The sequence below is a fragment of the Amblyomma americanum genome, chromosome 4 (genome assembly GCF_052857255.1).
Source record: "Amblyomma americanum isolate KBUSLIRL-KWMA chromosome 4, ASM5285725v1, whole genome shotgun sequence".
Lineage (NCBI taxonomy): Eukaryota > Metazoa > Arthropoda > Arachnida > Ixodida > Ixodidae > Amblyomma > Amblyomma americanum.
The window spans coordinates 119,657,250-119,801,428 of record NC_135500.1 but is presented as its reverse complement, the minus strand read 5'-3'; the positions used below and the strand labels follow the sequence as shown (position 1 = coordinate 119,801,428).

General features: G+C 46.8%; 2 protein-coding genes and 1 long non-coding RNA gene across 3 annotated transcripts in view; all 3 read left to right on the top strand.

The window, feature by feature from the left end:
- Positions 1 to 13,160: 13,160 nt before the first annotated feature.
- LOC144130331 (uncharacterized) lies at positions 13,161 to 16,745 on the top strand. Its single transcript, XR_013314072.1, has 3 exons — positions 13,161 to 13,279; positions 16,601 to 16,624; positions 16,713 to 16,745. It is a non-coding gene; the product is annotated as an uncharacterized LOC144130331 (long non-coding RNA).
- Positions 16,746 to 78,832: 62,087 nt separating this feature from the next.
- LOC144129785 (uncharacterized) lies at positions 78,833 to 125,965 on the top strand. The gene is made up of 14 exons (XM_077663857.1): positions 78,833 to 78,906; positions 82,785 to 82,961; positions 87,210 to 87,395; positions 89,634 to 89,797; positions 92,980 to 93,223; positions 96,494 to 96,664; positions 97,483 to 97,714; positions 102,010 to 102,151; positions 106,076 to 106,225; positions 109,141 to 109,398; positions 113,183 to 113,464; positions 115,629 to 115,916; positions 119,222 to 119,530; positions 125,753 to 125,965. The coding sequence occupies exons 1-14, from the start codon at positions 78,837 to 78,839 to the stop codon at positions 125,963 to 125,965; spliced, it is 2,886 nt and encodes a 961-aa protein (XP_077519983.1). The 5' UTR covers positions 78,833 to 78,836.
- Positions 125,966 to 138,736: 12,771 nt separating this feature from the next.
- LOC144130330 (uncharacterized) overlaps positions 138,737 to 144,179 on the top strand; it is a 7,304-nt gene continuing 1,861 nt past the window's right edge. The window contains exons 1-3 of the mRNA XM_077664264.1: positions 138,737 to 138,890; positions 140,253 to 140,314; positions 142,262 to 142,357. Coding sequence (XP_077520390.1) covers positions 138,821 to 138,890; positions 140,253 to 140,314; positions 142,262 to 142,357 — 228 coding nt within the window. The 5' untranslated portion in view covers positions 138,737 to 138,820. The remainder of the gene's footprint in view (positions 138,891 to 140,252; positions 140,315 to 142,261; positions 142,358 to 144,179) is intronic.

Below are 144,179 nucleotides of genomic sequence, written 5' to 3'. Positions count from 1 at the left end.
TTGTCTTGAGCACGTTTAGGTACTTGGTTTAGCCTCACTGTTTAGAATTTTTTGTCCATTGGGCTTCGTTGTTTTGAGCCATCACCACCACCAGCGATGCGGTCTTGCGGGTTCAGCTCTGATATCAATACGTTTTTGACTTTCCCATCGGAATGGCGAATATCCACCTCCACCGGCATGGCGAGTCTACGAGGATCCCACGGCGCACACTTTTCGCGAACATCCGTTGTGGTCTTCTCGTTATCGCACCTCGTCAACGCGGCATTGAAGTCCACAGCGTACTCCTTGCGACGTACGCCATCCTTATGCGGCTGCTAAGGCTGCTCTTACGTGATACGCTCCAGCGCCATGTCTAGCGATTATCCTCTTCACCTCGCTCGAGCGCCGCACTAGCCTCTCCATCTACCCTGTTTGCGAGCCTGGTTATCCGAAGGTGGCTCAGTGGTTAGGCGCTCGGATACTGAGCCGGAGCGCCCATGTTTAAACCCGCCGTAGCCGTCACGTTTCGTTGGAGGTGCAACGCAAAAAGGTGCCGTTGCGCTGTGCGATGTCAGCGCACGTTAAAGATCCCCAGGTAATAGAAATTATTGCGGAGTTCACTACGGTTCCTCTTCCTCTCTTCTTTTATACCCACCTTCCGTCACGGCGCAGGTGAAGTGTCCACCGAGAAGTGAGAGAGTTACAACGCCATTCCCTTTACTCAAAAAAAGACTAACAACTAATCTCGCCTGCCTCTGCGACGAGCGAGCCGCAGGAGCCTCGGCAAGCCCGGACAAGCCGCGGAACCTCTTTCTTTCTTCTTTCACTCCGAATTTTCTGTCTACGACCACGGCGTGGTTCTCCATCTTTTCTTTCCTCCCAGTCCTCCTCGCTGCGCCATCTGCGGCAAAACCTGCTTTTCCTCTCTCCTCCTCGATGGCACGCTCCGTTCGGCCGGTGCCATAGCTACCGGCAGCGCTCCTGCCCGGCTTTCACTCTCTCCGGTCGACAGAAGAGAGTTAACGCGTTACTCAACGCGTTATACGTAACGCGGTTTTGCCCCTTAAAAAGCTTGCACTCGAGAGCGTGTATAAAGCTATTGCAGCTTTCGCTGCAAAAATTTTGCTTTGGCGAAAAGAAAGGAACAGCAGATGTCACGCTTCTCGGCGGACAACTGAATCGCGCCGCGAGGAAAGTGATGACGGAGCGACTGAAAGGTCGAATAGAGAAATCGGCATCATAGCTAGGGGAAGGCTGCAAATTGAAACGCAACCTCCGCGGCCAGGATTTATTCCATGGCCCCTAGCTCAGCAGCCGAACAAGGACTGAAGCAGGTAGTGTAAAAGGAAGAAATATACGCCTTGACAGTGGGCTGCTAGTAATCTACACAATCTGGCGTTCTTAACACGCACCGACTTCGCAGAGCAGAACACCTCCACTGAAACGCAGCTGCCGCGCCCCTGCTTTCATGCGGCGTGCAACGTTATTCACCGGTAACAGTTTTGAAAACAGTCTGAAGGCGCAATTCATTGGTGTTTTTAAGGCCAGCACGCGAAATCTGCAGAAGACGGAAAGTCGAAATTCATTCTGAGCCAGTCTCCTAGAAACTGAATGCCATAGAAGACTCTGCCAATGCGGCACCAAGAGTGGATTGTGCATGTCGTCGTAACGTGACATCATAATGACTGGATGGATGTAGGTGCGTAGGCCTGTACAACCTATGACTTGTACCTCTTATCAGACTTAATTCGGATATCTGCCACTCTCTCGTTAGTGCAATAGCATCCCAATCAGACGCTTATCACGTGGTTACCTTTTATTTCCATCCCCGAAAGGACGACAGCTACGCCTCTGATCTTTACTGGTCGTTCATGGTGTTGTGATTGGCGTTGTACTTTCTGCACTTGCTCCTGTTTTGTTGGTTTGCGTTTTTTGGTGCTTAATGTCACTAAGCGACTGAGGCTGTGAGGGACGGCGTAGCGGAGGGCTGCGGATAACCTCGACCACTTGGAGTTCTTTAACGTTCACTGACATCGCACAGTACACGGGCCTCTAGATTTATCCTCCATGGAAATATGACCTCCGCACCGGACTGAACCCTGATTTTGCATAATCGGTTTTCATTTCTATACCCCCTTGTCTGCTTCTGCGTCGTTGTTGTTGTCGTAAGCCTATCAAGAGATGACACATACCCACACTGGGGGATCGGCCAAGAATCGGGTGACTATTCACCTGTATTCAGGTAATTAAAATGAAAAGCACGCGGGAAAGCAACACCGGAGGATTCTTCCTCATGAACAGAAAAGGGATGAAAGTTCTGACTTCAAAATTAGTAATTATGATGATGATAATAATAATAAGAGAGAGGAACTGCATGGAACAAAATTATTAAGCCAGAACGTAAAAATTGAACAAAATAAAATTTTGTAACCCTTAGCATGGCAGTCGGTGAGATTCTAGCAGGAAATTTAGAACAGCGGTACAAACAGATCCGTGGCTGAACCCGAATGTGGTGGCACCAAATGATAGCAAGAGCGGGCTGTTTGAACTAAGGCCAAGGGGCCGCAAGGTCTCCTCCAGCAACCTTCTTCTCAAAGAGGTGTATCGGCGACAATAGAGCAAAAAATGCTCAATAGATTCAGGCTCACGGCAAAATGCACAAAGGGGAGAGAGCGCCAAACCGGACCTGTCTAAATAGAAATTTAGAGGAGGTATACGGCACCGTAGCCTAGTCAGAGATGCTTCAAGCTGCCGAGATCGACAAACTTGCCTGTTCCAAGAATATCTGTGGTGCTGATAATCCGCCGATGTTACAATTGTTGTGTCTTGCGTGCTTAAAAGCGCAAATCGCCTAAACCTAGATGCTGTAATATAGGCTGTAGCCGGGATGATAGGCAACACGGGGCCGCTTAGGGAAGCCTTTGCGAGCGTATCAGAAATCTCATTAACTGTCACACTGCTGTGACCGGGAACCAATACTAAATGAAAAAGACTCTAATGCGGAGGAAGCAGGGACAAGAATGTAGTGAAAATGGGACCGTCAACATGCGCGGCGAGGGACGAACACAGAGATAAAGAATCGGTAATTACTGCCACTGCGGTAATAGAGACGGCACTAAAAAAGGAGGTCGGCAGGCAACAGAAAATGCTTTGTGAACGGTAGAAATGAGATTCGTAGATTTTAAGGTAAGTCTGAACAGTTAAAAATTGAAGTCGAGATAAGAGAGGGGGAATGCGTGCTTCAAGGTACAGCACATTGGTAGCCACAAACTTTGGGAGGCTGAGGCACGTGTGAAGTGCTTCCCTCTCTAAAAGGACGAGAGAACAAAGTTTGTATGTAGCCGAGCCTGAAAACAACACAGATCCAAATGCCGAAATTGGCCTGACATACATTTTGCAAATCATTAATAGCGTATCTCTTAGCATGCCGTACCGGTGACTACAGTCTACGCAACAAGCCCATGGCACGAACCCCCTTCACCGCTACATGGTCAATGTGGGGTCGCCAGGTGAGTTTCTCGTCATAAATGACCCCTAGGTATTTTAGAGATTGAACCTGCGGTTTTAGTTGTAAGTGGCAAGTGAGAGAGACCACTACAGGATTCTGTAGAGGGAAAACAAGGATGGCGCACTTGCTAACATTTAACTTCAGCTGCAAGCTGCTCAGCCAGTGCTCAAGTGTACTCAAATGTGACTGCAACAGACCATACAGGGAATGTATATCTGGCGCAGCCGCAAAAAACGCAATGTCGTCCGCATAGACTGAAGTGCGTACATGTCGATGGAGAGGGACTGAGCTCAACAGAATATTAAAGAGCACAGGAGAAAGAACAGCTCCTTGCGGTACACCTCTTGTTTGTTTGTACCTCTCTGAATGAACACCATTATGAACGCACAAGAATTCCCTATTATAAAGAAATGCACATATCCAAGCAAATATAAACTGGAAACTGAAGAGACCGTAGCTTATGTATTATGATGGAGTGTTCTACACTGTCGTAAGCTTTGGCAACGTCTAGGGTAACCAAAGCCGCGACCTGGAGTTGACGACGAGCAAGGAGAATTCTGCTCTCAAGATCAGCATGTGCATTCCATATCGAACACCGTGGCCGCAATCCGAGTTGACACGGGCTGAGTATATTTTTGCTGTCCACGAAGGCTGAAATCCGAATTAGTAACATCCGTTCTATTAATTTTACCACGTTTGATGTTAAATAAATTGGCCTAATATTATACCATTTATAGCCTCCACCCTGATTTTTCAGTAAAGAAATCACCTTGGCCAGCTTCCACTCAGGTTGATCCAAGCGTGTTTGATGGAGTAGTTTATGAGGTGCAATAAGGAGACGGGAGACTCCTCATAGAGAATCTTGAGCATCTTTGTAGTGACACCATCAGGGCCAGGAGCAGCCGCTGGCAATCTCTGTACAACTTGGGAAAGCTGAGATAGATTAACTTGCGAGGTATCATTATTTGGCACCACTGACGCAAACAATATTGGTCGCAAAGGCAGTAGAGACGAAAACCGCTTTTGCAGACCCGTGGCAATTAATTCAACCGCCTGGATAGCTTCTTTAGGTGACATAACTAACGACTGTAAGTTACTAGAGGACGTGAGCAGTTTTCTAGACCGCAGAAAGCCGAATAGTGCACGTCGGTTGCCCGAATTCGAAAGATAATCGAAATGTTCTGAGTCTTATTTTTCCTTCGCACGAGAAACTGTGCATTTATCGGTGGCTGGAATCAATTTATAATCTCTCCAGTTGGTGTCGTATTCAGCCCCCGTATCGTCTTTTTTTGTTGTTGCCGGCTCTCACCAGTGTTTATAGTTTTGCATTGTGCGTCCTTCCTAGATCACTGCTCATACTGATGTTTTTCTGAATGTTTTCCTCAGTTATACCTCTGCATCTATGCAGAACGCGCCACTGTCAGTTGCAGTTCTTTACCCCGACCTATGGTGCCAACAATGGCGCCAAACAAATATGAACCCTGTCTACAAGTACTCGACGCTTCAGCGCGCTCAAATACTATTTGTGCCTCTCGAAGAACATTTTTTAAAAATTTTATTGTACTATAATCCGCAGTAATGCTATTCGTCTATGTTACCTAGGTTGCAAATGACGGCCTGTCCGGATGCAGAGGCAGGTGATGGGAGAGCCAGGCGATGGCAGGTGCTGCCATCGGTTGGGCTTGTGAGAGCCAGGTTTTTCTTTCCAGGCAACCTCCAACGACCAGTCATTAATTCAACTGCCATGTGCCACAGTGGGCAATTTGCTCACAACGTAGTGGGCAGGTTGTGATGACGACGCAAGGTGAACTTTCATAAGTGATCCTCCTATAGGTTGCTTCAAGTGGTAAGAGAACTTAATATGCCTTTTATTTTGATTTTTACACCAGCCGAGGCGGCTCAGTGGTTAGAGCGCTGGACTACTGACTAGGATGCTCGCGGGTTGAATCCCGGCCGCGGCGGTCGCGTTTCGATGAACAGGCTTCCGTCAAAGGTCGGCGAAATCGCTGAGTGTGGGCTTAAGTGCTACCGCACTAAAAGACCTTACGTACAACATGGCTTTTTCATAGATGACAGCTTGTATTGTGCGCAGGCAATATACTCGAGTGAACACAACTGCTGCACAACGACATATAGGGTATTTGTTAAAGCAGTAGCATTAGAAGCCACTTTGGGAAGAAAGTGTGCCTTCGGAACCGAAATTCGCTGATTGGGTGGAAGTATTTCTGTTGGTTGGAGGAAAGTGACGCCACCAGACAGGGAGTTACGTAATTTCCGGTAAAGGCATCAACAGCTGCTAATGGCATCGCATTGCCAACACATAATAAAATTAAGGGTCAATGTGAATATTTATGCTACACACGCCTCACCTAGCAAGACCCTTCGTGCGTAGGTGCGTGAGGCCCATGTGGAGCGGGAGCCCTCCATCCCCGTTACCTGTGAGAATGGGAAACGGCGAGCAGTGAAAGACCGTTCGAGAATACGCCTCCTGTAAGCAGTTACAAGCGTTCCGTGGGGAACAGCGGCGGCAGATGAAGCTCGCTAAGAAGGCGACGCGCAGTCACAATGCGTGGGATTAATCGCAGGTAGGTTCTGCCCGTGGCGGAAACAGAGGGTGTGAAGGTTGTTGCTCGCGTGAATCTCAGGCACATCAAAGGTGAACTAAAGGCAGTTTGTAAACCTACAGGCAAATTGTACAGGTTAATGAAGATAGAACTTGAGGATGAAGCTTCGAAAAATAGGTTTTCAGCCATCCTTCCTCGAGAACTCTAGTACGTTGTTAGCGAAGACATTTTTAATTTTTCACATTGATAACTTGCAAAAAAATTTCCTGGCAGGGTTTTTCTCAAAACCATTTCTGGCACTGCAAATGCGTTCCCGTGGCGGTTCAATAAAAAGACGTATCTCTGGGACGTCACATCCAGTAGAACAGTGTTGGCCACCACCCTAGCAGCACAGCAGCGTTGGACCGCAAGTGGTCTAACATTGGCAAAATTGGCATCAGGTTGAGTCCTACGTTGGGTCCTACAACATCAGATTGGGTTCTTGTGGTAGAGCATCCGTCTTCGCATTAGGGAGGTGCAGGGTTCGATCCCCAGTACCGCCGGGTACCCACCAATTTTTTAATGGATACAAGATTTCCCCCGGCGTCGTGCTCGGCTCTCTAAGGTGAGATGCTTGGAAAAAGGGTTCTGAACCAAACCGTTGCCTTGACGGATCCGAGATCAGTTCCGCCTCGTGCGGTAGAAGGCCAACCTGTGACCGTTGTGGTCATATCGCGCAAAGCAAAACCACGAGCCAATCAAGCTGAACGCATGCTTCCGCATGTCTACTCGGTTTAACTACATTAAAACCCTAACATTTTTATTCCCCGCCGTATTCACGATTTCAGTGGCGCGAAATAGACCACCTGAATGTTGCCAGTGGTGTAAAGCTTTGTTTAGGCAAAAAACGAGCTTAGGCAGTGCAAATATTATCCGAGCTGCGATTTGCTAACGTACTGACCAACAGTCGTTGCTAGAGGAGCTGGCCTTCACTGCGGTGCCTCTTTGTCTATTCTGCATTTCAGTCCCTCCTTAGTGCCTTCCCACTCAGCGCTGTTGGGGTCCCTACTGGCACTTCAACGCCAGAATTGAAAAATGGTTGCGACTTCCCGTTCTTTAAACCCAATATTCATTTTTTTCTTATCACACCCATTCCGAAACACTATCAAACCACAGTATCAAAACGCTGCAAACTTCTTGGCCCGCGTATATTAACTCTGCATAGAATACGGCCTTTCGTGGCACGGAAGTCCATTGGCGAAAGAGAAAGATGAAGCACCACCGCTTCTGAACGACGAGTAGGAAGAGGTCAAGCGATGCAATGGACGAGGTCGAACAACGCGGTGCGAAGTCGGCCCAACAATGGCGCGCCAACTGGGGCCGGGGAACGAGACCGTCGCTACTGCGCCAGAGCTCCGCGGAAGTCCCCGCAGGGGCAGCGTCGCCGCCGCCCCCGCCGGTCGTCCTGGTGGGCGAGCAAGTGCGGAATTTGCCCAGGCGGAGCATAGCGGCACTCCCGCAGCTTCCAGAAGGTGAAGGTTGAGTACATCTTTTTTACGCCTTCCAGTTTACCGTCTCTGAATGCCCGGTGCCACTGCTCTCAGTGGCTGTCAGCCATGACGTAACACATGTCAGTTATAGCCGATGACGTAACGGTTGATAGCAAACCAACAATTCCGCTCTTCTGCTCCGGTATTCAAGGTCGGCATGACCAATGACACAGAACAAAATAACGGAACGACAGGATAGCCCTTGTGCATTTTTGTTAAGAGGCGCTGACACAGCCTCATCCACAGATTTGCGGTAAGTTGCTATGGTTTCTCCGTAAATTTTTTAATCTCATCCGCCCACCTAACTTTCTGCCACCCCCTGCTGCGCTTGCCTTCTCTTGAAATCCATGCCGTTACCCTTAAAGACCAGCGGTTACCTTGCTTTCGCATTAGATGCCTTGCCCAAGCCTATTTATTCCTCTTGATTTCGACAAGGATGTTATTAACCCGCGTTTGTTCCTTCACCAACTTTGCGCGCTTTCAGTCTCTGGCCACGGCTGCCAAACGACAGGGTTAATCGGAGAGACATTGGAGAGGCTTTTGCCCTGTAGTGGGCGTAGGCAGGCTGATGATGATGATGATGATGATGAAAACGGTTTCAAAAATTTGCAGCCCTGCAGTAAACGCACTGTGCTGCGAATTTCAGCAACAGCTACACACGAGGGATGCTGTTACTGGAATTCGCGGTACAGAGTATTTACAGGGCTGCCAGTTCACCGAATGCCTTCATTGCTCCTTCAGCTCTCGCTTGCCTCTGACGCTTCCTTGCATTCTCTTCATCGGCAGGCAGAGTTGGATGTTTCCGCTGATCTGTTTAGAAGGATCGACTGCTCAATCTTCGAGTCTGCGTCACTGCTCCTCAGTAGTGGCGGCGCTCAATCCAGAATTTTGCCGTTGAATTCGCCTTATATCTCAGGTTCGACAGCACGCACCACACCCAAAAATTCAGGACAAGTGCATTTTTGGACGGGAAGCTATCTATGAACGCAATATTTTGTACATCTTAAGATTCCACTATAGCAGTCAATATATCCGCAGATATTCTCTCGATAGGCTTGCATTCTCTTGCTATTAAGATTTTTGCTGCCGTCGAAAACGCCTATGGCAGTCTTAACTACTCGGTGCTAGCGATGGTCAAAAGGAGGATTTTTCTATGTATCGGATGAATGCATCACCGTAATTATTTCCATAAGTATCTTACAATGTTCCACAGTAGACTCACAATTAAAATTGATGTCCAAGAATCCTGGACTTTGTGTGTGTTCGCGGGCTCTGCTGCTTCCGTTCGCGTTCTAGCGCTCGCAGTAAAGCGCGCGTGTTTCGAGTGCCCGATATCTCCTTGGCGTCTTGAGCAGTGTCTTTAGGTGTGGATTAGTAGGGACTATTTTTTTTTCTACGGCGTCACGTCATTACATGGAACAATGCGATGGGGTCCAAACACTCGCTTCCACTTATCACGCGATGTGGCACACACCGTCGCGCCGTAGCTGCATGCTCTGGAGTAAAGCTGTGGAGTAAAGTTTGTTTTATATTAATTGATATTTAGCCGCTTTGCTTGCTTCGTGGCAGTGAATGCATTCTCCACTGGCCCAAATGGGATCAAATAGGTGACTTTTACTGGTTGTTTCGGAGCAACTCGATTTATGCTTGTATGTCTGACACTTATCAATTAATCAGCAGTGTATAGAATATATTTCCCGTGAACTCCGACGGTGTCGTACGGCCACTTCTGGCATGGCCAGGCCAAGTTTTCACAGCTTCAACTCAGTTTGCGACGTCGACCAACCGGTAATCCTCATGGTTTTGTTTACATTGCTGAATAGGTGCACTCAGATTGAGTAGCTATCCTGCTCTACTGAACCGATTCGGGCAGAAGCTCAAGCGGATCAAAAAGAGCAACAGCAACGATGACGAGACCTGCAGGCTATACGATGTTTACTGAAAGAATTCCTCGTCGGCCTTCGTAGAAGCGGTCAAAAATCACAGGTTATATCAACACGTACCACACAAATACTTGGACGCGGAGGCATGCAAGCTTACGCAGAGCCTTGTATTCATTCCCTGGGTTCCGTCACTAAGTACCTTTTGCGACCGGTAAATGAGTCTCCAAAGTTGTTAGACCAAATCTCCGCCGTGATTTTAAATTTACACCCAGTTGCGCTAACACATAAGACAGACACAAGAGACGAGATGTACCGGACTGGGACAACTTTACAAACCTCGTCTCCTGTGTCTGTCTTGTGTGCCAGTGCAATATGTTGCCAGTTTAAAGCCATGAACAAACTCGCCCAGCAATAAGTACTTCTAAGATACTCCGCTGTGGTGGCCGCATTGCGATGCAGGTTACATGAAAACATGCCTGGCTGCTATGCGATATCAGCGCACATTTAAAAAACCCAGATGGTCCCAACTGATTCGCAGCCCTTTACTACGGCGTTCACCGCACCACACCCGATGCGCAGCTTCTGAACGTCAAGCCCACATAACATACCATCGATACCTGAGTTTTGAGTTTTGTTGATTATAATCTATATGATGCATCGGCGTTAACAGCCGCATACAACTCCTGTGTTTCATACTGAAGCACTGCTCTTCCCGAAACTGTGAGTTTGCCCAGCTTCCGGCGCTGACTGCGTACGACCAAGTCTCCCGGATATTTGTTTTTCGCTGGTCGATCAGCATTTGGTTCATCGGTGCCGAATTCGGTTGTCTTGGCGCGGATACAATATCGCGCTTTAAAAATCGGCTCGTTCATTTCGGCACAAGCAACTGCCCTTTGCCGCGGCCGTCGGCCCATATCTTCTTGCACTTGAACGATGGTCAATCATGGAGAGTTTTGCACAAATCGCTAATTGAAGGCAGCTTTCCCGGTTTGGCAGTGTGTCGTCATCTGTTCCAGCAAGCTAACATCTTGCGACGTCAACTCACGTGATTGCATGAATGATGGTCACATGGAAGCAGGCTGTGCGTGGCGACGTCACAACGTCGTGCTACCGCCTGCGGACCCACGAGAAGAGGTTTGCGCTAGTCATCGCGATTGGCCGGCTAAAGGACACCTGAGCGTGGTAGCTGAGGATCATTGCTGAATGGCGTTCATCCGTTGCGTAGTGCCTGGAGCAGGGACGGTGGCAGCATTGAACGGCAGATGCGGTTTTTCGGAGTATTTTCGTTCGCAGCTATGCAGTATAAGCAATGCGAACATAAGGCGGCAGCTTACTGATCCCCGTGGTTGGTTCGTGAGCACATTAGGATAACACATTGATTGAAACCGGGATTTGAAGGTACAGTAACTTCTACTTCGTAGCCAAACAAAAATTTCACCAAGCGACACCTGGCCCCCGACACTATTATATTGAAATTTTCAGCCTTTTAATGAAAAGACATCGGAGCAAGCTCTTTTAATCTTGGTTGTGTTACGCTAACAACGACCTCACTGACGCCCCTTGGTGTTCCTCTCTTGCAGACGAACAGCGGCGCGTGTAAGTAAACCAAGTCTTTTTTGCCATCAAGCAATGGTATAAAATCACTACAGAGGAACACTCACGTTGCTTGCCGCGTTGGCTGCACGTGGCTTTAGATATTAAAACTGCCAGGTGTGCGTTCCAGCTAATATCTCTATATATTCGGAATGAATTTACGCATAATGAGAAGGAAAAGAAGCAGCAGAAAACTAATGAAAGCTACAAAACAAGAGGCAGAGCCTACGAAAATCACAGAAGTTCGCTCTGAACTGCGTATTCACGTGGCGCTTCAGGTGAACTGATGTCAGAAGGCCGAGAATAGCTAGTGATGCTCAGTGACCTCCTAGTGGTACACGTTTGAGAGTTCGTTAATCTTTTCAGAGGACTCGGCAAAGTCGAATTACTGCCTCTAATCGCTCTCAACGCGACTTGGCACCGGTAGGTAGCTGGTACCACTTGTAGACGTTAGCGGCTGAAAAATCGTGGGCGTTCACGTGCAAGCAGTCTCCGCATGGTCTCGACGACGCTGTGACCCTCCTTCCAGTCCTGCGTAAGGCTTGCCTGGCAGAATTCAGGAGATATAGCGTGTGTGCACAGTTCAATTTCGCCCGTACGGTTTGCGAAGACACAAAATTGCCACGTAATTTCTCTTAGAGCCAGTGGAAGTGCATATTGATGAAATTAACATGCTTCGATTACTTATCCGCACTTGTGCAGGCCGAATCATCATGAACGCTATCAGTTTCATGTCTGCTGCACATGAGCAATAAATGTATCGTAAGGATGACTATCACTTGCTTCCAATAAAAGTATTGATGAAGAATACCTAGGATACCAAGCAGTCAGCCATACTCATATATTTAGTTCGGCACTGTTTCAAAAGTTCAACAGCATGAGAGCACTTTATCTGAGTATGCGTGAATCCTACGGCATTCGCATTTATAGTTACGCGCTCTATACGTAAATATCTTGGATGTCTTGTTCGCATGCGCTGCAGCCACAAGGACTGCTTCTTTGTAATGCCATGACTATGACTACGAGACTATGATTCGCCCACGGGTTAGTCCCACAGGATTTGTTGCATCGTCGCGACTATTAACTAGTTGTATAATGCAACCCTTATACCCCTGTCACACTAGCAAATTTAATGTCATTCGTTTCGAATGACATTCGCACCTAATGCGATTAACCTGCTGCTACACGGGAACATTTAATGTCATTAGGTTCGAATGACATTCGCTATCGAATGAGTTCACGAAACTCATTCGCATTCGATGTCGAACCGAATGTGTACTCTGGACACCATACGCGCAGCAGAAACAAGCGACGCGAAAAAATAGTGTGCGCACTGTCAAAGTTAGAAATTGTATTTATTTAGTTCTGCTAAAAATGTTAATTTTGATGCGAACTTCTACACATTTGTAGCTGTCGTGGAAAGCTATTACTCTCGGTCCCAGCAGCAGCCAACGGCAGCAGCCAACCGTGAAGCAGGGCCTTTCCCGGTTGCGTGTTTCTTGCTGGTTGGCGTTACATGCTCGTTTAGCTATGAAGTACTTAAAGATGTCACTGAGCACTTCACCTTTCAGAAGTCATTTCCGCGCTCCACGCGTCGCCGCGCGCCACCGTGTCAGCCATTTTGTTTGTTTACATTTTTCGGATTTGTGGTTGACTTTGTACTTGGCTTGACTTTTTATGGCTGAAGTGCCGCAGAATGGCCAGAAATAATATTTTAAGCTTATAATATTGCACAGAAATGTTCTCACCCGCTTTTAAAACACTACACAACAATTTTTAACATATTTCATGCACGTTGATGTGTTGGAACTGTACGATTTTTTTTTTCACTGATCGTCACTGCCATCATTTTCGAATGACATTATTTTTTACCGTGTAGCACCGAAAGACACCGAATGACATTCGAGGCATCGAATGAGATTCGATTGGAATGACATTAAATTTTCTAGTGTGACAGGAATATTACTCTATGCTCAATCCCCAACTGCAAATTTCGAGCCAAGGAAGTCTCCACACGGACTAACCGTTTGTCGAGATGGTCTGCGGACTGACTTTCGAGTGTCAGCGCACTGTTCATCCACTCCTGTTTGATGTGCAGACGTTTCAACGAAACCGAACTGACGGCTCCGGACACGACGAATGAATTCCTCAGCGTTGTAGTTGTCCTCGCTGCTATCCTGGGCTTCATCCTCGGAGCCGTGGCTTACCAGTATGTGCACAGAGGTACGTGGTTCAATGCTGGCGTTTTTTGCGGCGATATAAAATTTCAATATTTGGAGTTGATGGTTATAGAGATAATGCAAATACCTCGAAGGGTTTACAAAAAGTGGTCCCCTAGTTTACAGACGGGACTGAGAAGAATAGCAATGTTTACATAGTTCTTCAAAGCATAGAAATATAATATAAAGAAGAGAGCATAAGAGGAGAAAGGTTCTCGTGGATGAAATATGTCAATAGGAAACACAGAGCTAACAGAGACCTTTGAAAATTTTGATTAAATATCATTAAGACTAAAATAAACATTCGGAGTATAGTCACAGTCACAGATAGCGACATATAGTACGGCATAGCACATAAAAAATGTGGTTTACTTTAGTAATGGAAGAAGTTAACCCCTTAATAAGGGGGCGAAATTATACTACCTAATGCCTAGAGGGCATAAAAGTTCGAAGGTCAGTTTTATATTAGTACAGTGATTTAGTGTCTACTTCGGGTGGTATTGAGTTCCTACAAGTAAATGAACAAAAATACATTGATTTTCGTAATTTGCGTGCGCTTTGGTAATAAAAAGTTGTTCAGTCAGTTTCAGTTTTTTCATGTACACATGGCAAAGTCGAGAGGAAAAAGCCAGAAATTGTGGCTTTACATGGTTCTCGGCCCTTACATTGCAGGGCAGCAGGCAACATGCAAGTAACATATCCAAGCAACATCGCGAAATGCTTACAAACAATGTTTACCAAAAACGACTGGCGCATCATAAGAAAAAAAACCAAGAAATCAAAAGCCAAAGACATCATGGAAAAAAGGAACAGAAAAACATCGCATAGAAAAAACCAGGTCTGCGTTTATTGAAATCACGTGAACATTTCATGAAAACGAAGGAAATGAATGAAGCAATGAAAGGATGGTGAAATCTTAAAAACTAGCACATACATCCTGCATATCTTTGCGACATGCACGTGATATGTCAACATGCGCAGCATATAACTTATTTAGAGAACGGGTCAACGTGTTTCCTAGGCCATGTGTGCCGTACAATTAGCGCCATGTGGAATGTGCCCCATTTCGCTTTATCTGTTGAGGTAAACTTGTACATTTAGCGAAAGATGTGCCGTGTCACGCATGCAATTCATATATTGTTTTATTTTTTCGTGTATCTTTGAGCCAGCCTAACATTATAAAGTTCTGACACTTGCACGGCATTGTATTGGCGGATTAAATCGCACGTGCTTAGATCAAAACTGAAGTTTAGCATTGCAGGCAGAGCCTTCTTCTGTAATAGGTATATCCTATTTTTACTGGTACCTGTATTTGTTCCCCAAACTAAGTGCGCATAGTTTTAGATGAGACATAAACAGCGAATAATACAGGAGAAGTTTAACTCTGCATGGGTGTAAGTGACGATGCCGATTAATGATACCCCGTGACACGAGAAAGCTTACTTATGACAGCGTTAACAAGATTGTAGCAGCTTAAATGACTGCTAAAATTTACACCTAATATCTTAATATTTTCTACAACCTCTATTGTTTCCAAACCTAGCTTAAGATCGCATGGTGTCATAATGTTTTCAATTTTGTTTGAAGATAATAGCCTAAGATTTAGTTACATTAATTTTCAACTGATTATTAAGGGACCATTGATGGAGTATACTTGGTATCCTATTTTTGTCATTTATCGTATCTTTACATGCGCTTGATGAGAACAACAGTGAGACATCATCTGCATACATACCACGCTTCACATGCGAGCATTTATTAACGATATCATTAATGTATAAATTAAAAAGAAAAGTTGCTGAAAATCTGTTACGATTGTAATTTGTGAGATGGGAGCGAGAAGTTAATGAATATGAGGCTTTTTTCTTGTGGTAAATTTCTAAACTTGCGCAGCAAGGTTATATTTCTGCAGTTGTGATGCGGAGAGAATCTTGTTAGCAAAGTAATTTAGCACCTGAATTAAATAGGCTATAGGTGGTAATACGGACGACTTGGTTTTGCACTGATTGCAATGCTATCATGTAGACATTGTATGTATTGCCAATAACCTATGCTGGAATATATGTGTGATTGTATATATCCATCATATATTTATAATATAGTGATAGGAAAGTAAGTGCGTGTTCTGGACAGTACCCTTGTGCCGTGGGCAGCCTCTTGTCGAGATGGAAAATTTGTTCTATTTCTGCATTCCACTGGAACACTTTGTCTACTGGTAGAGTTCTTTTAGTAAAAATTGTGTGTAAATACGTTCGGTGATAAAATGCACACTTCTTCGTCAAACTCTTCTTTTTCATCACAACGGCACCTATTAGCATTCACTATATACTTATTGTTCCGTACAAACTGTTTTTCTCGGGGTTTAGAAACAGAGGGATGACTTTCGGAGGGGCCTGGTAAGCAAAAGCTAGGAACTCCCGTTGGTGTGGTAACCTCCCGCTAGTTCAATAGCAAGCTATCCAAATAGCAGCTCACTGACGCATCTAATGCTAATCTGCCCAGAAGCACCGCGTAGGCCAATTTCAGTTTCTGCTTCCTGCTCCTCCTCCTTTCTCCTTTTGAACATGAAAGACTCAACGTTTATAGTTAAGATATACAGTTGCCTGCAACATATATTTCTATTCCTGTTGAGGCAAGGCCGAAGCTTGCACTAGCGTGAACAATGTTAAGGAAAAAAAGCCGGCTAGATAACTGATTCAACAGCCTGTTGTCTTTGGCAAACACACTAATGGTTGTTTTTGTTTGCAACACTGCTCACCATGATTAATTGTTGAAGTGAGCGTTACTATCTCCAAGCAATGCTTATGACTTATGGGGTTTAACTTTCCAAAGCGACTCAGACTATGAGTAACGCCTCCAAAGAATGCGGTGAAGAAGAAATAAATGAATTGAACGCAATACCACACTGTCATAATGGTGGTCCATTTGGCTAGGTTCGGCAGTGTGCGTACCTAGGACCCAGTTTCACTAATAGGAGTAGGTGAACACGCAGGTCTTCACCACAGTTCTAGTGTCGAACATGGAGGGCACTATGCCAACAGTGCAGCCTATAATACCCCTGTCAAGACCGAACTCAGCAACAAATACACACGCTCGTTTCACATGTCCTAAAGATGCGACAATAGTGCGTCCCATAATAAGTGACACAGCAATATCATCCTTCTTGCTGTACTTCTGGTCGTTTATCACCTTTCTGATGGTCTTGTTCATCCATGCAGCTGATAATTTGCTTGTGCAGAACTTTGGCAGTTCGAGGTATAAATTGAGGTTTAAGTGTCCCTACGCGCCATTTATACTGAGCAGCACTCTTTCATCTTATTTCCAGACATCAAACCAGCATTTATTCCGTGTAAGTCCTAAAGCAGTACAAAGAAAGTGAAAATCACTTAGAGGAGAATGCATGTTGCTCATACGGTTATACTCTCTGCTTTTTAAAGCGCACACAACCATCTTACCAGACACTACGAACGTAAGTATAGAGTTCTCTAACATCGAGATCGCTATTGTTAGATTACGAAACTGAAATTTCCTGAGCCTGCAACATACTGTCGATATAGAAGATGCGTCAGGCGAGAAGGCAAGACCCTCTCCCTCTTGTGTTCCTGCTGGTAGGTCAACGGCGAGAGGGAAGTGCCATCCCGCCTGGTGCAATCTGAGAAGCAGTGAGCGCCACTAAAAACACTGCCGCTGCATGGCAGCCCTACTACTCTGCCCACGGACGAGGTGGTCTACAAATTTTCACGAAGACTGCTTCGCACAGGTGAAGCTGCTGGCGCCAAAACATAGAAAAATGTCTTGACTTGGGAGAGCTGACATCGTTTACCGAGAGAATAGTCCCGATAATTCTGCAATCGTCGAAAGAAAAAAAAGTTTCGGCGGGCGCTCAAGGTCCTTACGGGCTCTGAACGCGAAATAATTTTACCTAAAGGCCGGTACTGTAAGGCTTGATCTAATGGCCTTTACCATAATTGCCTTTATAGAATTATGGTATCTACTACTATCAGTACTTTATGACAAACTGCCACTATCAGTAACTATCGCTATTAGTATCCCTAACCAACACTATCACTAACTACTGATGTCGCCGTTGCTATCTTATGATCACCCATCACTATATTATGGTGTACTGCTGACGTCACGCTCTACCATGGTGACGTCAGCGGGATTTTTGGCCCACTACTGGTAGAAAACAACGCCGGGTTTTGTTGCCGATGAGCCATGTAATGCTTTCGCATTAATATAAGTTTGGCGCTCCTGTGTGCCACTACTGGTAAACGATGTGAGTGCCTGCCGCCGTGGGCCCATCTGGTATTCGTCGCCTGATCACATAAGATGGTGCAGTGTGCCTCTGGCGAGACATAGTATTAGAATGAACTATCCATGGGCACAATCTGTGTTAAATAATATGGCCGAAGGAATTTCTTGAAGTTACTCAGCAGTCTTCTATTTGGAAAGGCGAAAAACACGTCGAACAGCACGCCAAGGTATGAGTTGTCACAGGACTGTTAAGTTGTAATACAAGTTCGGCCCTTAGCATGAGCTTGAACGCAAGAGCAAGAAATGCTCGGCGATGTCGACGTACTCTCCTCGGCGGGCATGCTTGAACCAAGGCAAATGGCGTAAGCATGCCCACTCGGGACCTCCAGATGGAGTGTTCGATTCTATTTGGGCTGTCTTTGGTGTTTACGAGGATAGTGCGTCCATATCACCAGCATTTCTTGCTCAATACCACCCGTCAAACCGGTCCATGCTATCCTTGGGCTCTGATAACAAGGCCGTCAACTTATGCGAGCGAACGGAAGTGCGAAGGCAACGTTAGTGCTTAATAAACAACCCGATTAGATTAGACCAAACCCAACAAAACTTCACAATTAGCATTACCCTCGATTTAATGAAGTGTTTTTCAGGTTCGTGGGGGATAGTGTTATTTGTAACTCTATTTTACCTCCATTATGCTCATTCTGTACATCTCCTCTGCGTCTACAATAATAATTACTTACAGGTAATCTGCTTTATTTAACGTTTTGTTGTTGTAAATACGAACGAAAGGCAAAATGTCTAGGCAAGTAACTAAAAGATGCCGAATTTAACTTCTCCAACAAGCCCAAAGAGGAGACTGTTTGGAGATTACCGCATGTCCACAGTTCTTCAATAATCGCGCTGATAAAAAACTTGAGTGGCGTTGTTGTAACACTGGCGAACTGTCATGGAATAACCTTCCACATTTCTCTTTCGCAGGCATCTGCCCTGTGATCCCAGTCACCGTAGACGACGCTGCGTACCTGTGTGGTGGCCCTTCAACGATATTTTATTTCGTGTATGAAATTAAAAACGCCAATTTTAACAACTATAAGCTCTTTTGCAGCGCAGTTCTTAAGACCACATATAAATTTAACGCAGTGATTTGTTTCTTTGAGAAAACATGAGTTTTACGAGAGTCTTTCATATTACAATGGTACTACAACCTTTGTACATCTTTCAACTTTGTTTTTCATGGTGTTCATAAAAGAATTGAAGGGATCAGAACTTGGCTAGATATCAGTGAACATTACGAGATGAGGTGGTTCTTCGCAGTAGTTTGCAAAAAGATTACAGCTTCGCAGACTTGGGAAGTGTTGAGCGCTCAGCGATGAGAATGTTGTTAAGCGCTTACAGCCTCTATTTCGTTACATGGCGTGATTATCCTAGGTATTTCAGGGAAGCCCGCCATTATTTTAAAAAATACGCTTTTTGAGGTAACAATATAGCTTTTGCGGCATAGTAATACCAGTTTTGGCTGAGGCCACAATAATAAGTAATAGTTAATAATTCTAATAGTAACCTTTTAACTATTTGAGTTGGGGGCCAGGTTGTAATTCGAAATTTCTGCCTGTCAGCAATAGCCGTATCAGTTTCTAGAGTTTCCGAAATGCGATTTTCTACGGCGCTATGTCTCAACAAACTTTTGCCATTTCTAAAGCAAGTCGGAAACCTCGCACCCGCGGTGAACGCTCAGCGACGCCGTCACAAATCGCTCACTGCATGGCATAGGTCCCGCGTGACCTACTTTGCCACACCCGAGCTGCAGCGCTCACAGCTGCTCGCTACTCTTTACGATTGTCCTAATACGGTCCATTCTCGTTCCGTCAGAATAGTAGGACTTCGGAGTCTAACTGGCGCACGCTACCACGCTACACGTGGAAACGTTTTCGTTAGGTGAGGGCAGCACCGCGGCCAATACCGCCAGCGTAAATGTGGATCGTACTAAGCGCCGTCAGGTAAAAGCGGCGTAAGATGGGAGGCGAAACGAAAGCATGGTTGCAGTTGATGTCAGGACGGCGCGAAGGAACAAGGACAAGAGAGGCACAAGAACACAACTGGACCGGCGCCAACTTGCAAATGAGGTTTATTCGCCCACACGCTTACATTCTATGATGCATCCGATCCGTAGCACAGTAGCCTATCACAAAAAGAGATAATACGAAGAATAAGAAATTGTCAACAACAGTCAGAATTCAGAAAGTAGACGCCACTTCTAACAGACAAGCCGCCGCGGTGTCTCAGTGGTTATGGCGCTCAGCTGCTGACCCAAAAGACACCGGTTCGATGCCGCCCGCGGCGGTCGAATTCCGATGGAGGCGAAATTCAAGAGGCCCGTGTACTATGCGATGTCAGTGCACGTCGAAGAACCCCAGGTAGTCGAAATTACCGAAGCCCTTCACTACGGCGTCCCTCATAGCCTGCGTCGCTTTAAGACGTTACACCCCCATAAATCATAAATCACTTCAAACACACAGTACGACATAATTCAGCACTGCACATATGATAAGTGCAAACTTCTTGGACTCAGTCCTAAGATTATCTGAGCGCAAAACCAATTAGGATCGCAATTCGTGCTCATAACAGAGACGCACACTTAGCCAAGGGAAACTGGGCGCAATCTCATAATTCCTGCTTTAACACATCAGGTGACAATGAATGAATGACAAACAGTAACTCGGAAAAAATTGGTGCACATGAAAACTTGAAACCTTCGAGGAATCATCACAGCGTCAAAGTACTGAAAGAATCGGTGATAGGCTACTGTGACACGGCTCGGGTGCATCATAGAATGTAAGGGTGAGGGCTAATAATCCTCAGTTGCCAGTTGGCCCCTGTCCTGCTGTGTTCTTGTGCCTCTCTTGTCCTCCTCCTTTTCGCGCCGTCCTGACATCAACTACAGCTATGAACCAACTAGCCCAAACCAAAGTACTTCTTAAAGCATGGTGCCATGTAGGAAGGCTTCATCGCAAGCGGGCGTCCAGGCAGAGAAGACAGAGCGTGTAGTTGGGTGAAAGGAGCCATCATACAGGCAAAATTCAAGATTTAGCAGCGAAAGTAGGGCCCGATTCCGACACGTCTGCTGCTCTGTTTTTGCGAAGTTGGCCTAGGAAACTGCACGAAGTTAGGTGAGGTCCGGAAGAATTCCACCCTTAGAAGAAACATGCCCCAAAATGGTCAGTGTTCTGGTGGCAAATCAGCATTTTTGTAGCGATAGCTACACTATGCCAGCCACTTCGCGAAGTCAGCGTGGATGCGCGCTGAGCCGTGCCACCACCGCTCCACCAGCTGTGCGCATGCGCAAAGTGAGGTCATAGCCCGCAGCTGGTGTGCGCGCCGTGCGCCTCGCCGCTGCGCCGACGGCGGAGCAGATGCCGCCCGCCTCGTCGGTTGTGCCCATGCGCGGAGTGACATCAGAGCACGCAGTTGGTGTGCGCGCCTACATTGCGCTAGCATTTCGAGCCTTCAGCGTGGCGGCGCCGTGGTCACCGTGGCAGCTGCCGGCGGCGCGGCGCGCCGGCGAAACCGAGTGGGGGAGGAGTGGAAGGGGGAGAGAGTGAATCCACGTTCCGGGACGAAAATGAAGAAGGAACGCCCAGCGAAATGCAGCGGCGAAAGACTGACTTTTCTATTCGACTGAGCGAGTACCACTCGGCCAGCTGTAGCTATCTCGTCACTCCAAGTTTAACCAGAGCTAAAGCGCAGCCATTTTTACAAACTGAGCTGAAGCCCGGCGCCAGTTAGAAGAGGACGTGATTCGATCGAAAGAGGGCGACGAGTTGTTCACGGAGCACCGGCGTGAGATCATTGTCAATGGCACGTTGCAAAAAAAAAATTGTGGCGTGCCGGATCGGTCGAAACATTACAAAAAATGCGGTGGTGGCAGGAAGTGGATGTGTAAGGAAGAAATAAAGTTCTTCAATACTCCTGAGGCATTTGCTTCGGTGAACGAATAATAAACAAGAAAGTGGGCCCGTGAGGTGAATCGCATTCTGGCCGTCGTGGATCTTGAGAACAGCAAAGGTAAGAGTAGGCAGGGATGGCAGAGAGCGGAGTAGGAGGGTGTGAATAAAAGATTTTAATTAGTAACACCATCGCAGGAGAGTGGTAAGAGGGCCGCAGTTAAAGGAGGAATGTCAGTATGAGTAAGGACAAGAAGTTTGACAAACTGGGTAGGTACGGCACGTAAGGGACTGTCACAGGGGTGTACAGACAATCTCATAGCGGACACAGTGAATAATGGCACGATGAATCGAGAAGATCGTGTTATGTGAGCAGTGAAACTCGATGGTGTACAAAACGTTTAGGATGAGGACATGGGCCATGCACGAGGCTGAAGGACGAATGAGCTATGAGGAGGCGGTGCGGAGCGTTAAGCCGGGTGGTCACCTTGCAGAGTTGACGGCGGGGTGTTTCACTGATGGCAGATACTGCAGCGCCCGCATTGGCGGGAGCGAGAACTGCACCGAATTTCAGGAACAGTTCGATGACGTTAGCAGGAAGACACGGGCGACTTGAGAAGTTGGAAACAAGCGCAGTTGTCCCCGTAACTGCGACTGTTAGTTTTCCTCTAAGGAGGGTAAGATGTCGCAGCATCGGGGAAGAGTAACGGCTTCGAAGGGAAAATATCGGCGACTGGCGAAGGTTTGACGATCTTGGGTCACAAAGTGGGGACCAGGCGGTGTACGTGGCGAGGGTGGGCGGGCATTGCAAGGGTAGAATCGTATAGATGAGGCCGGAAAGGCGGAAGGCGCTGGTGGAAAGCCGCGCGACATTGCCCGACAGACCGCAAGTGTAGTAAATTTTTCGGTTGTCCGCAGTACGCCAAAGGTTCGTTGGGTGTGTGCAGACCCTTGAGAAAGAGGCATGGGTGGAGACAAAGATGGCGGTGGCGGATGGAAAAAAGGGGCGGACTGGTATGAATCTGGGGCGGGTGGGTGACGCGGCTTGACCACCGCTTGGATGTAGTTGAGAGTTGCCGACACAAGCGGGAACACAGGGCTGGATGGCAGCCCATCAGAGACGTGACCCTGTTCGACACCGCGTATAGTAGAGGCCAAAGACGGAGCCAAGTCAGTAACAAGGCGAGCGGGGTATTGAAAATGAGGGATGAGGAAAAGCTGGCGGGGGATCTCGGGCGCCCTCCTTTGGCTTTGATTTGTTGAACCAGAGGGGAGTACCCAGTGGTAGGACCGCCCAGTACCAACGTCGAGAGGACCTCGTCACGTATACCGGGCCGCCGCGTAGAAGCGCCCCGTTTTCAGAGCTCGCCGTTGCTCTGACAAAGCTTGATGACCTCACTGACGGCAATAGAAATTTTCATTTGGAGCATCTGAAATGCGTTTTCAGGTGGGATTAATATCGTCGGCTTCCGGCATGGCCGGGTTGGCACATTTACAGAGATCAACGATATTCTTGATGTAACTGGTAAAGGTCTCTTCGGTATGCTGAGCGCGACCATGTAAGCGCTGTTCGGCACGGTGGTTGCGCAGTACTGCAGGGCGGCCGCACAGATTTTATCGCCACTAAGTGCGTATGCCCACTGAATGGATTGTCCACCTCAGCCCGTATAAGTTGGTTGAATGCCCAAACGCAGAAGTGACAGCTGACCCACAAATGCTTACCTGTCTTTTCTGTTATATCGTCTTACCTGAAGCTATACTCGCCATTTCATCAGTAATTGTAGTGCAGAAGTGATTATATGAAGACATGTAATGCAAATTCACGCGCTTTTTACTGAAGCGTTTAACTGAAAATTCTACACATTTAGCCTGGTTCAAGGGGGCGGCGACGACGTTTACCGTATTTCGGAGCAAGAGAAGGCGTCGAGTTTCAACAACGGCTGGTAAATAATCCGAAGACAAGACGAAGATGTCCGTGTGCCTCCCGACTCCCACTCCTGTATGTTGTTCTACTCATGGGATAAATGACGCATACTCCTGTGGAGGACTGGCCAATACACAAGCGGCAATTAACTGTCTGATACCACATTTTGTGCCATTTCAGCAGTCCAACAACAACGACTGCTCACGACCCGAACCTTCCTGCGGTCCTCTGAACCTGCCCCTGTTTTTCGCTAATCATTGATCAGGATTTCTCCATCCTCATCTTGTATTTACACAGAATCTCATATCGAAGAAAGTTCATATTGTCACGTAGTGGTGATGACAGTCGGACAGACAGGAAGGCAGCTAATAGCTTCCAAAAGAAATTATTTGTCCGGCTTGCTGGCGCCCACAAAAAACTGAATGACTCGACGGCGGCGAAATCAGCAAGCAGGCTCGGCGGTCGTCGAACAGGATGCCTGCCGCCCTCGACCGTGCTGAATCTAAAGCTTAAAAATTTGAAAATAAATTGAATATCAATCTGAGCTATTTAGTGGGTTGGTTAATAAAATGCACATGAGGAGATCTTTTCTGACCATAGTTTTTCATCCAATGCGAGACAATCACCAAGATGTTAGTCTACTCAGGGAACACCTAGGAAAATTTTCCTATAACACTGTTGTCTCCACAGATGCCCCTGAGAGCAGTGACCGTGTGAAGACGGTGATCGGTATTTATTCTCAGGCTCTTTCCTGGCCTCTTCATTTTCACATCCCCGATTACACATCGATATCTATTACTGAATACTGGGAGCTTTGATTGGGCCTTCTCAAAATTCTTTGCAATGCGTCGCAGTTCATCGTAGTCGCCCACTACTCCTGTTTACATCATCATCATCAGCCTTACTAAGCCCACTGTAGGACAAAAGTCTCTCCGTATCTCTCCAATTAACCTGGTGTTGTGCCGCCTCCAGCCTCCTTACCCAACCAAACTTCTTAATCTCCTCCGCCCACCGAACCCTTTGTCGCCCCTCGCTAAACTTTTATTCTGTTGCAATCCAGCCCGTTAACTTTAACGAACATCGGTTATCTTTCTTTTTACTCCATTTCTTTTTTATTTCGACTAAGATCTCATTCACTCGCGTTTGTTACCAGACTCGCTCTACTGCCTTTCTGTTTTTTAACGTTACACCCATAGTTTTCTTCCCGTACCTCGCTACGTTGACCTAAATTACGATCAACTCATTTCGTTACCCTCCACGTTTCTGAACCATCAGTGAGCACCGATAAGATACAACTGTCGTAAACTTTCCTCTCGACAGATACTGGTAAAATGTCATTCATCATCACGGAGTACCTTCCAAATGCGCTGCGCCCTGTTCATATTCCTCCGCCTATTTCACTCTCGAGGTGCGGGTCTGCCGTCACAACCAGTCCTAAGTATAAGTACTTTTTTAAAACTTGCAGCGTCTCGCTACCTATCATAAAATACTGTTGCGCTTCCGAGACGGCTGAACATTACTTTCTTTTCTACATATTGATTTTTGGACCCATCATTCTGATTTGCATTTCTAAGTTAATGATCATGCTTAGCAATTCATTCCCACAATATTGTCCGCTTCCAGCATGGCCGGGTTCACAGATTTACAGAGATCAACGATATTCTTGGGGAAACTGGAAAAGGTCTCTTCGGCAAAGTAAAGGAATGTATCATTTCCTTTGAACTTCTTAGTTAATTATGATGATTTGCAATTCATACCCAGAGTTACTTAACAAGGCAATGTCATCAGCCAATCGGACATTACGAAGGTATTCTCCATTAACTCTTATCCACAACTGTTTCCAATCCCGGTCTCTGAATATTTCCTGTAAACACGATGCGAATTACACTGGAGATGTCCTGTCTACCTGCCTGACGTCCTTCCTTATTGGGATTTCGTTACTTTCTCTGTGGAGCGCTATGGTGGTTGTGCAGCCGCTGTAGATATCTTCCAGTATTTCTACATATGTTTCTCCTGCACCCTGATTCCGTAATTTTTGCATCAATGCTGAGGTTCCGACTTAGTCAAATGCTATATCGCAATCTATGAAGGATATATACAGCTGTTAGATTTATTGTGCGCATTTTTCTGTTTTCGTATCTCTAAAAACCTTAAGGAATGCTATTCTGAGCTTTTCTCTTAGATTTTTGTAAGCCGCCGTTTGAATGAAGCGCGTCTCTGGGTCCCAATGCACTGCAGTGATTTCTCAAACGAAACAGCTGACTTCCTGGCTAGACTGGTTGCTGTGAAACTGTTAACCCTAGCATCCCAAACCTCATTGTATTGACTGGCTATGGCCCGTCTGCAGTGTTTCTAAATTATCTCGGGCACATGCTGTGACCCCTTGCTCATTTTCACGAACGGCCAGTATTTTATTTTCGCTTATAATGTATAAACAGTGCACAACGAAACACGAAGAAAACAACTGAAATGAGGGAACATGCAATAAAAACTATTAAATATTCCAGTCACACTTCCAATGATCGATCTCTGGGCCTTCAATGCGAGAATAAACCGTTCTAGTATTCAGCTTTTTTAGAGTAACCTCTTTAAGACTTCCAGTTCCAGTTTCAATTCGGTTATTCGTGTTACCTTCTACGAGCTAGTACATTCATGTAGACCTCGACAGTCTTAGGCGTCAATGACTTAGGCGTCAATGATACACTGTGCCCCACCTAAATTTGTGTTTATGCAGATGTGGGATCACTACGACAAATCTTTGTGAATCGCGCGGGGAAGCTGAATCGTTAGAGCATTACGTATTCCCTTGGTACTAGTTCGCACTTCTAAGGACCTATCCGGAAATCTCCCTCAAACAGCTAGGTCTTAATCTGTCAGTTCCTGTTCTTCGCTACTTTGGTGCTAAGCGTCTGGGGATATGCGTTTTGAACGCAGTTTTTCAGTGTGTACATGACTTCCTTAGTGCAACCGGCAGATTCACTAGTTAACTTTTCTCAAAATTTCAACAAATTTTGTCACGCGTTCTTTTTTTTTCTTTTCATTACTCCCACCATCTTTTTTTCAATTCGTAATCTCTTTTTATGTTAAACTTGAGCATATACGACTAAATCCTGCCTCTTGTTTTAAATCATTTGTCCCTTGCTTAGGCTTTCTTCACCATACCCTGAAAAATCTTCCTCGTGGGTATGTGCCATGTCTCAAGAGGAAAAGAACAACCTTCTCGCACGTGGGCGCAAGCCGCACCTCGAGTTCAGAAGAAGAAGAAGCTGTCCGGTTCGAGCAGGAGGTCAGGACCGCTCTCCAAACCTGGGCAGTCAAGTAAGCCTAACGGCCCAGCCCTGTGACCTGCCCAGTGTCGCTGAAGCCCGGAACCACCTCCTGCACCCCAGAAACCTGTCGCTATCGCACGGCTGCTCTCATTCGATTGCCGGTGAGTGGACGGCTGCCATCGAGACGGCTGCACAGTTTAGGCCTTCCCAGTTCCGAATACCTGGCGCTGAAGAACTCCAGCTTCGCAAATCTGTATCTCATATCGAAGCCTAGAAGTTACTACGATGCTTGTAACCAGAACGCCCGCTGCGTCACCTCAGTAAAATGGCAAGAATTTCGGGTGCCTTTCTGGTGCTCGCTTGCCACAGACTATAAGGCCCTATTGGTCGAATTTCGATTTAGGCGAAATTCTAGAGGCTCACGTAGTGTGCGATGTCAGTGCACGTTCAACAACGCCAGGTGGTCGAAATTTCCGGTGCTCTTCACTACGGCGTCCCTCATAGCCTTAGTTGCTTTGGGACATTAAACCGCAATAAACCTAAACCGTCCTGAGTGCTGGGCTGTGACATATGTTAACCTTGACATAATTCTCGCTGTCGCCCAGGACGGTAAAATCACAACCAAGGTTCTGCCACAATCCTCGTTCAAAAACTACTGCTTACTCCTTGGCCACCTGCGTGAGTAACAGGTCCCTTAGCTCTACTGGAAAAATACGGACATTTAAGAGGGCACTGCACAATTCTGATGAAATTGGCGACGGGATTAAGAGCTGCGTGTCCGCGTCGCGTCAGCTGGCCATGCAGGGACAGCTTTATGGTCAGTTCTTGTAGTGCTTGCTTCGCGTCACCTCTCAATCCGCTCCGGAAACTAGTGGAGTGGTACGGCCATCACCTTCAACCTTAGGGACGGCGCAACGTCACCGAGCTTTGCCTTTTGAACCCCTTTTCCTTATTTCTTCTTCAGGTCTGCATCTGGCTGCCCTTGAGTCCATAGTACATTTGATCGATCAACAGTGAAAAAGAAATAAGAGCATGAGATGGGATTTGGTCAAAAAATTTCGATTTTTCTATCATAGGCACCAAGATATCCAATAAGCGAGATCGACAAGTGGGTAGGGCGTAAACAGAGATCTGCTTATTGATTTATTCAATAATGGCTCAGAGAACAGTGGAGTGATCCACTAATTGATCGACTGACGCAGGCGCTTTCGCTGGGACACCAACTGGGCTACCATGCCGCCGGCAAAAGGGCGAGGTCGTGGTGGCTCCAAGGCAGCTGCCAACGCCGCAGCCGTCGCCAAGCTTCGCAAGCCGCCCACCGCCCCCAGCAGTCTCTCCAAGACGGCGACGGAAGACAAGAAACCGCAGGCTGGCGAACGAAACAGCACCACAGGATCCAAGCGCGGAGGAAAGGCTGCGACCACCACCGGTACGACATGAATGCTCATCAAGTTCCTGCTTCTATAGGGTACCATGCTTACCACTAGCGGGCAGTCGACAACTCTAAGCTACGGTCAACAGCTGGATAGAAATAATGTTATGGCAATGAGCGGGACCTGATGGGCCATGACATTCATATTAGCCTGCTCAAGTGTGGCGAGCGTGACCTTATTACACTCCGCCGCCTTTTCTCTCCCGAGCAGAGCAGCCGCAGTACGTGCTGCACCTGCGGCATTATCTGTCAACCGCCGAATAATTTGCCTCCCAGGGTGGTCACGCATGCGCCCATGATAGCGAGAGGTGTATTATTGCAGTTACTCTCTAGATGCATTTCAAAAACAAATAAAATCAGCACTTTCCCCACCCGGGCCAAGAGGCCACCCAATACTGCCTTCAATTGCCCATCGAAGCCTTATTGCAGGCTGCCACTTAGAAGGTTCATTCCAATACCACAGGTGTGGGCAGTTTAAGGCAAGTGGGGCGCCTTCCAACCGGACAGAGATGGCCACCACCCTCAAGTGCGGCGTCCAGTCTTATGCGGGACGTCGCGCCGTCTGGGGGCACACACGGAAGTTTCTTATCCCGATCAGGCAGCCACAGTTTCTTTTCTCATTTTCATACGATGATAAAGCGGGAATTGAGCTCATGAAGTGCGCAAGAAGCTGAGTGCAAATTCAACGTCCACTGGTGCAATGCCTACGGCGTCCGTTTCTTGTCTTGTGAACTGTTGTATACGGCGGCATTCACTTGCTTCTTCTTTGTCTCTTGGTACGAGGAAAAAAAGAATACATTTCCAACTGTGTGTCCGTGTTTAAGACGGACGAATAAAACAAAAGGGCGCGCAATAGCAAAATAGGCTTCGTACACTCAAGCTTTCTCAAAAGTCCTGCGCCACCTATCGCATCTATCACGACACTGTGGGGTGGTGGGAGCGGAAGCGCCATGCGCTGCTGCACATTTCAATACCGGATGAATGGCTTGCATTGCACTCCAGCTATGACAAGTGCTAGCGATAGTGGCGTAGTGGTCTCGATGCCGGGAAAGAAAATGGAGGAAGAAAAATCCACACCCTCTGGGTATGCTGCCAAGCATTGTCACAGCCGTGAGATCGAAAGCCTGCAGCATCAAAATGTGGAGGATCCCATGAAAAACGTGGGAAAAGGAGCGCCTAGTGAAGTGGACATTAGCAGTACGGCGAGCAAAGTTGCAATTCTTTGTTTTGGTAAAACGAGCTTCTGGGCGAGCTGGTTGCTTAGCTTAGACATAACTGCAGCGCGAAAAAAAAAACCACACAGGGAAGAAAACACTCAAGGCAGTGTTTCCTTTCTAGCGCTACTATTTAATCGCAGGCGTACCGCAACTCTTTCATGTCTGTGAGCCTTGCGTTCCTTAGCTCCAGTATGGAAGGTACTCACGGACAAATTCTGTTCTACCCTGAAGTTAAAAAGGTTTGATTTAGTTTATGGGTTTTTAACGTCACAAAGTTACTCGGGCAGTGAGGTATGCCTTAGTGAAGGGGACAGCTCAGTTGTATACAGTCTAATCAGTGGTGCTCACAGTTGTATGTCCAAGTAACTGTCGGACGCGCACACTTGGCCGCACTGAACGATACAAGAGAAGTTAAAACCCAAAATTACAAAATCTATGCAGCGCGCAACACTGCTGCAGTGTTCATAGTAGAGCGTTTTAACGCCTGACGCACTGCCCATTAAAACAAGTGCGTTCGCCTGCTAAACTACACAGTCCCGCTGGCTTGTTCTGTTTCAGCTATCAGTGATCACAAGCCGTCAAATGTATCTTGGAGGCGCTCCGCATCTGCTCGGTTTTGACTTGTTATCGCTCGCTGCTGGACATTTGAAGCCTCATATAAGCCGTTGGAGAAAGACATTTATTCTACTCGACGGCCAGCCGTCTGTTCCAATGTAGTCTTTGATTATCTGCCTTCGTCTCCCGAATACACATATCTACGCTAAGAGAAACTCCATTGCACAAGAGTATATTGGCTTCGTGTCTTCAAACACATACTGCGCAATAAACTTGCGCTGTTGCTCTTCCTCTCCATAGAAATGCGGCCAGTGCAGCCATGAATTCAACCTGCAAAATCACGCTGATTTAAAAAAAGAATGATTGGCAGGCGTTCAAGGACCCTTTAGTAACTAGACATCGCGGGTGGTACAAAAAGACTAATTATCCCAACTAGTTAACTCCGCTGCTTCAAACCTGGGACCACCCAGGTCCGCTACATCATCAATCTTCGGAGGCCCGCGCCGCCTTTTTTTTCATTCATCTTTAAATAAAACGGCAGTAGTGGTCTATCACTGAGCCTCTGGAAAGACTTCAGCGCCAGGATTTCTTCGTTTCCGATAAGTTCCGGGCAAGAGCAAAATACTGTATTCTTTGTAACTGTCCTTGCGTGAGGAAAATGAGAATATAACATGCACGAAAAATACGTGAAGTAAGCATTGAGCAATTTTTTGCAAACACCATGACAGTGTTTCAACAGTGTCGCTGCTAGAACGTCCCAAATGTACTTCTTCAAGTTGCAATAAAGATTAAAAAGACGTACACAGCCCCTCTATGGTATGGGCCCGAGACCGGTCCGGCCCCAGCTAAGACCCGCAACTTCAAGCCAGGGCTTGGCCTGGCCCGCGTGTGACGCCGGTCCCGGGCTTTCGGGCCCGCCCAAGCACGTGCATTGATCTAGTACAGATAGCTTAATTTAGTATTGAAACCACATTTATTTCTTACTCTGAATCACCTTCCTCATGAAGTATGATGCCTATAAAACACCTTTCGACTTCAGGGTAGAACAGATTTTGTCAATGCGTGCTTTCCATACTGGAGCTTCAAAACTCAACGCTCACAAACGTCAAAGGTGGGTGGTACGCCCCGATTAGAAACTAGCGCTTGCGATGTTAAACTGTCAATGTAGCTAGTTAGGCAACGCTTTATTGTGCGTGCATGCAACCTTTTACATTTAGCTCACGGAATTTTGGCGGTATATTCTCAGACAAGATCACTGTTCAAAAAATTCGCTGGACGCACTTAGATATATCTTGACTGAGGGAAGGCGAAAGCCGTTTGCGACCCATTGCACTGATTTGAATTTTAGCGGCGGCGTAACGCTTCGCATGCGCAGTAATTGCTTGGCGGCGGATCACACCACCCGCCACAGTGAGTAGTGTTGTGATCACGTGACAAGGTCATGTGACCTAGGATGTAACGAACGGCTACAGTTACGTGACCTAGAATGTAACGGACTGACACAGCGAGGTCACGTGACCGGACCTAGGATGTAACGAACGGACACTGTCACGTGTCCTAGGATATAACGGACGGACACCGCGAGGTCACGTGACCAGATGAATGGTCACCGCGAGTATGAGCCACTAAAGGCTTTCGCCTTAATACCGACGGAGTGGTCGCAGCACATCTTAAATAGCTCCTTTTTGTGCTTACCAAACCATTGATATGAAGTGCTAACTCTAGCGTCAAGGCACCGGTTGTACAGAAAATCCGGTGTTGTCGGTGTCATCATCAGCGTTGTGGGCGAAAAATAGGGTGGCCTATGGTGGCTCAGGTGGGAACCCCCGGAAAGGGAACTTAAGCGGACCAACTAGGTCGCGTGACTTGAGGCGTCATCCCAACGTGCCCACCGGATCGTGAGCAAACTGACCACTGTGACACGTGGCAGTAAAATCAATTATTGATCAAAAGACGTTGCTCGAAAGAGCAGCTTGGGTCGCACAAGCCCCATTGGTGGCAGCACCTGCCATCCCAGGGAAACGGCGCCTCTCTTAACCGCTGCACCATTGCGCAACGAGTGGTATGAAGGCTCCCAGGGACCTAGTAATATTAAGTTAAGAATGACCAGTTACACACGTATGGACATTAACTCATTAACGCAGCCGCGTCATACCCTTAGGCCGGAGCTTTAGTGTCCCCTTCAATTTTTTATAATTGTGATTTTATCGCCTTTGCCGGCCACTTCTTTGCTTGTGTAGCGGGACACTGCTTGCTAACAGTCAGCATTTTGCCTCTTGAGCTTCTGCGGGAACAGACCTCTGTAGAGGGATGATGTAGTGGGCCTGAGTTTGATGCCGCAGGCCTGGGCCGGGCTTGGGCTTTGAGTTTCTGGCCCGGGTCGAGCTCGCGCCTCAGAATGCAACCCGTGCAGTGCTCTACGTGCGCATAATAGGAGGCGTGCGAAGCATTCTAGCCGCAGGCTTTCCGCCGTGCTTTAGTTTCTTTGACGTTTATAACCAATTTGCATATCACATGTCAATTATAAAAACATCTGCAAAATCTTCTGGGCTCATCGCCTTCTTACTGTACCCACTGTAAGCTGTACCCACTGTAAGTTGTAAGACCCACTGTACACATTCGGTATTTGAGGAACAAAATATACATAAAGCTCGGTCTATATTGAACGTACTGTGAAGCTCGCGAGTATTATCGCAAGCAAGACTTCGCGGGATGCAGGAGTGCTGAAATAAATATTGTTACGTGACGGAAAGCGATCAAGACTGAACTACGTGACGGATGGCGATGGAATGACATAATGGCGGTTGGCCTAGCGCGAGCCCTCCGTGCCGCGGTACTGGCCACTTTGTCGCGATCTTCTAGTCCGTGACACTACCCAGGGCCACCGAGTTATCGTCCCGATCGCGCGAACTAGAAGAACGGCAGTGACGATGGAACGTAGGACGTGACGATGGGCGTGACAGGAGGGATGAACACGGAAGAGAAAGAGATCAGGAGATGATCGTGAGCACTGGTCCACAAAACTTCCGGCCCACGGGTCACCTTGAGCCGAAGGCCGAGGTCCATACCAAACGGCAGGGGCAGGGGGGCTGTGTGCACACATGTCTCGGATCGGTCGGGTCGCTTGGGGTCTGGCCTGTAGGATCAATTGGTCGTGTCTTGTGGTCAGGTCGGGAGACGGGCTGGGGCGAACGTCGAGGCTGGTTCTGGTCAGGCGGGCTGGTGCACAGCCGGTCGGTGCGGATCAGGAACACAAGGCCGACGACCACGGCAGACGCAGCACGCCGAAGCTCCAAGACCAGCAGGGCGATGATTGCCCGCACCTCACACCGAATGGTATACGTGACGGCAACCTAATGAAGACAGGACTACATTACAAATGGCGATGGAATTATTTAATGACGGTAGGCCTAGCGCGAGCGTTCCGTGCCGCGCCACTGCCCACTTTGTCGTCTTCTAGTACGTGGCAATATCAATATTATTGTGGCTTAGTTAGCCACTGACCTGAAAAGTATGAATATAGAAGGGAGCATGTAAGCTTCATACGCTGGCAACATAACCCAGCGACTTTGCTGCGAGGCAGTGTTAAATTTTTTTTCTGCGAGAACTCGGATCTTATAAACATTTGCTGCGATTGTACACAGGGGCCCACAAAAGGTGTCCAAGCATAGAAATCACCAAGTAATGAGGAGCGCATTGTTTAGGTTGCTCAAGGTAGTACCGACATCCCTTGGTTCACCCCGGCACTCTTATAGTACCAACCAAATGAGCTCTCTTTTGTGATCTCCGTGTTCCGAAATTTTTTGTGCACGTCTGTACGTGGCTTTGTGCACATCATCTCGCCGTAGTGAAAGCTAGCTGGGGTTTCGAATGAGTCAAAGATCTGCACTAGGCACTTGGCGAGAGCAGAAAGGAGCGAATTGAAAACGCATGCATATTAAAATAAGCCACGTCGATGCTACCAAGGGTCTTATAAGAGGTGAAAGGTAGTTGATGCATATTTGCTCAGCAATCGTTCCGTAAAAAAACCGTTGGCTTGCAGTACTGACTGGTGTCCTAAATGTGACAAGATGGATGAGCCTATTGTTCAAAGCCCTTAACGGGCGTAAAGTCAGGCAAGACGACCTGCGACATTATAAACACATGAACGTAGCCACTGACGTAGACAAAACGCACCGACGACTTGAAAGCAGGTATAGCAACCAGCACGGCCAGCTTCCAAGTACCGCCGTACCTGCCACGCTAGCGCTGAGTGCGACGCTGTTCTGCAGCGCCCCCTGACCACTGTAAGGTGCCAAAAAGTGTTCTCTATTATTCTGTCTCTCTCCGGGAATGTTTCAAGTAGGTTCGTCTTCCTGTTCTTCATCAAATTCGGACAACTTTCTTCTGAGTTTGTCGAGAATTTGGAATAAACGTATTGTATACTTAAAATAATTGCTTCCGCCTGACGTGGACGCACACAGCAAAGCATAAAAGACGTGAAGTACAGGAAGGGGAATTAATTTTTGTTTGAGGAATGCCTTTTGCCGATGATTTAGTTCTCGAATACTTGTTCATTGTACTGCGTTTGCAGTTCACTTCGGTTCCTTGAATTTCCCGTAGTAAGCACACTAACTGGTAACACATTTCTCTATGGCATCTGCTTTATCTGTTTGGACCACAAAATCCGGCCTTGAATTTTGACATCAACCAGAACTGATAATAATAGCAAGCAAATTTTGGTTTCGAGCAGTGCTTATCACGCATTATTTTTCTTTGTACCATTTTTAGCTACAAATCTGCAAATTCAGATTCATCGTTGAAGCCTCGACATTAAATAATATAAATACTGCCGCGACAGGGATTCAAATCCGCGGCTGGGCGAAGAGACCAGATTCAATGGTCACTGCTCAAGAGTACTAAGGTATCGCCGCAGCCGATGACGCCTTGTATTAAGCCGCAACACACTCTCGTCTGCGAATTGCACATCGTCATCGCCATCAACTTTCATCTGTGACGCGAACAGATCAGATCAGCTTAACCTGAGTCTAATATCATCGCCAGACATGTCGCCGACCCATCACAGCAAAAACATGAGCCAACCATACTAAACATATGCTTTCGCACCTCTGCTAGGTTGAACCACGTTAAAACCCTTTTTTTTCTATTTGCAGACAGCAAGGAATCCAAGGCTGCGCCAGAGAGCACCGGGAGCAAGCCACCCGCGAAGAAAAAGGTATCTCCAGACGCAAAATAACACAAGCTGCGCAGCATAAGCTGAACTGAGAACATAACGAATATGATTAAAACGTGTAACTATGCGTTTCCCAGGGGGTCTTGCCGCATGCCACGCGTAGAGATCGAACTTAATTGTTAATTTCTTTTTACTGCGTTAATTCGTGGTTTGGCATAACTTTAAGTAAAAGTTACAGGCTGGCTCTGTTGATGAAGGCCAACATGGTTCGATCTCTGAACGTATCATGCATATGGTACTTTGTGGTGCACAAGTTAACATTTTAAGTGTATGTAATCGCGAAAGCAGAACAGGACAAATGAGTCCATGCTATTTTATTTTTACTTATTTTTGAAGCCCTTGGTACGGTGATAAGTAAACGGAGGTAAGTCATTTGGCTTTTTGTGGCTTGCGTAGAAAACTGTACAGCTTCGTCAGGCAGAGCAAGCCATCTAGGCGAGGGCATCCTGATGTTTGTCGGTAGTTCCCATTCGTACAAGGGCATAAATCCGAAACGCTTGCCTGTCCCGACTATATCAAGTTGGAACAAGAGGCTGCTTACGTAAAGTCCCAAGCCCAGCTTTCTTGAACGCCACTTTTAATTATGAGGCAGCTGTGGCATATGTAAAATGCTGTTAAGAACTTATTGATGCAAATGGTCTGCAGGATTATGTCACAGAAGCGAAGAAAAGAGACAGTAACTCACGTTTAGGCCGGAACAAAACTGCCAACCGTGGCTTCAAGTGCCAGCAGCCAGGCGCAGTCTTTAGTTTCTTCTTCGTATAAGCGCGCGTTGGCCGTGCTCTAGGCGCAGCCAAAGGAGGGCGCTTCAGGTCTCACCCTTCGATGCGTAGCTAAACATTGCTTTTAAAGTCTGTCCTGCGCTCGCACCGAGTAGTTAATCCTGCCATCGAACGCCGATTGGGCGGGTTTTTGGCAATACCGGGAAACTACAAGCGTCCCGAGGAGGGGTCGGCAGATTATTGACTGTTATCGTGCCTTATTAAGATAAGCGAAAATTTTGCATATCTTAACGTGGAGGCTAACGAAAAGGGTTCCGCTTAAGTTAAGGACAGCGCAGCGAGCTATGCAAAGAAAAAAATGATAGGTGTAACGTTAAGAGACCGGAAGCGGGCAGAGTGAGTGAGTGAACAAACGCGGGTTAACGACATCCTAGTCGAAATCAAGAGGAAGAAATGGGCTTGGGCAGGGCATTCAATGCAAAGGCAAGATAACCGCTGGTCCTTGAGGGTAACGGAGTGGATTCCAAGAGAAGGCAAGCGTAGCAGGGCGCACTAGAAAGTTAGGAGGGCGGATGAGATTAAGAAGTTTGCAGGCATAGGGGGACGCCGCTGGAAAAGGACAGGGTTAATTGCAGAGACATGGTAGAGGATTTTGCCCTGCAGTGGGCTTAGTCAGGCTGATGATGATGGTGATGATGATGGTGATGATGCAACAATTTCCTTTTGAAGAAATGCGCCTGTCCAGAATGGGGGGGGGGGGGGGGGGGGGGGACCCGGGACGTTTTGCACACTTAAGAGGCTGGTAACCCAGCCCCGCAGCACGGGTCACTCCAGGAGAAAAGCAACAACCCGTCCACGAAACAAAATACAGCATGTCCTGCAACTTGGATAGTGCGTCTTTCGCATCCGATCCATGTTCTCTTGCAATGTCTTAATAGAAAGCGTTCGCTGTGGAAGGATAGCCTTGCTCCCAAAGAGCTGTGGCACGCCTTGCTGGCAGGTCTCGGTTTCATTCCAATATAAGTCGAGCCAGGAGGTCGTTCCAGTTTTCATATTTCAGAGGCAATGTTTCTGAATTTGTTTCAAATTTTGGCATCGACTTTTCTCTTTCGCGTTTTTGATCGACTTCCTTTCTGCGCACAGAAATCCGTCGCGGCGCCAGTGACTGACCGTACCGCGTCCAAGACGGCAAGCACTACCGCCGACAAGAAAAAGAGCCGCGCTAAGGAAGACACCACCAAAGGCACCACACGTACCTCCGCCGCTAAGCGGAAGACGACTGGTGCTGGCGCGGCGGGGAGGAACACTCCCGCCGGCAAGACCGCTCCCACCAAGACCAAGGTTCCCGGGGCGGAGCAGGAGAAGGGAGGACCCCTTTCAGGTGATCGCCGTGTACAAACACGGGGAGAGACGAACATTACGCGTGAAAATTTGACAAGGACATTGGCATTTTAAACTTTAGCCGGGCGAGCTAGGGAAAAAAAAATGTCAAGTGTAAAGTTAAAGGGAAATACGGAGAACAGAGTGGGTCAGTGAACAAACGCTTGTAATGGCTATCCCAGCTGAGAGACAGAAGCAGTTGACATAGACAGGGCCTGTAATGCGAAAAGCAGATAACCAGTAGTCGCTTAGGCTAACGGAGGGTGTGCCAAGACTCGGGAGAGGATACACACGTAATCTTGACGAACACGCATCAGCTGGTTGAAGGTTCTTCTTGCGGGAAACACTGCCATGCGGTGATGGTCCATGCATGTGGTACTTCTGAGACATTGCTCAGCGTATCTGAAGCACATTCTCCTTAGCACTGCACATTAAACGGGGAAAACCATGCGCTCGCATCGCGCTTAACACGTCAGTGGCATGCATGCATGTGCGTGGCTGCATGAGCGCGTACTAAAAAAAAACGAAACACTGCAATTTCATAAATCCCGCGGGCAACACAAAGTAGCAGGCTTGACGGCTGATGAGAACAGAACCACTTCGCCGGCCGCGTAGTAGGCACCCACGGCGTTTATGCTATGAAAGCTCGTGATTGTGAACTTTATGGAGCCGGAGTGCACAACATGCGAAGCAAAAGGTGCAGCGCTCGTGTTTGCGACCAACATTTATCTCTATCGTAAGTTTAGCGCTGTTTTAATTACGAGACTCTTCTTACTGCCGGCAACGTTGAATGCGCTGCTTCCGTCGTATTTCGACGGTAATTTCACATCGAGACGGCGAAATAGCTTTCCTCTAGTAGGCTCATGAATACGTCACCCGTCGCCGCTGCACGAATCTTGAAGTGGCGACGCCATATGTACCGTCATGACGAGAAGTTTCCGGGATGCAGATTCGCAGAAAAAAAAAATCTGCATTGCCTCGCTAGCCAGTCAGATGTTATGCACCTATCAGATGGAACACGCATGTCTCTTCACGCTTCTATGCTTTTCATTGACTTGTGCTTAACCACTCTGCAATAAGTTTTGTTCCACGAATCCACATCCTGTAAACTTTTGTCCATGACTGCACATGCTCACATGACTCACATCCACGCCTGGCTTATAAAAGCGTTGTTGCGGGTAAAAATGACATATTTGCTATCAGGTGATGTGGTCAAGAACTGCCAAGAACTGTGGTCAAGAACTGCCATCGAACGTCATGCTTTATTCTTCTTCATTGGCGGCTGATGCGCGCACAGATGCGGATGACATGTTGTCCGGCCAGAAGCATCGCCACCTCGTTACCGAGACAGAGCCGCAGGGGCCGCGTTCTGGCGCGCTCCTGTCCGTCGTAGTGGCCGGCGGCTTCTTCGCTGTAACAGGATGGGCCATGGCCTCCTTATTCGGCATACAGTGGCGCCATGTGGACGACGTCATGGCCTGCCGGACGCCAGAATGCAAGCTGGCCTCCGAGTACCTCAACAAGATTCTGGTCAAGGACAAAGCCCCGTGCGTCGACTTCTACAGCCGCGTGTGCGGCACGTGGAATGGACAAGGCAGGGGGTTCCATGCCGACGGCTTCACCGCAGCGCTGAAGGCTATGAACGCCAGCATGTTCATGGTCGGCAAGGCACTCAACCTCGAAGACGAGCTCCGCGGCATGCACATCCTCAAGCCCTTGTACAGAAAGTGCTACAGGTGAGTATACAGGTGTCTAATCACTGCTCTAGCGGGTGCAGTCCTCGATTACCATCGCCACTGATGTATTCACGATTTCGGAATGTTATCGAGTGGCCATGCCTCTCGTGGTTCGCACGTGAACATCTCGTATTATAAAAATAGCAAAGCTGCTAGTGGCAAATGATTTTACAGGCAATGAGCGGTGCTTCCGTCGTTAGAGCTTGAGGGACGGGGTGGAGAAGGTGGCCGCATATCCTTTAAGTTGGAGATATCATATTTTTCGTGGGGTGTTTTAACTTTGTAGATATGCTTAAGACATGAGTAAACCTGGATAACCACTTGAAATTCGCCTGCCGTCGTTCAAAGTTTCAGAAAAGATTTTTTTCTTCCGTGTAGTTTCGATTTCATTTTCAAGAGGCGAAGTGCGCTTGTGCCTTCACCAGTATGCGTCTGGGGACGTGAGGCATTCAAACATTGCAATATATTACCTGATTTGATGATCCTGCTTGTTCACTCACAATCCCTCCAGCTTTCCAAGCAGCTTGATCGAAGAGTTGGAGCGAACTAAAACTACAAAGTGGCGATTATATTAACATTTCCGTAAGCCGCACGTCATTCTGTACATGATTGACATTTCCTGTGGTGCTGTATAAAAGAAATTTAATCTGAAGTTCTTTAGTAAGCACAGGCCCATTCTGCGTGGTAATCTATGGATGATTCCACGTAACGGTGAAGCGAAAGGACCATACGAAAAATGTGGTGTATCTAGACCCTCCAAGAACACTTTCCTCGATAAATTTTCTTTCTTCCTTGACGTCCATCGTCATTTCCTTCCTTACCACGGCCAGTAAATATCACTGTCGTTTATCCACGAGTTGTGAGGTCACAAGTGGCAACCGCCAATGTTAAAATGCCGAAAGAATGAATCAGTTAACAATTGTTACAACATATTCCCCCACTACAAATTTGCTTCTCCAGAGAAAGGCCGCATGAGGTTGTTTTTTTTTCTGTAATGACGCACTGCTGCCCAGGGACGTCATATGTCGGAGGAAGTCAATGCAGGCCTCTTCCCCGTGAACTTCACTGTTGATGTAAAACAGCTTGGTAATATACCATTTCAAATCGCCGCTTAAAAACCCCGCTATCAACCGTGGCTGCTTAGCGGATGTTAACAAACCGTGGCGTCGGCTATGAGCTGCGTATTTAGCTATCGTTGGTGCCGTGAAATGTTTACTTTTCCAAAAACACTCATGTTTCAGCAGAGCACATCAGTTCGTCTTAGTCACACAGGTGGCGTGGCGTCCTGCTAACTTCGAAATTTTGGCCCAGTCTGAGCGTCCGATTCTGATACACGGTCGCTGGTTTTTCTTTTCTTTTTTTTGGGGGGGGGGACTATACGCATACTTCTATACCAAAAAATGTCTACACTTCAAGCAGTCGCCATGAAATCAAATGGAGGCCTGCACATTAGTTCCAGTAACCATGGTCGCTTAGGTTCGCAAGAGTGAAGGTAGGAACATGCCGTACGTACACCGCGCAGCAAATGTTGAAAGGAAGGGAGAGAACCAATTCGACGCAGCATTAGCGTCGCGGATATTGTGCGCCAAATTCACCAAAGCCAGTTGGTCTAGCAGTTACTCCGATGCTATAATCATGTCGACACGTTGGGAGATAGGTTACGGGTAATTGTGGGATTGACTGGCAACAGGCCAGGAGAAAAAGGAATGTCCCACATTAGCGCAGGTTTTGGAGCAGTTGGGACATGCGAGGCAGGGAAGGATAGAGACATACCCAAAAACTGTGGAGAAGCGTGTTTTTCGACGGTTAAACAGTTTATGAACGCAGTTTTTTCATATATCGTACGATTTGCTTCGCAAGTATTTTATTACACTGTAAACGTTTCTCTGCCATTTGTATTGCTTCCTTGTCGCGTTTCCCATTCTAGATTTACTTATTTCTTTGAATGTTATTCAAACAAGCAATGAATATAATTTATTCATCGCCTAACTCATCACCATTCCATTCCTGCTTACTGTTATTTAAACTGCCTGAGTGATCTCTTGCTTGCTCCTTTTTTTGATTGTTTTGTTCGCTTGTTTGTTCATACAATGAATCATGCATTCTTTTGTATAAACTTGCCTTTCTTTTATGTAGTTATTTATCTGCAGCTTCTTAGTTCCTGCAGTTTTTTCCTGTTTTGTGTATAATGTGCCATGCCTTGCTGTAAAGTGTATTCGGGGGCCGGCGCCCTTGTCACGCTGTCCTATGAGGCAGCTTTTACTGCCGGTCTCCCGTGTCATATCATATGACGCAAATAAAGATTATTATTATTATTATTATTAAACATAAATATTGTGATGAAATGGTTTACTGAGAACGGAATTTCAGTGAACACGAAGAAAACAAAGATCATGTGTTTCAGAAATCCTTTAAAAACATCATTTATAGATAAGCCGGTATTTTTGTATGAGCATGTTTCAGGTCACTGTCAACCGGTGGAATATGTAAACTCGTACAAATATCTGGGTGTGGTCTTCAACGGCTGGTTATCATGGCATGAACACTTAGCTTACGTACTTTCGAAGCTTCGTAAGGCTTCATGGTTACTCTTTAATGTGAAATATTTGGCGCCCTTGGCCATGAAAAAAATTATTACGCATGCGCTCGCGTATAGTTTCCTTAGGTAGGGCATCACTGTTTATGCGTCGTATCCTTCCCGTTGGCATGACCGTTTGAATACGCTCTTGAAAAACATGTTAAACTCCATTGTATATAATTACCCTCTGCCATCCGGCACTAACGTTTTTCAATGGATCAGTCTCCCATCATATCGCTCTTTATTTGTTCAGTCATTCGTCGCCATTTTTGGAACCCCAACTTTTTAGTGCTGAATGTTCCGAGTAGAAAGTTGCGGAAGTCGACTCATTATTTTGGATATGCGCTTGAAAGCATTATGTTGACAGCGGTTGCTCTTTGTTTATCGCGAAAATGAGCGTGATTCTGTTTTGTTCTGTTCCCTTTTTGCAAACTACTTATCTTGGAGCTCTATTCGTGAATTTTGTAATAATTTAACTTTAGTGTTCTTTGTAGCGATTAGTGTTTTCTATTGATCTCCTGCCATTTTGTCGCTTTGCTTTGACTGCCAGGCCCAGTCCGGCAAGCCTCTTGTTGGCTTTGACGGGCCTGAAACTCATTTGTACTGCATACAAAGTGGCAATAAAGATTATTATTATTATTATTATTATTATTATTATTATTATTATTATTATTATTATTATTATTATTATTATTATTATTATTATTATTATTATTATTATTATTATTATTATTATTATTATTATTATTATTATTATTTCACTATAGCAAGCAACATATCTACAAAACTCCCTTCGGCTAGCCGCTGCGGTGGCTGAGTGGTTATGGCTCTCGACTGCTGGCCCGAAAGACGCGGGTTCGATCCTGGCCGCGGCGGTCGAATTTCGTTGGAGGCGAAATTATAGAGGCCCGTGTACTATGCGATGTCAGTGCACGTTAAAGAACCCCAGGTGGTCGGAATTTCCAGACCCCTTCACTACGGCGTCCCTCATAGCCTGAGTCGCTTTGGGACGTTAAACCCCCTAAACCGTAAATCATAGAACTCCCTTCGGCAAGCTTGAATTTTTTTACGATCACAGTATTGCACTCGTCAGAAGCGTTCGCCTTTGGTTTTGTATGGCATTCTTACCTACTTGATGGGAGCGATGGACAAACATTAAAAGAAAGTTTTCACTTGGCATCAGCAAGTTATACCGTTTGCTTTGTAAGCTCTTAACCGGGTCTTACAATAATCCACAGTTAACTCACAGTTAAGAATCCTGGACTTCTGCGGAAGAGAGGGGAAAGGGTGAGAAGTATTGATGTGGACGTGGCAACGGATGCGTAGCAAAGAGGTGATGACGGATTTGTCAGAGACGAGAAGGGGCAAACAGATTTTGTAAAGTTTTGATATAGCTTTTTTTCGTGTCTGAGTTGGATAGCTTGCGCCTGAAGCCGCCGCGGTGGCTGAGTGGTTATGGCGCTCGGCTGCTGGCTCGATCCCGGCCGCGGTGGTCGAATTTCGATGGAGGCTAAATTCTAGAGGCCCGTGCGCTGTGCGATGTCAGTGCACGTTAAAGAACCCCAGGTGGTCGAATTTTCCGGAGCCCTTCACTACGGCGTCTCTCATAGCCTGAGTCGCTTTGGGACGTTAAACCCCCATAAACCAACCCAAACCAAACCAAGCTAACGTTGAGCCCTTCCTTGCAGGTACATGTCCGCCTTGAGCGACCTCCGAGAGGAGATGGCCTACGCCGAGAAGGCCCTCAGCGTCTCGGAGCTCCTGCGTGCCACCTCGTTCGTGGCCATCGTCCGCTACCTGGTGCGCACGGCACTTCGCATCGGTATCTTCGGGCTCTTCGACGTGCGCTTCGTGCGTGTGGGAAACCGGAGTCTGCTCCAGCTGCGGCGCGGGTACTCGCTGCACGGCAAGGTGGGCGCGTCGCTCGAGGTCGGCGACGCCAACTACCGCATCACCAAGCTGGTGACCAACTGGCTCGGCAAAGAGAATGTCACCGCTGAAACGGAGATGCTGTTCCGACTCGACGCCGAGGTATGGTTGACCCGAATTCTCTTGCGTAGTTGTACCCGCATCGTGGTTGGGCAAGAAGGCAGGCTGACAATTCAGGCAAAGGATCTTATTACGAGTGTTCGTCTACGCCTTGCTGCTCCTTATGTAAAGTTCCGTAGGTGGCGTAGGAAGTGGCGGCAGCTGCCTGACGGTCACTCGGGAATAGGCTAGGCGCAGTAGAACTTTCTTCGAGCACGCAGCCGAACGGACAGCGGGGTGTGAACAAGCGACTCCGCGAACACTGTCTTCGACAGAGACCGTCTTTGTTACTTTTAGCGCAAAAGCACTAATCCGGAAGTTCGGAGTCTAGCAAAATCGTCTAGTGTAGGTTTGTGCAGCAGGCTGGCCTTGCGCGAGCGCTCCATCCCGCGGCACTACCCGCTCATCGCCGTCTTCTACACAGCACAAATCCGTTCTCCAATTCTTTTACCACTGTGCTAAATGCAGTAGCGTACCAAATATTAACGGAGCACGAGCTTCGTTTCGCAGAGGTGATCAGTTTACACGGTATGTCCTATAGCACCGTACTAAAATGGAGGATATAAAAGCGTACGACTCAGTTAGTTGAATTATTGCGAAACCACTACTCCGTATATAGCCGACTTCGAGCATCCTGTCCTGCTCTCGCTTCAGACTAACCCGAGTTACTCGGGTAAGCTCGGGTGAGCTCGGAGGAGCGTCGCGCAATCTGCAGCCAATGGGAGGAAGCTCGGCTAAGTTCGGAGGAGGGTTGCGTCAGCTATAGCCAATGGGAGAAGGGCGCCACACCACCTAGGTCCCGTGACCTTGTGGCGTCATCACAACCTGCCCTGTCAGGTGCCAGTTAAATTAATGATTTATTTAATTAATAGTATGAGGACTCTCCTTGACCTATGAATGTTAATTAAGTAGAGAATGAGCCGTTCTGTAAATATGGGCATTAACACACTAAATACATCGCGTCACACCCTTAAGGCGGAGTTTAAGTGTCCCCTCGAATTGAAGAATGAAGACCTGCTTTCGCTCGTCTATTCGTTAAACTACGTTAAACCCCTACCACTTTTTTGTTTCAATTTTCTTCAGCTCATGATCATTGGTGCCGAGGTATATCACATGTGTGCCGTGGAGTAAGGGCCATATTTGTGTATGTTCTTTTTTGGATAAATTGGTTGCGAGTCAGTGACGGTGCTCTGTTAATTGTAGTTTTGTTTAGTTTAACATCATTCTTGCACTCTTTCCAGTGGAGTGTTGACTTAGCGCTAGTCCAACAACCTCGATATTCTAACTATTGTTATCCCTTTCTTAACTCAATCCCGGCAGCAAGGGCAAGATGGTGGTATGGGCTAAGTAGGAACTTCTCCCTCCATGCTGAAGGTCAACGGGCGCTTTTGCATTTCGCCTCCATCAAAATACTGCCTCGCGTCACTTCAGGCTAAAAAGCCGAACCTCCAACGCGGCATGTTCATGCGCGTTAGCGATACATTTCAGAGCTTCCTCCGGCAGATAAGCTCGCTGCAGCTTCTGCATTCATTTTCTCGACCCTTGCCGCACAGGTGAGGAGGGTGTTCAGCAAGAGCGTGCCGCAAACTCTGAAGCCCCTGGAGGAGGTCACCTCCAAAATGATGGACCTGACGGCCGAGCAGTGGGCAGCGACTATTAACGAAGCTCATGACGAAAAGGAGCTCAAGCTGAAGCCCTCAGACACGGTGATCGACACCGATATGGCATCCGTCCACGAGGCCTCCCGCTACCTGGTGGGCGAGGGCGTCAACGCCACGGCCTTCTACGTGGCCACTAACATCGAGGCTGACGTGATCTACCTAGTCTACACCAAGCTGGCACGTGTGCATCTTAGTACTTAGGGTGGTAACTGTATGTACGCGGATGGTTTTCTAAGATTCGGAGATTCTGCAACGTCGGTAAACGAATGTTTTCTGGCGTCATAGCATTGCTTTACAACCAATTGATCTTGGCAAAAAGTTTTGCTAAGGTGAATCTGAGCGTGGTCTGAGACTCCTTGACATAACGAGGTCATCCTCTCGCCTATGACAGGAGTCCCTCTCACGCTGGAAGATCGATACCTGGCCGACTTAGAACACACGGACGCTGCGGAGCAATCTATACTTACACAGTCTCAAAATGTCATCCAGTGTTATAACGCATAAATAAAGTTTGTTGAATTGGGCATACAGAAGAACTCATTCAACTTATGCAGCTAAGTGGGAACAAAAATTCAGTATGAATTCCCTGCATTCGCTTGACAGGTTTCGCTTGCGGTAGGCGCGTCCACATCTAAGCCAGGGCCTCCAAAGCGAGTGGTAAATCTGGATATGTTAACATTAGGAGTCATTAATCAAATAACACGGCAGGAACTCATTTTGCAGAAAAGGTTGATTGAAAGGCTTAGTTTAAATAAAAGGTAGGTAAGCATGAAAGAAAAGTAAAGTGGAGAAGAGTAGAAAATGGCAGGTGACAAATATATGGCCTTGATTTAACAATTTTTAGGTTAAGGAAATACGTCTACTTAGAACAAGTAGTGGCCGCAGTTACGGACCACGAGAATGATACCCCTGTCACACCGGTAGTTTCAATGCCCATTGAGTCGATCGACGTCGAACTCAATAGAGATCGGCCAGTGCCACACGGCGGTTTTCAATGACCATTGAACTCGATGGACATCGACCCAGTGGAGGTTAGCGAATGGCCATTAGAATCTCAATAGCCATCGAGAAAACGTCGCACTCACCATACGTTGAAAAACAACACATAAAAACTCGAAATAAACTATTATAAATTTTTCATTTAATGGCAAAATTTTAGAAGCATTAGCAAGTTCACAAACGTATTTTTCGGCAGTCAAAATGGCAGCCCCAACGAACGATTTGCGGTCAGCAGCAGTCAGAAGAAAACAAGCCGACGTCTTGTCAAGTGTCTAAGAACGTTGGTTCTTGTTGTGCGGCGTCTCGGCGACATTTGCGACTATTTGCGACAACCGAGACGCAAAACTGCCCCACAAGTTGTGCAACAACAGTAGCTATGAGCACGACAAAGACGGTAACTGATCTATGGCAGCTCCGCCGGAGAAAAATGAATGCTTCTTAAGTGAAGTGCCCATCGCTGCCCACCGTCGACCCGCCATCACTGTCCCTAGATTGTGCCAAACTGGGAAGCATTCGAACAGCTTTCTCCGAACAAACTTTAAATTCAAAGTAGCACGTACTCCAACATTCGACACGTTTTACTAAGCTTCGTCTTTTTTTTCTCCGATGTTGCCTCCCCAAGCGCCATCTGTCAGATCGAAACCTCACTACCCACTGAATAATAATAATATTAATTGTTTTTTGGGGGGGAAAGGAAATGGCACAGTATCTGTCTCATATATCGTTGGACACCAGAACCGCGCCGTAAGGGAAGGGATAAGGGAGGGAGTGAAAGAAGAAAGGAAGAAAGGGGTGCCGTAGTGGAGGGCTCCGGTATAATTTCGACCACCTGGGGATCTTTAACGTGCACTGACATCGCACAGCACACGGGCGCCTTAGCGTTTTTCCTCCATAAAAACGCTGCCGCCGCGGTCGGGTTCGAACCAGGGAACTCCGGATCAGTATCACTACCCACTGAATGATAACTGAATTTTGCCGTGTGGCAGCGGTGCATGTGGATAGCCCTCGGAAATTTCGATGGCCATTGACTCAGTGAGGATTGAGATTGCCCAATACAATATCACTAGAAGAATATTAACGCATCTGGCTGATGCTCTCAGATCGTGAATGACAATTTACTAATATTCCTCAAGAATAAAGTACATAGCAGCTGTATCTTACCGGTAGTCACCTATGTGGCTGAAATGAGGAGGCTAACGAAAAGGGTTCAATTTAAATTGTGGACAACGCAGCGAGCTAAGGAAATATACATATGTCTTAACATTAGGAGAGAAGAAGAGTGCAAAGTTGAGTCATAGAACAAACACGAGTTAATGACAAGTGGAGATCAACAAGAAAATGGGTTTGGGCAGGGCATGTAATGCAAAGGCGGGTGGTCGTTAAGGGTAATGGACTGAATTCTGAGCAAGCATAGCAGGAGGCGCGGCAAAACGTTTGGTGGGTGGATGAGATTAAGAAGTTTACTGTGATAAGGTGGCTGTGACTGGAACAGGGCGACTTTAATTGGACCGATATAGAACATGCATTTGTCCTGTAGTGGGTGTAATCAGGCTGATCATGATGATGATGATGAGGGCAGCGACATATGTGTCTCATTTGCTTGAAATGCCGGGGGAAAAAAAAACCTAGCGCCTAAGTACCACATTTTTGCTTCCTGAATACTAGCTAACTGTCAAACAAATCAATCATTATGTTTCAATCTTTCGCTAATAGGCCCCCTTGGTGTTCCGTGTCCTTTTACAAGCTTGCATATACAGTTCGACGAAAAGCATGTTGGCGGGAGAAAAAGTTTTGAAAAAAACTGATGACCTTCTGAGCTATCATGATCAGTAAACTGCCTCATAATACTTGTTGCACCGACTTTCAGTTGTAATGCAAGACTGAGGTACGGATACAGACCCAATTTGATGTCTTTTTACGGAACCTATGGCACAACTGTATACCTGCAAAAGTAGTGGTCTAAATGGCCTGAAAGTTGTGATTCAATTTTTGAAGACATTCTCAGCGCAAATTTACCTTTTTGCGAGTACACATCTGTCACATGCATTGAGCTTGCACCTTATAAAGGGACAATACAGGAGCAAGCTTCTATGCGCAAGTGTTCAGACACTGCTGCCTCTGTCTCAAATAAATCCCCAGTTCCATAAAATACACACAGAAGTCAAAATAACTCTCTTTTGTATTCCAAAAAGGTAGACAAAGCTGGCGCAACCATTTCCTCTGTGATAGAGCTAGGTATACAAAACCCGGCAAATAACCTGACAACAACCACAGGGTGCTTTGCTGTAAGTTCTATACGTTACACTGAACTGCGTTTGGGACCAAAGTGCCGAGCGACACGCTGTAGCTGAGGCTGCACTGCGCTCAAATTAGTTAACGAAATACAATGTCCGACGGCAGAGGAAGTGACTTAAGGCAGTGATATTCTGAACACTGCATTACACAGGGTGTTTCACCTAAGACTTTACACAATTTTTAAAAACAGGCTTTTGAATTAATAGAGCGCTTTTTGCGGCATTGCATTGTCAGCGGCGTAGTACGTCATAATACAGCTAAAACGTGCTATCTAGGATGCTAGTTAACTAATATTAAATAGTCAACTTTTTAGCTATTACGTTAAGCTCTTTAATTAATGAGAGGCGTGTTGCCAACCGTAAATAATACCGTTATCCGTTCTTAGAACTTCAAAAATGTGGTTAGCCTCGGCTCTGTGGCCCAACAAAGTGTGGCTATTTCGACGAGTTATGTCCACTGGAGAGGTTGCTTTGCCTGCAAGCTGCTCGAAAGCGCATGTATTTTGGTGCTATGTAACCAATATTAGTTGGGCCACAGTGCCGTGAGTTAGCGCGTTTTCGAAATACTAAAAACAGATATCGATATTACTTACGGTGCGCTACACGCCTCTCAGTAATCAAGGAGCCTAATTCAGCAATAGTTAGAAAGTTTACATTTTAATATTAGTTAACCAACCTGCTAGTTAGCATGTCTTAGCTGTTTCCGATGCGCTACACCGACCGCTGACATTGCTATGCCGAGGAAAAAAGCCTATTTTTAAAAATTGAGTACAGCCTTTGGTGAAATACTCTGTATATACGGGAAAACGCTGACAAAACGCAGTAGACAAGGCCTATAGCCTCTTGACGTCCGCAGAATGCACAATGCGTTAGACCGTCTCCTCAATCTCTTGAATCACTCGCATGTTCCCAACCTGCAGGACATCAGCTCGAACCGGTTGCGCCAGGCGGGATTCTGCATGTTCCTGGTTCGCAAGTGCGTTTCCCTCACCTGGCCCTCGCTGGCCGCCCAGTTGCTGCTGAGCAAGACAGACAGCGTGCCGGTCCTGGAGAGCCTCTACAGTAGCTTGCAGCAGATCGCCGAGGTAAAGGAGCACGGCTGCAATGCTACTCGGAAAGGGTTGTTGGCAGTGCGAAGAGGCCATGAGGCACGCGCGATGGCCAAACAGTATATATAGCCACAACACGCAATAGCAGAGAAGCGCTGTCTTCCTGCGCTCCGTCGTATCTTCCGGGTTGCTTCTTGTCCCCACAATGTACAGGGGTGATCGCACTTAGCGGGAGCACTTTTGCGCGTAGTCGCTCACGCTCCGCCAGCTGTCACATACCCAATTACGAAAAAAAAAACATTTTTTAGCGGGAAACAGTTTATGAACGCTTTTCATATATTGTACGATTTCAGTTTAACAATCACAGACCAGCACAGATCCAGAGACCACCCGAAGGCGCAGTCTTGCATTTCTTTTGAAAGCGTTCCCCATTCGTTTTCCATGGCGGTCTTAACTGCTCGATGCGGTCGCTGGAAACACTTTCAGAGAAAGATCTTGCTACACATCAGAAGAATATACCATGACCTTCAATATTTCCATAACAGTATCTTAAAATGTTTCAACAGTCAAAATTTTTTTCCGAGAATGTTGGACATGGCACATCGCATGGAAAATGCGACGATTTACAGATACAGGCATCAGAAATCGCGCCAGTGCTCCAGCTAAGCGTTGAGTCAGCAGCCGGTACGGCGGTAGTGACTACGCGCCAGTGTTTGATCCATCCTGTACCGCGTAGCGCGCTTACCCGCGCCACTTGGAGTGCTATAGAGAGAGGCGGGCTAGTTGGTGGCTAGTTGTAGAATGCGCCTTGAAACCGCGCAAAAAGACAAGGGTCGGCGGTCCTGTTGGTTTCTTCCTCGTCCCTTGTCTTTTTGCGCGGTTTCAAGATGCATTCTACCACTTGAGGGCTGTGCGGGAATATTCGAATGACAGGCTGCTGATAGAACGCTGGGTTACCCGACGATTTTCCCGCCACTCGATGAAGCTCGCTGAGATGTGAAATTACCTGCTTCCTGGTCGACACTGCCATGTACTCAACGAGAGCGGTCAGCGCTGCCCACCTTTTTTAAAAAACAGGGTACCGCAAATAGTATACCAGTGCTTTGCAGAACTTTACGCTGGGTTAAGCGTTTCTCTTCGCTTTCGCCTTACACAGCAGCGGTAGGGGACAACGGACAGCAGCATATGCTAATAGGGCAAATGGAGGCTAGCTCGTTTATGGCTCTGCAAAAAAAAAAAAAAATCACGCCAGTCTGTTTGAAAAAAAAAAGTCAGACGCAAAGGAACCACAGGACAGGCGCATGCTCTCTGCTCGGTCCTCTATGTTTACCTTCTCTTTTTGTGACCAGTATAGCGCAGGCAGCTCATGGTTCGACATAGCGTCGAGACGGAGCGTTGCCTTGAAAGCTTAGATGTGACCAATAGCTTGCATGTAATGAGGCTATTGCATGCCGTCTACAGGTATAACATGAGTAAGTGTAGTATGTAGGGACCATTTACTCTATGTCCTTTGTTTATCTCTGCTAGCACCAGGTGGTACCACTGTTAGCAACGCGATTCGCATCAAGTGTGCTATGGGAGATGCATAATCCAGCGCGGCAGTTAGTACGATATTCGATGTTATCGGTTTTTCAGGCCTCTATCACGAAAGTTCACTTTCGAGTGTGACCGGGAGCAATCGCGGTCCTTAACCCGACGTCCACCGGGTGCACTTACTACTATCGCCACCACGGAGTGGTTTACAGTTAGTTGGGCACAGGTTTGCGCAATAAGGGATAAGCGCGTAAAAACAGAAGCACCATAGTCAATTTCAGTGGCCAGGTACACTGCCTAGAATCAGCACTGGCAATCTTTCTTTTCAATCTAAGAAACGCTGCATGATAGAAATAAAGTTACGGAACTATAACGACGGTTGAAACATTCTTGTTCGACTTAAAACCAAGGGAAGCTGCAAATCCACCGAACCCATTCTCAGAAGAAGAGTCGGCTTCGCAATGGACCCTCGCATTTTTTTTTCCTCCGGGCAGGCGTCGAACGTGCTCGCCTGGATAGAGGAGCCAGCGCGTGCACAGGCGGCGAGCGTCATCAGCAACGTGACGCTGTCCGTGGTGACCACGGCGCTGACCGCAGGCTCCCGGGCAAATTACACCGGCCCCATCCCGCCGCTCCGAGAGTCGGACCGAGAATTCATCCACACCTATGTGCGCGCCAGACGCCATCAATGCGACGTACGCTCGCCACGCGCATTTTATGGCTCCGGTCACTCCGGTATACAAGTAACACTTGTCGCTGGGATAGTTGGTACATTCTTCTATGTACAAACGTTAGCGCAAAATAAGACACATTCACAAGAAAGGTGGACAAGGCAACGCGCTACTGACAACTGATTTTTATTGAAAGAAACACATTTTATATAGGTTCACCGTCACACCACCTATCAGCGCTCGGGAGGGGGGGGGGGGGGGGGGGGTTATAGGACGTTTCCGCTGGATTGGTGCTATACATACCGCGGGACTGTGGCGGTAGTGGTGTTAGAAGGTGTTTTTTGTCTATTGTAACGCAAAACGTTAAGAGACCGGAAGCGGGCAGAGTGGGTGAGGGAACAAACGCGGGGTAATGACATCCTAGCCGAAATCAAGAGGAAGAATTGGGCTTGGGCAGGGCATGTGATGCGAAAGCAAGATAACCGCTGGTCCTTAAGGGCTCATCCACACTTGAGAGTCGCAGAGGTCGCGCGACCAGCAGTCGCCTGCGACTACACCGCAGTTCGACAACACCGATGTTCACACTTCCATGGGCGACCTGCGGGTCGCCTTCTCGTTCGATTCTCCTTTGAAATGAGAACTCTTGGGAATGACGCCGTTCGCGCGCTTTTGAGAGTTTCGTCTGCTTTGGCCCCGTCTCGTGCGCTCGCGCTTGGCCCTCGAAAGCGCTCTGGTCCCTCGATATTAGCGATGTGCTGCGACGACCTGAGCGAAGAGGAAGATATAGCGGCAATGTGCACCGCGGCCGTACAAGCGGCCTGCCAGCCAGCCCGGATGCCAGGCGCTTGCGTCAGAAAAATGCGCTAGTATGTTTGTTCGCGTTCATACCATGCTCTGGGAAGTCACAATTCAAAAATGAATCAGTTTCGAGGGTCGTTGGTCAATACCGAGCTGCTGGATACAAGCAAATTTCTTCTCATAGCCGCTTTGCTGCTGTTGCCCAAAGCGGCTGGATCGCCTGGCGTCTGCTTTCTCCGCTGCTGAAGGCGTCGCGGAAATCGAACATATTTTTATATTATCATAAGACAGGATTCACAATAAAGCCGTAACGAAATTAGCATCTTGGTTGCAGCGCTGGTCAGTTCCGAAACGCCCTCAGCTGCGGCATCGATGTGAAACCGGCTAGGCTTAGCGACGACTACGGCAGCCAAGGGGCAGATAGCGCAGTTCATCGCTTGGCGCACCCGCGAACGGCGTCGTTGCCGAAAGCTCGGCTCGCTCGCTGATTGGTTCAACGCTTTGTGATTCGCAGTCGCGAGGCTGCAAAATCGAGCAGAGAGCTACTATCCCGCGACTGTCGCTTTTCGACCAACGCGACCGTTTGCGACTGTCGCTTTTCGACCAAAACAGTCGCGCGACCTCTGCGACTCTCAAGTGTGAATGAGCGCTCGGGGTAACGGAGTGGATTCCAAGAGAAGGCAAGCGTAGCAGGGAGCGGCAGATGGTTAGGTACGCGGATGAGATTAGGAAGTTTGCTGGCATAAGGTGGGCGCAGCTGGCAAAGAACAGGGTTGATTGAAGAGATGTGGGAGAGACCTTTGCCCTGCAGTGGTAGTAGAGGCTGATGATAATGATGATGGTGATGATGACGAACGCAAAACTGAATCACATCTTCATAATGACCTGGTCACTTAACGGAGAAAAAAAGATTGGAGGGGATACTTAGCTCCGCCTTAAGGGTGTAGCGCGATAGAGTAGTGGTGTTTAATTCCCATACTTTACATTCGTCCAACCCTGGGAGTTCTCATACTCTTCCTGGCGCAGTGGTGCAGCAGTTAAGCGATGTGTCACTGCCCTGCGATGGCAGGGGCTCCCAGGGCTGGGCCTTGTGTGGCCCCAGGTTACTCTTCTCGAGCGACCAATCATTAACTGCCACCTGCCACTATGGGCAGTTTGCTCACTATCCGGCGGGTAGGTTGTGATGACGCAGCCAGGTTACATGAGCTATGTGGCCTCAATAACACTTCTGTTGAGCCTAGTTGGTGCATGGTAAAGCAGTGTGGAAAAATGTATATCTATGCGTTGGTGTGAAAAGAACAAAATAGTTGTTATTGGTGCGCCAGTCCTTGTGTTTCTTGTGTGTATGCGCTTCGTCGAATGTTTTGCACACATCGTTCATCTGTTCCACTATGTGGCCTACCTGCCCCTTAGGTTTCTCTCTGGGCACCGCATGCCAGAGCCATGCTTGAGATTTTTTGCTCACAACATAAACGCCGGGTTTTCTCTGTAACGGGGCCTTTACGGCGACAGCGTTAAAACTACGATATAGTGCGATCTTCGTCTAACCTCACCTATAAGGTCTCTGATTAAAGCAACCTTGGGATTGAAATTGCTAACACTTGGAGGCAAGGAGCCTACGGTATATCTACAGCATACGTAGTTAGAGCTTTGCACGCGTAGTGCGCATCACGCGCAACTTGCAGAAGATGTAGCATGTGTACTTTCGCGATACAGAAGCTGCTGTGTTGCCAGCGAAACAGAGGACACTGCTTTAGGAACAGGTAAGCTTCGTGGTGGCTCTTATCCTATGCTAGCAAAAGATTGATCTTAGCTTGCAACAGCTTACCTCGGTTTTTAACGCGTTTGCCAAAAAAATTGATATAGATCTAGTGAGTATTATGGTCAGTGTCACAGCGGGCGGAGGGTCTACTTGCAATTATTAAGGTGTTCACGGTAAAAGGACAAAGGGCGTTATCACCGACGTCCCAGTGGCGGAAACTTCGTGGTGCATTTTGCACGGCGATAGCTGCAAGCATATCTAGTGGGCTTATCGTTACCTGCTCTGGTTAGCACTGCTAACGCTCGAGTGCAATAAATGTGGAAAAGGCATGTCCTATCGGGCTGCCACCGTTTTCATGAAAGCACATTTAGGACATTTAAGGATCGAGAATTCTTCTTCAGGGTATGTGTGGAAGGAATGAGAGTTTTTAACAAAAGGTATACCTAAAGATTTGTGTCCATTTTTCCTGTTACTTCGGTTTCATTTACGTACAGGGTGAATGCGCTCTGTAAGCCACGTTTGGGCGATAACATAACAGGCGCTGTTTTCTGTGTCTGCCCATGTAGCTAATTTATTTATTGTAAATTGCACTTCTGTCTCGCATGTTGATATATTAGATGACTTTCAGGGTACTTGAAGATCGTCATCATAGAGTGAATACGTAATTAGTTGTGGAATTATTTTGGCTACTGAATTCTTTTTCACGACAAAAAGTGTTGTGCTTAAATTACACCCCTGAGGTACCCCATTTTCCTGAACGAAGTTCCTGGAGAAGGCTGAGCCTAGGAGCACATGACAGGAAAGGTTAGATGGGAAGTCATTTTATTCGGTTCAACACCCTGCCACGGATGCCTAGGCCCCTAGGTCGCGCAGGATCACGAACCTCCAGGTTGTGTCATGTGCCTTTTTCATTTCTGGAGGCTGTGCGCTAAAAAAGACGTTCACAGGAAAAAGGAGACAACAGGAAAGAAGCGCTTATTCGTCTTTTTTAGTGCACAGCCTCCAGAAATGAATATGTACCAACTAGCCCGTCAGAAAGTCTTACTAAGTGCTTTTTTCAGACCGTAAAAGACCTAAAGATGAGTCTGTCTCTTTATAAAAGCCTCTCGCACAGAATTTTCAAGGCGAACTAGATGGTCGGTTGTCGAGTGCGCCTTAATAAATCACATTGATGATCGTCGAGAAGTTCGCCAGAAGTCAAGCACAGAAATCAGCCTGATATTCTGAACGCTTTCAAAATACTTGGCATGGCAGCTGGTAAGGGTTCTTGATCTATAACTACTAGATGATGTTGGCTGTTTTCCAGGTTTCAGAAATGGCACAACTGCATTTTTCAAAGCTGCCTGTATTATTTGTTAAATAATTTCAAAAGTGCTTCTGCAGACGGTTGAGGAAGATGCACCAGCATTTCTTAATGTATTTCATCGGGGGTCGGGTGAAGTCTCTTTCCCTCAAGATAGAATTCTTTCTTGGATTGTAATTAAAGTGTTCTGGAGTTCGTTTGTGCTACCGTTTGTGGGACTAATATGATTCTAATCTTTTTTTTTGTATTTTAAGAACGATTCTGTGCAATGTGAAAAACTGGAAATGGTTTAGAAATGTTCACTTAAAGGGACGCTGAGGAGAACTCTATCATTTTTTTTTGTTAGGAAAATCTGATAGTTCGGCATTTCATGGCTTTATTGCCGCTTGTCCGGGCGCGAAAGATGCATTTATTTCAAAGAAATTTGGATTCGAAGATGAAAAAGTTTTTCCCGCCGCTGTGATTCACTCAGGGAACTCTTATGACGCCACGGCAACTCTTATGACGTCTCAGAACGGAGTGACGTGAAACGTGACGTAAACGCAGACTCCGTGATTTCTGACGGCTAGCGGTGCGGTGCGCAACCTTCCTTTGCCAGCATCAGAGATCCGTGGTTTCTATGAACTTAGGAAAATTCCTCCAAGGTGGCGCCTCTTGTCCTAGGAAGTCATCACGCTTGTACTTGCGAGATTGGCCTGTGGCGGCGACACCTGTATTTTGGTTCTTGCTATTTTCTACATTACAAGAGATTTGTTTTCAGTAAGAGTGGCGTTTTTGTAATCAGGAGCTGCTATTCTATCGATACAAGCCAACTTCAATTTCTCCTCAGTGTCCCTTTAAGAAGGTTCCTTCTTCCTCTGTGGTTGTTTACCAAGGCTGTAAGAAACGCAATTGTGATAGGGAATAATCTGCGAACTTACTCTTTCATATTTTGTGGTATTGAACTGTTCATGTACGATAGGTACCTTTCCCATGGCGTTTTCTCTGCATTGCAACGAAGATGTCATGCTTATGCTCTCGCCCATTTTAAAATATATAAGGTTTTCGTGCGTTCGATACCTACGAGAAGTTCCCCAGGCTTTGTGTCTTTTTTGCTTCTCTGCATTCTTTGTTATGCCAAGCTTAGAGGTTTTGTCGCAGCACTTCCGAAGACTGAGAAATAGCTAGGCGTGCCGCAGTAATTATGCAGGTTGTGAACATTTCGTTGAATTTAGCGACACTAATCCTCTGGAAAAATTACCTCCAGAGTGCCTTTACCCGAAACAGCGCCCGGTAACCTATGTTGAGCTTCCAAATACATGTTTTTTTATGATTGACGCTAATGATAATAAGCTGATTAGCACAGGCAGACAGCCGCTTCCTTAGGCGTTGTCGAGAACAACCCATTTAATATGCATAAAAAGAGACGGTGAAAGAATAAATAAGTTTGTGCTGCTCATTTTTCTTGAGCTTAAGAAGCAGTATGTGTTTTTCACTGTATTGAGGAGGCAGATATTACTGCGTAGAACAAGATCTTCTAAAATACTATTCTCATATCAGTTCGAGCACGTTCCCAAGAACTAGAGTGGACATTAGAATCCCTAACTATCAGATATGCTCTTGTAGATGTTCTAAAAGTGGTTATAAGTCAGGAATGCAACTGTTTGTTGTGGCTCAAGATATGTAGAAAATATTGAGTGTTTTATAATGAAGGACGACAACGTCAACAGTTTAACATTTGATTTAAACGTGACTTTATGGATTACAACACCAGTCTGTATGACATTAGCAACGCCCCCAGAATCTCCGTCACACCGAGAGACTTTATGCTTCTTTAATTTTTTTTTCCTCTTTAGAACCTAAGTTTTTTTTCCGTAGGCATAAATCCACAGGGGAAAGTAAGCTCAAAAGATTGTCACATCGCAGCAGTCGACGACAGATCCACTTGATAAGGAGCACCATGTTAGATGGGTTTTGGGGGTATAGTAAAAACCTATGCTCTAGGTTTTGAGTGTCCCGTTATTGAGGTGTTCTATTTGTTTTTTAGCTCAAGAGAGCTGTCCCATGGCGGCAGAGGAGGCGAGCTCATTATCACGGAGTCTGAACAAGGTTACCACTGGCCATTTTTGTAACTTTGTAGCCTTAGCCCAAGGCACTTGTCACAAGTATTTCAACAATGAATGGGGAGATTATTCTACCGGATTTTTCTGTTTTCGATGTATTGCATAGAACTTTGGGAAATTTTGCTTGTTCTTAAGGGGGAACTAAAGAGTTACATTGGCCCGCCCTGTATTAAGAGAGCGATCATTCGATGAAACAGGTGGAACCACAGAATGCGTCTCTTTTTTTGCGCTGCCAGCCACCCACATGGAGATCAACGAAGGGACAGGGCAGGAACTTGAAAGCTCTGCCCACGCCTGCTGTTCACCTTAACTATAAACAAATGTGGCGTAACCCAGGGTAGTTAGCCACACAAGGTTAACCCTAGCCGTTAGTAAAAAAGGAAAAGCCAAGAAGGAAGAAGCGAGGAGGACACGGGAGAGCTGTGAGAAAGTAATGAGAAAGTGAAAGAGGGGAAAGCAAAAGGCGACTGCCATTTTCCCCAGGGCGGGTCAGCCCGGAGGTGCCGTCTGTGAGACCAGGGTGCCAAAGTGGTGTCTTGTTTCCGTCAAGCGGCCTTAAAGCTCCAAACACTCGGCATCGGCTCTGCCACCAGGATACCATTTTCCCCGGACACGGCTGAGCGTGGGCGCTCGAGTCCATGGTGGCGCACTCCTCACCAACATCTCCCTGCGGGGATGCCCCCGCGAATAAAACAGTTATGAGTGCTAAGTACAGTGCACTCTAATAAAAAGCTGGCAGTTCGCAACGTACGGACGCAGTAGCGCACAAAGCGCATTAAAGGATTAAGTTGAAACACTTCAATTAAATCGGACGATGAGACACCACATGAGTGGAGCCACATATGAAGAAAGAATCTGGGACATGCGAATATTGAAAAAGATTGAAACAAAACAGAAGGCGCCGCTGTGCTTGGAATGACCCATGACATGCAGGCCCCTGCAGTCGGGAGCAAGGGGAAACTAATATTCTGCCAAATAAATAAATAACACTATTGAATAAAGTTTTTTTTTCACTGTAAATTGCATAAATAACATACACGAATGGAGACTGTGGAGTCGTATGCGTATATCAGTAATAACGGACACTCCTTGGGCCACAAAACATTTGCTACGTCATCTGCTCCCGCCTCTTCCAGAGGTGATGGGGCTTTCGTCTGCATGACGTCATCGCATGGCTGCCTGACTTTATTCATTTAAATGCGCGATGTAACGTATTCGTGCCGGGGCCTATGACGATAAAATAACATTATCCACCCCACCTCTAAACCATGACCATGATCCCCTTACACGTACAAAACCTCCACGACACTCCCTTGCAACGTCCCCTCGATAGCTACTGCTAAAACCAGTGTAACTTGAAAGCCCTTTGAAATCTCTTTTCCTTGAACTCTTCAGGTTGCGCTGCGAAGCCCTCCGAGCATGGCCCAGCTGATCATGTACGACCTGGAAGAAGCGGGCCACGTGTCCTTTGCCTACGCCCTGAATTCGGTGGTGGTGCCCACGATGTGGCAACTCGTGCCCTTCCTGTACACCACCGGGGTGCCGGACCAGTACAACTACGGCGCCGTCGGATCGCTGTTGGCCGCGAGACTCGTCGACGCCCTGCTAGCCGAGGGCGATGGCGGCAAGGGTGCCTGGTACCCGGCCACCAAGGACAAGGGGGAAAAAATTGTCGAGTGCCTTGTCGCCCGCCATCACCGTCAGGGCTTCGGCAGGAAGGTAAGGATGCCCCTCAAGCGGGATGCACTTCAGTCGGATGAGAGTTTAACCTCTCGAGGTACCGCTAGGTTTTTCTCTCTTAGAATTTCTTGCACTCACCCGGGGACCTTATACAGGCTTCAATAAAGTCAATTAGGTCTGCAACGTAAAACAGCCAGCAACTGTTGATTGTTTGCAGGCTTGTGCAGAAACTTAATACGAAGTGCCGCAAAGGTAATACCGGGATTTGTTAGACGACTATATTCGAGAGAATGGACGAATCAAATTTTTTTTATAAGGTGAACATGACTTTGGAAACGCTGGAAATATATTAATGCGGGGATAAAATCTGTCTACACGAGTTTGTCGAAAGGCGTGTTCCGAATTAAACTCACTGTATTTTTAGAACTATCGTTCAGTTCGCTTGCGAATATCAAAAATTGCCTTAGTCGAGGTATTAATACTGCTTAATTCGTCTCGAACAAATTATGTATGCTTAGCTCGAGGACCCTGTCGGGAAACGCTGGGAGTTCGCAGTGCACAAAGGGGCGTACGGTCATTGTCTGTAGAAACGCGATAAAGACAATGCAAAAATGAGATTTCGGGTGAAGGATAATGAATAATAGCACACTTGATCATCACTTCTAAGCTTCGAAGACCATTGCTTGGAAGTTTAAAAGAACCCAGTCTGCTTGCCATCTACGGGTGCTAAGATTTTTTGTTCTCTTGTGGACGTCTGAGTTATCCTGCTCGCGCTTCATTTTACGCTGATGGTACATAGTGTTTGAAAGGGATAAGAATAGCATCGCCTGGCCAGTACGTGCCTGAACCGCCACTATTTCGGGCTAATCCAGAAAATGCAGAATCTGCATTTCAACGTGGGGATATATTATTTTCCTGGTTCAACGGAAACTAAAGGGAAACAAGTAAGCAAGCAAGACGGGTAGATTATTCCTCGGCAACAGTATACCAATATTTTCTCTGCGCAGAAAAGTGGCTGCTTTGCGGAGAAAATGAAACAACAGAAATTCCGGAAACACTTGCATATTCACGCCGCCTGTGGAAATGAGCACTGTTATATTATTTCTATTATGCATTTGCAAAAAGCCCTCTAACCAGTCAGAGGCGCCACTTACAGAGACCGGAAACACGGCCGGAAACGGAAAACCAAGTGTCAGCAGATTAGTGGTCATGGCGGCAAGGCTTGCTGGCCGTTTCAACCGCCGACCGCTAACATATCAGTCAATAGCCGGACTTAGTATACCCCTTTAGCGTCCTTTTAATTTGCCGAAAAGATATTCGTTAACAAACTATATGGCACTACGGAAGAACGCTAGACGATAGTGATTGGGTGGGTAGGGGTCAACTTAGTGCTGTTCATAACATCCCAAGGGTGTCGAAATTACTCCGAAGACCTCCACTATGGCGCCTTTCTTTTTCTTTCTTCTTTTACTCTCCCCTTTTCCCTTCACTTACGGTGCGGTCCGGGTGTCCACCGAGATAAGTGAGACAGTTACTGCGTCATTTCCTTTCCTCAAAAACCAATTTTCCAATTTTCATCAGTTGCAAACGAGCGTATGATGCCTCGATGACGGCGTCACAATTCTAGCGTGGAGGCGCCAGGGGTGCGACCAACGGAGACATAGTTTCGGGACCTATTCTATGGACATTTACAATTTATTTATATGTTTATACCTTGCTATTTTCCGTTATTTCATCAAGTTCTTCAACCCCATTAGGGATTGGCAGTACTGTACTTGCAATAAATAAAGAAACAAAAGCTTGAAAAATTTCTACTCGAGATTCGTGTTTGCTGCATGGTAGCAGTATCGACAGTCTCGTACCCCAAGAGGCAAAACTTATTCTTGAAGTGGCATTGCCATGACGAAACACTCGGCCTCTGCCACATTACTGCGCTCAATGCAACACCCATGGTAACGGCGGCGCTGCCACGATGGCATGCCGGTATGCGCTACGAGACCTGCTCCAGGCGAAGCATTATCGCCTTTGTTGCTTATCAATGCCGACGTTTCCAACTTGCTGGCATCCAAGTACGTTGTTCTGGAAAGAAGAGATGTCGGCGCCCAAAGAATACTTCCTATTGTCACTTCATTCACGTCACCATAAGTGGACACATCACAGTGGTGTGGTAAACTACATCCTACCACGTCGATGCAGCTTACGCCAGATGTCTTTTACCGTACTAGTGGCGAAACTGCGCTTCAAACCCCGGTTATTCCTCATGCTCCTTCGGCTGCCTCTTGCAACCCACCTTCATGTAAAAACGGCCTTCCAAAACACCTGAGTCAGTATTAGACGCGTGAGGCCATTAGTTACCTATGTAAGGCGGTAATTGTAGGCTGCAACAAAAAGAAATGGAACCCGATTCACGCCAGAGGATACAATTTTGTTATCGAAACTTGCCGCGAAAGAAACTATGCGCTTGGTGATATGTTGATTTGCGAGAGTTTTACCCTCGGTTACAATTTGTTTGTTAACACATGCTCTTCTAGAAAAAGTCCCAGATATCTGAATATTTAAAACATAGCTGCAAACTTCAGGTAACTTCCAAGAGTTCAAATCGAACTTTGCGGAACCAAGGAAAGTACTTGCGCATCCGACAGCGTTCCAGCTTATGAGGTACATAGGACAGAAAGCTCGTAGGTCATGACGTGCGCACTAATTGAGCGTTTTAATGAACCCCGTCAAACGAATGATAGTTCTCTTACGTAGCCGAGGTTTTCATTACCATGATTTGTTGAACGCTTTCTCGAGACACGTTAATATATTTGTGTGAGGTGAAACAGCTTAAAAAAAGTAGGGAAGTTGGCAATTCTTAAAAAAGCTGTAAATTGGTACCGGGTGTAGAACATGAAGCAGCCAGGGCACTGGATTTATACATAGATAAATACGTATATAACAGGAGCGGGATGGTGCAGACATTGTGCTAGAGAAACCTGCCACCGTGTATATGCGGTGCTTCCCGACTTCAAGCGTGCCTAAAGCATATGAATACTCTAATACGATACTATTCTATTCTAAAGGGGCTGGTAAATACAAAGAATTACGGAGGGCGCTTAAGGCTACTTACGTGCTTTAAATTCGAAAGTATTGCTTTTTTTCTTTCCTTGTCAATATTTAAATATTTCTATTTTTATCTTCCTAATGGCGCACCTACTCATTACGATACAGCTGTAAGGCAACACACATATTAGGTTCGCCTTTGTTCGCAATGAAGCAACGCGATTTTCTGGCCTATTGGTTGCGTGCTTGACCCAAAATTTCCAAGTCGTTGGTTTGATGTCCCGCCCTTCGGAAGAAATTTTATTATTATCTGATACCACGGTGACCCCGTATGGGGTTCTCGTGGCCACTTTTGCGGTCAACAAAGCGGGGTTTCGTTGCTGATGAACCATATAATGTTTTGGCATGCAAGTATTATTGACCAATTAGCTTATTGTCTCTTGTTTACGAGGTGTGTGCTAAGCTAACCGCTAACACGTGCAATGAGAGGAACTTCAGACGTCCATCTACGAGAGCAACAGGCTGGTTTTCGGAAGTGACACTGGATGAAAAATAGATATCTAGAATATAGCCAACCCTTTCAGCAGGTTTCATATATTACAGGAAGAAATATATATTAGTCTATTCGTCGTTTATAGCACTAAACATGGAATGCGTTGCACGAAAGGCGCACCGCATCCACGGCGGCTTATCGATAGTAGAAGCAGCACACCTGTATTGGCATTGTCGTTTGGCTGCTGAACGTGCCCCTCCTACTGTAATTTGAGTTAAGTACCGTTCAAGGCGCACTAGCTTCTTTCACGACATCAGGAGCGTCCGCGTTCAGCCACTTCGTTTACTGCGAAAGCAGTACCGGTGCAACATTGCGAAAATTCCTGCACTGTCTGTGTGAAGCCCCGCAAGAGTTTAGCCTCCACCATTCCACAAGCAGCATCCAGCATGCGTCTCCTCACCGCAGCCCTCCAAGCTAGGAGACTGCCCCCATACACATCTACCGCCACCCTCACTGCATCTGCCCATCCCAACTTTATCGTCCATAAGTGCCATCGATAACCAACGCATCTAACTCTACCCTCCAGAAGCAACCACCAACCTCCAACTCAATTACCTGCACCCTGCACAAGGCCTCCAACATATAAAAGCCCATGCAGCATGGGACGAAAACATTTACAGACGATTTCGATATGTGAAGTGTGCTGCGCATGTTTCCGAAATTTTTTACTTCAGTAGTCGGCGAGTTTAAATAGCGTTCTGTGTTATGGCTGCGCAATAGGTCCTGGCCCAACATAGTACGCTAGAGTGAGTTGATAAAAAACGAGGAGATGAGCAGCAAAGCGTTGAGCGTACTGAATGCTGCTTCGTCACCGCTCCCAGGTGAAGAAAGCAGACGGATGGCTCCTGGTCCTATTAGGTGCCTATTAGGAAAGATGGCGCCTATTAGGAAAGTCACGCGGCGCAGGTGTTACTCCCATACGACATGGTGTCGCCACCGAATATAGAATTACTTTTGTGCAGCCAGTCGTTCTTGTACACACTTGACCGAGCAGAGATTACCGGACAAGCGAAATGACTGTCACTGCCGCTTCTGCCGAAGTTCCACGGTAGTGATTCAGTGCGGACATGGCGTTTTAGTGCGGACATATGTGTTCTCTTCGAACATTGTATGGCCGCCTATCTTCATAAGTTCTACGGAAACTTCAATAAAGAAAATGGGTAATTTGCTGGAAATGTGTTTGCGCTCTGTAAATGCTAGGCTGGGGGGCGGGGCAGTTGGATTAAAATATTGGTAAACTGAAGGCTGCGACCCTGCATCGACTCTCATCTATAGTCGTCGAGTGGTGTGGGCATAGAGCAAGCTTCGGCTTTTTTTTTCCTACGTTTATTGCTACCTGAAGGACGCTTTCCGTGCTTAATTGTGATACATGACCCACTGAAAAGAAAGTATTCTCACTCGCTGCATTTTAGTTAGCCCAGTACAACAATTTATCTTTTTACAAATAGGTGACAATGGGGACGCTTATAAGCTCAAAGTTTTGCATCGCTCTCGCATAAATGTTTCAAGATTGCCGAATGAGCATTATGAAAGCGCCAATTAAGTTTGTTTGCGAGACGCCAGTGTCCTCACATTTTTGTTATGTCGTTGAGCTTTCAAATGCTTTACCTGGGCTGTAAGGCTTCTCATTCATTTTGTCTAGAAAGAATGTATGCATGTTGCAACAAAAACTAAAGATGCCCCGTGTCCTGAACCGGTTGGGAAGGGTTCCTCTGAATCGTTGTGATTACCATGCATTTCCAAGATAACGAAAGAAATGGATTCTGTTTGGTTATGGCTCCGGTCAAAACTCAAGATTGCATTCCGGTTTCGGGTTTGTTTTTTTTTGGTGCCTGTTCAACACCCAGAAAAAATCATATATATTCTACGAGCTATGCAGCCAGCGCATACGTAAAAAGTTGATATACATGCAGACTGTGTATTGCGTCATAAACTTCGCGCGGAAATCAATTGGAAACAATACAGAAAGGAAGCGAAAAACGACACAGAAAAGATATACAGTGTATATCATGTGGACTCTAATATTTCAGACGTGCGGCTCTTATAGATTAGTTCAATAAAGATCACGAGACAATTATTGCGAAAAAATATCACGCAGGTCGCCGGGAGCTCCCAAAGTCAGCGAAACGCGATGCTGGCGCTCTCTTCGGGCGTTCGGCTGGCCTACGCCGCCTTGGAGGCCATTTTCCTTAGCCAGGTAGCGAGTGGCCGGGCCATCAAGGAGAACTGGCCCCACATCCAGGAGGTCTTCTTCATACGCTACTGCCTCCTCTGGTGCAGCGGCACCAGCACGCCGAACCCCATCACGCCCAACGAGATGTGCCTGCTGCCCCTGTACAATATGAGGGAGTTCGGCGAGCTGTACAAGTGCCCGGGCAAAAGCAACTACTCCGCCGCCGGCGACTTATGTGATGTGTGATTTTTCTGGTGTGCGTGCAGAGCATGTTCCGTCCATCATACGCTTTGTTTCTGTTGATTTTCTTTTTCGCGTTAAGACGACTACATGTGTCTTAAATTTCACCGCGCTGTTTTCCTCTTTAATCGTTGACTGTGGGGCGCCTCCTATAGTTCTCTGCACAACAGCCCAGCGTTAACAAGCGTGACGTCATGTCCCCCTTTGAGAACAGACATCGGTTTAATGTTGCTGGGGATGCTGTGCTTAGCGTTGGCTGAAGTTCAGCTGTTACGGCATACGAAAACGAGGACATGAAACGGGCTGTCTCTCTCCTCGCGTTTATGTTCGACAAATATGCCGTGCGGGGTCACATAATTGGGCGTAACCCTAATCTTCTCGATACTGTTACGGACTGGTTTAATACGAGGAAATGCAAGGAGGAAGATAGGCTACCTGCAAAACTGCACATCTATTTTTTATGTAATGCTTTCTATGAAACGTTGTGGTCATTTTTTTTTCCTCTGTGATACATATTAGCGGGTGTAAATTAACTGATGAAACCATAAGCTTCGTCGTAATATTTCTTCGTGCGACTGATTTAAAAGCCACGATAAAGGTATTTCTAAGATGTTAATGGTTACAAAAATTTCCGCGTTCCCGTTTTCATGACGCTGCAGTATTTAAACGTTCCCACAATACCGCAAAGTTAAAGCTAATTGAGTGAATTAGTTTGAGTGCATAGAACCGATTACTAAAATGTGTCTCTGATTATCATTACGGCCACAACTTCTCACTTCACAAGACACTATCATTACACACAGGCTGACGGAAACTATAGCCTGCGGACGCTTCGTTGATACACGGAGTGATAAACGCTGTGCGCCTCGGCTTCAAAGAATTCGTTTTTTTTTTATTATTGTTCCATCGAAAGTGATGAAGGAATGTGCGCATGTGTCATCGAAGTCATTTAGAAGTGCTGCCTGTGGACATTCAGCGTGCCAACGTGTACGGCCTGAACATTGTTTGGATGTGTATAATGCTCCAACGTTCAACTTTCCACGAAAGGACTGTGTTTGTAGAACCACGGATCCGCTTGGTCTTGGATGTCCAGCAATTGCAGTTAAGGCGCTTGACACACTGCGACAAGACTGCGGTCCCTTTTTGCGTCTCTTCGACAACCTTCCTGAGCACACTGATATCAAACGTGGAAGGATTTCGTGTGATACTCAGCCACAGCTGTCAACATTGAGAGCTAAACCAAAGCATCATTGTTTCCAGTGTATCCAGTTGTTTTGGTAAATTGTGCGGTGGGTTCCGTTAGATCTGCGGGCCACTTTCTCAAAGTGCGGACAAGAATTTGCTCCTCGCTGTCTTGTTCGAAGTGAAATCTTGTATTACTGGAAAGGTACTGATTTACAGCCCATGAGCTCGGCTATAGAAGAGGCGGCGCGGTGTTCCCCAAGGCATGCACTATGATGCTGAGAGCTCCAACGTGTTTCCGTGGTATGCTGGCGCCTTATTCGTCCCCCTTACATAAAAGGACCACTAAAATTAAATGATTGTGGGTTTTTATGGCGCAAGGACAGCTGTGCCCTAACAGCACCATACACAGGCCGGTGGTCAACTAAGGTTGACTGGCAACATGCCTATGTTTCTTCGCAAGTTCGCTACGTAGCTGATAAAACTGGAAATGAAAGTTACGAAACCCTTTAAATTGAAATCGTCCGCGAAAATGAGCCCAATTAAGTATTTGAACGATGTATTTGCGATGGAGCCTACCAACCATAGGCGCCACTTCCAAAGACCAGAAATGCGGCCGGGTCCCGAGTGGTTTACTCCCGTTCCCAAAAACAATGAGGCCAAGCAAGTCGTTTGGCGATGGATTGAAATAGATACTTTTGCGAAGCTTTTCGTATGTTTGTTCATTTACCGGGGAGGAGGGGATGGGGGCTCTGTGATCTGCCAGTAAACTCCCTAAGGCGGAGTCTACCTCGCATAGTTAGAGCTTGCCCTGATAGTCCAACTCTCACTTTTTTGAGACCAAGAGAGATGGGAGGCAGTGCTACACAGCTCACAGCCGGAGACCCAGCTCCGGATGGTGACCGGGCCACAGTGATCACCAGGGCCCACGGACTACTCACCACCCAGCGCGACTGCGAGGGCCCATCTGTCTCCTGCAACCACTTTTATCCCTGTCCCCACTCTCACTGTCTTCCTGCTAAGGACTGCTCACTAAAAGTTGTTCTACCACCACCATCGGAAAGCGGAAGCAGCCGTACGGTTCTTTTTCACAGAGATTTATTGCCTCGGGGCCTCAATGATAAGCGAAGGTATAATGAAAGATGTAGTAGTGATTAAATTAATGAAAAAAGGCTAGCTGATTTTATGAAGTCTTGTAGAGAGCGATGGTATGGTCCCTGCGTCCAGGCAATATATGAAACAGGGTTGCTTGGTGAAAGACCCGCTACCTCCAGGTGTCGGATCTCGGAAGGCTTGAGAGCAGAGCAGTCCCACAGTAAATGGTGAATGTCGGCTTCAATGTCCTCGCGTTTGCACCTCGGACACCCAGGCCTAGGAAAGGAATCTCGGTACTGAGGCCACTTCCGAATGACGGCAGGTGTGAGGGGCAACCCCGACCCGGATACTCCTAAGCGCAACCTCCTCTGCACGGGTAAGACCGTGGGGGAGGGTTACCGCACACGGACGGATGAGAGTTGTGTGCGGCGCCTGAGGAGTTCCTTTCTTGATGAAAGGAGGGCAAAGTTATCCAAATGAGGGAGCCGAGGCAATGATGAACCTGGAGTCGCGAGGCGGGTCGCCAAATATGCCTGGCTTTGAGAGGTCAGCGGATCCCGTGGGACCGACTCAATACGCACTGGCTGCGGTATGCTTGCCGCGAGCAGGTGGATGTCCTGACATATCGTTTGACAGCGCTTACACGTCGTAGCAACCGGACTACTTGAAGGGCGTCAATGCAGATGACAACGCGGGCCGAAGGGAGCATAGTTGTGGCGGCCACGGAGCCGAGTGCTTCTTGAACTGCAACGAGCTCAGCACAAAAGGACGAAGGGGGTTCCGTAAGCTGAAACCAAGAGGTTTGACTCAGGGCAGGTCTGCACGGGCAGTAGATTGCTGTTGTTGCTTCGCAGGCTTAGATGCTTGCGTCGACGTAGACAACAATGGATCATTCAGGCAGGCAAGCATCTTGTTCTTCAGATTTCTGGCGAAGCAACGATGCCGAATTAGGAGATGTTGGCCGGCGATTATCTCTTGGCTTGTTTTCGCTGAGCTGTACAAACTTCCATGGGGGAAGAACAAGCGTTGGCGGCTGAAGAATAGAGTGTGACTTTGCATAAGTCCTCAGTGCATGCGTGGAGTGCGATAGACTGGCCTTAAGGCTGCGCGCTTCACGGAGCTGCTGCACCAGCTCATCAATGGTATTGAGCTGCGCATTCTCTTGTAAAGCTATGACCGGTGTGATGCGTGGAAGGCACGTAATGGTCCTAATAGCCTTTCGGTTCACGGCTTCAAGAATATCCCATTGGGCTCTTGTAAGATGTTTAAACTTGGCCTGATAAACAATACGTGGCTGCAGAACTGCCCTCACCAATTGCCGTGCAACGAACGAGCCTGCGCCATCAGTTTTAGAAGCAATTCTTCTGATCAAACACAAAGCCTGAATAGCTTGCCTTTTTGCCTGAGAAAGCCATGCAGTCGCTGATCCTGATTGGTGAATCGTTAAGCCAAGGATTTTCACACTAGGACTTTCCTGTAGTGGGGGTGCCTTATAGACAAAAACGGATTGGACTTGCAGCAAGTTTACGGCGTCCCCAGCGGTTGGCGACTAACGTGTATGTTTTTTATGCACGGAAAGTTGAAAAGTGATGGCTGATGCGTAATTAGAGGCAATATCCAAGGCAGATTGAATGGCAGCCTCCTGACTACGCAGATCTTGGTGAGTACTCCGCAGCGTTATGTGATCAGCGTACTGCAGAAATTTTGTCACGAATGCCATGTAAGCACCAAGCCAGCCGGATGAAAGCAATATTAAATAACGTGCGCGATAATACTGATCCCTGGGGCAAGCCTCAGAAAGGGACAAATGATCCGACCGCTTTGCCGCTGAGGCGTATTGCAAATTTTCTGCCTTCCAAAAATGATTCGACAAAACTACGCACTCTCAGAGGGAGATGAAGCATGTCAATGGAGCTCAGGATGGCTGCATGACTGATGTTGTCATAAGCCTCTTCAACGTCCATTGCTAAAACGGTACGCACATTGCGACTGCGGGTAAATGACAAAACTGCAGATGCCAAGACAGCCAATCCGTCCTCTGTACCAATATATGGACGAAAGGCGATTTGTGCTGGGTGATAAAAATCGTGCTGCTCTAGCCACCATGGCAATCGTGTGGCTAGCATTTTCTCCGCCAGATTGCACAGCTTAGGAGTTAAGGAGATAGGTCGTAGGTTTGCGAAGACCGTCGGAGGCTTTCCTGGTTTCGGGATAGGAATCACGACAGCGGATTTCCAGCTCTCGGGCACTACGCCATCCAACCATACTTTATTTATGGTGTCAAGTAGTTCAAGGAGTGCAGTGCTACTCAGGTTCTTGTACACCTCGTACTGAATATTGTCCGGGCCGGGCGCTGTTTTCCGTTTCGCATCATCTATCGCAGCCAGCAACTCAGTCATAGAGAAAGGACACGCAATTCCATCTGCGTCGACATCAGACGGTACTTGATATACATGCGCTGGGATACCTGCCATATTTAAACTAGTGGCTGAAGAATGTACGGCATCGTATTTTGGAGAAAACTTTCGCGCTGCTTCTTTGGCGAAATCATCTGACGACAAGTTAGCCGCGAAGCATGCGGTTGCTGCTGCGTAAGTAGAACGGCGACCGTGTTCTATTGTACGGAACGTTCGCCACAGAGCGAAATTCGAGAATTTTGGAGAAAGTTTTTCGCACCATGCATGCCACTGCCGTCGTGAGAGGCCGCGTTCATATTTGCGTGCCTTAGCAGTAAGATAGGGCAATCGCGTCTCTGCCGGCGCCGAAGTAGGGTCTCGCGTAGCAGCCAGCTCGGCTAGACGGCGTGCTGCCCCCAAGTTAAGAAATCCGAGATCTGGTGCCGGTCGACCAACATCAGTCCAGGTGTTAGTTGTAGCACTGTTGAGCGCTGTTTGTATGCGCTCAACAAGGTATGGCGAAGAATGTGATGAGAGACTGTCCAGACAGGAGCGAAAACTGTCCCAGTTGATCACATGACATTTGTAGCATAAAGGTCGGATATGTGAGGTACGAAGACCGATGATGATAGGGTGATGATCACTTCCCCAGCAGTCTGGCTTCATGTGCCAGGTGGAAACACCCGGACCCGACCACCACGTCAAGTCTGGAGCATAGGAAGCACTGCGAGTTTGACGCACTGGCCTTGTTTCTGTCGCAGAATCGTTGAGCAGCACAAACTGGGCATCCGTTAAGGCGTCCCGCACACGCCTGCCACGACGGCTCGAAGTGGAGTACCCCCGATCCTGGTGAGGGGCGTTAAAGTCGCCTCCGACTAAAATCGGATACCCGGGGTACTGCCGACGGACACTTAGTAACCATTCAAGATTAATACGGGAGGAAGCGGCACCGACTGTTCTAACGTAAAATGAAACGACCACAACGGTACCCTTCTTAAGTTTTGCAGCCACTTCCACTACCTCTTGCTTTGACGTGCATCAGTTTTCGAGGGCAAGGCGTACATGGGGAAAACGTGAGTCCACATACACCGCCGCCTTTCCCGGGGGAGCAGCAGATTGTACACGACAGTCAATCATTGAAGGAGACGTGTAGGCACTGAAGCCTGGAATCGATGGCAAGGCGTTTGTTTCCTGAAGCAACATGGCCCTTACCTAGAGCTTGTGAATTCGTAGTCGGGTCTTGAGCTCTCCTGCCTGCGTGGAAATGCCTCTGCAGTTCCAGTGCAGCACACCAGCACGACTGGAACTTGCCATTTCCAGTTACTAGCCCAAGCTCTGTAGTATCACTGACGTCAGGTTGGCCAACTGGTTGAACATAAACCGGAGCAAAGTAGTCGCAGAGTTGTCCAGTGGCATTGCGGTAATCAGGGAAGATGCGGAAGGAAATGAGACTGGTGGGCGGCAGGAAGGCGATGTTACTGCGCCATTGATAGATCTGGCGGATGATTCCGCTGCCCGTCTACGTCGAGCGAGCAGTTCACGGTGTTACCGGAGCTTGGTAACCTTCGCTAAAAGACGTGCGATTTGTTCGTCGATTGCAGCCATATCGTCCTGCGCTGTTTTGTTGGCTGTTTTCGTAGGCGTTCTTTTCGCACAGTATCGTTAGAAGACTGCTGAGCTGAAGGATCATGCGAGGTGTGCTCAGGAAGCCCCGGCCAGTCGTCGTCATCCCACTAGAGAGCTGCGAACAGATTGGATGTCTGCAATGAAGATGTACAGTCATGTATTGGCGAATGCTTAGTCATTCGAATATGAGCATCTTGTGTTGCCTTTTGTTTTGTCGGACAGCTTGGAGATGTTATCTCGTAGTCGTCGGATTTACAGAGGCCGCATCGATAAGCCACTTTCCCTTCCGATGTACTTTCACCGGCAGCAGTGAAGGGGCAGGATTTGCGCATATGTCCAGTACGGAAGCAGTTATAGCAATATACCAAACTCGGTTTATATGGCCGAGGCCGTAAAATACAGCCATAATAGTACAGACGGGCTGGTAGTGTCAGAGGGCCTTGCAAGGTGACAAGTCGGGCTTGGATGACACGGTCGTGGGACAGTACAGCTCACGCTGGCGTGCAGTTTGATCCTCAGTGATGTCGACGTTGTAGACGACGAAGCGCTGCAAGCCGGATCCTTCAGCTCTGGCACTGAGATTTCGCTTGTTAGTGAATTACTCCTGCTTGCCGACGTTTTACGGAAGTCAGAATCGGCAGCCACACAGCAATGGCGTTGGACTTTGTCCTGGCTGTGAATCCCGAAAACCTTTGGTTCCGAGGTACGCGTCCAAGTTAGCCTGTAGAATCTTGATTGGTATATCCGTGAGGCTTTTGGTTGGCCAGAGAATGTATGGTCACTTTGTAAGATGATGATCAGGGTGTAGGCTCAACCGAGTTCTCGATCGTAATACAAGAGCGCTTGCTTTGAAGGCCATCACTTGCCGAAGATTGAATCGGTTGATTGTCGTTTGAAGGACGCTTGTGAGATGCACGAGGGCACTTTTGCACAGATAGAGGTGCCAACGAGTCCATTGGAATGCTCGATTCATCATGCCGTGCGGATTGAGGCCAATCCGGAAGAGTAGAATGGATGGCCATTGGCGCGGGGGGCAGATCACTTACGAGCAGTTCGACATTTCGGAAAGGCAGGAGGGGTGCATCTGCCGATGAACTGGGAGTACAAAGCTGGATCTGGCGCCGCGGATCAGATGTCGACTGCGTGGCAGGTGCTGTCACGAGAGACGCTGGCACGGTAGCGGAGGCAGCGCGGTAGCGGATGCACTAAGCCTAGCGTCAGTGCCCAGCTCAGTTGCAATCATGCAAGGTTCCCAGGAGGCCTCGGACGGTGAAAGGACGGATGAAGCTTCTTCAGAAGGCTAGGACCCTCTTCTCTTCAAATAGGGCACGTGTTTACGTGGATGGCGAGGTTTTTCTGAAGAGCGATGTGCAGCCACCTTGTTGTTGTTGTTGCCTTGGTGACATGGCACATACCCACGACGGTGTATTGGCCAGGGTTCAGTGGGGAGAGCCCATAGAATAGGGTAGACTGGTTTCAAGCTAATGATTGTGCCTTGGGTGAAATTTCAGAGTAATTGAAAAGAAAAGTAAGAAACAAAATATCGGGAGAGACTATCTGAGAATTAAAGAATTAAATATATGAAAATCTCCAAACGCTCTTTTTAATTCAAAAATTTTTGAAACAATTAGCAATAGAATCTGCCGGTAGCTGTTATATAATTGTGGAGGTCGTCTACGAGACGGTCTCGTAGACGACGGACTGGGTCTGATCATCCGGCTGACGTTGCCAGTCATGTCAAGTATTTAGCTAGAGGTAGGGAAGCTAAACGTGCCAAGCTAGCGGCGGAGACCGACGAAGAACGGAACTGTCGACTGGCTCAGCGGCAGTTGAAGGATGCCGAAAGGCGGCAGCGAAGAGATTTGGAGGCAGCCGCTGCTGCTGCTGCCTCCGCCACGACTTCGGCTTCAGCGACGGACGAAGAGGTTAAATCTAACCTGGCTTAGCAACACAGCATAACCACGCATAGCATAACCGGGTTTAGCCGAACTAAGCCAGAGCCATTTTTCTTCACGGTGTCAACAAAATTGCATGCCTTGTGAACGATGGCTTCATCTGCAGCTCAGACGAAGCTGAGCACGGGACTCTTTGCATTCTTCTCTGGCGATTAACTGAGGCTGGCGGGACTTAAAACGAGGACAAATACCTGTTTCAAGTCGACCAGCTGGCATTCTTGGATCACAAGCTAGACTAATATGAAATCAATCCCGACGACAAGAAGGTTGAGGCCATATTAAATATTGACAGTCTGAACAATAAGAGCGAGCAGCAAAGAGTGCTAGGAATGGCGACCTATGTTACCCGCTTTGTTCACAGTTTGCTGACGTGATTCGACTGCTAACTTGCTTGCAATCAAAAAAGCAGGAATTTATTTCAAATTTTTCTTAACAGCAAGCGCTTGACAAGTGAAAACAGCTACTTTCCTCTCGCCCAGTGCCAAGGGTGTACGTCTTGCGAAAGAGGCAACGGTCAGCGCAGATGCTTCTTCATTCAGGCTACAAGCGGTGATTCGACAGAAACAGACTGGTGGCAAGTTCGTTGTCATCGCCTATGCCTCCAGTCCTCTCCGACACGGAAGAGCGCTACGCACAAAGAGAGCAATAGGCTCTTGCCTTAGTTTGGGCTTGCGGAAAGGTCATTGACTACCTGATCGTGGAAAGGTTCACACTCGAGACAGACCACAAGCCGCTGGTCATAGTGTGGACGATTTTACACCGCGGCTACGGAGCCTTAAGGTGAGAATAATGAGGAATCAGTACGAGGTGCTGACGTCACTGGGGAGGACCTCCCGGCCGCCGACACGCTTTGCAGAGCGCCTCTTCAGCAAACTGGCGACACGGCGCTAGAGAGCGACGTTGAAGCTTTCGTGTGCTACGTGAGCACAGCTCTTCGCATCAAGCAGCACTACCTTGAGTGGTTGGAAGAAGCGCAGCATGCAGTTAGATCCGGTATGCGTATATCCCCAAAAAATCTGCACGAAATGCTGGGGCACTCCAGGCGAAACTCCTATCCCTACGTGAAACCCTTCTACGCGTGCCGTCAACAACTCACCGTAGAGGATAATCTATTACTCCATGCAGCCTGTGTGTTTGTGCCCCTCGCTTGCAAGAAAAAACTTTTCCACGAAAGCTACTTCGGTATCACGAGGACACAAGCCCGCGCTAAAGGGTCCGTTTGGTGGCCTTCACTGGCCAAAGACGTCACGACCATGGATGCATCGAAGCGTCCAGCAACCAAGAACCCCCCTTTGAAGCACCGAATATCGATCGAAACCATGCCAGCGCGTTGCAGTGGACGTGTTTTTCGTCACTAGCCACTTGCGGCTGATCCTAACTGATTAGTACTCAAGGTAACCATAACTTGCTCGTTTATAGAAGATAACTTCTGGTGCAGTGATCAGTCATTGTAAATCATTTTTCGCCCGCCCCGGGATTCCAAAGGTGGCGGTGTCCGACAGCTGTCCGCACTTCTCTTCCTCAACAAATTTGCTTAAGAATACGGGTTCACGCATATCACCTCGAGCCCGCACTGGCATCAAAGCAACGGATTCCCCGAAACTGCTGTAAAAGCTGTGAAGTCTTCACTTAAAAAGTTGCAAGACCAGTACTTGGCCCTCCTATCGTGCAGGTCAACTCTACTGAAAAATGGCCACAGCACTTCTGTACAACGTATCTGGGCGCGGCTAAGAACAGTTTCCTTCACTCCCGGAATACTTGTTTCCTGTTTGTCTGAGGTAACTAAACTCTGTTGTTTTAAAGAAAAATACCGCGAAACGCACCACCGAGCATGCGATAAACGACATGGAGTGCGTCAACTTCCAATCTTCTGGAAGGAGATGATGACTGGTTTACGTACCTCAAGCGGAAAGGGAACGTGCAGGCGTTCGCAGGCGAGCCTCGGTCCCGCACTGCTGGCACTGGAAACAGCATCGTGCGGTGCAATCGGACGCATCTTGTTCCTTTTCCCGGGCCTGCATGAAGGAGAGAAGGGAGTCCTAGATGAGGCATCTTTGGACGAAGACACAGGTATAGTGCTTCCAGACATTCGACTTCCTCTATGAGATTCAAACACAACCTGCGCAGACACTTCCCACCGGTACATCTAGTGTGCACCTTGTGTCAGTGGTGGGAGGCCTTGCTGGCTAGCTCTGACTCTAGAACCCAAGTTCTGGCGGCAGAGAGGGCCGACAAAGTCGCCGAGGGCTATGTACTCTCGACCACTTAGCTCAACCTCTTAGCACCAACCTATTTCCGACGAATAAAATGTTTTACAATGAATCTACAAGAAAATACTGCTGAACAACCTTTCGAAGTCATAATCATTGAAAAATTTGACTTCGATCGCGTTGCCCAAGTTTCAAAATTGAAAGAATACGGTCCCCATGAAGCGTGCTGCGGAAGATGAGAAGAGGTGTGGACTTGGACATTTCCATGAAGCAACACCATTTTTTATCAATAACTCAGAAACGCTTGACAAGATGGCGTCTCTCGCTAGACAGCGCATCATGCTATGCTGCTTGAATACGGACGCCCCATCTTCAGTTCCTTTGGATTTTCGTTCAGGAAACCTCAATTTTGTATTCCGTGCTTCACTTCTGGTCTCGTTAGCGGCTTGCCTTTCAACTTGTCCGTGTGTGTGGTACTAGCTTATTTTTTTACACGTGACCCCTACCTATAAATTTTTGTCTCTTCAATAAACGCTCTTGCCAGCCTTGGGCAACTCGTCCGCTCCGGCCTACATCACACTTTTCATGCGTATACAATTCATATCTTATGTGCCTTGAAGCAATAATTACCGCTTTCATAAAATCGAAGCACATCTTCACGTCTGCTCGCGGTATTTGTCACGTGCCGTCCGAGTAGATGAAGAAGAGAAAGACGAATCACGCCTATTTTTCCCCGCGCAAATACCTCATTGGGATTATCTACTGTACCTTGGCCAATCCCCCTGCGTGGGTATGTGCCATGCTTACTAAGAAGAAGAAGAAAAAGAAGAAGAAGAAGGTTTTGTGCGTGCTCTTCGCTGCAAAGCTCTCGTCTCAAGCTACGTTGTGGTAAAACGGGTGCATCTCGCCAACTTCCACAAGCGAAGGTAAGTTATTTTCATTTATACTGCTCCACCCTCTCACTTGGACCATATTTCTCATCCAGCGCCAAAATTCAGTCGGGCACCAGATTTGACCGCGCGTGAACGCAATATCTGGCTGTTGTGAGGGCTCTGAACGTAACCTGCACAACGAAACGCCCTTTTATTCTCGTAAGGGGCGCCCTTGGGTAGCCGTGGAGCCTACGCGCTGCTCAGGTATACATTGCGTTGCACAATTATTTTGTAGCAGCGGTTTATACACGCCTCAGGCAAACTCTTTTTGCTGTTAAGCCAAACGCAGCTGAAGGGGTCATGCCTAACCTATATTCCGCTCGCCCTCAGCGATAGCTACATCTCGCTTTTCGAAGCTATGGCATAGCGCAGGATGCAGTTGAAACCCACAGAACCCTAAAAAAAACCTCGAACTACAAAACGCATCGTAAGACCCTGACCAAGCAACAGCATCACAGCTTGTACATCATCACATTTCGCTTATGCCGACCAAATGACGGCTTTGAGAATAGGAAAGTGGAGTTTTTGTTCAAGCTGTTACATAAAACAACCCAAAGAACTACGGAGCGGAAGCGAGCTTCTCTAAATCCGAATTAAAAGATGACTGTTAGTCCAGTGTGTCGCTTCCTGCTGTGTCTTTCACGGCTTTAGAAATAAAAACTCTGCCTAACAACAGGAATCCTCAAAATATATTTTAAATTGAACCAGTCTGCTTTCGAACGAAATTCCCATGAACTACTTCAAAAAGCATCGCATTCGCCACTGTGTGTTTTTAAAAAACGCTCGCTAATGAAGTGCCTCAGCAGCTTTTTACACTTTGCCAGTTTAATGAGCCGTTCTTTCTTGGACGACGCGGTGCTACTAGTTGTATTGTCTGCGACAGCGCTGAACATACGACAAACGAAAACACATCTGTGCTGTGGTATTTCAGTTAAAATTGTTTCCTAATTTTTATTTCTTAAAACAATTCCATAGAACCAACTCAGTACTACTACGATTTGAAGGGAAATGTCATCCGACACTTCAAAAAACATAACGCAAAGACTGCACCAACGACCATTGTCGCACAGTATCCCCACAGTTAGAGTATCCAACATACTAACCACAATTTTACCTTTATTCGTCTGCATTTCTTCCTCATTCGCCTAATAAGAATGGACATCCTGAAGTCTGGGAATCTCATTATACTTATATACATCTCTTCATTGACATTAGCTAAGCCAACCCAGCCATCCTTATTACATCCCTAATTTGAATGCAAGGGCAAAACACCTGGCATTCTTCACCTACAGCCTGCATAGATTTGGATCCTTGTATATCGCGGAATGCTGAAAAAGTTGTGCCGTTGCCCTTTAAGGCCATATGTTTGAAGGGAAATGTCATCCGACACTTCAAAAAACATAACGCAAAGACTGCACCAACGACCATTGTCGCACAGTATCCCCACAGTTAGAGTATCCAACATACTAACCACAATTTTACCTTTATTCGTCTGCATTTCTTCCTCATTCGCCTAATAAGAATGGACATCCTGAAGTCTGGGAATCTCATTATACTTATATACATCTCTTCATTGACATTAGCTAAGCCAACCCAGCCATCCTTATTACATCCCTAATTTGAATGCAAGGGCAAAACACCTGGCATTCTTCACCTACAGCCTGTATAGATTTGGATCCTTGTATATCGCGGAATGCTGAAAAAGTTGTGCCGTTGCCCTTTAAGGCCATATGTTTAGAGCGCACGACAAATGTCTCACCTATCTTAGGCAATGAGCAGAGAGGATTTATTCATCAGCAGTTGACTTTTCTTACTGGAAGGCTTATGACAAATAACTTCTCAAGCTGGGATTTGTGAAATCTCAAAACACGCCTCTCAAGGCATGCCTTGTCACTGGAACAGATGCGGTCATATGGTAATACTGTGTGCTGTTGTTGTTTTTTTAGCTTTACTGCCACGCCTTTGGCAACAAAATGTAATTAATATTTTCCTGCTGTACATACAGCGTCTTGCTGGTGGCCTTTGTCGTCATGGACAGCACTACAAAGGCAGCAGATACCAAGGCCTCGCAAAAGAGCTCGAAGTCAACAAAGTCTAAAGGTGGGTCTCTTTTACCTTGTTTCCACCGTTGTGAAGCTTAAATGTCACCTTGGTCTTGATATGTTAATTCGTAATTTAGATGTGGGGTGAGGTGAAAAGTAGGCAGCAGCTGACAGGTAAATAGAAGACACAATCACAGAGTTAATATGGTTATTTCATATTGCAATTTAAAAAGAAATCTTAATTTCAACCCCAGCTGTAGATGTTATAATTTTGCGTTCGGGCACCTCAATTAACGGCAATTAAATAAGCTACTGTTACGCAGCCTCATTTTCCTCCCCAGCGCACTCTCTTGTTCTCCCCTGAGAAATGACTTTTCGTTATCTGTAACATCGAGAGTAAAATTTTACACACTGTCGAAATGATTTTTTGTAGATTTGGTAGAGCGTTATAATCGCGGCGAGGACTATATTACCAATAATCGATTTTAAGAATACATGCCGTCTTTGCCATAATTTACCCAAAATGGGGTTAGCTTCTTAGCCATAGAGTGGGGCGTTTTCGGCTATGGTAAAAACTGAATGGTCACGGAAGGTAAGGACAGCGGTTCTCCTTGCCTGGCTCAGATTTAGAGCTTAGGGGGTGCCATGCATTCTCCGCTACATAGCCAAGAAACACAGTTGCTCAGCTACTTTTGGCATGGACTGTAAGTTAATAACCAGAGCAGCAGCTGTGCCATGTTATTTTTGTATATGGTGTGAACAGCGCAGAAACAATAATTACGAACAGATGAAGCACACATGACGAGCGCTGACTTCCAACGACGTTTATTTCAACGACATACCGCCAGGCATGAAAATTATGAACGAGTGATACTGATCGTTAAAGCCATAAATGCTAAGCTGCGTTAAGAGATTTAGTCCTTTCGCTGTTGCTTTGATATCGGTGGACTTAAAAGTTACACGCACAGCCATATTTCTCATTGTGCATATAAAACACATTGCTTCTTTTAATCTGGCACTCAGTGTGCCAATACTACAAGGATTTCCCAGGCATCCCAAATTGTCTTTGTGAACGCCATGATGGCTTTATTTCAGTCTCATTCGTGCATCTGCCCGCTTGCCCCGAATATACTTCACTTGACAGAAGATTTGAGCATACACCTCCGGCTTATACAAAACCGTGTTATGACTTTTGCACGGATATGATTTTTTTATGCGATGTCTCAGAGTTCACAGGTAGACATAGATTTTCCCAATTTTTCTGGTTCGGAAAAGAACAATGTCTGCTCTTCCCCTGTCCATCGTCATTGTTTCTGCGCTGTTTACCTAATTGCACTTAACTGGCTTTCCCCCGGCACGAGAACCACGCGTACTCCGCTGCGGCGTGGGGCTCTCAGCTTTCTTTGGGGTAAAGTGACCAACCTCAACCCTTACACGAACAACCTTCCCACGAGTGCGTCCACTTCAAAGCCCACCAGGATCAATAGCTAGAGGTATAGGCAGCGGCAGTTTTAGGAGGAAGGCATAATGAGCATTCAACTAAATAGGTACATACATAACCCCAGGATTACGAAACAGTGACCACCCAGTGCTTTTAAGCCTAGCGGTCTATCGGATTCTGTTCTGCGGTCACTCGGTCATTCCCTTTCATTCTTACGTCGCGGCTGTTGTAAACGCACTATTTTCAATGTGCAATGGCATGAGACACATGATGACAGCGAAAGGAACTAGAAGTGCTTGTCCCGAATTCCTGATAATGGTGTAAGTGCTAGTGAGGTCCAAATGTCTTACTTTTTTATGGGTTCCTCTAGCGGAGCAATACCCGCGAAAAACTTTACACCTCAGTCGAGAAATAACGAGTTTTTTCGATTGCCAAAAAACCGTTGCTTTTGATAGTGCTACTACATATATGTACTATCGCGATTAGTATGACTTGCAACGCGAATCGGTGGACCGAGTGCAATGCAGGGCAAATTGGCTTGCTCCGAAGAGCCGTAGAGCGGAAAGGAGACGACTCTGGTATCCTAAATGTGAGCATCACCCCTCAAACTCTTCAACACCACAGCGTTAAAGGCCCCGTTGTCTATAAAATCCGGCGTCGGCGTTGCGAGCGTAAAATCACAGCATGACTCTGGTAGGTGGTCCGCCATAGAACAGTTTAAGTGGGCCACCTAGTTCACGTGACCTTGAGGAACTCATCACAAACTACCCACCGGATAGTGAGCAAACTGCCTACCATGACAGGTGGTAGTTAAATTAATGATTGGTCACTCGGGAAGAGTAACCTGGGCCACACAAGGCCAACCACTGGGGGCACCTGCCATGGCAGGGCAGTGGCGCATCGCTTAACCGCTGCACCACCGCGCCACGAGGAGTATGATAGCTCCTGGGGTTCTATGAATGTAAAGTACACAATGACCTTCTGCATATATAAGAATTAAGCATTTACGCTATAGCGTAATTAATCCCCCGCGTACTTCTTCCCTCTACATGGTTAAGAAGTTTGGGAACCACCCATGAGTGTGTTGGCGTCGTCAACGCGGCTTCCTTGGACTTGTTATGATGTCATGAAGATAAAGTCCTACAGTAGGCGGCTCCGTTCCTTTGCAGCACAAAAAAACGAAATAAAGGGTGCTCACGTAAAAAGAAAAGAGGTGGTCAGCCAGGTAATGTTCAGCGAAACAGCCCGTGCACACTCGTTCTTGATGCAGTGGTGGCACAGGTTCTAAGACGCGAACGTATGAGAATTGCTGAACTCACTTTTAAAAGTATCTAGAATTATGAACACGTTGAACCCCAAAATCCATGAGCACATTGCTGAAAGATTGCCTCTCGGCTGGCCTTCAAAATCGGCACCCTCTTCTGGCAAGGATTAACAAAGACGATTATTGAAAAAATAATTTACCAACGCTGGAAGAGAATTTCTGATTGAATGAAACATTTTTAGAAACAGTGAAAGATACTGCGGCGCTTGTTGCACTTCACACGGTCTAAAGTTAGGTGCGCTGTAGACATCTTCTCTACAGACACCTGTAGACTCACAGCTGCAGTCCCATCTCCCACTCTTTCACAAACATCAAATGTGCAGTTGTATGTATGTTTTGGAAATAGGGCTCTCACTCTCTTTCCCAAACACCTCTGTGCCTCTAAAACCTCTAAACCCTCTAATATGCAAATGTCCGACAATAAACAGCTCTGACCGCTTTTACCATGTTCGGGAGCGCAACCAATAATGGTTAGTACTGGAGCTGAAATCACATACAAAAAGTATACAAAATCAAATGAAGGAAGTCGCTGTAAACAATGATGATAGTACATGGAAAAACGTTTATTAAAGGCAATATTTAGTTATAACAGTCCCAGTTTTCAAGCCGTCCGTTTTTTTTAACTCTGTCGAGCACTTAGTGCCTATCTGACAATTATCTTATGTTCACAGCTTTAGGACCGCGGGCGGCGTCTGTCATTCGCACTTTTGCTCATGGACCTTTTTATATTATTACCTCATAGCATTATTGCCTTGTATTGCCTTAAATTTTTAATTTCGAAACGAAACCTGTAATTTACTGGTTTTGAAATTGAGTAGTAGGCTGTCATGACATACCAAAACAAGCTTCGTCTAACACGCCAGACACATTCATCGATATGACAGTGTCATGCCTTCAAAAGTAAAGAGAAGGCGGAGAAGATAGCGTAGCGGGTGACGTGTCACTTGCTTGCCACCCAGCCCGCTCTGGCCGTTGCTCACGCGTTGCAAATAATGCAGAGCGCAATAGTATACGCTTCGTACGGTCTACGGAGAACATGACTCCTTTGTATGCCAGGTCAACCTGAATAGATTACTGGCCTCAGTGAAATCGTTCCGATCATCTAACACACCGTAAGGAATGCGACACGTTCCCTGTGCGCTCACTTCGCACCACCCGAACTGCAACGCAGTTGGCCTCAGCAAGGAGCCACCGAGTTCGGCGGCAGGGACTCTCGGCTCCAAGGGGAGCAGTGCGGCAGGCACGGGAGCTAAGGGCAAGCGTAGCCGCCCCGGTGCGTCCAAGGCGGCGGCCAGCGACACGAAGACCGCAAAGCCCACAGAGGACGAGGCTGCAGCGGAAACGACTGGTAAGCTGCAACGATGGGCCGCTCTCCGCGAGAAGCTTTCCTGAAAGAGCCATTAACTCGCGTCCGTTTAACAAGACTAAGGGAGTTTACGGGGAGTGTTATTGGTATACCACACGTCTTGATAAATACAGCGAAAAAGACACGCGAGCGTCTCTGAGGCTTTCGCCTAGCGGGGCATAGATGAATGGGTTGAAATAAGTACGTATAGTTGAAAATTTACGAGTCTCACTTGTCTAATCATGGCCTTCGTCCTGATTATTATTTTTCTTCCCTGCATTTTGCCAATACCTTTTACAAAGATCTTTGAATCTTCCTTCTAAAATTCTGCTTCAAAAAGAAACGTCTTTCATTAGGTCGAATTTCTATATATACATAAAACTTAAATTTGCAATAAACTAAACTGAAAGCGAAGTTCATTGTTCTGGACCGTAATATACGTATCTAGCCCAGAGACCGATTGTCTGGAACGCCTGAGTGGTGCTCTCCAGGGCCTACGAAGTGAGATGATCGATCCACGAAGACCGCGTTACAACTTAAAAAACTGTTCGACGAAGTTCACGCGGCAGAAGATGCCCAGCAGACATGCATAATTATCACGGCTACACTGCAGGCTTAGATCACGAGACACTCCACCCGCGCAACCACTCCCTTTACGAGCGTCTAGAATGTGCATATGTTTCCGTTAACTTTCTCCCTCCACACGACAGTATAGAACATGGACAGTAGGACACTTACACTTGAGTAAATGTTTTCCTACGGCTTGTACAGTTGAGCCTCGTTATGACGAAGTTGAAGAGGCCCGGCGATTAGTTCGTATCAATAGCTTCGTTATAAGAGGAATCATCATTCTTTCGTTGTATCCATTATTTCGTTATAAACCGTTTCATTATAACAAGATTCGATTGCATATGTTTGAGGTGAAGGGGGCTTTTTCCTATACATTTTGCGCAAGTAGTCGGCCCTTCTCTCCTTTGTCTTTTTGCTCCCGCTACCACAGTCTGAATGCTCGACTTGAATGGAGTCGTTTCTGCGGTTGGCTTCACTTCCCTGATTTTTTATTTAACAGCGCAACTGTAATAGCAGTAACCCATCCTCGCTACATGTCCTGGTCATCATCCGCGTGATGAGACGTCATAACGTAGCAAGGTAGTATGACATTGCACCCGCTCTACGATTGCAGTGCGGGACAGTTCAGTCACGACCCGGAACACCACCAACTTCAACTTTATGTCGCTGTAGGAGCTTCTGGTCGCGTGTGGACTGATCTATAAACCAAAAATAATCTCGGGAAGGAGCGTCATGGCACGTCACATGACAAATTTGCAGCTTAGTCAGGAAAATGAAAGCTGAAAAGTCGGGCCCGCATAACAGCCTAGGGTGCGTATTATTAGCCAAGACTGGGTCTCAGCGTTCAGGAAGGGCTGATTTCGAGGTGGTCGGTGCGGGAAGAAAACGGTCTCAAGAGGACTAGGCTTGTGGAGGTCGCCTGCATGACCTGACGCTCCATTCAGTATTTTTTTTTTCTCTTGCATGAACAATCACGTGTGAATTCCCGCCTACATTCCCTTTTACATACGCAGCTGACGCTGAAACTCTGCGTCGATCTCGTGAGCGACTCCTCTGATTCTTTTACTGTAAACTCCGCTTCTCCACTTGCCGATTTTCGCCTTCATTCATGTAAAAGATTATCCTGCACCTTCAAACGATCCGCCGATTTGTAGACAAGACATAACCCAATCTTCCTTGGCATCTTTTCGAGCCGATGTTCAGTGTCATGACTGGAGCCATGTTCTTTCAAGCACTGATGTAAATGCAATGTACAAAGCCCTTGTATGTCAAATTACAGATCTTTACCAAAAGCACTTTCCATCTGTAGCGCGACGAAGGAACAGGAAATCGCGGAAACCGTGGGTAACACGGGATCTGGTCAATAAAATTAACATAAAAAACCATCTTTACTGGAAATTTGTGAAAAGCAAGGACATAAATTTATTAAAAGCGTATAAAACATATAGAAATAGGGTAAATAAAGAGCTCAAAGTTGCCAAGGACGAATACTTTGCTACCTATCTGCATGACGCATCCGGGAACGTCGAACTGTTGTGGAAACGCCTAAATAAGATCATTAAACCAATCAGTCATTCCAACATCACCAGCATAAAAATCAACAATGAAGACATAAGCGGCACTGATCTATCTAATGCGTTCAATGCGCATTTTGTCTCCGTTGGGGAAACTGACTGCGCAAGCACAGCTTACTCTCCCACTGCAGATTGCATCCCTAATATCTCTGGAAGTATGGTATTCTTTCCCACTAATGAAAGTGAAGTGATTTATGTATATAATAACCTCAAAAATTCTAAATCTCGTGATGCAAATGACATGCAAATTGCCCCTATTAAATACATTATTGATATCATCGCTCCAGTGTTGACTAGCATGTATAACTTAGCCTTTGAGCTAAATACATTTCCAGAGCTAATGCAAATAACCAAGGTGACTGTAATACACAAAGGAGGTGACAAAAATAATATAAATAACTTTCGACCCATTTCAATTCTCCCAGTGTTCTCTAAAGGTTTAGAAAAAATTATGCACATTCGTCTTTATTCATTTTTAGGCAAGCATTCACTCATTTCACCTTGCCAACACGGTTTTCTGAAACAAAAATCCACAGAATCAGCTCTTTTAACGCAAAAAGAAATCATTATTAACGCTCTAGAGCATAGGAAACTAGTTTTAGGCATATATATAGATTTTTCAAAGGCATTTGATTGCGTGTGTCACAAAACGTTAATAATGAAACTTCAGCATTATGGCATACGGGGAAATTCTAATGCTCTCTTATCATCGTACCTTCAACACCGCTCTCAGTATATTAGCCATAATAATAAAAATTCCAGCGTCAAAAAACTTACTTCCGGTGTCCCTCAAGGCAGTATTCTCGGTCCCCTCCTATTTGTTCTTTACATAAATGACATCTTTTCCACTATAAGCGAGGTACAATGGATTGGATATGCAGATGATACCGCGCTCTTCATTACCGGAGATAACCCAAACAATTTGATACACACAGCAAATATAGCATTACAGTTTGTTAAGCGTTGGTCCGAAAATAACTTTCTGAGAATTAATGCAAAAAAGACTCAAGCAATACTTTTTCGTGCAAGAAACACCACTGTCACTCCCACAGAAAAGCTATTTCTAGCGAATGATGAAATTGATATAGGAACGCACGTTAAATCACTTGGGGTCTTTTTCTCAGAAACCTTAACCTGGGATAAGCACATTGAACACGTTTGCTACAAATTAAACAGAATCGCGGGAATATTGAGTAGGAATCGGCATATATTACCTACAAAAGTAAAAAGGATGGTGTACAACGCCTTATTTTTTTCTGCACTTAATTATTGTCATCTTGTATGGGCGACCACATCCAAAGAAAACATTCATAAACTAAAAATATGTCAAAAACGCGCAATTCGAGCCATTGCGAATATTTCATACCGTGATCATACGTCCGCATACTTCGCATCCTATCGCATACTTCCAATTGAAACCATGTATTCGTTCCGCCTTCTTTGCCAGTACAAGACTGCTGTTCGCACCAATAATCAGTATTTTCTTCAGCTATTCAACCTTGACACGCGCACTCATAGTCATAACACCAGACACAATAATTCATGGGTCGAACGTTTCTGCCGCACAACATATGGCAATCAATCTTTATCGTACCACATCGCCGTCCTCTTGAACGCACTCAGTCGCGTTGGTGTTGATACAAATACAGAATCTGCACGCTCACTTTTCAAAAAATTAGATCGTAATGCATCCGCTTTCTGTTAATACCCTCACCATTGTCTCTGGCTTCATTTCTTATCCTCCGCTGCACTATTGCCCACCTGTATGATTTTATATCCCTTCCTTTTTTCTTTATATCGTGCAGCTAACGACATTTTTGCTTACATATTGCTGCAACTACGCCCTGTACCATGTGCATTGTATTATGTCAGCCGCTTACTTTTTGCATCTCACGTATAAAACCCTGACATTGTCGTCCATATGTATATATCTTGTACAATGCTTGTCATTGAGCGTCCTTTGTTTATTTTTCTTGAATTGCTGCTGAACTGTACCCAAGGGGGCCGGGCTTCGTCAAGCTGCGCATGTGCAGCTTTTTTCCGTTGCCCCCTTTCTTCCTCTCGGAGAAAAATAAATTTGACTTTGACTTTGACTTTGCCAACGCAGCTGCTGCCAACAAGGAGCTCGCAAGTTCCGCGGCCGTAGTGACCGGCACCCAAGCGGATAGCAAGGCTCGTCCCCGAGCGAAGACCAGTGCCACCAAGCCAGGCAGCGCCATCAGTTCCCAGCCAGCTGTCAATGAAGCGAATAGCGCAGCACCCGCCGGGGACAAGCTAACCGCGGATGCCAGCCGTAAGTTGCAACAACGGGACGCGTTGCTGATATTCACGAGCAGCTATTCTGAACGCGCCATTAGTTTGTGTCCCTTTCACCAGGTGTCGTAAGCGACGTTAATGTTGGATATTTTCCTCGGGAAGGAAACATATTTTATCAGCAAGAAGTTAGTCGCACAGACGAATGAAAAAAAAAAAAGCTAGGACAGGAGCGGAAGTTAGTTTTTCTCTACCGGCGTATTTCTAAAGTTTGTGAAGTTTAGTGCAGTTAAGAAAGCGTTATCAGTGTTACAAACGGAGATCCACAATGGTCCTGATTGGCTCAAACCCCTGAGATATTTCCAGCCCTCCTTTTAACGACCTAATTGTTCGCATACAATTGAAACGTTTTATAGAATGTTACACGATGGAGCGTGAAGACTGATGAAATTAAAAATTTTGGGGTTTAACGTCCCGAAGCGACACATGACCTATTGGGGACAGCCGCAGCGGAGGGCTCGCGATTAATTTAGAATGGTTGGGTTTCTTTAACACGTGCTTACATCACACACCACGGGAGCGTTTTTGTATTTCGCCTCCATCGAAATGCGGTCTCCGCTACCAATATTGAAACCGCCCCTCGACCCTGGTATTAGTAAACAAAAGCCAAAGTCGGCGATCCACTGCGGCGGGTACAAAAGAAATGAACCTTTGATATTAAGCCAAATGAAAATGAAAATTGGTTTTTGGGGAAAGAAAATGGCGCAGTATCTGTCTCACATATGGCTGACACCTGAACCGCGCCGTAAGGGAAGGGATAAAGGAGGGACTAAGAGATGAAAGGAACAAATAGGTGCCGTAGTGGAGGGCTCCGGAATAATTTCGGCCACCTGGGGATCTTTAACGTGCACTGACATCGCACAGCACACGGTCGCCTTAGCGTTTCGTCTCCATCGAAACGCGGCAGCTTCGGTCGGGTTCGAACCCGGGTACTCCGGATCAGTACCCAGAGGCGCTGCATGAATTGACAAGACACGGCTGTGGTTCTGGCTAGGCAATAGGGCTACCCGTGGGTACCTCGACGGAGCGACAGCTTGGGTTAGTGGTACATAACACATGGATAGAATTAGCGGAAGCGGTGCGCGAACTGAGAGGCTCAGCGCAACGGAAAACAGACAGAAAAACAGGCAGGCAGAGACTGCGGAGGAAGTTGTAGCGCGGACCTGCGTAGGAACAAAAGCAAAATTCGCCGTAAGCGACAGTAGAACTGCCATTCAAAATTTTTGAAGAGGCTGGATCTCATCAGAAGCGGCGAATATCTTTAGCCAACAACCACTGGACAGGAATATTAATTTAATTCGGACACCTGCACACACTGCCGTCCCCGGTAACGAGGCGGCTCACGAGCTAGCCAGAATTCTATATTTCCGGGTAGCCGTAGAGCCCCCCGACCCCCCGAGAATTGGGGGAAAAAGAAGTGCCTCCAAATTACGGGGAAATTGTTGACCATTACAAATTGGGACGTCGGCTGGTAACCCCACCAGACACAAAATAGAGAAGCTGTCGCGTGGAGGCGGCTACTAACCAACACGTTTATGAACCCGGTGTGGGCTTACCAAGTGTACTCAGAGCTGAGGTCGCATGATCGATGAACACACTGTGGGGGCAAGAGGGACCTTCAACCACATAAATTGGGTGTGCCCAAATTCTCCCTCGGCGGCCAAAAATATTGATAGCAGAGATGCCTGGGAGACCCTGCTAAGAAGCCCGGACTCCGATATCCAGCGCACCACCATCCTTCTGGCGGAAGAGGCCGCTACCAGTCGAGGACTGCCAGCCAGCCTCTGACCGTGTACGGGCAACTCCCCGACTCCTAGGCCTGCGTTCCGGGTGCGGGGAGAAACGTCTTTTCTGATGGAAATAAAAGTTGCTCAATCAGCCAATCAAAAATCGAGGGGCTGGCGGGGTGGCAGCTGCACAGTAGTCAGAGCGTGTAGAGTTTCCACTGCTCAGTGCTTGGCCCGTTGAGTCATGTGACAAGGTGCACGGTGACAAGGTGCAACGCTTCTCAGAAAGAGGCTGCGAGACTGATGCGTGCGTACCTTACGTGCGTACCTTATAGTACGCACGCTTTTGGAGTTGCTTGTGGAGTTGCGAAGGGAGGCCTATGTGACTTCTAACGCTGTCGTGTCAGGCTTCCTAAGGGTTGCTTAGGAGTTTGTAGTTTTTGCGTGTGAGCTCCCAGGAGTAAATGCGTCTTTCTGCGCTCTGCGTCAAGGTCAATCCGGGACGGTTGGAAAGGGAAGGAAAGCCTGTAAAGAAGAAGTTCCAACCACGGAGGCCGCAAAGGTAACAAAGGCCAGCAGGGAAGTGTCCTCTACGGCAGGTGCCGGAGCCGGCAAACTCAAAGCGAAGAAGGGCGCTGCCCCCAAATCTTCGCAGGTGAGACAACCAACGCTTGTAGCGTAAGCATGCAGTAGCATAATACATTCGAGAAAAGTAATACATTTTTCGTGCGAAAGCAAACCAGAATGGCATTTATGCTTGGCGAGTCATGTCGCCCTAATGCTCGAGAACAATGGAGACGTACGCTTCACAGTTTGGAGAATAGAGAGTTTTGTTCGCGAGTACTATGCTTGTAAAGAATATGCAGCACACTGGGTTTGGTTTTTGGCCACACATCTTAGCTCGTTCATCGCCAGCGTTCCATACCTCTCGAAAGTAACTGCGGTTCCCGTCCTCAACACCTCCGCATGTTAGGACTTCCGCAGGTGCAACTAAAGCCCCACGGCACGGCTTAGCCCCACGAAAAAATCCATGATGCGTGTATTTTTAACAAATTCTATAGTCATCCTTTGGCCAGTCTCTCACTCTCATTGGTGTAAACGACGTAAAGATCGTATTTGTAATTTAATCTGCACTTTCTGTTTATGCTTGCATTGAGGCCGTGTTTTGTGCGGAAACCAGGAAACAGAACTTTGCACGATTGTCACATATATTTTCTGCAAACCAAAAAGAAAAATATAAGGGAAATAATAGGACGGTTGAAAACAGAAAACTGAACTCACTTTATATTCACAGATTCTCTGTACATGATGGAAAAGAAACACTGTAAAATAACAGAATAACTCAAAACAGATAAGTGAACTTCGCAGGCATAGTACGAGTTTTCTGTAAATAATGAGAAAGAAAAATTTGAAAACCAGTGACTTGCTTCACAACAGAAAATTTAATTTCATAAAAATTTTACACGGGTTGTGAGGCAAATAATGAAAAAGTAACATTGTAAAATAACCAACGAATTTAAAACAGAAAACAGATTTTTCCAGTTATTTTCAAGCAGGCCAGCAGCCAGAAAATGTCTGTTCATTCCCCAGAAAATTTTTTACAGTGTACCTCAGGAACTCGCTCATAGAACATCGAACACCCTAGGAAAAGATAGTGTAGATTTACAGTGTTGCTCCTTCAGGCGCATGCCCCGAAATGAGGAATTCAAGAGTGAGCAAAACATTTCCATACTAGACCAACGTCTGTATTGTGAAGTGTAGGTGTCCTTGCGGGTCGTACAGGAGCCTGGGAGGGACCAGTGGTAGATGTGGGTCTAGGACATAGACGAAGTGTTTGGCCAGACGATTTCACGGAAGGCTACGAAGGTCCGGTTGATGAGTGACCCAGCTCTCCCACGTAAAAAGGGCATTGAGAAGACAGAGGTATGAAAAGAAACATCTCGTTTATGATTTAGTAGAAAGATGACTGACGCCAACCAGGTTAATTTTTGAAAAACACGGTGTTTCGGGACTAGCTCGGTCCCATCTTCACGGTGTCGCTACGGGCGAGGCGCAGCTTGGCTTTTTAAGCCCTCGTGTTGAATACCTCTGGGTCAATGGCCGCAAACCATGGATGTAAGACAAAGGAAGTGTCCTCAGAGAGCAATTAACATTCGTTCGTGTCTGTTGTACGTGCCACAACTCAAGCAGAAGCCTCCTGCGCTGGTTAGCTTCGGTTTCCAGTACAATAGTGCCGTCAAAGTCAATTCGATGGTCACATTACTTGCAGTGTTCGGCCACCGCGCTGCGCTGACGGTTCATTTGTCGGACGTCCGTTTTGTGTTACCTCATTTTTTTGGCGAAGTTCTTCGTTTCCCCCACGTACGAGGCCGGGCAGACTGAGCAGGGAATCTTGTATACAACCCCTTGGGCCCTTTCTTTTGCGCCTCGCCCGTAGTCACACCGTGAAGAAGAGACCGAGCCAGATCCGAAACGTCGTGTTTTTCAAAAATTAACCTAATTGACGTCAGTCATCTTTCTACTAAATTAATTTCCCCAAGCAGACAGACTTCTGTCAAATGTTTTATTTTGAGTCGTTTATGATTACATGTCGGTGGCCAAAACCAGCAACTATGAAAATGCCAATTGAATAAAAGTCTGCGTCTAGCCAATGTAGGCGTGGTTGTCACGCATTTGAAGCATCACGACCTGCAGAAAGGACGTCCAGGTGCGCCACCCCGGGCGAAAGGAAGTGTGCGAGTGAGGAGCGGCTATAATTTTGACATATTGCCACAATCATGGCTAAGTGTTTATAATGTGCACCATCGCGGGGCGGCTATTTCCACATCAACCAATAACAGTGCATTCATAATAACAATAATGCAATAACAGTACTTTTAATAATAATAATACAATAATAATAATGCAATAATAGTGCAGTGCATGCGAGTGAACAGCATGGACAGTCTTTCTCCGTAGCATTTGCGAAATGGCATTGGTGACGTATAAGCTGTACAGTTAGGTAGCGATGAGAATGAACTTAATGTGCACGTAGTAAGATGAGGTCTAGAAGACGTCCCCTTCTCTCACCACTGCTTTTCCGCGCGTGCACTGCATCGACAGACAGGCAACCATTAAGAGGGAGCCTCAAGATGGAGATTTGCCACAGTCTGTACCACAGTAGAATCGCGGGTTGAGTCAAACGAGCCAATTATTAAATATATCAAAAAGCCACGATAGTGAAGAAAGTAGTGTTTGCTTTAAAAAGTTTTAAGAATTGAAATGTGGTGCCCTAACTTGGAGAGGAAATAGAAAAATGAGAGATCGAAGTGTACGCCACCAGCACCTCTCAGCCGGAGGAACGGACCACGGGAATCGCGGGCGCTTATTGAGTTATCTCTTTTCTTCCTTCTCTTTTCTCCTTCTTGTCTTCTTTTCCGTTACGATGCTTGGTGTCCTGGTAGGTCTTCATGGCGCTGAAGATTTTGTCAGTCGTAGTTCTGCTGAATGTCGCCCTTCCGTTCCTGCTAGACGGTTTTCATGGTGGCTGACATCGCCACTTCTGGTGCATATGCGAGGATTTTTCCTAAGTCCTCGATTTGTGACTATTCTCTCGCTGGCTTCTTGCTTGCTGCTGTGTTGTCATAACCTAGACTTCAACTTCTTGCAGAGTGATATGAGTGGCTAACTTGGGTGTGAACTACTTTCGATTTATACCTCGGCAGTAAAACTGGCTGGCTTAGCCAACGTTAAAGAGGTTAACTGGGGCTATCTCAGATCATCTAGATAACGCTGTCTTGAGGGCCGCAGGGAACGTCTTTACAGCTGGCTAACCCATCGACCACTGTTCTGGTCCAGGATGGTGGGGGCGCCGCCGCAGTCCCAAACACCGCTGCCGACGTGAAGGTCGCCGATGCGCCCGAAGCGGTTGCCACCGAAGCTATCACTTCGCCCACAGGTCCGAAAGAGAAGAGCAGCATCCTGCAGGACATCACTGGCGGCGAGGCCAGCCGCCGCCGCGAGCGTCGCCGCAAAAGCAACAGGCGCAAATCGTTGCTCGTCCCCGCAGGCATCGCCAAAGTGCTTCGCAAGACTATGCGCCGTGAGTCAACGCATATAGGTAGACCACAGCTTTCCTTTGGCAGAGAGGCATGCCTAAACCATTAGATTTCCTGGACGTTTACCCATGAAGTAATGCGATTTTCAGTCCAGCTTTTCTTGCTGCGTGTTAAGCAACGCGTTTAGCCACGCCCTGCTAAATGCGTTGCATTATGTCACGCTTTTACATCGCGCTTATATAACTGTCACCCTCCGGCCACGGGTACCGGTGGACGGCCATCATCCGGCAACCCTGCGACACCGGAATCGCCCTCCGGTTGCAATATCGCTCCAACGCCACTGCGAAGTCATGTGGCGGTCTCTTAAGAGATCCGCTGTAACATTAGCGAGACCATTTCGAACCGTGCGTTGAGAGTTGCCGCTCGTTAGTGCCCTCTATGTCTTTGCTCGTGTCTCTTGTTTACCAGGGATTAGGGACAGCTCCCGGACTTTGTGGCTAGGCCTAGCGGGCAGTCACGTTCTTTTTTGCAGCTACTAGATCATTCTCTTTCTTTCTTACGCCACGAATGATATAAATGAGCTATTTTTTAATGTTCAAAGCCATAAGCCGCATGGCGGCAGCAAAGGGAACTACATGCGCTCCTCCCGAATTCCTTGGTTCTTGCAGCCGAAAGACGCATTTCTGGCATACGGGGGGAATGCTGAAACCGCAAGTGGTTTAAAAATCCAGGTGGAGGACAGGGTGCTAAAAGAGAATCGCTTTGAGTATATAGCTCGCGGTCCTACTTACCAGCGGCTCGTGTAATATCGGTGCCTTCCAGGTCATGCCATTTTCGACTGCACCAGCATAGACGCCTTGTTCACCGGTGATCCGCGATGTGGCCTCTCCCGCGGCAACTCGCGTTACGTCACTCAGTTTGCGGTGAAATGCGGTCCGTCTCCAGCGCTCTGTGCTCAGAAAGACAAATGAGTGGGGAAGGGCAGGAGAGAGAGGCGGAAACGATCTCGATTCGACGTTTTCAGTTCATACGGCATGCACTGATAATAGCTATTCCGTCTTTACCCATTCGTTTCCAGCCTTTTTCACCGAACGAGACGCCACCACGCCCTCGCTATCACTGGCCTCACCTAACTGTTCGACTCTGCGACAAACCCGGCGCTGACAGCATGCAATTTATATAATGGCCCCAGTCAGTGCAGGGTGGGCTTGATGGAATTTCCGAAGTAAACATGCGCAATGACGCTCGCACGCAACAGCAGCAGTCTGACCGTGTAGTCAACCGCCCAGTGTGAGATACCGCAAGGTAGAGCCAGGTATCACTGGTTAGCTACGACGTCTGAACGGAACAAATAACTGATTGGTGGAAGAAGGTTATACTGTGGGCGGAAGGGAAGCAAGGTTTGCTGCAACCATGACTAAGGCAGTTGCGCGCGTCAGTATGCTTGGCACAGTTTCGTTCAAAGCCGTCGACGATGCGCTCCATCCTTTTCAACTGACATAGCCAGATACTCCGCTCAACCAGGTTTCATGGTACCCTCCCGCTTGAAATGACGTCGTCGCGTTTAAGTAAATAGCCATGTGACGCTTTGATTAATACTTTGTGTGGCTCATTAAGCTCGTTACGCACGACCGCGACCCTCTTACACAACAAGACTTCCTCAACAGTAAACGTTGTCAAGCTCCAAACCGTGACCGGGAATTCCCTTAATTACTGCCATTAAATTCATATTTGGGGCACTTTTTCTCAACAGTTGTTATGAAAATGTCGCCATTTTTCCGGCCGGTATTGTATGACGACGACGAACGTTAATGGTTCACAGGCAGCTTATCCAAAACAAATAAGACATAAGGTGTTTCGCTGGACCCAAGGTGAGGTTAAAGGCACCTTCTGCGGATATTTCACGCCGCAGCAGCCGAGTAACAGGCCAGGGAATAGCTGGTATCAGTTGTATCACCGGTAGGCGCCCGGCACCGTCCGCATGTAAGGCGGGTGCTCAAACCACAAGGCCACCGCTGAGGTCACCATTATATGATATTTTTGTTATTTTTTGCCAGCCATTGAACAAATGAAGTTCAAAGTGCAGAAATTCCAAGCACTACTAATTAAACGTGGTTTTCTGTTTTCTCTTCCGTGCTTCTGTACATGTTTGAAACAAAGAAAAGATGGCTGTCATCCCACTAGTGCTACGTCTACAAGAAATAGATTTGAGGACCCCCTTCCAGGTGTTAAGCTTGAATCCACTCACTTGAGGCAAAGGAAACAAGCACGTGAATGATTCCCATGCACTGCTATCTCATACGTCACACTTACAACCCAAGCTATTGTCAGCTGCCCAGCATACGTACCGTATTTACTCTCAAAATGGTTGCTTCGTCGTATAGGCCGACACCATAACTTAAAGTTGAGCTTGTAACGCCGTATAGGTCGCCAAACAATTGTAAGGTTTAAACATCATATACGGCGCTTAATGGACGCTCTTAGCCGTTAACGTGCGATTAATGTGACCGGCGCGGCGCATCACATATCGCTGATGCAGCGGTGTTGTAAGAAACGCGCAACCGGAAACAGCGCTGTATTTTTGACCAGTGCAAAGATGAGTGTAAACACGTGATATCTTGGACAGCGAGAGAGAGGACGCGAAATGGAACTGTTTTCTTTATGATTTATTAGTGTTAGGCAGACAGCCCTAATGTACCTTCTTTGCCAAAGGTAGCCAGGCTGCCCGGTTTGCTTCTCATTTGTATAGCGGAACACTTATCGCACCTATCAAGCTATAAATCCCTGTGAGGTTAAAAGAACCCTTTTCCTAATCTTTCAATACCTTTTGGTTTTTAGGGAATCTGTAGGGGCTCCAATATATGAGGAAGAAGCAAACCATGCAGCCTGGGTACCTTTGGCAAAGACTGTACGCACCATCAGCGTTAGCGTACATAAACTGCAGTATTTTATCGAGCCAGTGTGCAATATTGGCGGCGAATTTTTTTCTTTATTCCCTGCTAACTCTTAAAATTGTCAGAAATCTAATGAAGATTCCCTTTTCCTTTTAGGCCAAGATTTAAGCCCAAATTCTTTGAACAGGAAAAATTTCTTTAATACATCATCAATAAAGTAGTGCTGAAACTAGCTTTACATCGCTTGAACGCCCTTATTCATAAAAAATTATAAATATTTTGTTATTTTAGCCACCTAGTGGAATTTTTTATTGTGCATGCTGTTCGGCCTCTTAGGTGACGAATATTACCTTGTACGAACTGTACGGAGAATTTCGGCCACCGGGTAAAATGCCTGAACGCTGCCGCTTCTCCACCCAGGACAAGGGGCGGGCGAAGAATCGGAGAGCTCTCTGAGCAGCAGGGAGGAGCTGTCGATCATGCTCGTCGGCACCTTGGCCATCTTCTTCTTCTGCTTCCTGGTGGGCCTCCTCTTCTACTACTTCTTCACAGGACCCAACCTCCCCATCGCCGTGGCCTGCATCTCCGACGGTACGCGTCCAGCGGCCCACTTTCAGAGACAGATCTAGAATCAGCTGCTCTTTGGTTGCTGCGGGCAGGCACAAAGCGCTCGCCATCATTGCGCAAGTCCAACGAGCAACATAGTGGCGACGCCAAGAGAGTTGTTCATGGACCCTTAACAGCCTTCGAACCTTTTAACTTTAAAGTGGTGCGGGAAATGCGCGGAGTTTCGTAACCTGATCGCACCCTAAGCACTTCCTGTTCAGAAAGCAGGTACACAAACCTCTCCTGCGATATACAATTTCGTGCTGCGATTACAATACTTCACGACACAAGCGCAATCCATTCGACGCAGGTGTTTAGAGCAATGTTTCTACTTGCAGCCCCCTTGCAGCGGTGGCCAAGTGTTTGAGCATCCGCCTCGTATGCGGGAGGTGCGGGGTTCGATCCCCAGTGCCGCCGGGTACCCACCGGTGATACAATGGGTACAAGCTTTCCCCTGGTCTGGTGCTCGGCTTATTTAGGGTGAAATGCTTGGGAAATGGGTCTCTGACCCCACCTTGAGAAAAAGAAACAATACCTTGTGACATGGCGCTCTTTGGCCATAGCTGCCCTTGCGCCATAAAAATCCATAATCATCATCAGTTCTTCAGTCACGCTCTATGGAACTTGTGGTACAAAGCAGCAAATCTCCCGAGGACGAAGACAACCCTGCTCCCAACCAACTCATAGCTTCGAAGTGTCACATTTAAGGATTCGATCAGACTTTCAGTTAAAAGCGAGTAAAAAGCGAGATAAAGTCTATTGTCTTGTAATCCTCGTTCACGCCTGCATATCTGCGTGCGCAGAGTGCCTGCAGGCCAAGGAGGACCTGGACAACCTCCTGAACGACGCCAAGAAGCCGTGCGCCGACTTCTACGGGCACGTTTGTGACTCGTGGAGCAACACGACCTCCAGCTTCCACGCCGGCATAGCTGGCAGGCAGCTGGCGAAGATGAACGCGTCGCTCTTCCAAAACGTGAAGATCAAGCGCGACGAGGACAGGCGCTACGGCGTCCACCTCCTGCGACCTGTCTACAGGCGAGCGCTCTTCGAATAGATTCCGCCTAACGCCTTTTAAATGTGTTACTAATAAATCGATCCAATCATACAAAAGTTATGTTGAAATTAAACTTACCATTAGGTTGATCAGTTTAGCAGTGTGTAATTAATGTGTCAACCTAATGAAGCTTCTCGTACAGTTCACAAAATGCTCACGTAAATATACTGAAGACAGTATTTTGCCGCCCGCAGGCGTTCCAGCTGGGACGATGACGTGCAAATTAACCACTCAAGATTTTCTGAACAAAAAAAATGCGTTTCTTGAACAAGTGTAGAATCAGAGCGAAGGAAATAAAATTGTTTCCACGCAATGATAAAAGTTACCGATTAAATTTATTTCTGTCAATAAAACACTTACATTTATCGCACCGTATGACCCTGAATACTTCTCCCATAAAGGATACTACAAATAGGGTCATGACAGTTAGTTGCTTCTATAGCCTTTAGACGTTGGGTGGTGGATATGCTTAAAGAGAAGACATATGCTTTCTTTGTAAAAGTGGTGGCGTCAGGGCTCAATTCTAAACACTAGGTAGAGCCAAGGTCCATCCATGGTTGAGCCAAAAAAAAAAAAAGGTGGAGGACGCTTAAGCTTCTCCTTTAAGAGTGAAACGCGGCACCGCGTTGCAGCGCTGCTAGGGTACTACTCATGCATGCAGCAGTACCCAGAGACACTGCACGAAGTGAAAGGCCACAGAGCATTCACTAGGTCCCCTTTTTATTCAGCTCGAACCAACGACCCTTAGCTGCTTTTTCTGCGCGTGCTCGCCTCGCAATGCGATTGACGCCGAGGCGAATGCGTTAGCATGTGGACTCCAATTTCGTGAGCTATTTTTGTCGACACAATGAATTCATTCACAGCGGGGACAATTCGAGCTTCGCTTTGAGAAATTATTTCTTTGCATGTGTTTCGATTCTTTGCCACTTTTATGGCTTCTCCCCTATCAGCCGCGGCTCATGTATGCGCTTTGCGCTTCCTCTCTCATGACGTCACTGAACCCTCCTCCTCCCGACTACGCTTCTCCTCCTCTCTCTTCCACTGTACACGGACAGACGGCCGCCGGGCTTTCATTCACATGCCCGTTCTAAGCTCGCGCATTAATAATTGATTCTGTTTGGCTTGTGTGACTAGATGCATTACGTACTCTTCGCCAAAAGTAAACAGGCAACGGACTTTGCTATAGTGGAGCCTTTACAGAACCCTTATGGCAAAGACATCTGCAAAGATGACTACAACGCTTCTCCTTACCTTACTCAGAGTTAAGGCTTCAGAGGTGTGAGAAGTGCTCCTCTGTACCGCAAATAAACAAACCAAGTTGCCTGGAAGACACGTTACTTGTTCATGCTGATGTTCCCGCCTTTCTCCAGAAAAGTTGCCTGTATTGCTGGCCTTCGGCTTCTAAGATCGAGGTCGCGGGATGGAATCACGGCCACGGTGATGCATTTCAATGAAGGTGATGTGGAAAGACGCCAGTGCTCTGTGGTGTGTTACTTCAGGTTAGAAAAAAACCCACGCGGTCGGAACTAATTCGGAGCCCTCCACGACGGCATCACTCATAGCCCATACGCAGCTTTCGGACGTTAAAGTCAAATTATCATTACCATACACCAGCACTATACTATCTTTCGATGAAAGATGAAAACAGAAAAAAATAAGGTTCGAATATACATTAAACGTTCTCACAAGAAATCGCGGCCACATTGGTGAACGAAGACTTTGCCTCATTGTTCTGATATTTATTCTTTTGTTTGATGTTTTGAAATCATGCGGCAGTTGTTTGGTATCTCGACTTTACTGTACTGGTTATGTATTAATTACCCTTCCCCTCTGAAATGCCAATTGGCGCTATAGGCGAAGTAATAGATAAATAAATAACCTTACACGCAGTGAGTATTATTTATATATATTTAATGACAAGTCTTGGTGCCTTGACGGGGCACAACGAACCACTGCAAGAATTTCTTGACAAGACTTTTGCGCATAAGAGCCTCTTTAGTCAGTCTACTTGCTTCGAAAGGAAGTGCAAGCTACAGGCTTGCTCTCATCCAAAAAAAAAAAGCGGCAATACGCGGTGAACTGTTGTCAGCATTTTACCGGCACAGATTTGGAATAAACTGTCTTCTAGAGATGGGTGAAGAAAGCACTCTTCTCTTCGCTTCCAGAAATCGTCAGTGTGTGGCAGCAAGACAGATTGGGCTAAAATAATGTTTATAAACAGACGGGTTATTCGAAATAATTAATAAAATTATAGCTCTCCATTGCGTATTAGCTTGCATCTCAATTTAGTATAGAGCCCATGTGCGCATGTGTTGTTTCCGAGCCAGCGTAAGCGCAACTATGGCTTTGTCCCCCAGGCCAAAAGTGGCCATTCCGTTGCCAGGAGGACGCAGAATAGCCAGAGCTGGACATCTCTCGAAGCTTTCGGATGGAAGCAAGAACACTGTCTACGTCGATTCTGCCCGACCCGTTAACGGACTCGCAGCAATTGTAGCAGCCTCACCCCCGAGGGATTCAATCGCCAGCAGCCTATACTCCAAGCAGTGAATATCACATCATCTGAAGAAGCAGCTATCGCACTAGCGAAATCCTAGAATAGGGTCGCAACGGCCATGTAGGGCTCACAACAGCGGAACATGGGCTCTCCGTGTTTGCAAAGTTCAGAAAGGTCTAATCCCGCGAATGTCCCGGTCATCTGGACCTCAGGGTACCTCTCAACGACGGGCAATAAGACGGCCAACAGAGTTTCCAGAGCTCTCCTCCTCCTCCGAGCATCTGGCTCACAGTCTCTCTCTAACACCACTGACACTGCCTCACCGTTACTAAGCTACGCGGAAATAACAGAGTACTATAGGTTCATAAGAAGGAAATATCCTCTTCCTCACAAAACCCTTAGCAAATTTGAATAACACGTAATCAGGCGGCTACGTACTAATACTCTCACGAACCCTGCTTAATGAGTAAATGGTACCGACACACGTGTAATTCATCCTGTCCCTTCTATAGACCAATTTATACACTATTTCACACAGTCTGGTAATTTCAAGAAAACTCGGGCATGAGAAAAATTCCGACCCGACATATGAGCTGTGGAAGGTAGCCCTTCAGAGCCACAGCACACGGCCTCCTTCCGCGTGTCGCCTCAAAATTGTCGGCAAGCGTAAATAATTTGAATGAAGAATGAAGCTTTTCAAAGAACGCCAACACTTACACTGTGCTGCGAATGTCGCGAACTCAGCGTGAACAAATGTAAACAAATGTAAACTTTCTACGTTTTCATGTGATAGCATAAACAACTCGTCGGGCCGTTTGGCGGCGCGTGTCACACCTGAACCGATGCCGAGAGTTATGCGAAGCATGAGGAGCCCGTTGAGAAGTCTTCGAGGCGTGTGTGCTGTCGCTTGTCACACATGGTCGGTTTGTATGATGAGGTGTATGACTAAGCGTGACACGTGATGCGGGGTCATGACCAAGGTATGTGACGTCACATACCACTGAGCGTCACCAAACGAAGTGACGACCGCAAGTGACGTCACCGAACCAGCAGCTCTCCGACAACGCCCCGACAGGTTCCTTGTGCTACAACAACCCCGGCTAGGCATTGTCTAGAAGTCGTCTAATTTGTTTTTAATCTGCGCCTTCCATTTTTTTTCTTAATCTCTTTCGTGGGAGTCCAGTGACTCTAAGACGTTTTGCCGTCGCGCCTTTCCTTATATACTCGTAAACCCATTCACAAACGCTTACGAAGCGCTGACATACTAACACACGACCACTGGTTTCACATAATGACAACGATTCCGGCGAAGAGCACCGAAACGGCCGCTTCATGTAAAGTAGGGGAGTACGAGACGGCCGCCCAAGATGCATTCGTGCGTTAATTTCAAAACACTTTTTCTTTTCAAAATGAGACCACTCACATAACTACTTCTCGTACAAACAAAATCAATATCCGAAAATGCAGATTTTTAACCATTTGTGTTATTCACCCGAGCCAGTCGGCCGTGCAGAATCCGGGCGTGAACGTGTAAAGTGTCACGTGGTGCCCAAGAGTGCATTTCTGTATTTAAAGATTCCCGTCCATGCCTGTGCATCGCAAAACTTCGGCAGCGACCCGCCCACAAAATATAACCATTGCTCACCGTGGTCGGGACAGAGTGATTGTGGCGCCTCTATGCGGACAACAAATCCTTGCCGAAATTCTCTTTTCTCTATTGACATGACCTTAACGAATCGAGCAAGGACTCCACACGAAGACCCCACCGTTTGGGTGACGCAGGTCCTGCTACCGGTACATGTCCGAGTCGGTGCAGCTGAAGGACGCGCTCAAGGAAGCACACGAGCTGCTAGAAATCAACGAGCTCCTGAACGCCGCCAGCTTCTTCGACGTGGTGCGCTACCTGGTGCGCCAAGTGATGCAGGTGCGCCACCGGGCTCACGTCTGTGGCACGCGCATGCGAGAAACAGATTCGCAATGATTAGGACCCTAAATTCCCGCACTCTTGGTACTGAAAAACACGCAACATTCGCGCTTCAAAGCTCTTGTTTCAGGTAGTTCTACAGCAGTCAGTGTGAGTAAATTGTGCATGACTATCGTAACCTAGGGTGGAAAACTTTTTTCGATAAGGGAGCGCTTACTCATTACTTCTAATCAAAAGCAGCCGTACGGATACGTACGGCACTACTTCGCAGCTTGCAAAGAAACTTCGCATTTGAACAAAAAAGAGCTCCCGGAACCAGGACTATTTTTTTAACTGTACAGTTTCTGTGCGGCTGCTCTTGGGTGGATCACTATGACCATGCATTGACTTACTTCTTTTTTACAAACCTTACTGCACCTTGGGATATTCACTGAACATAATGGAGCAATATTTAAATCCTAACCGATATTCATATATGTTGTGGCTGTCTTTGGTAGTCACATATTTCTCCCGTAGGGCCCGAGCAGAAAGAAAATTGACATCCCGATTCGCTCCAAGTTCCCCGTAGTTTGAACATTCAATAGGCAAAATCCAAGCAATGGGGAAGTTGCTTCCGTTTGGTAACAGGGGCACGGGCCAGCGTCGGGAGTTATCACGCTTCACGAAAAATAACGTGACAGGTGGTGGGTTCAGTGTCGTTTGCACAGTGAGAAAAAACATCAACCCTCTCAGCGGAAAATGTGAAGAGTGAAGCACAGGTGGGCCTGAAGCGGCATTCACACGGTAAGCCGCTGGTAGACGGATGTGTATGACGTCTTCAAAAGGCAGAACTCGTCCACTGTGTTCGCAAGGGTGGCCTGCAGTCGACACGGACGGAAGGGTTCATCTTGCGAGTTGAACCTCCTGCTATGAGCAACGAGGCGACTTCTATGCCGCCGCGTTCATCGCGTAGGGCCCCAGCTGCGTGGTTGTCAGACACATGAAGAAAGCACAGCTAACAATGAGGACCATGCATGAGATGTTTTGCGCCGGTCGAACAAACGCCCCTTCGCCGCCACTGAAGCCGGCGCCAACGCGCCGCCTATCGAAGGCGCGACGTTTCCATCACGTGATGGGCGGTCAGTGTTGCCAAGGGAGGGGTGCATTTTGAAACCGTTTTCGTAGCCATAAAACGGAGCCTTCCGGGCTGTCTCTAGAAGATAAGGCTGTTATAATGCCTTGAAGCCCTCTGTATTGCCAATGATAAAGATCACTGCGTCAGTACTCCCTCTATTGTGCTAAGAAGAAAGGAACTAGATTATCTGAAGGCTAACGGTGTTGATCGTGTCAGCTAGGCACAGAAATTGTGGGCGATTTGCATGAAGGCACGTGTGCGATATGGAACCTGTGGCTCTGGTTGATTGCCTTTTGGTTTTCCCGATTTTGTGCTTTTGATATCAGTTACCTGGCGGTCACATGTGTACATATAGGACTGGTTTCTGTGAATAAACTTCAGTTGATGTCCGGCGATTGTGTGTCTGTTCTTCATTCGTCCGTGTTTTTCGTGCGCCAGAACGATGTATCATAATGCGTAGAACGATTTTTTGTTTTCAATTTTCACTCAAGATAAAGGTATAAGCCCTGACCCCTGCATTTCGCCGCGTATAATTATTGAGCATCTCCAAATTAGTGATAACAGGATTGTTAGTCTTCTCCTCAACCTAGATCCCAAAAAATCAACCGGCCCGGATAATGTCAGTAAGGAGTTTTTAAAGAGATATGCGGAATGGTGTCGCAAATACCTAGGTTTTATCTTTCGAAGGTCTATTTCATCATCAAAATTGAACAAAGGTTGGAAACTAGCAAAGATTTACACAGGGGACACTGCTTTACCGTCAAACTATACACCAATCTTCCTTATAAATTCATTGTGCAAAATCCTTGAGCATGCCATTTCGAAGCATATAACCGCTTTTATAGAGCGAAACAGTACTGTATACTGACGCCTCACCAGCTTAGATTTTGACGCACACTATCAACCATTACTGAATTAACTGAGGTCGTACATGGTCTAGCACTTAGTGCTAACAACGGTAGCCGACCCATATTTTAGTGCTCAATTTTTCCAAAGCATTACACTATGTATCACACCATAAATTACCAGGAAAACTAAAAACAGTTATCAGGGACGGGGAATTACTTTCTTGGTTAACAGATTTTTGTCACATCGTACGGAGTTTGTAATTTTCAAGTATGTCGCATCCATAACAGTTCCTGTTACTTTGGGAGTTCCTCAGGGATCCGTCCTTGGTCCGCTTTTATTTTTTGCTCTTTATCAACGACATAACTAACGGTATTAATTGCAGCATTAAATTATTTGTAGGTGACTGAATTCTTTACAGAAAAATTAACAGCCTCGAAGCTCATCTTTCGCTAGACAGTTCACTAAAAAAATAACGGAATGGTGCACTACATGGTAGACGACAATAAACACGCAAAAATCCGTTTGTATTAATGCAACAAGAAGAAAAAAAACATCACCATTCTTGTCTTACGCTTTAAACGGCGTACCATTAACGAAAGTTAAACACCGTAAATATATCGGTATCACGCTGTCTCCTGACCTGAGGTGAGACTCTCACAATGCTGCTATCACGCCTGCTCCTTTACGGAAACTTTTTTTTTTAATCCGGATGCGCTTGCGATCTACAGCAGCATTGATTAAACTTTTGCCTACACAACCTTCGTAAGGCCAGTTTTAGGATACGCGAGCAGAGTTTGTTTCCCCACTCAATAACGTCACAAAATTACAGGCTATTCAATGCAAAGCGTTAAGTAACACAACAAATACAAACGCACCGATTCCCAGACCTTGCTTGCAACTTCACCCGACCTTGCCACGTTATCATCAAGAGCAAAACAAGTGAGCCTAAAGTTTTTGTTCAATTACTACACCACCACTACAAAATAATCTGCAAAAATGCGCAACCTGGTCACAATCACGACCATCGCGGCACAAACACCCATGCACCCTAACCGAGTATATGTGTCATAATGATACGTTAATGTATTCTTTATTCCCTCTCTCCTTCAGCAAATGTAATCGTTTGGATCATAACATTACTAACACTCAGTGCCTTTCTTATGTCGTGTCACGTACAGTTTAAGCGTTTGATGGACGCACAGTCTGATGGACGCAACGCTAACTCTAGATAAGATTTTCGCAACTTTGTCATTTATGCGATATTTAGGACATTGTGAAGTCGTTACTGCCATTGACGAGACGTGTTTAAATATAATTTTTTGCCACAGCCAATTTGTCTCTTTGTGCCTACCTTAACTTTTAGATCAAGTGTGCTGCCTTTGAAGATGTATATGTCTTTTTATTCCCTGTTTTCAATTCCCTGTATTAATTGCCCCTGCTATGGTCTTGTGAAAATATCGGCAGTATTGTATAAATAACTAAATAAACAAATAAATAATGTCCGCCGTGCTGTACAATCCACCTTTGCCGACAGCCCCGACGTCTCATATTTTTACACGAAAACCTGTAAAAAATTTAAAAACCCGCAGTATACCCAGGATCAAAACACATGTTTCGGGATATACGCGACCACTTGCTTCCCATCTCACTTTGAAGAGTACGACAATGAGTACAGGAGTTGTATTTTAACTAATTAATACGGTGCTACGACTTATTATGTTATCTTTAATTTATTTGAGGTAAGATTGAGTACGCGGCATGACAATCGTCTGCAACCAGAGTACCCTTCAAGCAAATGTACATTCTTGACCGTACTCGCGTGAATTTTCGATCTAAGTGCGATTAGCCATGCTACTCTGATTTCTAATTTGGCGGTGGTAAACAATTGATAAGATCGCATACAACGCGTTCCCAGCAAGACCATGGTCAGACCAAACTACTTCCTTACTCCTTCGCCGCAGATTGGCGTGTACACGGTCTTCAAAGCCATGTTCGTTCACGAGAGCGGCCGCACCGCGCTGTTCATGAGCCGAGGATACACCCTGCAGGAAAAGCTTGGCGTTTCGTTCCACACCGGCGAGGCTCGAAAGCGGTTCGAGCAAATCCTCAAGGTATTGCCGCGAACATTTGCAGTGTTTGTTCATTCTTCAAATCTGCCGCCACACAGCTTTATCACTTTGTTAGCGACGCAAGACGCGACTAGATTTATCTCGATTGATCGAGGCCAGGCAGAGCTGATTCTACGTTGTTCCGGAATGTTCTAGTAACATTGCACGCTTTATCTAGAAAGTTCGCTATCAGCTTTAAATTGAGCACGGCCGACAGCGGCGGGCATTCTGTTCGACGAACTCCGAGCACGCTTGTCGCTTCGCCGCCGCCGAATGATTCAGTCCATTTTGGCTGCAAGTCAGCCCAATAAACAGTTTTCTTTTCGAAGACCTTTTGTCCGTCTTCATCGCTGCTTCGACTGCCGTCACCACTGCGTATGTAGAGACCACTCTTTTATACCAGTCGACACTGTGCGTATAACGCATTGAAAATTGGGTAACATTCAGAACGGAGCATTAATATCATTCATAGAGTGCTGAACATGAGTATTGAGCTCTGAGTAATCACTGACAGAGAATTTAAAATTGCATGCTCATTTCTCAGCGCGCTCAGTGCTGGCTCTCAATATGGGCCTGCTCCGGTTTTCATATCCTATTTTCACGCAGTGCACAGGTGGTCTCATTTGAAAACTATAAATAAGAATAACTTGGAATCTAGCCATAAAAACTCTCTCGCTGCATTCGTGAGCAGAATCATAATTTTTGGCGGATTTCTATAGCAATTACTTTCTCACTGAATGGTTTAAATATTATTAGAACACAATATATTTCAGAAAGAAATGTCGAACTTAGAAAAAAAAGGTGTCTTGTGGCGCATTTTCAGCCATAAATTCCTTAGAGGCGTTCCTAGTAAAGTTATGTAATGTGGCTCAGAGCCACTCCTGCAGCTATGATTGCCCCGTACTGTGACTGCCCTGCATGGCGTGCTTTCGCCGCTTACTGCGACACACACGCTATGCGGGAAGCGCGCTGCAGCAACCGCTAAAAAGATTACAGTGCTCCATATTAACCGGGGCTACACGGGAACAGAACACCTGACCGCACTGCCTGTTCCACTGTCGCGCCAGGAACAAGAAAGAATAATGAGGCCGCAAAAACTGTACAGTTACAAAACAATCAGAGAGATGCGGTACAAGAAACCATTATTAAAACATCAATCACTGAGCAGGTAGAATACAATACAAAGGCACAGTACAAGATACAATACAATACCAGATAAAAAACAAATCAAAATATCATACATCTCCACAGGGTAGGTAATTATGTTTTACCTAATAAAAAAATGTTAACTTGTCTTTTAAAACTATTTACTGAGTTGGAATTACAAACTATATGAACTATTTCATGAAACATGTTTAAAAGAGCAAAAGTTTGAAAGTTAACCGACTGCTTCCCTTAAGATGTTCTGATCAGGTTTGAAGTAAACATTACATTTCTCAACTCGTAGCCACAGTCGGCGCGTTCATATGTTGCGAAATAACCTGGTTGATCACGTTTGGTTTCGTTATATATTCTTAGTGCTAGTTCTTGGCGAAATATGTTAGTAAATGTAATAATCTTGTTTTCATAGAAAAAATCTTGAGTATGGCCACGTGCTGGTAGTTTTTCAATAAATCGAATCGCTTTCTTTTGCATGATATGAAGCCGTTCAAGATTGCCCTTTGAGGTCGTGCCCCATACCAATACGCAGCAGTGTAGTCGTGAGTAGATCATAGTAGTGAGAACAGCCGTTATAAAATTTGGGAGCAAAGAGGATTGGTCGGTTCCGGCTGAAAGGTCAGTGGGAGTGGGAGAAAGCAGAGCGCGGAGGTAGAGAGACGCTGGCTTCCTGAGGTAATCATGTTCGCTCATCACGATGCCTTCCCCCCTCCCCCCCCCCCCCATGTCATTTTGTGCTGCTCTCTCATACCATTTCTCTTGTAAACCCAACGTAACGTGGAATCATTTTTCTCCAAGGGCTACATTTCATATTTTTACTAGGAATGCCTCGGTGCGAAATTTATGGCCGAAAACGTGGCACAGCACACTTTTTTTTCTAAGTTCGACCTTTTTTTGTCATATATATTCTGGTGTAATATAGTTTAAACCATTCAACAAGGTTTTTCGTGTTACAGAGAGCTGCTGAAAAACACGTTGCCCACAAACGTCGCAAAACATTTTTCAAAAATATTAAATATGGTACTAATGGGGTAAAATAATGAACTAAAACAACGCAAAAAAACCTCATGCAGAAACTTCCTAGCTGTCAGATAAAAACTACAATGCATATGCATTATTCACAAAAAATTTCGAGCCCAAAATCAAAATACCTGTTTTTTGTGCATTTTTTAGTGAGACCTACATTTCCACTCGCCTGAGAAATTCAAAGGGCTTTCAAATGGCCAGATATTTTTCTCCAAGGCTATTAAGGGTAATTACATTAGACGGTTCAATAGAGAGCCACATATTTTGTGGAAAGGATCGGAGGGAATAGAGCGCAAGCTCGGGTCTATTTGGCATGAAATGACCCATCGATAGTACTACAAACGCAGAATATTTCTTTATGCCGTCATAATGCTAGCCATAAAGCAAGGTTGTTTTTTACTTACATAAAAGAAAAAACTTACGCTGCTATTTTTCTACAAAACATGTTATATATCACACATTCCAGTAACGGCAGCATTTCACGTTATTAGGCAGAAATTCCTGCCGCAGTGTTTGTGGCGTGGTAACAAGGTAATTAAAGCTGCACTGAGAACACCGACCGGAACTTCTTCGACATATTTTTTCTCAAATTCCTGTCACCAAGAAAGAAACTTGTAACGGTAGAACTTTAATTTCCATTTTAACGAGCAGTAGCTCCTCTACTTGTAAAACGACAAGTGCACAACATCTGTAGATTCTCACCGTTTGCTTGACCTCCTCCTGCACCATGAAAGTTCGGGGGCCGCAAGAATGTGGCGGCCGACCTGAGCCTGCTGGCGGAAATGGATGCCAAGGTGGACGACATCTTCCGCAGAATTCCAATGAAAGAGGAACAGCTTCCCCTGCGGAGTGTCGTGGCCCGCATGGTGTCTGGTGTGACGCCCGAGCAGTGGGTGCTTGCCTTCAAGGGCTCGCAGCGAGAGGTCACCGTACTTGAGCCCGGGCACGAGATCATCACACAGGGAAGCCAAGTCTTCAGAAAGGCTATGCAGGTGAAGTGCGCGCAAGTGTCCGACGCTGCGGCCACTGGAACAGACAGTCGAGCCCACTCATAACGGCAGCAGATATAACGAACTTTCACTTAATACGAACAAGAGTGCTACTACCGTATAATAGCAATGGCCACACCACCCGGTTCCAGCGGACGAGGAGGTGCCGTAAACTCGCAAGCGCCGAGACAGAAGAATAACGGCAGAAATTCAACTTTTGATGTTGACGAGCAGTGGCACTTCTACTTGGGAAGCTCCGAGTGCACAGCATCTGTAGATTCTCACTGTTTGCCTGACCTCCTCACACGGCCCCGGAAAGAATAGAGCGAACCGAACAAGCAATAAAAGAGGCGGCATTGGGACTGCAGGTAACTGCCGGATAAGCGCGTGCCGATGAACTATCGGGTCAATCATTCCGTCCGACTTCGGCACCTGGGCAAAGCGTCTAACATAGGCGAGGAGTGGTGGGCGCGAGATGGGAGCAAAGAAAGCGGATCTATTGCGTATGTTCGGTTAACAATCAATCGCAGTGATCCGGAAATTTTAAATCTCTTGTTAGCCCCGCTGGTCAAGTGGTACGCGTTGCCTGCCCAGTTGGCGCTCCGCACTTCGTGAAGCGGCCGCGTGCAGCTGGAGAGCAGACAGTCGTGCCGATAAGTTCTGTGCACAGCACACGTGCGCTGTGCTGCCTTCGTCTCTGCATGGGCCCACTAACGACCGATAACGCTGTTAAAAACCCACGTGACCAGACGCATGTGGGTTTGCAGCAACGCGTACTCTGATGCACAGCTTGTCGGATGTCTCGGACGTCGATGTCGCAACGACATGCTCTATAGAAGCCAGTGTACGAGAAGTATGAGCGCTCCTCGAAAGCGACGAATCTAATTCAGAAGCTCGGCTGCCACCAGTCGCCCTGAATGCTTCATGTGTGATTAGTTATATCGTGTCCCTAAAGCAGATTGTTGGTAGCAAAGGCCTTGGCGCGAGAACATGATCGCTCTCGAGAGCTTGAAAAGGGCCGAGGCAGGGTCTGCTCTGAAGAGCCACATTTGTTAGGTTTATTTTTTTACTTTTTGCAGTAATGCGGGGAGTCGATATATTACCAACTTCGGATATAACGAACGCCATCCGTGTAACCGTAAGGTTCGTTGCAAATATGCTCGGCTGTACTGTTATTGCGTTGCGAAAGAGGAAAATTCACGACTCGCCAATACTTTGACAGTACGGCGAAATCTTCGAAACATGGACCATACAAACATGGACTATGAAGAAGTGAAGGATGGAAAGGGCGAGAATGCATGCGTGAGCAAACGTGGATGCAGTTCGCAGCCTGCTTCACCGCACCAATTTTTTCCGGAATGCTGTGCGATTGCTTGGTCGACGCATGCGTCGTGTATCTCAGCACTTAAGGGGCCTCCCAAGCTCAAATCTCGGCGAGATTAGAAACCTTGTTTTCGCCTTTCAGATCGTACGACGAAGCACTCCACAATCTGGCTCAGCGGCAACTCATGTGGCCTGATGACTTTTGATGAAAATTTTTTCACAAATTACCTATTGGCACCAAAAACATTCCGGTGCTCCGATAACGAGGTAAACATCGCTATGAGACTGCCTACAAGAATGGGTTAAGTAAGCCTAATTGGCTTTGTAGTAGCCGAAGTGTGTGCTTCTGCTGAGCCTTCTTCATATTGTTCTGACATTCCAGCGATCCCTCATTAAGCGCTTTCTGCCGTCACAAAACTTTTTGAAGCGACAGCTTTACTACGATAGGTACAGCCGATTTCGCCGTGCGTTGCTGGTTGACCTTCAAGTGAGCCAGAGGTCAAGCGTGGCTATAGGCCTAAGCATATGTGATCCACCATGGTGTCTCACCACTTGACCTTCGACCTTTCGATTCACTGTTAGAGGGCGGCAGAATAGTTGCGTGACAATCGCGTGATGTCGCGAGATGGAAACTGCCGTTGTGACGTCAGTCTCTGGGGAATATATATTGGCCGCAGCGTTCATTGGGTGACCAACCTGTCGGGATCAACCATTAATTTAACTGCCACCTGCCAGAGTGCCAGGTGGGCGCACTGCCTATCTAGTGTGCGGAACGCACTCAGCGTTACAGACGCCAAGCCGCGTTCAGTTAGCCGATAGAACACAGCTTTCGCTCTCCAACTAGGCTCAGCAGTAGTTAAACCGCAGGAAACCATACGACACCATACGCCAAAAACCAGGCCTAGAAGCTAGCAGAACAAGAAAAACACTAAAGACCTTAGACATCCCTACTGAAAAAAGTATTTAGGTTTCAACGGGTCAGCAAATAGGATTATGGCACATTTGGTTTGGCTTTATAGGATGGACGTTCCAAAGCGGCTCAGTCTATGAGGGACGCCTTAGTGGAGGGCTCCGGATAATTTCGACCACCTGGGGTTCTTAACGGGCACTAACAATGCACAGTGCACGGAATTTTCACATTTTTCCTCCATCGAAATGCTACCGTAGTGGGCGGGTTCGAACCCACGACTTGCATGCACTGTGTGATGTACGTGCACGGTAATTAACCGCCGGTAATGGTAGTTATACGGAGCCCTCCACTAAGGAGTCACTCAAAGGCTGAATCGCTTCGGAAGCTTCATCCTATAATGTTAAACGAAATGTGTCATAATCCTATTTGCTCCTATTCAAACTTGTACACATTTTTCAATAGGGATTTATGCCCGTGGAGAAGAAGCCCGGACTCAAGTCTTTGTCGAGTCTCCACAACTATATGTCCGTTCTTCACCAGAGGCCTACTATTAAAGTGAACAGGTGACATTAACAATGACGCCCCGCCGGATGTTGTAGAATTAAAAAAAAAGCGTCTGAGCGGAACCACTGGTAACCACCTGCGTGACAGTTAGCCTTCCCTTCTCGCGAATGGGAGCAATCATTCTGCGGATGACAACAAAAAGCTTCAGAAAGACCTTGTGTGCGGTGTCGTGGACAGAAAAGCACAATTTCGGTATTTTAAGCTAGAGCTTTAAAATTCTGCCTGACATTAAATGATTCACGTAACTTACTAGGTGCGCAACATGGCCGGACCTGTTTGCAATACTTTTCGGCCTGCACGCCGTAACTTGTTTGCTTCATTATGGACCACCATCACCAAGACACACTGTATCATTTAAGAACCCTACATTCCGCTGTGTTGACGTGACTGAAATTAAACTCAATTTAAGCACGGTTTCTCAGCCCACTGCAAGGTGATCAGCGTGTATACGCTCGTCGTGTGTGAGGGATACTTTATTCTGCCAAAAGGCTGTCTTTCCTCATCACTGAAACTGGTGATGTTATGAACTGTGCTCTCCCCGGCACCCGCCACTGGTGGTCGGTGTCCGGCTCCAGAGCCTTAAGGCCCTGAAAAATGAGCCAAACGTCGTCAGAGCGATCTCAGGGAGCGGCAGCCGCGTTTCGGTGGAGGCGAAATGTAAAAACACTAGGGTACTGAGTGACATCAGTGCAAGTCGAAGAACCCCATGTGGTTGAAGTTAATCCGGGGGCTACCACTCCGACACGTGCAGATTTCGGACGCTTTCTTTAAAAGGAAGTTCTAGTTATATCAAACGTTGTACAGTACACAATGAAAATTTAGAAAAAAAACTGCCAGTTTCACAGACTGCTGGTGAAACATCTTTTTATGCTGTTTACATACTTCCTATTGGTTACTATACACTTTACGTACTTTACATAGTTAAAACTTTACATAATTTAAACGTTCCGCACCGTATATCGGTTTCCCCTGCTCTGGGAACTCACGCAGATGGTGGTGAAACGCGGCTTGCGGAATGCGACCTTCTACCTGGCCACCAGCCTGGAGGCAGACGTGGTGTACATCCTGTCTATGAAGGACACGATAGCTCAGAGCGAAGTGTACAAGGCTCTCTACTGCCTCGGCTTCACGTACAAGTGCCTGACACTGACGTGGGCTTTCCTGGCAGCGCGGCACCTCGCCGAGCCTCGGAGCATCGGCGTACTCCAGGACATCCTTGGCGCCATGCAGGAGGCCGTCAGCGAAGAGCGGGATGCGTTTGTCTGGATGGAGGTGCGCCTGCGTGTGTATCGCGGTACCAGTTTATATGGGGCAGACACAAAGAGAGAGAGAGAGAAATACTCTTTTTTCGTCGAACTAAGATCTATAGGTGTTCCTCTACAAAAAGAACTATCGTGAAGTCATGATCAGTGAGGGCCACAGCGAGCGTTATGGTCGGCGAGGACCACCAACGCCAACCGCACCCGCCAATTGGGGGGGCTGTTAGGCTAATAAGGAGACTGTATGGTTTGAAAATTGGAAAAAAGGATGTGGATCGAGGCCACGGAGGCCAGACTTCGTTTGTTGAAAGGTAGCTGCATGCCTAAGCATAGTGATTGGTGACGTGAAAACCGCTTAGTGCTGTCTCTGGCATACGCATTAACAGTTCGCATTAAAGCGGTTTCGATCGGTTACTGCGCTAACGTAACTACAGGGTTGGACAACCTACCCTGAAATGATGGAGCGGTAGCCAACTATCATTGATTGCGCCCTGCGGCTGGTGGTGGGGCAGAAGCTGAAGGTTTCGGTGCCTGACAACGGCCTTCGTCGCTTTTCAGTTGACAGCAGTGCAAATGTAAGTCAACAGCAAAAAAGAAGTTGATTAAACTAAGCAACGGCCCAGTTAAACAATCGGCGTGAGCCGGTGGCGCCTACTTTGAGCTGGCGCTTCCTGGGCTATCGGTCCAGCGCAACCCTCCTGAACGAACCTCGTCCGAAACGGCAGTTCCGGAAGTTGATGGTTTGCCCAACAGGCGTTGTTGCCGGCGCCGCTCTCGCGGCTGCGAGATCATCGTCGCCTGGTGTTCCTCGGTCTGGCTACGCTTCAGACCGGTTTCTTGATCGCCATCTATAGCACAACTAGCTCTTGTCGACGGTGGGCCTCGCGAGCACGAAGACGACGAACGTCTTTTTCATTTATTTCGTATTGGCCTTAAGTTAGGCAAACCTCTGCTGGTCCGGGTTCCCCTGGTTTTTGCCTGTATTTTAGTCGAAAGCACTCATCCGCTCGCCAACACCGCCCAAAAATCTTGTCACAGTACGTACGTATGTTCTTTCAATCTAGCGCCGTCGCCTAGCAATCCGCAGTTACTCGAGTCAGCTCGAGATGCAGTGGCGCATCTCTTAACCGCTTCGCCACTGCGCTGGTAGTGCTATGAGAACTCGTCGCCATCTATGAATGCTAAGTAGAAAATGACCAATTCTGGATATTAACTCACTAAAATATTACGTCATACCCTTAAGGCGGAGCTTAAGTGCCCCCTCCAACTGAAGGATGAAAACCTGCTTTCGCTCGTCTACTCGGTTTAACTATGTTAAACCCCTACCACCTTTTTATCTTTCTCTTGAGGGGGCTAATATAAGAATAATAAAAGGGCGGACGATTCGTCACCCGCGCGCCCTGGAGTTTTGGTTTGTTATTTTATTTCTCCGGCAGTCCACTGAGAGAACCTTTGGTTGAGCACCCTCGAGCACTTCGCTCCCGAGCTGCAGTCGCTCGGGAGCCGAAACATAGAACCAATTACACAAGCTCACGTAGCCAATGCATGGCTATCGCGGCTCCGATAGCTATCGCTACGTTTATTTCTTATTTTAAACTCTCTATCTGCAATAGCGCCCCTCGATTTCCGCCCCTACTTATTCCCCTCTTTCTCTCACCACCGCCCTTCCATACGTTTTCTCATCTTTCTCTCCTGACCGCTTCAGTCGGTGACCTTGGACGGGCTTCACCCACACGACGGCTCGAGGTGGGCTCCGTATAACGGCTCACGCCGTAGAACGTAAACACGTATACCACAAAAGCTTATGTTACTAGAGAAACACAGGCAAGAGAGCAGAGAGCGTCTCACCTCGCTGTTGGTGCGTGTTCTCGTTGTTGCGCATAGGAGCTATTGGTTTTAACAGCCCTCCGTCTTTGGACTTAGGTTGTCCAAGTGTGCACAGCCCGCACTGAAAAGGTAAAAGTCTAGCAAAATTGCAGCATCTTTCTAGTTTATTGGAAAGGGTTGCCAATACACTGCGTTTTGCCGAAAATTATTAAAAGTATATTTAGCGGGGTTCCATGTTGAATCGTCCCTTTTATCAACAACGAAACATTGGATGTTCCCCCTAAGCCTTGTGTACTGTGTAAAGGCTGGTATTCAAAAGTGACATCACCTTGCTGTTGTCGCTATCACAGGAGGCCACTCGGAACAAGACTGCAGCGGCGCTGTCGAAGCTGTCTGTGCACGTAATCGCGGGCAAGGCCTTCAACGTGACCAGCGTCGACTACAACAAGCCAGACGTGAAGCTGGACGTGGACGAGAATTTCCTCAAGGTCCTCGTGACAGCTCTTAAGCTGCACCATAGTGTCATGTCCGCCAAGCCACCCACACGAGTTGAGATGCTCGTCTCGGAGCTCGAGTTTAGAGGCGCTCTCTCCCTCATCCCCATCATGGAATACATTGTGGTGCCCACACTCTACCAGGTGCGTTGTAGGCGCTTAGGAAGCGCACGTAATTATAATAGACTAAATACTACACAAGAGCAGTCTTGTGGGAACCCAGTACGCTGCCGGAATAATTTGTGCCTAAAGAGTAATCATTTTTCTCTTTGAGGCTACATCACCAAAAACATTAGTCCTTAGTAGAGAAGTCACTATTACTTTGAAATTTAGTTTCCACCACCATTATCTATTTAAAGAAAAACCACTATTCACTCTGATATTACCAACGTTGCCAAAATTATTAGTCGTGTAAACGGAAACCATAACTGTTTCGGGGACTGCATACACAGTAAAGCAAAAGTAGCTGGTGGATAATCATGGTGAAAAACAGAGCACGCTAGACGGCATGCACAAGCGAAAGAAGACACCACAAGCCACCACTGAATACATAGTTAATGAGGGAGAAACCAGTACTTATTTGAAGAATATGTTGCCACTATTGTTCCCATAAAAAGATGCCATTACTCTAGGAATAGAGACCATCACTCCCTTAGATATTAATTGCAATGGGATGCCAGTGAAGTTCTTCGCACGAACTAACCGTTAGTCGCAAGGAGTAATTCGTACAGCTAGTGCAGTTTTACCCTGTTTCGGCTTTAAGTCTTGAGTGACCGTGAAATTCTTCCGAACGTGGCATTCCTTTTCTACTCGCCGCCAGCTTTGGAAGGAATGTGGTTGCAACCACATATAGTTCCGTCGCAACTAGCATAGACTTCATTTGTAAATTTTCACGTGGCCTAGGCCTTTCAGCGAGTGCCCTTTTGCTGACCTGTAAATAAGCTTCGTTGCAATGGCTACACTGTAGACGGGTTCCAGATAATTTTTTTCTTTCTCTTGAACCTCAGTGCACAAAAAGACAAATTTTAAGCTTTCAATCTTCATACAGCACTATCAGCTGTGTGCATCATTAATTGTATTCTAATAGAGTGCGAGCGCGCAAAAACTACGGCGAAGGTGTTTCTCATGTCATAGGCGAATATTAAGGTGGAGAAATTCATAGTCATTTTCCTGTCCGGCAATATGGAAAGAGGAAACGCGGTACTCTGAAAAATTTTCCACCGACTCTATGGAAAACTTCATGACAGTCCTACACGCTTACCTTGCCACCCTAATGTCTCCTGCTTCTTAAAGGACACTACAGTTTGTTTCACACAACGTAATGTTCCCTCCGGAAAGTGAATTCCAGACATTCATAACATACTCTTTATGTTGACCGCGTCCATGCATGTCTTCCATGCGAGATTGGATGCTTTTTCTAGCCTAAAGATGGCCTTGTATGATCCCAGTCCTTCCCCGACTCTCACAGCATGACTGTCGAAGCCATCCATGCCGCAAGTGCAAAGCCCTTATGAGAGCTGTGACAGAAGCAGTTTGTTGCTCCAGGTTTGGGCATGTGGGTCTAGCCAACTAAATGAGCTGCTGGTTTATCCGTATTGTTCAGTAAACACATGAAATTCGCCCCATCCCTGCGATTTAGGGACCAACGAAAGCTCTATAGCACGACCGAACTGTGTGACAGTGTGAAATGCAGCATTTTCAATAACGTGTAAAGTCGTAATATAAATTCACTTTCAGTTGGCTGCGTCTTCTGCTGAGTACGGGGACACGGGATCGAATCCCTGCCACGGCGGCCGGATTTCACTGGGGGCGAAATACAAAAACAACAAAAGCACTGTGCGATGTCTTTGGCACCACCACGGGTGGTCGACAGTCCGGGGTACAGCATTACGGCGTCCCTGGCAGCCCAAGCAGTTGTTTCGGGATTTTGATCAAACCCCACATTTCATACTATATTTTCATGTCAGTGCCGTTCAACAAACTCACGAATGCGAAACGCAAAAAGGCGCCTGGCTGCTGTGCGATATCAGTGCACGTTAAAGATACCCAGGTGGTCGGAATTATGAAGGAGCCCTCCATAACGGCACCTTTTTCTCTTTTACTTCAATCACTTCCCTCCTTCACCCCTCCCTCGTGGTACGGTTGAGGTGTCCATCTTTTCTGAAAACAGCTTTTCATTTTTATTTTACAACTTGCGCCACTTGTCGTAGACGGCCGCAATCATTGTCATCCACTGTCATTGTGTTTCAAAATTTGGATGTGTTGCACCCCTCGACACTCGACCCCGCCGCTCAGCCTGTTGGCGCCACAGTCGCTATGTTTCGAAGACGCCGCTACACCAGGACCAAAAAGCACCGTGTTTGGCTATGCTGGCAAAGACAGAACACAATATTTTTGCGGGGTACGACATAACGTTTCAAGTCATTTCACCAGAGCACAATGTGAAGCAGAGAGCATTTATTGAGCTGGCGTCTCTCTAAATAGAAGCAACTGTGCCTATAATCTAAGCACAGAGTTTCACCACTGCTTGCACCAGGCACAACCCCTCCTTTAAAGGTGCTTAAGTGTACACGGAGGACAACTCTATCCAAATTATAGTTCCCAGTAAAAAAAAAAACATTTTAAATCATTCTGGCTATGTTAACGTTTGTCCGGCAGCAAAAAAAAGGCTATTTCTCAATTAGAAAATTTCAATATTAAAATTATGCCGCCCCTAAATTCACACCCGTTACGTCCACACTAATCAGGTCCAGTTGTCGCCTTTTTTTCAAACGAAAGGTGGTCTAGCATAGCCTCTGGGAGCCACCCAAAAAATTCGGCGCCGACTTTCGAAATCGGCTGGTGATGACGACACCTGTGTTTCATTTCAATTTTGGCCTTAATTTCCTTGATTCTAGAAGCTCATTTTTGAGTGAGACTATTCTCTTTCACGTTAGAATTCTATTGTGTACTGTACTGATACAAGCGCGCTTCAGTTTGTCAACAATGTCATTTTAATATGCAGTGCTTATGGCGCATGCAAGTATACTCAATCCCGCAACGCATAAGCAGAACTGCCTTCCTGAACCTCACCGGCATATTTCACAACAGCCCGTTCGGACCCGGTGCTTAATCTGTATTGCGAAGATTGGGCACGTGACACGCGTTTATCTGGGCAAAGCGCCGGCAGTCTGTGCAACGCTTTTGTAAGTTCTTGTAGAAAACGTTACCTTGGCTTTGGTGCTCGGATAAGTAACCTCCCATTCTCTGATCTCTCTGCAAAAACTAAGGTTTCAACATTTTTGGTATGTCTTGAGTTTCAACCACATCAATCCCTACTGCTGCAAGAAGAGTTTGAAAGTTGATATCCGTGCATCGCGTGGTCATGCGTGAGAAGTAAAGGTCATGTGTGAGATTTCTCAAGCAGTGCCACAGCGGGTCATATCTGAATCGGCATTGTTGGTGTCCAGCGCGACCCGTACCTGTACAACTACCATGTGCCGGACTACTTCAACTACGGCACCATGGGCGGCTTGCTCGGAGCCCAGCTGGCTGAGACCGTGGGTGTGGCCGTCAACGACGACCGGCAGTCCACCTGGGATCCCGCGACGGCCACTAAACACGGTGAACTGCTCCGCTGCCTCACGGAACGACGCCGGCATCTGGGCTTCCCCGATTTCCATCCCGCCACGGCCGACCAGCAGCAGACGCAGATGGTGACCCTCTCGATCAGTGCGCGGCTAGCCTACTCTGGCCTGAAGAGGGTCTTCCGCAAGAAGGTCGGTGTCCTGTTGAGGCCGTATACGAGTGCGTTCACATTCGCATACCCAGAAATTCTGGAAACAGGCATTCATCAGGAAGTTGTCTATGAGCGCAAACTTTCTCATATTTCGCAAGATTCCACTGTAACAACTAATTATTCAGAAGAAGGCATACCGCCTCAATATTTGCAGATCTCCCTTCGGCAGGCTTGCATTTTTTTTTGCTATTAACGTTTTTGCTATCGTCAAAAAACGTTACGCATTGGTTTTTTATAGCAGTCTTAACAACTCGATGCCAAAGGTGGACAAAGTTTAGAAAGATTTTGCTACGCATCAGAATTATGCATCTTTACCTTATATATACTTAAAACAGGACCTCAGAATGTTCCAAAGTTGCCTAACAATTTAATTTGATTAATTTTATTTTAATTAAATTTTAATGTAATGTCCAAGAATCCGGGACTTCATTAGAGGGCGCGAAGTGTTCTCCCAGAAATGCAGCGACAACATTTCGGGCTTAGTTCTGAAACAAAATCCGGCTTAGCTTAGGCACGATATTGCATCTCGTGTTCCTCAAACCCTATATTTATCGAATGTTTCATTCCTCGACCGACAAATTGTTCCATAGATTGACTGATTACCAGGTTTATTCATTTATTTATTGAGTGACTGATCGATTCCTTTATCAGTGGAATGTTAGAGCGACAGATTGATAAATATATCAGTGGTATTAATGAAAGAAGGAAGCGCCGTCAAGGGAGGGATTAAAGAAGCTAAAGGCGTGAGATGTACAACGGGCACTGTCTAGGACGTCCGTGAGTAGGTCCGTCAGATTTCTGCTCGGCATCTTGTTGCGCCACATTTGATTAGCGGAATGCCCCATTTGTGAACCTTGTACCAAAGCGAGACTGAAAGCTCAGAGGAAATAAGTACCACTCTAATAATATGCTAGCAAGTGGTTGGCTTGCAACCCCAATGACCAGTAGTTCTGTTGCTCGTAAACACTGACCGCTCTGTGGCTTCCTTGCTAATTTCTGTTCATGCGCTGCCTTTTGTTTAAGAAAACGAAGGTTGCGCAGTAGCTTAGATGCCGGAAACTAGGACGAGAATCCAATGCAGAATGAATTCAATGTATCAAATCGCATCTACGTCGCTTCTGCCGCATTTAGATTAGATCTACATAAGATTAAATATTATTACTGTAATGACATTGAGAGGAGGTGGTTGCTGGTTGATTAATTCCTCGAGTACTACAACTTTTCTGTCATGGTCGCGGTTGGTTTAGGACGCGGCCTTCGGACGTCCTCGTAATGCTTCTCTCGAGTTCGTGCCTAGAGCCACACTATACATAGACGCCGAACCTACTTCGAAGCGATCGATATTCGAACGTTTCGAATATCGAACCGAATAATGCGGTATTCGGTTTGGGCTACGAAACGGATAGGAGAGTTGGGAAAACTCGAATATTTTCTAATTATTTCGAAGTTCAAGATACCAGGAAACTGTGTCGTTGAGACAAAAAAAATTAACAACCAAATACAGTCGGCTACCGATTATTCTTATCCTACTGGGATCGCTCAATCATTCGAGAAATAAACTTTAGCTGAAAAATTCCCCCAGCTAAAAACTTTTAAGCTTTGGGTAGTAGCCGTCGAAGCTCTTACGCACGCTCTGAGATTTCCGCGGGTTCGCACCACTTTGGGTGTTGGCGCGCGTAGTGCTCGCAAACAGTAGTAAGTCATGACGTTGGGCTAGCCAATTCGTGGATTCAGCAAATGTAAAACTGCGCGATGAAGAGAAGACGAGAGGAGACACCAAGACGCACACACAAAGCGCTGAACCTCCAAATGGATTTATTTCTTGAAAGGAGGGGGCTTATAATTGTCTTCAAGCTAACAAAAACAAGGTACAAGCGCACGGAAATCATGTACGAGGCAGCGACGAAGAAAATAACGAGGCTACCTGTGCATTAATGCCCCTTTAAGCCTTGTGTTTTCGTGAAATAAACGCATTTGGAAGTTCTGCGCTTTGCGTGGGCGTCTTTGTGTCCCCTCTCGTCCTGCCTTATTCGCGCAGTTTTACATCTGCTCACAAACAGCACAGCGACTGAGTCCACAGACTCGGCCTTCGACTGCTCTACCGTTCGGCACGCCGATGACGAGCGCACGTGAACGGGGCAAAGACAGTTGCGAAAGTGAACATGCTGCGACGGGAACTGCGTTGCGCCCGCCGTATACGGATGGCCCGAAACGGAAAGACAGGTTAACGCAGAACCGCAGAATTAATAATAATAATTGGTTTTTGGGGAAAGGAAATGGCGCAGTATTTGTCCCATATATCGTTGGACACCTGAACCGCGCCGTAAGGGAAGGGATAAAGGAGGGAGTGAAAGAAGAAAGGAAGAAAGAGATGCCGTAGTGGAGGGCTCCGGAATAATTTCGACCACCTGGGGATCTTTAACGTGCGCTGGCATCGCGCAGCACACGGGCGCCTTAGCGTTTTTCCTCCTTAAAACGCAGCCCCCGCGGTCGGGTTCGAACCCGGGAACTCCGGATCAGTAGCCGAGCGGCCTAACCACTGAGCCACCGCGGCGGGTTAACCGCAGAATTCCAAAATCGTCGAGGAAACCACTCAATCGGCGTTAGCATTCGTAGTTGTAGTGTTTTTGAAATGAACCAAAGTAGGGAGCCGGCGATACGTTCTTTACATACTTCGACGTCTCACATTAAATGACCGTTTAAACGCCGATGAGAAAGTCGGAAATTGGAGTCGTTTTGACTCCTGTGTGCAGTCCTTCCTTCCGCTCACGGTACTGCATGGTATATGGAATTCCTACGCGCTTCGCTGCTACCTTTTCATGTGTTTGGACTAAAAGAGTCCATTCACGAGCCTGCACGCCATTAAAGGAAATAAAATAGAGGCGCAGACGATCAACTGGGCTTTTACTCACAACAATAGAAACTATATACAGATGGCACATATTTCCTTCCCTTTCCTTGGTGCTGTTAGCGCAACTGATATGGCGCAGCTTCAAAGGGCGGACCCAGAGTCAGCGCCGCTCATCGTGTACATGGAAGGGTGCCGATGGTCCCTGTGTTCCTCGTGTTTTCCTCCTTGGGCTGCCATCTTTCACTCTGCGAAATGGCGTTCTCTACAAGCACGACTTTAAGAGCAACACCGTAACATTTCTGCTCGTAGACCTGTCACAGCTGCGACCCGATATCTTGAGAGCTTGCCACGACGAACCATCTGCCGGCCACCTAGGAGTCAGTCGTAGCTTAGCAATGATTCGGCAGAGGTACTACTGGCCCAGATTATTTCCATCACTGCAGACATACGTCAAAACCTGTCGCGACTGCCAGCGTCGTAAGTATCCACCCTGCAAATCCTCAGGATTTCTTTACCCAAAGCGCCTCCGAAGACAACTTTCCAAAAAGTAGGAATGGGCCTACTCGGCTCTTTCCCGAATTCATCTACTGGAAAACGTTCGATTGTTGTCGCGACGGATCATTTGACGCGGTACGCTGAGAAAACGGCGCTTGCAAACGGAACTGCGTTCGAAGTAGCCCAGTTTTTTTGTACACAACATCCTGCTGCGTGATGCCGCTTCTGCGGTTATCATCACTGACCATGGAGCTGCTTACATGGCCCGCTTGACTCAGGCAGTCCTAGATCTGACCCACACCAGCCACAGGCGTACTACGGCGTACACCCACAGACAAATGGCTTGGTGGAACGCCTTCACAGAACTCTGGCCGACATGCTCTGAATGTATGTGGATATGGAGCATAAAATGTGGGACCACATTCCCCATAAGTAACATTCGCTTACAAAACGGTCCTGCTGGAAACAACGCGGCTCACGCCCTTACAGCTTGTCTTCGGTCGTCCAGCTATTACTTCTTTGGATTCCATGTTGCCCGTCGACCCTCAGTGTGACCGAGAGGCTGACTTTGACGTCGCCGCTGTAGTTCAGTGGGCTGAAGAAGCACGTCATCTGGCCACGCAGCGAATACACCGTCAGCGGCACGTCGACGCTGACCACTACAGTCTCGGACGGCGATTTGTTACGTACGAGCCAGGCGACCATGTATGGGTTTTAACACCAGTTCGTCGCCGTAGGTTGTCTGAAAAATTACTGCGCCGATACTTCGGTCCTTAACCGTGTTCTCCGCCGCATTAGTGTCGTGACGTACGAAGTTTCACCGGCAACCCTAGCCGGCTCATCGCGCAGACCACCGCGTCCGGATATTGTGCGCGTCGTTCGTATGAAGAAGTACCACGACCGCCCTCCTGATTGTACTTGAGGCTGAGTGCCGCCGGTTCTTTGTCGTGATACCTGTGTTTAACCTTGCGCGTCTGTCCCCTTTTTCCTGCTGTGAAAGCGGTCCGCATCGAGGCGGTGCTGCAGAGGAAAGAGCAATGACACAGCTCAGAAGTGGAGGAAGTAGAAGTGCTTCGCCATCTTTCTTGAGGCCGCTTCGCAGCCTGGAGCAGTTCGTCTGTCCCCGAGTGTGTGGCGCGTAATATTCGTGACAATATAACACAACAGAAAAATCGATCTTCTCTTTCAGCACGTGCAAAGAGAAGGCGCAGTCGTTCATTATTCCTACAAGGTACATGCTGAAAGAAATGAATGATTTTTCTGTTGTTTTATTTGCGGCAAATAGTTTTTTTTTCAATTTACTGATAAGCTGTTTGCGCCTGTGTTGTGCTTCGTCCACTCTGTGGTCTGTTTTTCAAAAGAAAAACCAGCGAAATAGTCTTTTTTTCGCTGGCTTTTCTCTTGAACATATACCAACTCGCCCAGCAATTCGCGCGTCTAGTTTTTTTTTTTGCGCTGCTAAATATGAATCAGTAGCCACTCGCTCAGTTTTCTGTTCTCTTTGACAATACTATGCTAAGTAAACTTGTCAGAACGCGAACTAAGAAGTCGTTGCCTAAAGCCTCGCAGCGCGAAGAAATATGCTGCTTTTGTTGGTAGTTCAGTGCAGTGCCTACGGCGCCCAGTTCGGATGCCATCGCTATTGTAACACGGTATACACTTTCTTTTGTTTCGCCGCTTGATGCAAGCAAAGGTATACTTATCGCCAGCTACGGGGCCGTTATTTTTTAGAACAAATAAACCATAATTATTGTACAAAAAATTCATATGGCATCATTTTGTCCGTGGCTGCGAACTCGTAATTGGCTCCATCGCCAGGATAGTAATTAAAAACGCTGCCTGATTAGCTAGCAAGTTAGTGTGATTGTTTAATATAGGACGTTAGGTATGTCTGGCAGCGTATTCCAGAAAAAAGTCGTATTTCAATCATGTTATTTCTAAGAATTTTCGAAAGTGCTTGCTGGAACAGAAGGTGTATTGTTCCACAAGCGAGGTAGCGTTAGTGTCAGTTGCTCAGCAGCAAAATATTGGACGCCCGTAGAACTGGGTGCAGAGAATTATAGCGACACTTTGGGGTGGGGGGGGTGGGGTGGGGCTCCGCCTGTACGGTATCACGCGATAGCGTTAATAGCTTTCTTCAGTGGCCTGGGGATGAATTTGTGTATCACTTCGCAGACACGGACACTGTCAAATAAGCACAGGGCCTCCTTTAACCAAGCGGAACAGATGTGCCTCGGTGGCGTCCGAGTAGTTTGTCCGACTCGGGATCGAAGGGGCACGGGCTCGATTATCATCTCGCCTAAATATTCTTTTCAGCGCTGTTAATTTACATTCTTAGTGATTTATATTCTTAGTGCCTTGTTGCTATCAAATTATTCACGGTTTATGGGATGTTTTAATCACTTTTCAAATCGACCGCTTCTCGTGTGACGTCGCTACCTTTTCGACCAATCCGCATTTTCTCGCACGGATGGCGCCGGCACCGCTGGGTTCCGGCAGCCTCATAATACAGAGTTTTAGAAAAGGGGACCTCAAGTCATGGTGGACCCAAGGAAATAGCAGGCTCCAACGATACAGACGCGTACACTGGTGACTTTTACAATGAGAGGTTTCCCCTACGCAGTGGCGCCAGGCTTTGGGTTCATTGACTGCAGCGCAGCGCCGTTACGGTCGAGAAGAGAAGTGATAAGAAATCAACATTAAAAAATGAATATGATTTTGCTTCATATATTTGATTACTTATCGACAACTTCTTAGGGGCTTCAAAGCTTGGAGCCCCCTATTCTAAAGCTCTCCAATATATCCTTGACGCTACTCGTCACCTCCGACTGCGTCTCTCTGCGCGTTTTCTCGCAGTCCCGCACGGTCAAGGTGTTCAACGACTACTGGCCCGAGGCACTGCGCGTGTTCTTCTCGCGCTTCTGCCTACTCTGGTGCAGCGGAAGCCTGGCGGCCGACCCGCTCACTTCGCGCGAAAAGTGCGTGCTGCCGCTCTACAACATGGAGGAGTTCGCCGAGCTCTACAACTGCGATGCGAACTCCACAGGCGGTGCCGTCTGCCCTACGTAGGCCGGCGTTCGCCTGGCTCCGAAGCTGCACTACACCAGTGGACATTTTAGAACATACATACACCACATCACACCCCGGACTACTGCGTGGACTACACTGCACACTGTACTGGGATTCAACGCACCACACTACAGAAAGCCGTTGAGATGTGTCATGCATTGCCACAAACATCACCCCATACCTTGGGTTGCACTGCACCACATTACACTGCGATAAGTTACAGCGCTACACTACACTGCACTTGACCGAGATATACGAAGGCGCTACAAACGACACCTCACAGCAACACACCACCCCACATTATATGTACTTTGAAGAAGCACAGAGTTACACGATGATACACTAGGAAATGCAAATCTCAAGGCATGAATATATATAGAGGATGAAGAGACCATAGGATACATGAAAAATAGCGCCTGTGATCTCAGCGCCTATTTATGCTATTTTAATGATTTTATAAGCAGAACTGCTTTGTATTTGCTGGTTTATTGGGGATATTTAATAATTACACTGAGTTTAAGTACAAATGAAAGAAGATGATTAGCCTATCGCAGTCTAAATTTTTGCCATATTTTAGTTATCGGGGCTTGTGCACATGTGCCTACCGTAACTTTGTGCTTAACGCCATCGTCCTTTCTGGCAGGACCGGGACTTCATGTGTGCTCTTGTTCAAATTCTTGATGCCCGGTCAGACGTTATGCTATAACGCTGCAATTATACTGAGTTGCATTTGTCGTCGAGAATTTTACCGTTTCTAGATTACTGTGGCGTTCTGTAAGAGCATCGCCCACTGGAAATAATCGAAAGGAAGTGGCTATAGCTGTTACGCGGACTGTGTGAAACATCAAGGTGCATCTTGCTGGCTGTACCTGGACTTTTTAGCAAAGCACCTAAAACATTGCACAAGAACGCTGCTAAGCTTGGAAACTGTCCGCAACCCTCTACAGCCATATTCTGACGTCATTTGTGAGAATGAACTGCAAGCTGACCCACACATATTTTGGACGTGATTGCTCAGACTGCCCATCGAAGCGTTGTGGAAAACGCCGCTGTGTGCTGGACCCGCAATTCGGCAATGACCACAAGAAGCTCACGGAACCATGCTAGTGGTCTCAAGTGCCTATTCTTGTTCATGCCGTGTAAATAGCCGCTTTGGATAATGTTGTTTCGTTGGAGCTTCTGATGCGGTGAACGTCATAGATAAATGGTGCTGCTTTGAACACTGGTAGGTAGTGAAGTGTATACGATATGTGAACGGCATCGTTCGCGAGGGCGTAACAGTATTCGCCTACCGTTCAGCAATAATAAAAAAAGGCGTGACTCCATTTCGAGTACTGTGCCTTTACAGCTCACCCTCAAGCTTGCACTTTTTTATACCATTTACTCGAAGATTCTCGTGTCTCTTTAAATTTTGTGACCGGACAGTGGATCTCCCTATCTTTCAAAACGATAGGATTTTCGCTGGTTTATCACCTTCGGTCATGGCGTACACTCAACTTGTTTAATTTATTTACTGGATATCGCTGGAATGTATTGCGCCGCGAATGACTGCTTCTGTATATTTGAAACCTTTCATTACAAACCGCGTGGCGCCCTTTGAATCCAGGCTTTAGTGTTTTAGTCTTTTCGTGTCACGTGAGCTTTCGTGTATTGAAAAGGAGAGCTGAAATGAAAATGAAACTTGGTTTTGGGGGAAAACCAGCCGCGGTGGCTCAGTGGTTAGGGCGCTCGGCTACTGATCCGGAGTTCCCGGGTTCGAACCCGACCGCGGCGGATGCGTTTTTATGGAGGCAAAACGCCAAGGCACCCGTGTGCTGTGCGATGTCAGTACACGTTATAGATCCCCAGGTGGTATAAATTATTCCGGAGCCCTCCACTACGGCACCTCTTCTTCCTTTCTTCTTTCACACCCTCCTTTATCCCTTACTTGACGGCGCGGTTCAGGTGTCCAACGATATATGAGACAGATACTGCGCCATTTCCTTTCCCCCAAAACCAATTATTATTATTATTATTAAGCGATCCTTCCCACCTGGCAAGGCAGCTGATGTGGCTTTCAAGAAGGAAAGCCACGGTGGTCCGTCACAACGTCAGACGGCCGGCTATACAGGTGAAGGCGGAATATGGCAAACGTCCGGACGATGGCTAAACACCATTTCTCATTTACAGTGATTGAACTCATCCTTCGTGAGTGTGTGGCTTGGATAGGCAACGACGTATTCATGGAAGCCAGATATGCGCTGGGCGAGTATGGTCCGGAAGCAAACTCCACTGGCATCCGTGTGGATTTTGGATGCAGCGGTCGAGTCGAAATGGCGCAGTATGGGGGAGGGTGCTGTGAGGAGGCGGCGCAAAGGCATATGGAGCCGTCTTTCTTTCTTGTTCGTAAGGTGTGAGCCAATATTCCACACCATGCTCATCGGTCCCGCTGAAGATGGCAGGTCACGTTGGCGAAGGGAGCCGGCACAGACGACAGCGGGGTCCACTTTCAAGGCGGAATGTTGAACGTCTCAGGCATCGCAGGTGTCGGGAAAGTAAGACTGCGAAGTTCCAGGGCTGTACCTGGCACCTCTTCCAAAAGTACGATGCGGGTTTATTGTAAAGAACCGGGATGATGGGAGCAGTGGGAGCAGTGGCGAAAACAGCCCTAGATCAACCGGGTCGAGCAATCATATACGCGGCGATAGCAATGTCACTCAAGAGCATGTTGTTGTTGGTCGCTCTTGGAGTAGCACATACGCAGTGGGGGATTGGCCAGGGTGCCTTGAACATTCAAAAAGTTGTGAAATATTTACTCATTTAAGGCAGACGAGCATGTTCAACTTTGTCTTTGACGCAGATGTGCGTCTTCACCTTTACAATCTATTGATTTCGCATATCTTCAATCGCTGACGCATAGGAGAGGGGAGTAGTTTACTAGAAGCAAAATACAGCATAAAAGCGACTAAGCACACAGCATAAATAGTACAGAATAAGAATAGGTAGCATGATATATGTGAAAAAGCGAGAAAAGAAAGCAAATAACAAAGATAAACATGAAAATGGAAGCCACAATACTTAATAAAAGTACGATAACAGCGTTTTCAGTGGATTCCAGGGCACTGTGGCATTACTTCAATTTCGATGGCTGATATTTTTTTAGAAATCAGCCATCGATGGGCCTGTTTCCCATGCCGTTCCAAGCCTTATCCTGCTGACCACGACCCGTTGTGAACGTTTCCAACTATACCAAAACCTGAGCCATGAGCCCGTCCTTGCTACAGCGGACTCTTAACGCTTAAAATTCCCATGGAACATACGTTCATGCGCTTCAAGGCAATGTGAGGTTTACATGACGATGTTGCGCTCCAGGATTCCTCGTCTCAATCTTTATTTATGCCGTTCTGGGTTCACGCCATCGAATATTCGTTAATGTGGGGACGTTAAAACGTTAGACCATTTCAACCTCTCTGCCGGCGGTTTGCACGGTAGAGAATTAAGTTTATGCAAATTTCTCTCGCTCAATTAGGGCTGAAATTTACTCTTCCCGTCCTCCTCTCCTTCGGTGCAATGTCAAAGAGCATGCCCTTAAGCAGGTGTGTGAGCTTCTTCACAGGTATGTCAACGAAACCGAGAGATTTTTGTGTTAACTTTCATTTGCCTTTACTTTTCTCTCAAAATTATTTATTTCTGACGATTGCTTAGAATTTGTTTATTTCAACCCTCAACGCTTTGTTTCCTCGATTTTCATTCCCATTTCTTCAAGATTTATCAAAACTCATTATTTGTTTTCACAGATTTCTCTATTTATATTTATGAGCCGCTTGAGATAAACCTGGATGAATTTCCTCCTGTTCGGATCTGCACCAAACCCTGGCCAATCCCCCGCCGTGGGTATGTGCCATCGCTTTTGAGGCAACAACGACAACAACAACAACTAAACATTCAGGTGACATTATAACAAAGCGTGAACAATGCTTTCCTGAAAGAAGTGTTATCTGATATAGATGCCATATATGCAGGAAGGTGGTACCAGTTTTTATACAGTTTTGCTAAGAACGAATAAAAAACGTGTTATTGCGGCTGTGAACAAGAGAACGTTCGACACGTGAAGAACGGTAGCTAGGCGACATAATCAATTTACAATTTATAAATTTATGGCAGGAAATTTTATGAAAACACATGCGAAAAAATTTGCAGCGCAGTGACAAACACGGCAAACCTACGCAATACCTCATTACGTTACGCTGGCTGTTCGGTTATAATTACAAAATATGAATTTAAAGGCATTATTTTAGCACATTCCAAGAGAACAACCTAAATTATTCTGATTGTAATCCCAGATGACAGCAGCGTACATGTTTGGGGCGGTCGGTCAAGAGTCTTATAAACAAGAAGCTTCAATGAAATAGGCGTGTAAAATACTCCGAAGAGAATGCGAAGGAGAAGCTGAAGACGGAGATATTGAGCTGGTGCGATTCTCGATGTCTCTATATTGGGCCATTAAATACGAGCTCCTCAACCTTCCTCGTCGTAACCCACCACGGGCCATTCTCGCTCTCGACCTCAAAGGGTTCTTTTACAAAGTTCAACGTGCCAAGATTCTAAAAAATCTTAAAATCAAACACTGCGATCGTCGAATCTATAACTGCATGTCCAGTTTCCTCCAAAACAGAAAGGTCCTCATCAACATTGGCAACAAAAGCTTCTAGCCTATTCGCATGGGCGGCGGAGGCAGACAAGGAGCTGTCCTCTCTCATGCCTCTTGTTTAATCCAGTCATACTACGTCTGCATGACCAAGTCAGTCAGATCGAAGGAGCTCGTCACACGCTTTATGCTGTATTACCCAAGCTAACATTGGCTGCATGGAGTCACAACTCCAGCAAGCTGTCACAGTGGTTCAAATTTACTCTATAGACTGCGCTTTGAAATGCTCTCCCGATAAATCGCAGTTGATCGTCCTTCGCCGCCAGAATCACGCACACTACGTCACTTCATATTTTCCTCCAAGGGTTGCCGGCTCAAGCAGTAGAAACATTCGAATACTTGGCCTGCATGTCAACAGCCATAGCACTAATACCATCAGCGTAGCGAAATTCAAAAACTCACGGGGACCAGCTGGGGTGCATGATTCGGTGCATCACTCATAAACGATCTGGAATACTCGAAACCGGCACCATTCATCTCGTGAAACATTCGTCATCAGTCGGCTAATCTCTGTGACTCATCTGAGGTTCATAAAATCCAATCCAAAAAACCAAGACTTTATCATTAGCAAAGCTATGAAACAAGCCCTAGTTCTTCACATCTTCACATCAACGGAACAGCGCAGTCAACTATGAGTACACAATACGGTCGAGGAACTCATGGAGGCCCACCTCAGAGAACAAAGAGTTCGCCTCTCCACCACCAAAACAGGCAAGCACGTCCTCGATGACCTCCATACCACATGCGTGCACACCCCCGTAAACACAGTGGACATTCCCACATTAAAGCGCGATATACTCATGACCACTCCGCTGCACAGGAATATGCATTCTGTGCACCACACAGGTAGCCGCTTGGCCAGAGGCGAAGTCATCGAAATGGCCTACGCCCCGCGTGAGGGCACAGTCTGTGTTGGCCCTGCCTGCCAGGACTGAGGCCTCGCCGCAGTTGCAGTTGTTAGTGAACATATGCTTACAACGGACAGTCTCACCGGCCGTAGCAACTTCCCTACGGAGGCTGAAGAAATCGCTATTGCCAGGGTTGCTACCAACGTTGCCACCCTATTCATCTTCACGGACGCATAGGAAGCCTACAGAAATTACACACAGGGAGAATCATTCCACTTTCGGCACGTGTCTTTCGCAACACACACCCAGGGCCTTCAATAAAACACCTGAAGTGGGTATCTGGCCACCAAAGGGTGGTGGTGATTGAATGTGTAAATAATGATGCCCGAGCAGTTTTCTTCCGGGAACCTCCATGGCCACCTTACGAACACGCCCGGTCAAATATTCCCCCTACCTCCATTGATATTACAGAACACTATAAACTAGCATGCTGGAAATACACTCTTCCGGCAAGGGGCCTCGACAAAGTACGAACCCCGACAATCCCATACCCACCCATATTTCGTGCCATACACCCAAACTTCTTGGATTGGAAATGTCATTTCGGTGGCGAGATCTCCAAACTCATGCTCGCATCTGCTTTGAAGCCTATGGACACAAGGCCCCTGTCGGGGGATTTGATCCTCGGCTCTTGGCCAGATAGTTCAAAAACTGTACAGGGAACGCGAGCGCTCTCACGCTTTTAGACGACACGGACCTTGTCTGGCGTTTATGATGTTAAAAAGTGGGCCTTTTTAATTTATTTTTTCATCTGCCTCCTCCCATCATCATCATTCCCCATCGTGACCCTCTGTTTTCTCCTCTTCCCGTTCCCCAGTGCAAAGTAGCAGGCCAGATATTTGTTTTTCAGGCCAACCTCTCTGCCTTTCCCGTCAATAAACCCTCTCTCTATCCGAAGGCTGGGAGACGGCTCTGACCAGCGCGCAGCTCGAGGACCTCCTCTATAACGAGCAAGGGCGGCAGCGTCAGGAAACAGGCTCTCGGACTAGGTTCCCCGACCACGTCAATTCCTTGCTCCTAAATGTGTCAATAAAAAATTTCCACCACCACTTCCGCCATTAAAGCGAGACGAATCACGCAAGTAGTCAGCTGTCTCGTTCTTACAAGGTGCTTCGCTGAAATTACGTCTTAAGCATCCCAACAAGCGTTTAACTTTTCTACTAACTTGATCAGTGTGAGCTTTCAAATTTAATGTGGGAGAAACGATCCAACCTTTGTATGATGACATGGGCTGAAGCGGAACGTTACTGAGTGTGTACACCGAGGCACTTTCACCTGCTGCGAGACGCATTGTTTTGCATTCATTAATGTTAAGTTCTTTATGCCATTTAATGCACCTGAAAGCAATGCTACTTCAATCTATCTGAAGTATAGTATGTCATCGTCAGTACGAACCTGACGATAAATGCGACAGTCGTCAGCGTATAAGTGCATGCAAAAAGAGGCGCAGCTCCAAAATCGTTAATATATATTATAAACAAAAGTGGTGCAAAAACAGGGCCTTTTGGCACGCCTGGTGTTACTTCGGTTACCGTTGCGTTATGTTACCTCTAACAGAGACGTACTGAGAGCGACTAATGAAAAAAAATATTGACAAAGCCTACTACAATGGATACAAGATTCAGTGCAGAATGTTTAATCATTATTAGCTTCTGATGAACTTTATCAAAATTCTTTCAGAAGTCCAAAAAATTCAGTCTGTCCAGGAATTCCGGTCAAGCACTAGATGTAGAGCGGTTTTGAAATGATAGAGCTCCGTTTCACATGAGAAGAAAAAAATGGAAAAAAGTGGTTTGATTCTAAAATATTATATATGTTGGAATATAATATATGCTTTAATAAGTTACAAGGAATACTGGTAAACGATCATCATCAGCAGCAGCCTAACTAGGCCTACACCTGGGCAAAGACCTCTCCCAGGTTTCTCCAGCTAACCCTGTCCTTGCTCATCTGCGGTCACAGTGTCCCCGCAAACTTCTTAATCTCATCCGCCCACTTAACTTTCTGCCGCCACTGTTACGCTTGCCTTCTCTTGGAATCCACTCCGTTACCTTTAAGGACCAGCGGTTATCTTGCCTTCGCATTACATGAACTGCCCAAGCCCATTTCTTCCTCTTGATTTCGCCTAGGATGTCATTAATCCGCGTTTGTTCCCTCACCCACTCGGCCCGCTTCCGGTCTCTTAACGTTACACCTATCATTTTTCTATCCATAGCTCGCTGCGTTGTACTTAACTTGAGCTGAACCCTTTTCGTTAGCCTCCACGTTTCTGCCCCGTAGGTGAGTACTGGTAAGATACAGCCCTTGTATACTTTTCTCTCGAGGGATATCGGTAAACTGACATGATCTGATAGAACCTGTCATATGCGCTCCACCCCATTCTCACCCTTCAAGTTATTTCCCTCCCATGATCAGGATTAGCTGACACTACCTGCCTTAAGTAGACGTATCCCTTTACCACTTCCAGCACCTCGCTACCAATTGGGAACTGCTGCCGCGTTTTGATAGAGGCGAAACGCAAAGGCGCCCGTGTACTGTGCGATGTCAGTGCACGTTAAAGATCCCCAGGTGGTCGAAATTATTCCGGAGCTTTCCACTACGGCACCTCGTTCTTCCTTTCTTCTTTCACTCCCTCCTTTATCTCTTCCCTTACGGCGCGGTTCAGGTGTCCAACGATATATGAGACACTGTGTCATTTCCTTTCCCCAAAAAACCAATTATTATTATTATTAGCTGCGGTTCCCTTGCTAGACTATTGAACATTACTTCGGTTTTCTGCACGTTGATTTTTAGACCCACCGTTCTGCTCTCTCTGTCTAACTGATTGGCCATGCTTTGCAGCTCATCTCCTGATTGGCTTACCAAGGCAATGCCATCAGCGAATCGCATATCACTTAGATATTCCGCATTAACTGTTATCCAACACTTTTCCCAATTCAAGCCTCAGAATACCTCCTGTAAACAGGCGGTGAATAGCATTGACGAGATTGTGTCTCCCTGTCTGACGCCCTTCCTTATTGGAATTTTATTGCTGAATTTATAGAGAACCATGGTAGCTGCACAGTCGTTATAGATATCCTCCATTATTTTCATATAGGACTTTTCTACACCCTGATTCCGCAATGCCTGCATGACTGCTGAGGTTTCCACTGAGTCAAATGCTTTCTCGTAATCAATGAAGGCTATATATAGGAGTTGGTTATATTCTGCACATTTCTCTATCACTTGATGGATAGTGTGAATATGATCTATTGTGGAATATCCTTGGCGAAAGCCTGCCTGACAATTTGGTTGATTAAAGTCTAAGGTTGCCATGATTCCATTAGCGATTACCTTAGCAAATACCTTGTAGGACAGGTACGGTAAGCTGAACGGTCTGTAATTTTTCAACTCCTTGGTGTCTCCCTTCTTATGAATTAAGATGATGTTTGCGTTCTTTCAAGCTTCTGGTACGGTCGAGGCCATAAGGCACTGCGTATACACAGTGGCTAGTTTTTCTAGCACGATGTCCCCTCCATCCTTCAACAGATCTGCTGTTCCCTGATCCTCACCAGCTGCTTTTTCCCTTTGCATTGCTCCTTGGGCTTTCTTTATTTCCTCTTTAGTTACAGGCGGGATGACGCGTTGCTGTGCGCTACTGTCTCCATCATTAACGTTCTGATTGCATTGTCTACTGTATAGATTAGTGTAGAACTTCAACTACGTTATCCATATTGCTAATGACATTGCCCTCCTTGTCTCATAACGCATACATCTGGTTTTTACGTATGCTCAGTTTCCTCTTCGCCGCTTTTAGGCTACCTCCGTTCATAAGAGCATGCTCGGTTCTCTGCATATTAAACTTCTTTATGTCGGCTACCCTTGCGCTTATTTATTAACTTTGATAGCTCTGATAGTTCTATTCTGTCAGTAGGGTTAGGTTCCCTCACGTTTTGTCGTTTTTATTCAGATCTTTCGTCTCCTGAGACAGCTTGTCGGTATCCTGTCGGACCGTCCCACCGCCTAGTTCTACGACGCACTCCGTAATGATACCTGTGAGATTACCATTCATTGTTTTCCCATTAAGATCATCTTCCTCAGTTAAAGCCGAATATCTGCTAATCGAATATCGAATATCGCAGTAATCAAACCAATAGACGGCAATTATCAAATGACGCATATCGCGTGGGTTCGGGTTCGCCATCCCACGCATTACTCGCCTCAAAACTTTTGATGTGACATGAACACATGATCAAAAATTCAGTACGACAAAACGTTGAGTTTTTCAAAACTAATGTGGTTTTTCAAGTAAGGCAGCCGCGCCAATCAATTCACCTCCCACAATGGCCTCTTATTAGTGCGAACGCGCTAATCCGATGGGAAAACCACCAGCAAAATCTTTCGATGTATGTGGGTTTGTGCCAAGGCCAGAGCAACGGAGACATAGCAGCCGCAGCGTAATAGCAATGCTGCAGCTCAGTTATGACATGATGCCAACGTAGGATGCAAAGTTCCACTAATGACCAACCATGACTTTAAACAAGGGCATTTGCGCGAGTGTGTGTGTTTGTGTGCATGCAACCATGGCTTTATACATGTGTGTGTGTGCGTGAGTGCGTGCGTGCGCGTGCGTGTGCGTGTGCGTGTGTGTGTGTGTGTGTGTGTGTGTGCGTGCGTGTGTGCGTGCGTGCGTGCGTGCGTGCGTGCGTGCGTGCGTGTGTGTGTGTGTGTGTGTGTGTGTGTGTGTGTGTGTGTGTGTGTGTGTGTGTGTGTGTGTGTGTGTGTGTGTGTGTGTGTGTGTGTGCGTGCGTGCGTGCGTGCGTGCGTGCGTGCGTGCGTGCGTGCGTGCGTGTGCGTGTGTGTGTGTGTGTGTGTGTGTGTGTGTGTGTGTGTGTGTGTGTGTGTGTGTGTGTGTGTGTGTGTGTGTGTGTGTGTGTGTGTGTGTGTGTGTGTGTGTGTGTGTGTGTGTGTGTGTGTGTGTGTGTGTGTGTGTGTGTGTCAATTCCAAACAAAATTACATTATTTTAACGTGGATTAACAATAGTTCAATAATTTTCATGACTATTTTTAACATTGAAGGCATAGTGTTATTGGCAGAGTGTTAGCGGCCCGCCTTTGAGGTAATCTACCTCCTCCATCGAGTACACCTCTCCGCGATGGGCACTCTTCGGTCGCTTCGCTGAACGAAAAACTGCCCCTTTTTGTTGCAAAGGCATCTCAGTGTGTTTGTGTACCATGGTGCGTATTGGTTATTTCGGATATGTTCCAATGGCACATGTGCATTCATGAGCTCATCTACATTGTTTTCTTGGGCGCTTCGCTGGTTGAATTCTGCAAGGTATGAGTTGAAATAAATGGCCAGTTCACTGTGTTTAGGGCTTATATTATCATAAATTCACTTGGTATAGTCACGAATCGCTGTCCCCACAGAAATATTACATCGGGAAGAAATGGCAAGGTCAAAATACAACAATCAGTTATCGCTGAAGCCTGGTAAATAGGTGATAGTAGATACTAATTCCAGGTGCGTACAAAGGATTAAATCCAGCGTGTTACCTGACTGGGCATAATGTCTGGTGGGGCTCGTTGCAACTTGCGTTGTGTGAAACGCTGAACATGAATCTCAGAAATGTTGACACTGCGAAGTCGTTGATTAAATACAGGGATATGGATCAGACAAGGCGATGTTAGGCAAGTTAAAATCGCCGGCGAAAACAATGGAGGATGAGGGACAACGAGAGATCATTGTATTGAATGCGTCATGAAGGTTGTCAACAAAAGCAGCAAGAGCGTTCCGAGGACAAGCAGCAAGAACAGAGAGTTACTAGGACGTTCTTGACGGTAATAAAGACCCAAACTATTTCGAGATCGCAAGGGAATTTTGCTTGATACGGCAATCAGTGCACCGCCGCCGTATTGAGATTCTCGATCGCTGCAGTATACATTTTGTTTATTTGCTCCCTGGAAGTTTTCGTTTTTGGAAACTTTCCCACTGAGCCCTTTCCTACGTGGGAACTTTCCCAAGTCTCAGAAAAGCCATGATGTCAGTATCACTTGTGCATGCAGTAGAGTTTAGTTGACCGCGTTTCTGCATGACGCTGCGGATAGTTCTAAAAATAACTTGGATGCGTGGAGCACAAGAAAGCTCGCCACTACCACTAGTTAATTGTTCGGATAGATCATGTTGAGTAAGCGTACTTGGTGATGTGTTGTTCGCGCGTGAGCGAGTGTTAGTCGAGTGCTTGTGTGCGCTTTGATGGGCGTTACATGGTCGTCTGGTTACGTGTGCAAGTACGGTATAACTCGCCTAGTCATAAATGTAAATATTTTTGTTAACTAACTGCCTCTCATGATGAAGCTGGAATAACGGTGATTCTGAAAGAGCCTTTCCAAACTAGGCAAGCTGTTTTCTTGAGTAACTGGTAGGTGGACAAAAATCTTCAGTAATAAAAACGTTGGATTCGTCTAATTTGGATCGCTCTTGGAACACTATCCCAGACCTTAATATGACTTAATCTGACAATCATGGGTCTATTCTTTCTTTCACAATACGGGCTCACTGAGATTGTGAGCACGCTCAATTGTTTTCTCGGTCAGACCAAGATGAATGTTTGCTGTTAACAGATTTATTATTTTTTCTTCAGTCTCACGCCGTTATTCACTGCAGCCCTGCACTCCGTGAAAGACAAGATTATTGCGATGACGAGACCTGTTTTCGAGCTCGCCAAGCTGCGACCGTAGCTTATCTGTTGTGTTTGCAAAACGCCCTAGAGAGGCGCGATATTTGTGTGTCACCACGAGACCAACGTCCCTGCTTTCTATATTTGTCTTTTTGTGTAAGTTTTTTTACGTACGAAGCAAGTTGCTTTCTTAGGTTGCTTTCTTAGAGATATTTTTTTTCAACGCACTGAACGAATGTGCGATATGCGCGCCTTGTGCTGACCGCAGCTTTCGTAAGGACGATGACCCGGCGGAAGGCAAGGAGCGCTCCCTATGCAAACCCTTCACCGCTTTCCAATCTGTGTGCCCGCCAGAAATAGCGAGTACCCCCCAAAAGGGGAGAAAAAAGCTTTCGAGCTGGCAATGCGTCTCGTGAACACAACACAGTAGAAGCAGACGCACTGTTATCACTCTGGCAGGAAAACTACCGACGCACTGGCGTCTTATTCCTGCTTACCTCGCCATACCCTTAGCGCCGAAGATAAGACAGCCCTCCTTATAAGGCATGTTGCCCCTGGAAGGCACCATCTTGCCGCCGCTTCTGTTCATCTGTTCGTCGACATGAAGGTCTTTTTCGCCCTCGCTGCCCTTCTGTGCCTGGCCAGCGCCGACCAGGGGTTCTCCATCTGCAGTGAGCGAACCATCCTTTATTTTAAATTATTTACGACTTCCTAATGCCATTACCTCCTAAGACGTGGTGCGGTGCTGGTCCCGCCGCAAGGAATGAGCGTGCGAAGGAGATGAGCATTTCCTTTCATCCTTATGTGTGTGCTACGTGTTCGAACGAGATACCGGAGGGAAGTCTTTCATTACTGTGCCCAATGCTCACCGTTGCATTTAGCTGCTGCAAAAGCAACATCGACCATTGAACTAAGATTTTTGAGATTTTGCAACTGTTATCTTAAGACCTGGCACTGTTACCTACGCTCCTGAAGTTACTGATATGTGCTCTGCCTTGATAACACATCTGGAAGAGTCAGTTTAAGAACAAACCTTTAAATACAGCACCCAGAAAACGCAGTAGAAGGCAGAACACCGTGCTATCTGCATGGTGTATCGGATTTGTTACCGAATATGCACAACCAACACCAATGGGCGAACAGACACCGCTTATCAGCTCAAACGCGGTATCCTATCGTCCTGTCCTTCAGCGCTGTCATCATAAAAGACCTCCTATATAGACACAGTCACTTTACAAAAAAACTTGCGCAGGAAAGAGGACGCTTATAAAGACAACGAACCTGTAAGACTGGACCTTCATCGTGGAGCTTTAGGAACCAAACCGAGGACATTTACAATACCCTTTATATTTGAGGATTCTATTTTCATGACACAGTATTCAATACTTTAAAAAGTACGTTATGATGTTATATCCAATTTTTATCGAACACGATAAACCAAGTAAACAGTAATATTCATATAACTGAATACAGTCGACTCGAGTTAGTGCCTCCTCATCCGTTTTGCATAGTGCAAAATGATATTCCGTTTCACAAAAGAGTTTGAAAGAAAACAATTTGGTGCAAATCATATTATCGTCGCAAAATTATGGTTTCAGAGCCTGATTTCAAAGCAGCCACCGTACACCAACAGCAGTGCGCGGAACATGCGGAGGTCCTGGATTCAGATCCCAGCGGGGGAATGTGGTCGTCGTGTCATCCGCTTTCTCAAAATTATTTTGTATCCAAAAACAATTGCCCAGCTTATTTCGTGCTGAAATTAACCCACACAAAGGAACATACACGTCGTTCTAATGCTCTTTCACATTCGTGATGCTAAACACTCGGTCTGAGAAAACTGACAGATCATTATATTGATGTAACTACAAATTCTGCGTACATGCTCTAACAGACCACCCATCCAGCACTCATGAGCTCAGTTGGGGATGCACATTACGAGGCCACTGACTGATGAGTATACGTGATGGGATCGAGAAGGCCACCTTTCAATTAAAATGTTCTTCATTTCAAGTGGTTTCTGCCTTCATTTCCAGATGTGTCGTCCGATGTCAGGCACAACCTCGTCACTTGCGTGCGTGCCAATGTCAACGAAGAGGTAAGTGGCCGAAAGGGCCGTCACAAAATGTCCATCTATCACGCATTGAACCGTAGACGACGCCACTGTCCCAATAATATTTTAACTTTGAATTAATTTCTTAAGTTCAGCCGAGAAGCATCGTCTCGTAGTTTTCAGAGTTGGTTTCCGTTTTGCCGAGACATGAACTGTTGACTAAAATACTGTATCTAACAGCGCCAACACAGACAAGCACAAGAGACGAGGAAACAGGCGACCACAACGCTCACTATCAACTGAAGGTTTGTTTCCGTGCCACTAAGTATAAATGCATAGCTGACACCAGTACGGAAAGCCACACAACGCGCAAAAAAAATAAATACTCGACAACAGCAACAGAAACAGTCTGGAAATCAACAGAGATTATTAGTACGCCAGAAGTTACAGCTCTCATTGCAGCAACGCTAATGAAGGGGGCGCTGACACATGCATTTCTCTGCTTCAGTGTCTCGTCTGCCTCGATTATTTCCGTTGCAGGCTTATCCCATTTGTTTGTTTTTTTTTGCCATCACTGTTGTTTCACGATACAGCAGCACTCACAGTTTTTCTTCTGTTTTTGCCCATTCACAACCGCGGCAGTGAATTCCAAGATGTCCGGAAACTAGCCTTGAAACTCTATATTGCAGTGTCCTTTTACTCTTTTTATTTATGCAGCATCTGTTTCCTCGTCTCTTGTGCTTGTCTGTGTTTGCGCTGTTCGATACAGGATGCTTAACCAACAAGCCTGCCAAAACGTTCTAGTGACTAAAATCACCGTACCTCGTTGTGTGCCACATTGATAGACTTTACAGGCGCAAGTGTAGCTTGGCCCAGGAGCGCCTTAATTGGCACAAGGTGTTTTTTCTCTACACATAGTGGGCCTAAATACTCATTTTTCAGAGATTTCACCCCAAGCGAGCTTAACACAACGCACGGGGAAAGCACGTTTTTTATCGCCGATGGATGCCCGCTGGCATTGGGGATTAACCCCCGCACCACCCGGATACAAGGCGGTTGCTTACTTTAAGTCACTGTGTCACTCCTTTATGCACCGCATTCCTTATGCGGAAACAGCATGTCCGTCATACCGAAAGCCGGCCTACCATGCAGGCATTTAGCGCGGTGAACAGCTGTGAGAGAAGCCTTGAAACTAGCCCTACTTTTGCCCTGTGCAGCGAGCGCAATTCAGCCGTTTCTTAGTCCATCACCGCCAATCTGTCAAGCCTTTTATGTTTTTTTTTCTTCTGCTGAGATAGCGGTATACCTCCACTGCTGGGCACACGCGTCGCTTCAAAGAAAACTAGCGCAGCCTTAAACGACAGGGACATGAACCTCCGGTGGGGTTTCCTCAAAAAATCTTGTTATGCTCCTTTTTGCTTTTAGACACGTGAAAACATTTATGAATACCCGTTTTTGGTCGCTGGTTAATTTCTGGTGTTTGCGTTTCCTTCGTCGTTGTTTCTTTAGTTTTCAGCGTGTGCCATTGCCCACATAAGTTCGGCCTGTTCTTTAATAATAGACACCTTTAGCATGCCTTGTACCGTGTTACCGTTACCGGAATGCCGGGAGCCCGCCCACCGCCTGCCCGCACGCGTTCATTGGTCCCGATGCGGCATTCGCGGAAGCAGCTGCCGGGTACCTGGCGCCATCTGGCGCCGTCAAGGCGATTTGCGCTTGCTCATTGGCTGCACGCGGGCTCCCGGTACTCCGGTACCGGTAACTGCAACACGGCACACGATATGCTAAAGGTGTCCAATGTTCAGTTAGAGCCAGCGTTTTTCCCGTTGACAACATACCTCGCCCCCGTTCCTGGTCGCTTCGTTGTAGGTGGGGAGTGGCTCTATTTCGTTCACGACGCTGTTTTTATACATGTTTATAAGAGATAGATGTCCTTGACATGTAGAGGACGAGGCATGCCTAATCATGATAACAATGTGTTTTTCCCTCCAGACCAGCCAGAAGCTTGGGGAGGTGAAGCAGCGACTTGAGTGCGAAGACCTGGACTGCGTCTTCGAGAAGATTTGCGAGCTAGGCCGCGATACTCATGTAGGTCTCTTGCATCATGCATAGTAACCATGTGCGAGCCTTAAAGCAGAATAAGCCTGGGCTTCAGCATGCTGGCAGGCATAGAGGGTGTTTCACCTATGATTTTACACAATTTTTAAAGATAGGCTTTCTGAGTTAGAGGAGCGCTTTTTTGGCATAGCATTGTCAGCCGCATAGTACATCCGAATGCAGCAAAGACATGCTAACTAGCAGGCTGGTTAACTAATATTGAAATCCAACCTTTAATCTATTACTGTCAGGCACCTTAATTATTGAGAGGCGCGTAGGACATGGTAAGTGGTATCCATATCAGTTTTCCAAATTCGAAAACGCAGTTACCCTCGGCGCTATGTCGCAACGAATTTTGGCTACATCGCACCAAAATGCATGCGCTTCCGAGAAGCTTGCAGGCAAAGCAACCTCTCCAGTGCATGTAACTCGTCGAAATAGCCAAGATTTTTTGGACCACAGCGCCAAGGGTAACCGCATTTGCGAAATTCTGAACACTTGCATGGATATTACTAATGGTGGGCTGCTTGTCTCTCAATAATTAAGGCACTTAATAGGATTAGTTAAAAAGTCAACTGTTCAATAATATTTACCAGTCCGCTAGTTAGCACGTCTTAGATGTATCGTGATGTACTGCACCGCTGATAATCCTGTGCCGAAAAAGGTGCTCTCCTAACTCAAAAAGCCTATTTTTTGAATATTGTGTGAAGCCTTAGGTGAAACACCCAGCATAGCGAGTCGAGAGAAAAGCAATACTAACAAGCATTACACGAGCAGCGCAGTCTTATTTCATTCGTTAGACCAAGTAGTTACACGTTTCGTTTCGGGGAGCCCGGTAATCCAGAAATAAAAAAAAAACACTCAGGACAAAAGCCAAACACGAAGAAAAACAATCCAGACATCTCAAGAAAAATAAATCTTAATCAGTGTGGCAAGATGGTGAAGTACACAGCTTCCAGCGCTTATGGAGCTAACCCGTCTATCTTTCCGTGTGTACCAACAGCTCTGCACGGAACGAAGCCGTTCTTCGGGTAGCGCTTCCCAGGACGGTGAAGCACATTGGACTGGCAAAAGCAAGGAGTGGTGGAATTTCTTAAGGAGATCTAAAAGCAGCACACTTAAGCCATATAGCACGACAGGTCGTCTTGCGAATGGTTCAGACCGCATTGGCCGGCATCAGCGATCGATAGCCGCTGTAGCATTCGCTTCTCCCTTCGTCAACAGTGCGAAGACTTTTTATTACTTTCTTGTCTGCCATCTTGTACCCAGCTCGTGTTTGACGTCGAGGCACAGTGCAGAAGTAAACGAAGGCAGTAAACTCTACGGCGCATTCGCCATAACCATTTTTGAGACGTGCACGTAATATTAGCTAAGCAGCTGTCTATAAGCCATTTTTGCAAGAGTAGGCGGTGCTAGTGGTAGGCGGGGAAACTCCAGCACAGGTTGTTAATCGCAAAATGCTGAGTCATGCTACGCTGCAGAAATATTATGCATCATAAGTCGCTGCTATGACTAGGCGGCATGGCTATGAATGTTTGTACAAACTCTATACACCTTACATTACGTTACTTCTGAAGTGCTGCGTCATGCCATATGCAAAAGTGCTGCATCATGTGTCGCGACTATGACTACGTGTCATGACTACGCATACTTAGTACAAACTCTATACACCTTACCTTACGTTACTTAAAAAGTACTGAGTCAAGATATATTGCAGAATGACTAATAGTCATGATTGTGGCTGTAATTCATGACTTTCATAGGTGATAGTATGCTGCTTTGCATCATCTATGACTATACATGCTCGCGTACA

Coding starts and splice junctions, on each gene's coding strand:
- LOC144129785 (XM_077663857.1), top strand. CDS start 78,837: ATGGACAGCACTACAAAGGCAGCAGATACCAAGGCCTCGCAAAAGAGC. Junction 82,962..87,209: donor GGCTGCAGCGGAAACGACTG/GTAAGCTGCAAC, acceptor TTGCCAACGCAG/CTGCTGCCAACAAGGAGCTC. Junction 106,226..109,140: donor GGTTCGAGCAAATCCTCAAG/GTATTGCCGCGA, acceptor GCACCATGAAAG/TTCGGGGGCCGCAAGAATGT.